General features: G+C 42.1%; 2 protein-coding genes across 3 annotated transcripts; one reads left to right on the top strand and one right to left on the bottom strand.

The window, feature by feature from the left end:
* The first annotated feature begins 44,324 nt into the window (after positions 1 to 44,324).
* On the top strand, positions 44,325 to 123,915 carry TNPO3 (transportin 3). Of its 2 annotated transcripts, XM_027573637.2 has the most exons (24): positions 44,656 to 44,790; positions 56,492 to 56,652; positions 68,327 to 68,527; positions 69,502 to 69,575; positions 71,048 to 71,204; positions 80,577 to 80,720; positions 83,586 to 83,761; positions 84,244 to 84,382; positions 85,874 to 86,020; positions 88,634 to 88,741; positions 90,413 to 90,504; positions 92,410 to 92,549; positions 95,326 to 95,517; positions 98,147 to 98,238; positions 99,114 to 99,190; positions 100,950 to 101,010; positions 101,885 to 102,025; positions 105,467 to 105,583; positions 106,841 to 106,935; positions 108,287 to 108,443; positions 110,077 to 110,244; positions 114,181 to 114,293; positions 120,845 to 120,936; positions 122,733 to 123,915. In XM_027573637.2, exons 3-23 carry the CDS (start codon positions 68,405 to 68,407, stop codon positions 120,903 to 120,905), a joined length of 2,574 nt encoding a protein of 857 aa, XP_027429438.1. In that variant the 5' UTR covers positions 44,656 to 44,790; positions 56,492 to 56,652; positions 68,327 to 68,404; the 3' UTR covers positions 120,906 to 120,936; positions 122,733 to 123,915. The 2 variants fall into 2 exon arrangements, with proteins under 2 accessions (XP_027429436.1, XP_027429438.1); XM_027573635.1 differs by lacking the exon at positions 56,492 to 56,652 and having other exon boundaries at positions 44,325 to 44,790.
* Positions 123,916 to 124,878: 963 nt separating this feature from the next.
* On the bottom strand, positions 124,879 to 135,186 carry IRF5 (interferon regulatory factor 5). The gene is made up of 9 exons (XM_027573638.2): positions 134,710 to 135,186; positions 130,509 to 130,714; positions 128,356 to 128,545; positions 127,812 to 127,921; positions 127,315 to 127,348; positions 126,855 to 127,124; positions 126,218 to 126,610; positions 126,014 to 126,132; positions 124,879 to 125,740 (listed from the first exon to the last, which is right to left on the bottom strand). The coding sequence occupies exons 2-9, from the start codon at positions 130,701 to 130,703 to the stop codon at positions 125,492 to 125,494; spliced, it is 1,560 nt and encodes a 519-aa protein (XP_027429439.1). The 5' UTR covers positions 130,704 to 130,714; positions 134,710 to 135,186; the 3' UTR covers positions 124,879 to 125,491.
* Between the last annotated feature and the right edge of the window lie 8,993 nt (positions 135,187 to 144,179).

Here is a 144,179-nt window from a genome sequence, read left to right as displayed (position 1 = left end):
ACCTTACTGCCTCTTACAAGAAAGAGTAATGACTTGGAACTGACTGAGTCCATGAAGGATCCAAAATCGGATTCTGAAGAAGGGAAAGGAAGCTGTGTTAAAAGTGTAATATTTCTAGGTTGCACTGAAGACTCCATATAGCCCCCTTATGATTACAGGGTACATCGATAATGAAAAATGGTAAAGAAATGCTATTTTAATATTGGCATAACCCCCCTCCCGAGTCTCCATTTCTTTTCTTTTCTTTTTTTTTTAAGATTTTATTTATTTGTTTGTCAGAGAGAGAGAGAGAGAGCGCAAGCAGGGGAACCAGCAGGCAGAGGGAGAAGCAGACTTCCTGCTGAGCAAGGAGGGAGAAGCAGACTCCCTGCTGAGCAAGCAGACTCCCTCCTGAGCCGAAGGCAGACACTTAACCGACTGAGCCACCCAGGTGTCCCTTGAGTCTCCATTTCTAATTGCTACCATTTTCTGCGAGAGATTTAAGCAATACATTAAAACTCCACCAGGTGAGGAGGAAATGTACTGCCCAGGAAGAGTCCTGCAAAACAGAAAAACTTCAGGACAAGCCCAAACAATGGTTCGCATACTGTTCTCTTTGAACAATAGGTGAATTTCCTTTGTCCCAGTGTTAAAAATTTTGAAATCGAATGTCTTTAGCTTTGCCTTATCTTCTCCAATTAACCACAGTCTCCACCCACCCCTCATTATATATATTCAGTCAGCTTCAAATATTGCATTACGTCCCTGGCCCTAGTAGGCATGTAAGATTATAGTCTCAGGGCTGGAACTAAACCCTGTTAAGAAGGGAGGGCATGGGGAAAGAAAGAGAGAGAGATTTTGTGCTGCTAGAGTGATACAGCCAATGAGCAGCCAGTGACAAATGATTCAGTCATTAGGAGCATGTTAATGGGGGTGAGACTAGCGAGAGGTAAGGCTAACAGGACAGAAACATGTTACAGGGGAATCTAAAAAATCCAACATACTATAGGAATGGTAAAAAGATGATCCTGGTGGACATGTAAGTTGGCAAAAGGCCCTAGAAGATTTTGGCAGGTTTTTTTGGTTTTTGTTTTGTTTTGTTTTCAGCAGGAAGATTACCAACCAGCAAACAAGTGGAGAAGCTTCAGGTTCTTTTGCACTCACTGAAGGTCTGTCAGAATCCAGTGAAAAATTCTGATCATACTCAACTTCCACTGGCATTATCATCCTTCTAGATCACAGTGGATGGAGGTAACAACATGCAGAACTCAGTAAGGCATCGGGGAAGAGCATCATGGGCAAAGGGGAAGAGGTGAGATTGTGTGTGCCTTTTTCAGGGAGGAAGAGCCAGAGAAATAGCGGGATCTTGAAACCTGGAACAGATTGTATTGAGGAGGAGTAAGGAAGAAGTTTGGGGCTGATTGTGGAGGGGTTCAGAAGACAGGGAGAAGAGTTCAGGTTGTGTGAGTGGGAAACAAACAAGGTTTGGGATCTGGAGCCCTGGGTGCCTTGGAGATGTTCTATGTATAGGATGTCTGGGACTGGAGGGCCGCCTGGGTGGCTCAGTCGGTTAAGCGTCTGCTTTCGGCTCAGGTCATGATCTTGGGGGCCTGCATCGGGCTCCCTGCTGGGTGGAGAGAGCCTGTTTCTCTCTCTCCTTCTGCCTCTCCCCCGCTTGCGTTCTCTCTTGCTCTCTCTCTATCTCAAATAAAGTCTTTTTAAAAATTAAAAAAAAAAGGATGTCTGGAACTGGCTCATATGTAAGAGGTCAAAACTGCAGCTGTAGAGTAGAAGATGTAGATCAGGGGTATCTCATCAGCACATCTGGAGGAAACTGGCCATTGTAGAAGAAGTCTGTTCAGGGAGGTGACTTATCAATCCAGCGGTGACCTCAGAAGGAGCATGATTCTGTGGAATTTGGACTGGGACTATGGACTGCAATGCAAACAAGAGGGTTGGGAACATTTCCTACCAGGAGCAGTCTTACACCCATATAGGGATAGAGCACTGTACATTTCTTTTGTCATTCCAGGGGCTCCATTAAGCTTCTCTTCCCCTACTTCTCACCCTTACCAGTTTACCTGAATCTTTTCTCTAATCTAATCCTAATTTAATCTCATTTTAGATTAAGGCATTTAATTGCTTACTAAAATGTAAATATCCTTGGGAGGGATACCCCCCCCAATATCTACACTTCATGCTGTAGATATTATACATTTATGAAAACATTTAGTTTCTATGCCCTCCATTCAAGCCACCCAGAAATCAAAGATGATAGAGTTCAGACAGCATCTCATGAACCTGAAATTCAGTCACTCTGATTGCAGGGGAGAAACTGTTTCAAACACCTAAATGAGTAGAACTGACTCCCCACCCATTATTTTTCCAAGCCCAGCATCCATCCCCCTCTACTGCTACCAGCATTCTAGATTTCCTTTGGGAAACCCTACCTTCTCTCTCAGTCTGAATATATAAGGGAGAGGTTCATTCTTGTGCGAAAGCTTGGAGCGGCTGTCTCTGTTCTAGCCAATCAGAACCTGGGGATAGATATTTGCTCCAACTTGGTCCAATCAGAATGAATCCTGGAATTTGGCAGCAGAGAGGAACGTGAGGGATAGAGATTCCCTCTCTCTTTGGCTGGGACCCCCAGCATTACAAGTGACCTGCTGCCACAGAGAGCCACCACCCAGATTGAAGGTAACACTGAAGGGAGGCAGAGCTGAGTGATCGGGTGAGACTAAGTCCTGATGACATTGTTTGAGCCCCAAGATCCAATAGTGCCTGAAATCAGCCCTGTCCTTATGCTGTTCAGTGAGGTGAATCAATAAATTCATTTATTTTGCTTAATTCAGATTAAAATGGATTTTTCAGTCATCTTGCAACATAAAAGTATTGCTATAGTCTGAATATTTGAGTCCCCCTCCCAACTCATATGGGGAAACCTAATGTCCAATGTGATGGTATTAGGAGGTGGGGCCTTTGGGAAGTGATTAGGTCATGAGAGCAGAACCCCACAAAAGAGACCCCAGAGAACTAGCTCCTCTCTTCAGCCATATGGTAACACAGCAAGAAGACAGCCATCTAGGAACCAGGAATCAGATCCTCACCAGACGTCGAATCTGCTGGGTGCCTTGATCTTGGACTTCCAACAGAAATAAGTATCTGTTGTTTATAAGCTACCCAGCCTCTGGTATTTTGTTATAGCAGCCAGACGGATCCAGAGGAGTACTGACTGGCATGCCATCACACCTGATTGTGTGTTGTGATCACTAACAAGGTTCACCTTTTCTTAGGAATTCATCCCTTATGCGAGGTCACCATGCTGTAGCCAGATCTAGGATGCTTGTTTTTAGACTTCGTTTTCTTTAGACTTCTTCACCTCTGGTAATTGCCTGATGGCCCCTTGTCTGCAGGACCAGTAAAGGGAAGCACAGGAGGGCTCTTTTAAAGGTGGATCCCAAAGGCTGGTCATGCTGACAGCTAACCACAGTTAACTGCAGTCACCACAGTTGGCCTGGGCCGTCCTGAGACAGAGGAGCCACCCCTACACTGAAGGCAGCTCTTTCTGCAGTGCTAGAAAGAACCCCACCCAGAACCCAGAAAAAACCCATCGCCAGCTCCTTACCGAGGTAGGAAATAACCCCAGGAAGTTTGGCTCCCTCAGCTTAGTACAACCAAGAAATGAGTCAGCTTTCTGGAGAAAACTCCTTCCCACAGTGTGTGATTCACCATCTCTAGCAGGCCCCACCCCCACACCAGTGAGGCCCCTATGCATTTCTTTCAAGAGCATAATAATACCTTATATTTGAAAAGCACTGAAGTGCTGTACCTCTTTCAAAGTACTTGTGCATTCATTATCTCATTAGGATACCAGATTTGCTATTTTTCCTTCAGACTTCTTCTTTTAAAAAAAAAAAAAAAAAAACTAAAGTCCAGTGGGGAAATTTTTTATATGGCTTTCAATGAGTCTTGAGAGGAAAAAATCAGAATGCAATCCAAGAGCGACACTTTCCTAGGGCCATAAATGTTATCTTTCTATCTTCTGCCAGCAATAATAAGGGGCAGAGGCTAGATTCTAGAGGAAGGCACATTGAGTGAGTTCTACTCCGCATCTGCCACTAAGTAACTGTGTGACTTGGACACACTCCTTGTTCTCTCTGTGCTTCTGTTTCTTCTTTTGTAAGATGGTGGCATGGAGACTTCCTGGGGGCATTGGCCTTGATATTTTCTGGGGCCTTTAAAGCTCTGAGGTTTTATGGCTTGGGGAATTGTAAAGCCTGAATGGTCTCATTTATAAGCAAGTTGGAACGTGGTAATAAGGCCAGGCACTTTTCGGGGGTGTGCAGGAGAGAGCCTTTGCCCACGGTGCCAAGGGCCACAGCAGTGGGACATAAAGCTGGGCACGACTGACTCCCCAGAGACTCCAAGGTCCTCTTCCAAAGTGGTAGTTAGTTGGCAGTGGTTAGTTGGTTAGATGAAGGGGGAGAGCTTGACCATTCACAGAGTGCTGACCTCTTGATAGATCAGGACACCCTGCAGCCTGTGGGATGAAGCACAAGTAGCTATCAGATTGGTTCTTGGAATGGAAGTGGACCCCTGGCATTTCCCTGGAGATGTGGCCTGTGTAGGGCTTGGCAGCTGGGGTAGGAGGTCCTCCTTAGCAATAGAGTCAGGCCCAAGACATTTTTCTTGCCGATTTCAAACTTCTGCATACAACTCTTCCCTTTAGCAAGTGCTTTCTGCCCAGTGGGGAGGTGAATGGATCCCCCACCTCCGTGAGCCCTTTCTGTGTGACTATACTCTCTAATATATCCTGGCTCTTCCTGCCATTTCCAATGACTACTTTGAGAAGCTAGATGTCAGCGGTTTATCTTGTCTCAATCCTAGTGCCTGGATTATGTATCTTTCTAGAGCAAGGACTATGATACTTCCGATTGCCTCTTGCCTTTCTCAGCACAGCTTTGGCTCTGAGCCCTCCTTCAACCTGTCCCCTCCCCTGCACCACCTCCCCCAATCAAAACAACCAATTACCACCACCACTAACAACAAAAACCCTCATCATCCAATTATGTACCTTGTCCTCTTAGGAAATTTTTCTTTGTCCCTAAACAAAGTGCTGCTAAAGTGCTGATAGTTGCTAAGACTTACTACCTTCCCACACCCCCTGCCACTGCTCCAAATATATATTTGCATTTTAGCAGGAACACTGGATCCAGTTTGGCAGAAACAATCCCATTAAAGGAACAAAGTTGTTTCAGCACCAGACCTATGATGGGAGATATTTTTGTCCTTAAGAAAGTGCCTTTTTTTGGCCCCTCCAATTACCTAGAGGAGGCTGGGTACTGGTGAGGTCAGACCTCACCAGGGCAGCCTGGCCAATCAGGCCTTCCCCTGAGCCAATAGTGCCATCCTATTCATAATCAGCTCTGCAGTTTTAATACCCAGAACAAAATCTGCCCCATTGCATTTGCCAACCTCCCTGCATTTCACAATATTATTTTGTTGATTCTGTGATCTTCTCTCTTCCTCCTTAAATTCTGACCCAGCCTCAGATGTCCCTGGCTCTGTGTAGGTTATACTGCCTGATGCTGGGATTTGGAATCATTGCACTCTCTGAGAACTCAGATTTGCCTGCCCTGCGCCCCCTCCGCACACCATTCCTATGCCCTTTATGGAATCTCCCGCAATCCAGCCTCTAGCCCCAGGGCATCAGGGCCTGAGCTTAAAACAAGACCAGAGAAAGCAACCACAATTTATAAAGTAAAACCACACTTGAATTAATACAAAGAGACCAGGAGTTTCAGGAGCTTCCAGATCTACATTAAAAAGGGGCAACTTTCAGGGTGCCTGGGTGGTCAATTGGTTAAGGACCTGCCTTCAGCTCAAGTCATGATCCCAGGGTCCGGGGATTGAGTCCCACATCCATCGGGCTCCTTGCTCAGGGGTGAGCCTGCTTCTCCCTCTCCCTCTGCCTATGTGTGTTCTCCCTCTCTCTCTGTGAAATAAATAAAATATTAAAAGCAGAAGAAGAAGAAGAAGAAGAAGAAGAAGAAGAAGAAGAAGAAGAAGAAGAAGAAGAAGAAGAAGAAGAAGAAGGGGCAACTTTCTATTCCAGTAGTTTCCCACTCTGGGTTTGGGTCCCAGGCCAGTACTTTCTGCCACTCACCTTGTCCCACTACACTCCCCACAGCAAGGTTGAGAATGTCCCTGTGGGCAGGAACCAACCGAGTTCCCTCAACTTGGAAGTCAGCTTGATTCTTTGAAGGGAAGAGTTGGAAGGTTTAGACTCAGCTCTGGATTATCCTTAAGGGGTCAGATGCTATGGTTTTTTGCTGGCCTCTGCGGGTGTTGACATGCAAGTATAGGAAAACGAGGAAGGGGTCTGCACTGATGTATAAAACATAATGGCCATGCTCAAGTAACAATGTGAATGAACAAATAGCGTAAGCAAGGTTAAAGTCTCTCGTAAGTTCAGAATTCTGAAATAATATTGGAAAACCAGTACTACCTCAGGCATGGTCCCTCTCCCTTTCCCACTGCTTGGGGGCTGAGTCTTGGAGCCAGAGAGAAGGGAAAGAACCAGCCCCCTTCCAGTCCCTCATTTATGCTGCCTGACTCTGCCAGGTCCGCGCCTAAACTTGCTACTTAGAAATGTGGCCACCTTAGTCATCTTCTGTTCAGTCGTCTTGCCCTTTCTGCTCCCTGATGCTGATTTGGTGGACGACACAGTAACAGCCATGGCACATCTGTGGGAGGGGAGAAGCCCGAGACACCTGTGTTAGGTCCCATCAGAAAGACTTGTGGAGACCATAGAAAGATTTATTTATTTATTTTAGGGAGAGAGAGAAAGAGAGAGCGAGCGAGAGAGAGAGAGCATGCACACGCACATATGGAGGGGTAGAGGGGCAAGGAGAGAAGCTCAAGCCGACTCCCTGCTGAGGACGGGGCTCCCTGCGGGGCTCCTCCCCATAATCCTGAGACCATGACCTGAGCCGAAATCAGGAGTCAGAGGCTTAACTGACTGAGCCACCCAGGCACCTCCTCGTGGAGACTATATAAAAGGAGGATAGGGCGAAGGCAGGAGAGGGAGAAGCAGGCCTCCCGCCAGGCAGGGAACCTGATGCGGGGCTCGATCCCAGGACCCTGGGATCATGACCTGAGCCAAAGGCAGTTGCTTAACGACTGAGCCACCCAGGCGCCCCTAGAATATATAAAGTACTCTTAAGTAATAAAAAGACAAATAACTCAATTTATATATGGGTAAAGGATTTGAATAAACATTTCTTCAAAGAAGACATACAAATGGCCAATAAGCATATGATAAGATGCTCCATATTGGTAGCTGTCAAGGAAATACAAATCAAAACCATGAGATCTCATTTCACATTCACTGGGATGATGGTATCAAAAAGACAATATGTGTTGGTGAAGATATAGAGAAGTTGGAACCTTCATATAATGCTGTTGGGAGTATAAACTGGTGCAGTTGCTTTGGAAAACAGTTTGGCAGTTCCTCCAAAGTTTGAAGATAGAGTTACCATATGCCCCAGCAATTCCACTCCTAGGTATATGCCCAAGAGAAATGAAAATATGTCCACACAAACACTTGCACATGCATGTTCATAGCAGCATTATTCAGAATAGCCAAAAAAGTAGAAACAACCCAAGTGTCCATCAACTGATGAGCAGATAAGCAAAATGTGGTATATCCATTCAGTGAAATGCTATTCAGCAATAAAAAGAAATGAAGTACTGAAATGTGATGCAATTTGGCTTCATTGAATGCCTTATGTTAAGTGAAAGAAGCCAATCACAAAGGATCACATATTGTATGATTCCATTCGTATGAAATGTCTAGAATAGTCAAATCCATGGAGATAAAAAGTACATTTGCCCAGGGATGGGAGCTTGGGGAAAAACAGGGAATGACTGTTAATGGGAGTGATGAAAGTGTTCTAAAATTGTGATGATGGTTGCAAAACTCTGTGATTATACTAAAAACCACTGACTTGGACACTTTCCTTATTTTTTTTAAAGTAATAACTGGAACCCATGACTCCAAGATCAAGAGTCGCATGCTCCACTGACTGAGCCAGCCAGGTGCCCCAACCCAACTTGGACACTTTAAATGGATGAATTGTATCATATGTTAATTATGATAAAAACTTATTTTAAAAAAATAGCCTATTGAGTGGATGTGTCAATGGGATTATTTATATAGTGTCAGGCAAAAACTATTCCTCTATTATTAACACAGTACCCTGTGTTACATATCATTTAACAAATATTTGCTGAGCATCAGATGTGTTGGGAATATAAAAAAGCAGAAGATCATCTCATGGTCCACCCAAGGAGGCAGCATCCATGCATAGAAAGGTAAGTGAATGGGCAAAGCAGCACATGTGTTACTGGTTTTAGAGGCAGGCTGGCTGTCATGAACTGTGTACCTGAGGAAGGCGTCACTGAAGAGATGGAAACCACTAAATCTTGAAGGATAAATGGGGAGAAACAAAAGTAGAACACAGTTATCATCATTTGTTAGTACTTAGCATGATGGGCATTAATATAGTACTAAATATAGTTCTAAATATAGTACATAGAGGGTGGGACTTCCAGAATGGCAGATAAGAAGTTAGGTGGACCTTCTCCCCAGCAAAACAAGAACTTAGCTGGTAAAAACTATGAAGCAAAACACAACACAATAATTTAAAATCCTTGGAAATTGTTCTAAGGGCATAGAGCAAGTGGAGAAATAATACACAAGAAAACTTAAATCTTAGGAAGAAATGCCTAAATCTTAGGCATTTGAGCCATGACCCATTATTCCCTTGGCCCTTCTCTGCCGCCCCCTTCCCCCGCCTTTGTTATGGAAGTTCTACCCAAGAGCTCTATTCTCAGCAAGAAGATTTCTCCCGGCTTCCAATCTGGCTATAGTTTCATCCTGGGAAAGGCAGATGGCTGGGGTTTCTCCTGCCCTGAGTCTTTGGCTGCAGAAACTCTATTATAGGTATGGCAAGCTGAGAATGCTGGAGCCCCATCACTCCACCCCTCCCTCAAGCCAGTTTGTAGAGTGGGGGTCTTGTGCTGGGAAGAAAAAGTAGAAAAGATCAGGGGCTGCTATCCCCCTCTCTCCTCTCTCTCAAAGCAGGATGTCGCTCTAGGAAAAATGTGTCCCACCCCCAGCTCTGATGCAGAGGCACAGGAGTTCTGTCCAGAAGGAAAGGCAATCTTTTCAACCTTTATCTTTATAAAGATAAAGAGCTTTAGAGCTCTGGTTGAGACCCCAATTTTATTGGATCAGAGCCTGGAGAACTCTGCCTAAAGGTGTTTTGGAAAACAACAGAGATCTTGATGTAAAGCAAATACAAAGAGGCTGGCAGCTCCATGATAACAACAAAATGGCAGAGCAATTAAAAATTTAATAGGGAACTGGGGAAAGAGAAAGCCAAGAAGGACCCTCTTGAAAGTATACTCAATTTTAGGGATCAGGAAGGTTGTGCACAGTTGCCTGGCTGTACTCACTCATGGGCAAGCAGAGCAGGGCATGGGGTAGACTTGTAATTGTTCCTCATGCTATACACAGGCCTGTTCGTACAGGGGCCCTCATGGCACAAGGGGCTTAAGCACAATCTCTGAACAAATGATGACTGAGCAATAAGCTACTCTGACCAGGGGCAACTCCTAGGAAATCAGACTTCAAAGTAAAATCACTCATTCCTGGCAGTCAGGACATGCCTGACATGCGGGCATGCCCAAGGCTGCAGCCTCTCAGGAGTGATCAGAAAGGGCACATCCAAGCTACTAGGCCCTGAACAGACATGGGGAAAACAAAAACAAAAACAAAAACAAAAAAACCTACCTGAACGGTGACTACAGCCTCCAAGCCAAACACACCTCCAGCAATAAAATGTAAAAATGAAACTAGCTAAGGAACGTTAAGTACAACCTGTGACCAGTAAGTACATTATGCCACCCAGAGTGACCTGTAAGTAGCCAGGCTAAAAGATAAAAACAAGGGGTAAATATCTAAGCAGAGACATCAAAGGCTGCACACCATAAGGGAAATAGACTGCAAAATTAGTTCAGCCAAGTCATTAAACAAATAAACAAATGACAAAGCAAATAACAATAGCACAACATTCTGAGTGGGAAATCAGCCTCTATAGTTGCTACAATATATTATCTCTAATGTCTACTTCTCAATAAAAAAAAATGAGACATGCAAAGAAAAAAAAAAAACAAGCAGGGGAAAAAGCAGGTAATAGAAACTGCCATGAAGGGGTCAGATGATGCATTTAGCCAATAAAAACTCCAAAGCATTTATTATAAATATATTCAAAAAGCTAGAGAAAGGGATGCCTGGGTGGGTTGGTAGGTTAAGTGTCTGCCTTCGGCTCAGGTCATGATCCCAGTGTCCTGGGATCGAGCCTTGTATTGGGCTCCCTGCTCAGAGGGGAGCTTGTTTCTCCCTCTTCCTCTGACCCTCCCACCTGCTCATGCTCTTGCTCTCTCTCTCAAATGAATAAATAAAAAATAAAAATCTTAAAAAAAAAGCTAGAGAAAACCATGCTTACATTTAAAGAGAGATATGATGACAATGTCTCATCAAATAGATGATATTAAGAGATAGAAATCATAAGAATCAATGGAAATTCTGGAGTTGAAAAGAACAATAACCAAAATGAAAAATTCACAAGAGGGACTCAACAGTAGATTTGATCTGTCAGAAGTAAGAATCAGTGAACTTGCAGATAGATCAATAGAGATTATGCAATTGTAAGAACAAAGAGAAAAGAGTGAATAAAAATGAATAGAACCTCAGAGAAATGTAGGATGTCATTAAGTGCACCAACATATGTATAATGGCAGTACCAGAGGAGGAGAGACAGAAAAAAAAAAAGTAGCCAAAGAGATAATGAGTGAAAACTTCCCAAACTTATGAAAAGCACTAATCTACACATCCAAGGTGCGGCCTGGTTTCTTCTTGTTGCTTTGAGTAAAATGCAAAAGGAAAGAGATAAGTTGAAAAAGGAACCATTAACGAAAAGGAACCAGAGTTTGATGATTTAGTCCATCCATATTGCAAAAGATAAAAGAACATGCTCTAGAAGAAACACCAACAGTACCTAGACAACCATTAGCTAAAGAGATTAGTCATGTGACTTACAGAGCTGATCACCCATCTCAGATGAAGCCAAGGAATAGAGATGGGTTTTCCAAGAAGACTCCATGGTGAACAATGGGGTCTAATGGCGTGGTTCTTCTCCACATTACAGAAGACTGACAAGTTTTTTGAAAATTTTACACCAGCAGAAACACTGCCAGCCTGAACTGAAAGGGACAGGGATGAGATGATGGGGGAAGAATGAATCTGAGGGCAGGGCTATGGAGGCAGAGGCCAGAGAGGGCAGGCTCATCCTGGGGAACCAGAGAGCAGAGCTCAAGTCACAGAAGATTCGGTTTGGAAACTTAATGGAATTTGCCCTGTGTGGTTGCAAACTTGCTTTAGACCAATATCCCTTTTGTCCTTTCCATTTTTCTCCCTTTCAGAAAGGGAATTTTCTTCTATGCCTATTGCACCATTGCATTTTGGAAACAAATAGCTTATTTTCTAGGTTTTAAATGTTTGTGGACTGAGAGGAATAGTGCCCCAGAGTGGACCATATTCAGAGTCTCACCCATACTTGTTTAGATAATTTATTTTTATTTTTTAAATATTTTATTTATTTATTGGACAGAGAGAGAGAGACCCCAAACAGGGGGATTGGGAGAGGGAGAAGCAGGCTTCCCGCTGAGCAGGGAGCCTGATGCGGGGCTCGATCCCAGAACTCTGGGATCATGACCGAGCAGAAGGCAGATGCTTAACTGACTGAGTCACCCAGGTGCCCCTTGTTTAGATAATTTAGATCATGAATGGGACTTTCTGAGTTGATATTTAGATGACATTTGGGACTTAGAGGTTGCTGGATGGGTTAAGACTTTTGGAAGTCTTGGGATGGAGTGAATGTATTTTGCACATGGGATGGATGTGAACTTGGGCGAACAGAGGGTGTACTGTACTGGATTGAATAGTGTCCCCCCAAAAATTCATGTCCACCCAGAGCCTCAGAATGTGGTTTTATTTGGAAATAGGGCCTTTAAAGATGTAATTAGTTAAGATGATATCATACTGGATAGGGATGGGTCCTAAATCCAAAGACTAGTGTCCTTATAAGAAGAAAGGACACGTGGAGACGCGGATACACAGGGAGAATGCAATGTAACTATGGAGGCAGAGATTGGAGTGATGTATCTATAAGCCAAAGAACACTAAGGATAGCCAGCAGTCAGCAGAAACTAGGATGGTTTTCCCCTCAAAGCCTCTGGAGCAATCAACCCTACTGATACCTTGATATCTGGTCACCTGAACTGTGAGAGAAAAAATGTCTGTTGTTTAAAGCCACTCAGTGATAACTGGTTACAACAATGCTAGGAAATGAATACAAATGCTAAGACCATTCAATGAGGAAAAAAATAGTTAGTCTTTTCAACAAATGGTGCTGAGACAATTATATATGTACGTGCAAAAGAATAAAGTTGGACCCAACCTCACACCACATACAAAAATTAACTCAAAATGGATCAAAAACCTAAATATAAGGGGTAAAATTATGAAACGTTTATAAGAAAACAGGGGTAAATTTTCATGAGCTTAGACTAGCCAATGATTTCTTAAATATGACACCAGAAGTGCAAGCAATAAGAAAAAAAGTAGATGGGGTGCCCGGGGGGCTCAGTCATTAAGCGTCTGCCTTCGGCTCAGGTCATGATCCCAGGGTCCTGGGATCGAGCCCCACGTAGGGCTCTCTGCTCAGCGGGAAGCCTGCTTCTCCCTCTCCCACTCCCACTGCTTGTGTTCCCTCTCTCGCTGCCTCTCTCTGTCAAAATAAATAAATAAAATCTTTTTAAAAAAGTAGATAAAATTATTAAAACTAGATAAATTTAGGGGTGTCTGGGTGGCTCAGGCAGTTAAGCCTCTGACTCTTGATTTCGGCTCAGGTCATGATCTCAGGGTTGTGAGATTGAGCCCAGCATCAGGTTCTGCGCTGGGTGTGGAGCTTGCTTAAGATTTTCTCTCTCCCTCTTCCTCTGGCCTTCCCCCCGTCCATCTCTAAAAACAAAAACAAGAGCACCTGGGTGGCTTAGTCGGTTGAGCGACTGCCTTCGGCTCAGGTCATGATCCCGGGGTCCTGGGATTGAGTCCCACATCGGGCTCCCGGCTCAGCAGGGAGCCTGCTTCTCCCTTTGACCCTCTCCCCTCTCCTGCTGTTTCTCTCTCGCTTGCTCTCTAATAAATAAATAAATAAAATCTTTAAAAACAAAAACAAACTAGATAAATTTACTTATATTAGGAATAGATAAAATTAAAACCTTTCACGCTTTAAAGGACACCATCAAGAAAGTGAAAAGACAGTGTACCAGAACGAGAGAAAATATTTGCAAATCACATATCTCATAGAGGACTTATACATAAAATATTTAAACAACTCCTGCAACTCACCAGTCAAAAGACTAATGACCCAATTTAAAAATGGACAAAGGCTCTGAATAGACAGAAGATAGACAAATGACCAACAAGCACTAACCATCAAGAGTCATCAAAGGATGAATTTTATGGTATTGAGTTATATTTCTTTTTTCTAAAAAAGCGATGACATAAAATAAGATGTATAAAAATACATTGTTGGGCCTATAACATGAAAAAAATGTAATCTATTTGACAATAATAGCACAAAGGAGGCAGGTGGGAGCAGAGCTGTACTGAAGTAAGGACATGACACCAGATGGTAATTCAAATCCATAGGAAGAAACATCGAGAAACAGGAAGGATAAATCAGAAGGTGAATATAATAAACTCTGTAAACACATACTTGTTCTCCTTCTCAAGCTCCTTTAAAAGAAATAATTATAAGAATGTATCGTTGGGTTTATAAGACACCTAGAAGTAATATGTCTAACAATAATAACGTGAAAAAGAGAGAGAAATGAATGCAGCTATTTAGGGGTAAAGATTTTCTATCTCATGGAAATTCTTTTAAACATAGATCCCGAGGTTGACTGAATCAGAATTTCAGCAGGATGGCCAGGGCCTTCTTGGCTTGCACAGTGCTTTTGTGTGAGTTCAAAGGGCTTACTTGGTCCATACAGTGCCTTTGTGTGAGTCCAAAAGGCTTCCCCTTCTGCCATCAGATGTAGCTCCATGCCAGGGCCAATGGCTTAACAAGCAGAACATGAATTGGATTGACCACCCACTCACCCTTGTGCGCTGAATGATCTGCACAACCGTATGAAGGAGGTGGCCCCAGACATGACCCACGTCTGTATTTTAAGACTGTTCCTCTAATAATTCTGATGTACAACCAGGGTTGAGAACTGCTGGGTTAGGGAAGCATTTGAAAAGAATCTGAAGTATCAGGTAACTGGTAAAATATGAGAGACGGTTGTTAGTGAGGATTTGGAGGGAGGGCTCTCAGGGTTTTTAATCCCAAAGACCGAGAGAATGGTAAGAGAAATAGAGAAGTAGGAAGGAAAACCCTGATTTGGAAGGAATATGTTCAGTTTTAATCATGTTGAACTTGAAGTCAGGGCAAGACATTAAAGGAGGAATATTCAACTAACAATTAGAAGAAAGATGATCCTGGAATTTTAAAACTATATTTAGGGGTCATCACATAGCATAATGATAATGGAAATAAATACTCTTTATAAAGAGCCTGCTCACTGCTCTCTCTTGTGCTGGACATTTTATATAAATAGGAGCCCAGTAGGCATAAGGGTGACGACACAGATAGTCACTGTCCCGTGAGTTGTTTACTCCTCATGTGTTTGGCCAGTGGTGGGATGAGTCAGATGAAAGCAGGTTTCAGGAAGTGGGATGAGACTGGGGGTTTGGGGGGTGAGGGTAGAGGTGGTCGTGCACCTAACTATGAGCAGGTAGCCAAGGAGGGGCTGCCACCTGAGGTCTCAGGGCACGACTTTGGCATCTTGAAAGAGTACCAGTATCATTATGACAAGTGCATGATAAAAATGTCAGTGGCTTTATAAGTTCCATGACCAGCTGTCATGGGGTCTCATGTGGAACAAACCCCCTTTTGTACCTCTCATCTCCAGGAGAGCACATCTGGTATTGACATTCACCAAGACCAGAATGAATTAGATCTGAGCACACTGGACTGGTCCCGTTCGTTAAGGTGGCTCACTACCTAGAAAGTTTTGTGGCTGGAACCATGGACAAATTCCTACAGATAAATAATGAGGCATGAAGAAAAAGAGGAAGGTATTAATAGGATTGGAACTGACAGGTTATTTAAGGAGGAGCATACAGCAAGCCCCACCTACACCATAAACAACACTTACCTCTACAGTCATGCACACATAGTTCAAGTTGTCCCCATGGGTCTTCTTGCTGTGGACAGGCCCCAGCCAGGTTCTGGACTTGGCCAGACTAGTGGGGAGGTGTAGACAGTTAGCCAGCCTACTTCTCTGCCCCAACCTCAGGGCCACCATTTATGTAAAGCCACCTCCTTTGGCAGCCATGCTGGTTAATGGCATCATGATGTTCAGTACTTCCTGGAAATTTGCACACAGGTCAAATCCAGAGCCAGGAAGCAGAATTCCATGAAAGAGAGGCTCACTCACCCCTGCCTTAGCCAAAGTAGCCATTGGCCAGTGTCTGCCAGGGTCTTTTTTATTTTAGGTGGTCCCATGAGGAATCTAGCAGAGTGGATTCTGTGCACCATGTTTCTGGCTACATGAGCGGCACAAGCCCTTTCAGAAATTCCCAGTAGGGAGGCGACTGGGTGGCTCGGTCATTAAGCGTCTGCCTTCAGCTCAGGTCATGATCCCGGGGTCCTGGGATCCAGCCCTGCATCAGGCTCCCTGCTCGCCGGGAAGCCTGCTTCTCCCTCTCCCATTCCCCCTGCTTGTGTTCCCTCTCTTGCTATGTGTCTCCCTGTCCAATAAATAAATAAAATCTTTAAAAAAGCAAGAAAGCAAGAAAGAAAGAAAAAGAAATTCCCAGTAGGGCAGGAACACAGAAATCGTTTTATGATTTTCATTGTGCAAAAAACATGAGACCTGGAGGGTTGAAAAATTATGCAGCCACAGTAGGACGCCATGAAACGGCAGGGTCTTTGGTGTAGTTGGGAGGACGGGGAGAAGACACTGTGGACTGCGACAGCGTTGGGGGAGGACGGTAATGACACAGGCTCAGAACTGTTGGCTCTACTGGCTGTAAAGGCTGGAATTCACCTCTGGAAGGAGAAACTTTCTTTACAATGCCAAGTTAGCCAAGCAGAGCAAATGCAGAGTGCCTGTAAGCTCTTCCTTCTCGCCTGACTGGGAATCTCAGGGTTTGCGAGTTAGTTACTGAGTAACTGGTAGAGGCAGTTGATGATCCGAAGGCCTTTCATAGAATCAGCAACTTAAAACTGCAGCCAGACAGTGAGTCCAAGGTCAAAAGCTGGGAGAAACCAAATCCTGAGCGAAATTGCAGAGCCGTAGGGAGGAGTTTGCACCACTGGTAGATCTAGTCCAAGGCATGTAATGCCGGAGGCAAGTGAATGGAGCAGAAGGGAAATGAATTTGTACAGGGTTTAAATTTAGCCTCAGATTGTCTTGATGCGATGGGAACCAAGCCATCAAGGACCCAATCAGACTGGACGTGATGAGTTGCCTTCGGAGCGTCTATAATCATAGACCCTCCGTGTAGACTATGCGTGATCATTCTATAATTTCTCTTGTCTTCTACTTGCTACCCAGGCAGAATTACTAATTATAGGGCTCCTTTGCAAAACCTTCCGAGTGGCCCTCCTTCCTCTCCCCTGTTCCTGTGAGCCAACTCTGTGGGCCTCTGGCTCAGCACTTAAGCACATCTCTTTCAACACTCAGTTTTGCACTACTGAAGCATTTATTTGCATATCCCTAGACTGTGGTTTATTGAAGGTAGAGCCATTTCTTACTCATTTTTGTTTGTGTTAGCAGTGCTTGACTCGGTATTGGGTGATTAGAGCACTAAGTAAATACCTAGGGAACAAAGGACTCAACCCAAGATTGAAGGCATGCACATATTAATCTGGTCCTCCTCCCCTGCTCCAGTCTCATCTGCATGACATTGTGCCATTTGTCCTGAGCTTGAGCTAATACATTGAACTTCTTTCTCTCTGAAGTTCTCAGCCAAGAACACATCCTCTGTGTCCACATCTTTGCATTTCCTCTACTGCTATTCTATCTGGAACTCTCTTCTCCCCCTTCTTTGCTTTTGGACATGTGACTTCGCCCTTACCTCTCTACCCCTAAACTGGAACTCCCTGAAGGCAGGGCTTAATTATATCTCCATCAGAACTTAACCTGGTGCCTTGCATTCAGCAGAGGCTAAGTCAGTGTTTCCTTGGGGAAGGAATGAGTTACTTTGGCTTTGACTGAAGGGAACTACTGGCCTCTGTTAGGCTGGTCTTCATTCTGTCTTGGCTAATTACCATTTATTTAAGAGGATTTGCTTAGGAGAGATGAGATGAGAAACTAAGCCATGTGAAAATGTAGTGTTAAACAGGACTTTGAGCAGGAGCAGTCTGAAAATTGTATTGATCAAGAGTGGCCAGCTACTTCCCATAACACTGTGGCTATTTAGTTAATAGCCTGAAGCCAACTTGGACTTGTGACAAGGGAAGTCTTGGCTCCCTTTATTCCATGAAAGCCAAATGGAGGGGAGGAAGAGGGCAGTGTGGAGAGATACCTCCTCCGCTCTCTTTTGTCCCTACTCCCTGCCCCAACCCTGGGACAATGCCAGGTCGACATAAAATCATAAGGCTTGGCTTTGTCTGGTGCCCTACCATATGCCTATTTCCCCTTGTTGTCTCCTTTTGCCCAGTTTGTGGACTAAATGTTTCTGCTCTGTTCTCATCCCTCCAGGGTGGAGGAAAGGGAATTTGATCAATCAGTAACCAGGTTTGGAAAGCTCAAATGCTAGCAGAGACCAAAGGAAATGAGTCAAGTTGGTTGGGCAGGGACAGTGACCATGGCCCAATTAAAGGGGCAGCTGCTTCCCTGCTCAGGGACTGTGGTCCCAGGACTGCCTGACCTTGTGTTTTGCATAGTTACCCTTGTTGTAAGCCTTGGCATCATCGGGAAAAATTGTCTGAAACTGGAAATAGGGCAAAAGAGATTCTTGGTGTCTTTTCAGGGGACTGCAGGGTGTAGCTTCTCAGACTCTTAGGGGATTATCTGATTCTCTAGGAGTTTGCACCACTGGTAGATCTAGAGATGAGAGATTATCCTGGATTATCCAGGTGAGCCCAATATAATCAGAAGAATTCGTGTAAGTGAAAGAGGGAGGTAGGAGGTGAGAGTCAGAGGAGATGTGACAATGAAATCAAGAACCTGGGGTGCTGCAGAGTGAAAAAGTCTCAACTGACCACTAATTAGTATTGACTTTGAAGATGGAAGGAGGTGCCCATGTACCAAGGAATGGAGCTGGCATCTAAAAGGTGGAAAAAGCAAAGAAATGATTTCCCCTAGAGCCTCCAGAAGGAACACAGGGGTGAGGACATCTTGAGTTTAGCCAAGTGAAACCCATTTTAGACTCCTGACCTACAACTGTAAGGTACTCCAGCTAACTGTAAGAGAGCTGTGTGTTATTTGAAGCTACTACGTTTGTGCTGATTTGTTACAGCAGCAATAGGAAACTGATACCAGCTTGTTTTACCACCTGTAGGGTTAGAGGTTAAATTGTGGACAATTGATAGCCACACAAATGCTTCTTGTCCATAGTAATACAAATGGTTTCTGTTCAAAGAACTGTAAAAATGCATTGTGCAGTATGTCAAATTCTCATTTGAAATGCTTTTAACATCTTTGTCCAGTGCGTCAGACTCTCGTTTGAAATGCTTTTAACATCTTATTGGTTCCTTCATTAATTAACAAGTTGAATAAAATCTCCAACACATGTTAATTTTATATTTGTATAAGTTCATGTGATTAACTAAAAAAACTATAGTATAGTTTAATATATGATCATGTGATGCTCACATTCTGCACCCCTGTGCCTTTGAATCTAGGCTCTATTAATACTTTTGAATCCACTGTGATCTTACTAATTTGATTTCTATTTTTTTTAGGCAGTCAATTATCACCAATTTAAAAAAAGACATGTGTTAGCAAGGCCTGCAGTTGGGATTCCAATGGGAAGGTGTTATATCTACCAAGATTTGGGCTATGATATGGTAATTCATTCAGACTTGAGAACATGTCAAATAGTGTATTTTTTAAATAGCTAAGGCCTTAAGGAATATGTTCTACCGAGGCAATAGACATATATTTTGAAACTTCTTTTCTGGGACTTCATGCTAATATCTTCCATATGATCTACTGTTGAACATATTTATCAACAGGGACTGAGGCTATCAAAAGCACTATGTGTAGTAGTAACGGGTCAACCCCGTGAAGTGCTGCCAGCGTGGGGCCGGGCAGGATGGAGGTAGACCAGGAGTGTAAGGGATAGAGGCTCTCTCCATACAACAGGTGCAGAGAAACGTCACAACACTGCTCAGGCTGCTCCAGGATACGGAAGCCAACCTCCTAACTGGAGACACTGAGCTCAGAGACATTAAGTGACTTGCTCAAGGTCTCACGGAGTAAGTCTGGCTGAGTGCTGAACCCAGGTCTTTCCCTGTCCCCAGCCCAGCTTTTTGGTCGCATTAGGCAGGGACTTTGCTATACAGAGCATGGAGTGTTGTGTTCTCAGTAGGAGCGGTGCTGCCCCAAGGAGTTTTGGGTTGTCTCGATGATTGAGGGACACTATTGCATGTGGAGGACATGAGCCAAGACTGCTAAGTTGTCCCGTAACAAGCGTGGTAATCCCCCAAATGAAGAATTGTCCTGCATGTGGTCCAATTTTTAAATGTATCCTCAGATATTCATTATCTGGGCCTAAAACCTAATTTCTTTTGTACATAAACACAAAATATTTTTTACATGGTTTAGAAATACAGTGACTTTCTCAGGAATAAACTACTGTATAAGTTAAGGATGGTTGTACTTTATTTTGTTCAGAATTTTACCTAAAGTTGTTTGTCAATTTGGAAAATCATGTCAGGAACAGCAATTGTAGGGTTAGGGTTGTCAGGATGACCGCTTGTATTTGTCTTATTTGTGGCTATTTGAATTTAAAGTGAGTCTGTTTTTAGGGGTAAGCATCAATTATTTCATTATATGTTCTAGTATATAGTTGTCCTGGGCATTTATTATTATTTTATTTGTAATTATAGTAATTGTTATAAATCATAGCTCTTTTTTTTAAGATTTTATTTATTTATTTGAGAGAGTGAAAGAAAGCACAAGAGGAGGGAGGGTCAGAGGGAGAAGCAGGCTCCCCGCTGAGCAGGGAGCCCTCTGCGGGACTCGATCCTGGGACTCCAGGATCATGACCTGAGCCGAAGGCAGATGCTTAACTGACTGAGCCACCCAGGTGCCCAAATGATAGTTCTTTTATTTCTCCTTTACACTGTAGGGGCAACATATTATCTTTGGAAATTATCTATAGATTTAATCTCATCGTAGTAAAGAGTGGGTGATACAAAATATTTGTTATAAAACATGGGGAGATTAAACAGGTTTGAGAACCACTGTAGTGGAATGAACACTTAGCCAGGAAACAGCAAAATCTTGCTGGAACAGCTTGATTTTCCTGCTTATTTCGGGGCATGTTATAATTTCCCGGAGGTGGTTTCCCCTTCTATAAAACAAGCATAACGTCCTCCTTCTACTTCTCAGAGTACTTGTATTAACCAAACACCATGTAAATACAAGTATAAGGAATATTTCTCAGTGTAGCCTTGAATAGAACATGCTTATTTGGGATAAAATTGAATACTTAACAATGCTCTTATCATTCCTGGTGGAGGTAATGTAGGCTTTAAGTTGTTTGCTTTAAAGCTTTAACTGGGTACTTGACAAAAGAAAATACCCAAACCAAACGGCTGACAAGCTGTTGAAAAGGTGCTCAACTTCATTAGTCAACATGGAAATGGAAATGAAAACTACAAGGTAATAATATCATTACCCACCCACCAGGATGACTAAAATGAAAGACTATATCCCGACAGTGTCAAGAATACGAAGCAATGGAAACTCACACATTGCTGGTGGGAGTGTAAATGAGTACAACACTATGGACATCTGTTTGGCCGTATCAGTTAAAGCAATCCTATGACCCAACAATTCCACTCCCAGTTACAAAGCCAATCCAAATGTGTACATACATTTCCTAAAAGCTACGGACAAGAATATTCATAGAAGCATTCTTATAATAGCCCCAAACGGGAAATACTCTAAATGTCTACCATTAATAAAAGGGATAAATTGTGGTATATTTCTACAATGGTATAACACAGCAGAGGATGAACTGTCTACCATCAATAAAACGTCTACCATCAATAAAAGGGATAAATTGTGGTATACTTCTACAATGGTATCACACAGCAGAGGATGAACCATGTGCAACCACACAGATTAATTTCACAATGCTCAGCACAGGTCATATACTTATGAGTACTTATTGTTTGACTCCATTTATATGAAATCCAAAAGCAAACAAAATTAATCTTTGGTGTTTAAAGCAGAATAGCAGTTACCTTGGGGGTGAGTTGGGACTGGATGGGGTTATGAGGAGGGCATTAGGGAGTGCTGGTCATGTTCTGTTTCTTGATCTACATGCAGATTACACAGTATGCTCAATTTGTTAAAATGAATTGAACTGTACATTTATGGCTTGTGTATTTTTCTATCCTTATTATAAATGATTATTTTTTTTCTTTTTTTAATGTGTTATGTTAATCATCATACATTACATCATTAGTTTTATTTATTTATTTATTATGTTATGTTAATCACCGTACATTATTACGTCATTAGTTTTTGATGTAGTGTTCAATGATTCATTGTTTGCTTATAACACCCACTGCTCCATGCAGTACGTGCCCTCTTTGATACCCATCACCAGGCTAACCCATCTCACCACCCCTCTCCCCTCTAGAACCCTAAGTTTGTTTCTCAGAGTTCATCGTCTCTCATGGTTCATCTCCCCCACCGATTTCCCCCCCTTCATTTCTTCCTTCCTACTATCTTCTTTTTTTTTTAACATATAAAAACGTTAAACAAAAAAATAATTGTTTATCCAGGCCAGTGCTGCTTTAGTCCCATGATTTGCTTTCTTTTTTCCTAGTGATCAAGCCCTGGCAAGTTTAAGGCTCTGTTTGGGACCACAAAGCAGAACAAAGTTAATGGGCTCCTACAGGGGTCAAGGTCATGGACACAGCTCCAAAGTCCTGCAACCCAAGAATAAGGGTGTGGTCAGGGCTACCCTTATGCAAAATGCAAGAAAGGCATTTACATAGGTTGTTTTGTGTTTTTTTCCAGTTTTTCCTTCTCGTTCTCTAAGGGGATGAGAGGTGATGGGAAAAGGGAGTGAGAATGGATCACATGAGAGGATATTTGTGAAAACACCCTGTAAACAGCAAGGCATACAAAAAAAGTTATTAATAGAGGGCAAGAATAAGTGGGAGGCCTGGTTTGGGGATGCAGAAGGGAAAGGGAAAGTAGAAAGAGACAATGGAGAGTGTCTCTCTGGTGGTATCTTCTTTTTCTCCTTCTCTTACCCAACCTTGGAACTGGAGAACCTTGCGTCTTTGTGGGTTGTTCCCGCCCCTGGAGTTCGTTCTCCTCGCCGGGCCGAGTCCCACTTTCTGCCGCCAGAGGGTGGTATGGCCACGCTGAGCTGGGATGTCAACTGCGGGATTGAGTGACTTCGGCTCCACGGGGCTGAAGAGTGGCCAAGAGTTTTATCTAGTTCTGAGAACCAGACCCCAGACTGTCCAAATCCTCCTTTGTCTTCTCCTACCCCAAGTGACCCATGGGCAAACCGTGGAGCAGGAGGGCAGGGAGGCATTTTGCATGTTGCCATTCATCTCTGGTGTATTCAAATCTGGGGCATAGGGTTGGGAAGTTAGTGGGAGTGCTTTGTTCTACGGGCTAGTGGAGAATAAAATGTGCACTGTCTTCACAAGAGCTTGAAGACCAACGCCAGGAATCCAACTCTCTCTGGGCCAGAGTCGTGGGGGCTTTCAAAAAGGGAATATTGATACCATGGGCTTTTTTTTTTAAGTTTCTTTCTCTCTCTCTCTCTCTTTTTAAAGATTTTATTTATTTATTTGAGAGAGAGAGAATGAGAGATAGAGAGCATGAGAGGGAAGAGGGTCAGAGGGAAGCAGACTCCCTGCCGAGCAGGGAGCCCGACGTGGGACTCGATCCCGGGACTCCAGGATCATGACCTGAGCCGAAGGCAGTCGCTTAACCGACTGAGCCACCCAGGATACCATGGGCTTTTTTAAAACACTCCCATCAACATTTTCTCTGACTGTTGAGCGATTTTCCTCTCCACTTTTCCTCTCCCCTTGTTCCATCCCTGAGACTTCACCAACTCCACCTGAACACCGCACGGAGGAGCCAGGGGGCACCTAAAAGACCGATCACTCCCTGGGTCTCTGGAGTTGCGCGCATGGATCGCCAGCATCCACATCATCTGGGTGCTTTAAAATATAGACTCTGGGGCGCCACCCCAGACTTGCTGAGTTACAGCCACTAGGTGGACCAGAAACTTGCATTTTTATTTTTTTAAAGATTTTATTTACTTATTTGATAGAGAGAGACACAGCGAGAGAGGGAACACTAGCAGAAGGAGTGGGAGAGGGAAAAGCAGGCTTCCCGCTGAGCGGGGAGCCCGATATGGGAACTCCATCCCAGGACCCTGGGACCATGACCTGAGCCGAAGGCAGACGCTTAACGACTGAGCCACCCAGGCGCCCGGAAACTTGCATTTTTAAACAGGCACACATACCGTAGTCCCCTTTCACTACACTGGTGGTTATGCACACTAACTTTTGAGTTCCGGCTTAGTTCAGCCTCCTCAATTTGCAGGGGAAGAAACCAAACTCAGACAAAGGTCAAGTGACTTACCCTATGTTACCCAGAGGGTTGAAAGCATCCCTACCACTTAAATCAAAACCCTGAACCTTGACTTCACACCTGCAGTTTTTACTCCATACTCTTGAGAGCCCCAGAGTTTTGAAGAGGTGTTTTGGGGGTTCTGCAAATACTTGATGGTAAGGTGATCTGCTTAAAAGAAAAAAAAACTGTTAGCATTTGCCACTTTTATGGTGTGAATCAGGATTTTTTTAAAAGATTTTATTTATTTGAGAGAGAGAGAGAGAGCATGTGCTCGCTCATGCAAGCAAGGGGAAGGGGCAGAGGGAGAGAGAGAAGCAGACTCCCTGCTGAGCTCAATCCCAGGACCCTAGGATCATGACCTGAGCCGAAGTCAGATGCTTAACCGACTGAGCCACCCAGGCGCTCGTGAATCAGGATTTTTTTAAAATACTGTGTCTACAACTGTCTCTCATTATCACCTTTTAATATTATGGAGACCAGCATGAAAATCCCATTGTTAGTACTGCCTGACTTAGATAAATTATTGAAAGCCACCTTTATCTGTTTTATATATTGGGATTCCATGTAAAATTTCATTTGACAAAACAATTCTGCCACTCTGTATAAAATTTATTGGGCACCCATTAAACTCCAAAAACACCATGTTAAGCGCTGTGGAAATAAATGAAGATCACCCAAATGAGAAGAAACTGAAGCTACTTATTCAAAGCTTTGCCATAGCCAGGGAGTCAGCTACAATCATTTGCATTAGGTAGAGAAGCAAAGGCAGGCAGAGAGGAAAAGCTTTATAGTAACAAAGGGGAAGGCTTCAGGTGTGCCCTGATGGGAGGTTCTCGGCATAGGAAAGCTGGAGGAGGGTTGACTAGAAATGGGGCATCTTATGTGATTGGTTTGGGGAGCATATTTGCTTTCTCTGCTTGGTCTGAGCTGGAAGCCAGAGCAAAAATTAGAGAAGTTGATACTCAAGTTGATACTTGACTTGGTCAAGTCCTGACTGTTCTGGGCCGATTGCTGCAGAGGTTGTGATTTGGCTTCCTAGATGAGTTGCGGCAGAGGCTGTGGGTCAGACTTCTATCGTCATATATGGCCTGCCCACTGTCTGTTTTCCCAGGCCCTCCGCATTATATGCATCGTTTCACTTAAGCCCCATTACAGACCCATGAGACTGTTAATGTTATTATCTCAGTTTTATGAATGAGAAATGGAGTTGCAGAGAAGGTAGGTAACTTGCCCAAAGTCAGACAGCTATGAAGAGATAAAGCTGGGTCCTGAACCGAAGCAGACTGACCTCAGACCCCTGCGTTCTTCATTAACAAGCTGTATTTCTGTCTCTTCTCCATATGAAAAAAAAAAAGTAGAAATTGACAAACTAAAATTCATTTGAAAATGAAAAAGATCTAGAATGGCCAAAACAACTTGGAAAGAGAATAACAAAGTTGGAGAGCTAACATTCCTAGAGAGCTAACATAACAAAACTACTTAGAAAACGATAGTAATTAAGAGCATGTGCAATGGACCTCAAGATAGATCACGGAAGTGAATAGAGAAAAAAATATGTATATAATGACAAAAATTGATTTTTGAAAAAGATTTAAAGGCAACTCAATAGAGAACGTATAGTGGTTTCAATGAATGAGTTTGGGACAATTGCATATTCATATGCAAAAAATGAACTTCAATCCATACTTCATACCATACACAAAAATTAAGTCAAACTAGATTGTAGACCCAAATATAAAATCTAAAACTATAAAACTACTAGAAGAAAACATAGGCAAAGAACTTTGTGACTTCTGATTAAACAAAGATTTTGTAGATAAGGCACAATCTATAGAAGAAAAATTTGGTAAATTGGACTTTATCAAAATGAAAACTTCTGCTCTAAAAATAAACTAAAAAGACAAAAAACAAAAACCCCTTCTGTTCTTGAAAAGACACTGTGAGAAGAATGAAAAGACAAATCACAGACTGGGAAAAAATATTTGCAAAACACATACCTGATAGAGAACTTGTGCCCAGAGTATATGAAAACCTTTGAAAACTCAATAATGAAACAGACAACTCAATTTTTTTTAAGTGGACAAAAGAGATGAACAGACATTTCACCAAAGAAAATATATAGATGAGGGGCCCCTGGCTGGCTCAGTCGGTAGAGCATGTGACTCTTGATATCTGGGTTGTGAGTTTGAGCCCCATGTTGGGTGTAGAGATTACTTAAAAATTTTTAAAAATCTTTATAAAAAGAAGAAAATATATGAATGACAAATAAGCACGCGAGAAGATGCTGAAACATCCTTAGTCATTAAGGAAATGCAAATTAAAATCACGATGAGATATTGCTCCATACATATTAGGATGTCTGACTAAAAAGACACCGTATGGTGGGGGAGGATAGAAAAAAGACAGATCATATGGGGCGCCTGGGTGGCTCAGTCCGTTGAGTGTCTGACTCTTGATTTCTGCTCAGGTGGTGATCTCAGGGTTGTGAGTTCCAGCTGCTGTGTTGGGCTCCACACTGGCCGTGGAGCCTGCTTGGGATTCTCTCTCCTCCTGCTCCTCCCCACTCGCTCTTGCTCTTTCTCTCTGAAATAAATACATAAAATCTTTAAAAAAATAAAATAAAAGACCGATCATACCAAGAGTTGACAAGGATATGGAAGAACCAGAACTCATAAACTGTTGGTGGGAAAGTGAGAGTACAGACACTGTAGAAAAACCGTTTGGGGTTGCCTGGGTGGCTCAGTCGTTAAGCGTCTGCCTTCAGCATGGGTCCTGATCCCAGGGTCCTGGGATTGAGCCCCGCAACGGGCTCCCTGCTCCGCGGGAAGCCTGCTTCTCCCTCTCCCACTCCCCTTGCTTGTGTTCCCTCTCTCTCTGTCTCTCTCTCTGTTGAAAAATAAATAAAATCTTTAAAAAATAAAAGAGAAAACTGTTTGGTAGTTTCTTTAAAAAGTTACATACACCCTACTATATGATCCAACCATTCCACGTCTGTGCATTTACCTAGGGGAAGAGAAAGCATATTCCACACAAAGACTTGTATAGGAATGTTCATGGAAACTTTATTGTTAATAGCCAAAAATGGGAAACAAATCAAATGCCCATCAACAGTTAAATGGATAAACAAACAGAAGTATATTCACACAATGGAGTACTACTCATCAATAAAAAGAAATAAATTACTTTTTGTAATAGCCTTAGTGAGACATAATTCACATACAATAAAATTCACCCATGTAAAGTGTGCGAGTCAATGGTTTTTTATATATTCCGTGTTGCACAACCATTACCACAGCCAATTTGAGAACATTTTCATCACGCCACAAAGAAACCCTGTTCTCTTTAGCAATTGCCTTCAATTTCCCCCAGCTCTCATCCCCAGCCTTTCGGCAACCACTAATCTACTTCCTGTCTCTATACATTTGCCAGTTCTGAACAATTTCATATTAAAATGGAATCATGCAGTATGTGTTTTTTTGTGTGAGTGTGTCTGGCTTCTTTCACTTAGCATAATGTCAAGATTCACCCACGCCGTAGCATGTATCAGTACTTCATTCCCTTTTATGGCTGAATAATATTCAGCCGTATAGATTATACCATATTTTGTTTATCCATTCATTAGATGGAAAGTATTTGGGTTGTTTCCACATATTGGCTATTGTGAATACTGCTGCTATAAACATTCACGTATAAGTTGTGAGCCCATTTGTTTTCATTTCCCTTGGGTATATACCTAGGAATGGAATTGTTGGGTCAAATGACATGACTTTGAGGAATCTCAAGACTGTTTTCCAAAGTGGTTGCACCATTTTACATTCCTACCAGTAGTTGTTTGTGGGTTATAATTTCTCTATATACTCTCCAACACTTGTTATTATCTGACTTTTTCTTTTTCTTTTTTAAAGTAGCCTCCATGCCCAGCATGGAAACCAACTCGGGGTTTGAACTCACTACTGTGTGATTGAGACCTGAGCTGAGATCAAGAGTCTGACACTTAATGGACGGAGCCACCCAGGCGCCCCCGACTTTTTCATTATGGCCCTCCTAATGTTATTGAGTATCTTTCCATGTGTATTTGTATATCTTCTTTGGAGATATGTCTGTTCAGATCCTTTGCTCATTTTTTAATTGGATTATTTGTCTTTTATGAGTGAGTTATAAGTTCTTTACCTATTGCAGATCTAAGTCCCCTATTGCAGATCAGAGGAATAAACCACTGATACACAACAACATGATGAATCTCAAATAATTATACAAAGTGAAAGAAACCAGACCAAAAAAAAAAAAAGAGTAAGCACGGTACAATCTATTTACATAAAATTCTAGAAAATGTAAAATAATCTAAAGTTGCAGAAAGCAGATCCTGGGTTACCAGAGGGAGAGTTTGGAGGGAGGTGCAGAGAGGGAGGTTTATAAAAGTGCACAAGGAAACTGTTGGTGATGATGTTTATTTTCATTATCTTGACTATGGCAGTGGTTTCACGGGTGTATGCATATGTCAAAAATTGTCAAGTTCTACACTTTAAACATGTGTAATGCATTGTATGTCAATTATACCTCAAGAAAGCTATTTCAAAAGAATCCAAAGAACTTTACAATACTCTGCTGTTCCACCTTTGTCATGTCAGTATTTTTTCACCTGAAAACGCCCTCCTAACTGTACTCCCTAAAATTTATTTTTCTCTTCTACACTCACCAATGTTCTCCAAGTTCTCCCATCCCACACTACTCTATTCCAGGGTATGCCCCCATTTCCCGCCACATTCATTGGTGCTCCTCTTCCAGGAGCCCAATGTCAGACTGCCCAGGTCCTAGGATGAGGCATGCTTAAGATTCCTGCCGAACTTAGCCCAATGTCTTAATTCTGGCTTAGTTTGTTGATTAAAAGCACAGACTCTGAGGCAATAAGCAAGTTCATTTACCTGTATATGCCTTACTTTCCTCACATATAAAACGGGCATAAAGGCACAGCATAAGGAATATAGTCAGTGAAATTGTAATAGCATTCCATGGTGACCGATGATAGCTACATTTGTGGTGAACTAGCATAATGTATAAATTTGTCAAATCACTATGTTGTGATTTGAAACTAATGTAACATTGTGCATCAATGATACTCAAAATTTTTTTAAATTTAATAAACAAACAAAATGGGCATAAAAATAGTGCTTACCTCATCACACAGTGTTGGTGTGATGATTAAATGAGTTAATATAAGCAAGATGTTTGGATCAGTTCCTGGCACGTAGCAAGCCTAGATAAGTGTTTGCACTTATTTATATTTGGGACAAGGGTGGAGACTTGCCAAAAATTGGGTGGACAGCTGTTTCTGGGGGAGAAAGAACTTTTGGGCTGTTTGGGAAATAGCTTCCTTGTGGTTTCTTCTTTATGGGAGGATCTGTTGCTGCTGGCCCTTCTTTTGTTAAAGATTCTGATTGAGGGCGCCTGGGTGGCTCCCTCAACTAACCTTAAGTTGGTTAAGCGACTGCCTTTGGCTCAGGTCATGATCCTGGAGTCCCGGGATCAAGTCCCGCATCAGGCTCCCTGCTTAATGGGGAGTCTGCTTCTCCCTCTGACCCTCCCCCCTCTCATGTGCTCTCTCTCTCTCTCATTCTCTCTCTTTCAAACAAATAAATAAAATCTTTAAAAAAAATTCTGATTGATCTTGCTTTGTCGTGTACTTCCATCCATGGCGTATCTAGACATTGAGGGCATGGTGAACCTGTTATCAAGGGGAGATACAAAGGTAATGAGGGGCAAGATTATTGTGCTGAGCCTTTCAACATTTGTTTTGTGAACCCAGGGAAGGGAATGGTGTACCAAATGCTACAAAGGCTGGTATTTCCAGCCATTTGTTTGGTCAGACGTTTGTCAACTCACTCCCTCCTGATACATCAGCGCTGTGAGAACAAAATAGAACAGAGGCAATGTCTCTTCAGCAGAACATAGACTTATTCTGTGGATCTAGGAAAGTACCCTGACCCCAGCACACCTCTCTGTGGGGTAATAGAAGGATGGGGAACCCCTGCTTTCTCTTTGCTTGTTGACCCAGCCTTGTAAGAACTCCCCTTACCTAATAAAGCCTAATCCTTAATGTATGCTGAGTGACATGTTAGAATGCATCTTAAGTCCTGGAACACAATAGGAGGTGACCCGGAAAGGCCCACCTGGCATGACAGAAACACACTGAGAGTCATATGGTCTATTCCTCTGGCTCAGTTTCTGTTTATTGTTGGCCTGGGGACTAGGATGATTCTTGGGGCAGAGAAGTCCCTACAGGATAATTAAAAGTTGACTATATAAACATTTCCATAAATTAAACCAAAGAAGTGTATTTAGCGCTAGCTGAATCTAGACACTAATTGCTTCCTTTGATCAAATCATAAGGACTTCTTTCAATTTTTTTAATTTTTAAATTATCTTTTCGTTGTGGTAAGAAAACGCATTACATAAAATTTACCATCTTAACCATTTTTAAGTGTCCTGAACAGAACTATTAATCATATTCACATTATTTTGCAACCAATCTCCAGAATCTTTTCATCTTGCAGAGCTGAAACTCTATGTCCATTGAACAACTTCCCATTCTGTCCAGCTCCAGGCAACCAACATTCTACTTGTTGTTTTTATGAAATTTGAATACCCTAGACATATAAGTGGATCATACAGTATTCATCTTTTGTGACTGGATTAATTCACTTAGCTTAATGTCTTTGAGTTTCATCCATGTTGTAGCATATGTCAGAATTTCATTCCTCTTTAAGGCAGAATCATATTCCTTTGTATATATACACATACCACATTTTGTTTATCCATTCATCTGTTGATGGACATTTGGATTGCTTTCACCTCTTGGCTATTATGAATAATGCTGCTATGAACTTGGGTGTACAAATAACTTTTCAGGTTCCTGCTTTCAGTTCTTTTGGATATATACCCAGAAATAAAATTGCTGGATCATATAGTAAAGGCTTATCTTAGAAAAAAAACATTATCTAAACAGTAAAATGAATATGATTCTATTGTGGTGTAGAAGATATTATATACATGAATTTTTAAGATAGGAATATTCCCAAAGTGATCTACTGATTCAGTGTAATTTCTACTAAAGTTCCAGCTGACTTCTTTGTAGAAATTAGTAAGCTGATTATAAAATTTATATTGAATAGTAAGGGACACAGAATAGCCAAAAGAGTCTTGAAAAAAGAAGTAGCAGAAGGATCATACTTCTCGGTTTCAAAATTTACAATAAAGCAATGGCAATTGCTTTTACCACACACAGTGTGGTACTGGCATATGAATAGGGATATAGACCCATAGAATAGACTTGAGAGTTCAGAAATGAACCCACCCATCTATGGCCAACTGATTTTCAACAAGGGTGCAAGACCACTTAATGGGGAAAGAATGATCTTTTCAACAGATGGTGCTGGAAAAACTAGTTATCCACAAGCAAAAGAATGGAGTTCTCACCCCATATATAAAAATTTACTCAAAATGGATGTCAAATATAAAACTCTTAAAAGAAAATGTAAGGGTAAATTTCCATGACCTTGGATGTGGCAAAGGATTCCTAGATGTGACACCAAGCGCATGAGCAACAACAACAAATAGATCAATTCAGACTTCATCAAAACTAAAAATGTTTGTGCTTCAGAAGACACCATCTCAGTCTGTTTGAGCTACTGTAACAAAATACTATAGACTGAGCAGCTTACAGACAACAGAATTTTATTTCTCATAGTTCTGGAGGCTGGAAGTCTGAAATCAGGGTGCCACCGTGGTCAAGTGAGGGCCCTCTTCTGGGTCACAGACTTCTCATTGTGTCCCCATGGCAGAAAAGACCAGGGAGTCTGTGGTCTCTTTTATAAGAGCGTAACCCCACTCCTGACAGTTCTACTTTCATGACCTAAGCATCTCCCAAGTGTTCCACATCCTACTACCATCACATTGGGCATTAGGGTTTCGTAATATGCATTTTGAGGAGACACAAACATTCAGCACCACCAAGAAAGTGAAAATACAAATCACAGAACAGGAGAAAATATTTGCAAATCATATATTTGCTAAGGGAGTTGTATACAGAATATACAAAGAGCTGTTACAACTCAATAATAAAAAGACCATAATCCAATTAAAAACGGGCAAGGATCTGAATAGAAATGAAGAGCCAGGGGCGCCTGTGTGACTCAGTTGGTTAAGCGTCTGCCTTCGGCTCAGGTCATGATCCCAGCATCCTGGGATCAAGCCCAGTGTTGGGCTCCCTGCTGAGCAGGGAGTCTGCTTCTTCCTCTGCCCCTCCCCCCTGCTCATGCTTTCACATGCTCTCTCTCTCTCTCTCTGAAATAAATCAATAAAATCTTAAAAAAAAAAAGAAACAAAGAGTTGATCAGTCATGCTACAGTGTGGATGAATCTGGAAAACATTATGATAAGTGAAAGAAGCCAGTCACAAAAGGCTACATATGATGTAATTCCATTCATATGGAATGTGCACAACAGGGAGATCAATGTACGGTAGACCCTTGAACAACACAGGTTTGAACTGTGTGGATCCACTTGTACATGGATTTCTTTCAATAAATGCAGTAGAATACTGCAAATGTATTTTCTCTTCCTTATGTTTTTATTAACATTTTCTTTTCTCTAGCTTACTTTATTACAAAAAGAGAGTGTATATAATATACATAACATACAAAATATGTGTTAATCAACTGTTTATGTTATTGGTAAGGCTTCCACTCAACAGTAGGTTATTAGGAGTTCGGTGTTTGGGGAATCAAAGTTAATTGCAGATTTTCAACCGTGCAGGAGTCTATGCCCCTAACCTCCACACTGCTCAAGGGTCAACTATATAGAGAAAGTAGATGAGTGGTTGCTTACAGCGGGGGTGGGGAGAGAAGCAGGCGGGAAGAGGAGTGGCAGCTAAAGGGCCTGGGATTTCTTCTGAGGTGCTGAAGTGTTCTAAAATTGACTGGTGATGGTTGTACATATCTATGAGTCTACTAAAAACCATTGAATTGTACACTTTAAGGGGGTGAATTGTATGATATGTGCATTATATCTCCATAAAACTATTTAGGAAAAAAAAATTATTGGAAAGATCAGACTCCTGTGACTCTAGGACAGGGCCGTGACTGCTGGGCCCTCAGAGGACTCTTAGAGGAGAGGACTCTGCTCTAGAGCAGGGGTCCTCCTTCTAGAGCCCCTAACTCGTAACAGCAACACCACCTGGGAGCTCCTTAGAAAAACAGATCTTTGGGCCACACTCAGACCTACTGAATCAAAACTCTGGCCGTGAAGCCCAACAATCTGTGTTCTCAGGAACTCTCTGGTGATGGATGCTGGTGTAGTCTCAAGTTTGAACATCACTTGAGCCCTGTGGGGGAAGCCAAGAAAATTCTACCTCCCCTCTGCTCTTTCTGGGCATGTGTTTGCTCTGTTGCTACAGACAGACTCTGAGCACTGCCCATCCTCCCCCCAGTGCACAGTAGTTGTCATGGTAGAAAATGGCCACCAACAATTCCCAAATTTAATTTTTTTTTTTGAGCACCAGCCAAATCGGGACCAGCATCCAGTTCCAATTGCAGATTCTGGAAGAGAAACTCAGGTGGCCTGGTTTGTGTCAGCAACCTTTGAATGGAGGGAGGTGGGGTTGGGAAGGGAAGAAAAAGCAATGGGTATCCTTTACGGGGGGTGACAAAAGAAAATCTAGGGTGACTAAGCATCATGGTTTACCTGGGACTTTCCTAGTTTCACCACTGAAAGTCTCATGTCCTGGGAAGCCCCTCAGTTCTGAGCCAACTACAACAATTGGTCACCCGACAACTGAGGCTTGGGGCAGGAAGGGAAGGGCTTTCACTTTTGCGGGGGGTGCAAAAAAGAAAGGAGGTGAGACTCGCAAATGGGGGTATTTGGGGATGTTTAGTGCATTTTTGTTGTCACCATGATGTGTATGCTAGTGACATTCTACAATATGTGGGTCAGAACTACACAAAGAAGAATCGCCCTGTCCCAAATGTCAGCAGCTCCCCTGCTGAGACACTTCTGTAGCAAAACAAAGTCATGACCGCTAACCAAGTTGCATATTAAAATCACCTGGGACGTTTAAAGTGCCTCGATTGGACCTCCAGACCTAGCCCCAGGGTTTCTGACTTAACTGGTCTAAGGAGGTACCCAAGGCCAAAATTAAAGTTTCCCCCAGGTGACTTTAGTGTGCAGCTGGGTTGATAGGACCATGACAGTTACAGAGGGATCAGCCACGGACGTTGGAGTCCTGGAAGGTGAATTATTTAGGCCTCGGGGGAAGCAGGAAGTTGGAATGTCTGAGGCTGTAGAGAGAGATCTAGAAGGCTGGAGGACAATGATGAAGACTCAAGGTTTGTTCATGGAAAGAGGTCCTGCAGCCTAGATCCAGCCGCTTGGAACCAGAGCAGGTATGTGCTCAGTGCCCATTAAGCAGAGTGGCAGGGCAGGTGAGAGTCAGAAGTGGATCTAAATACCTAAGTTCTTCAGGAAGTAAAAGCCAGCTGGTCAGCCCAGGGAAGCAGGGAGATGCAGGTAGCATGACAGGGGTGACAGTGGTTACAGGTGCTGGGCTGGTGAGGTAACCAAGCCTCTGCTTTGCTTATTGTCTGGGCAGCTCATTAAATACACAATTCCTCCAGTATTTGCAAAGCCTGTTGGTTTGGGGTAAAAACTTGTGATTTCCAAGTCTCTCAATAAGACCAGAAGTGAATGTTTGACTTCACATATTTGTAAAATGGTGTTTAATTACTTTAACAGTTGTTTACACTACGCCTTTCACATGATCTTACTTTCACATGATCTTACTGGGTCCTTCTTGTGCATGGTGGGTAACTCTCATGACCTTTTTGACAGGAGAGTCCAACTTAGGACAACAGTTAACTTGGTTAGAGTCACATGGCTAGAAAAAAGGGGCACCAGGGGGCCTGAGTTTAGGACAGCCCTCTTTCCACCACAAGAGAGAGTTCTTTTTCTCTTCCCACAGCCCACTGCGGCCTTCTTGCATTTGTGAGGGAAGTGCATTCTCCTTTCAGCCTGGTTGGGCAACAGTTTGGATCGCACCCGTCCCAATGCATTGCTTAAAAACAAACTGGGCTAAGTGTCAATAAATGTGGATATAATATGTCTTATAAAAATTAATCTTGTCGGGAGGAAGCTACTCCCCTTACCCCAATGTCTGGCTTCCAAAGAGAAGAGCTCAACAGAGGAAGGAAGACTTTGCAGGAGATAGAAGAGCAGGAGGCAGGGAGAGCTTGGTGGACCCTTCCTGAACCGTGTATGTTTTTTTCTCCATTGCCCCTGGGTTCTCTGAGCAGTAGTGGATTTCCTTTGCTAAAACAAATCTCCCTTTTTTGATCTCTGAACTGCAGGATACGAGGCATAAAATAATGATAATAATAATAACAATAACAGTAAATTAAATAAAACAAATCTGACTTTGTTAATGTTGAGAAAAATTCAAACCTGCTCAGTGCTTTCCCACCCCAGTATATCAGAACTGTCCCCCACAACATCTTGACTGTGAACAGTTAATTGGTGCTCTCATTTTTCCACAGAAATTCATGATCTCAAAAAATAAAAAATAAATTCATGATTTCTATTCACTACCCCCCTCTCCCAGCCTCTTCCACCAGCTTGAATTTGCTTTGTGAGTAAAACCGGGTAAAAAGCTGGCCTGAACTAAAGGCACTTCCGAGTGGAGAGCCAAAGGCAGATGCTATCCTCAGCACGTGAGCCCTGAATGTGGGTTTAATTGAGGGAAAAGAGATTTGTCCGACGCTGGGTTTACGGCTGTCTCAAGTTGTGAGGCTGAAGGCATTTGGTCTAGAACATGTGTCCTAAGGGTTGAGTAGTCAGGAGAAGGGCCAGGAGAGGCTCATGCTGTACGGCTTTTTCTTGGCAAATAGCCACCAAGATTTAATCCACACTGGTCCCTGGTGGTTATGACTTCTTTGAGTTTATATAGTATCATCGTTTGGGGGAAAAAAAAAAAAACAGCTGTGTTGTTTTTTAATTTTTTTAATTTTTAAATTTTTTTATTATTTAAAAAATATTTATTTATTTATTTTAGAGGGGTGGGGAGGGGCAGAGGGAGAGGGAGAAAATCTCAAGCAGACTCCCTGCTGAGAGTGGAGCCCCATGTGAGGCTCAATCTCAGGACCCTGAGATCATGACCTGAGCTGAAATCACGAGTCAGACACTTAGCTGACTGAGCCACCCAGGCATCCCTGTTTTTTAATTTTTTAATTTTATTTTTTTTAAGTGGGCTCCAGATCTGACTTGGGGCTTAAACTCATGACCCTGAGATTAAGAGTTGCATGCTCTACCAACTGAGCCAGCCAGGCGCCCCAGCTGTGTTGTTTTTGATAAAATGTTTGTTAAAAATGTAAATAATCATTATAAAGAAAATTCAATTTATGTAATCATTATTAATGCATCCAACAAATAATTATTGTGAGCCTTCCATTTGCCAGGCACCATTCAAAGCACTGGGGATATGACAGTGATCAAAACAGAGTCCCTATTTGCACAGAGCTTACATGTTAATGGGAAGAGGAGCCAAAAAATAAAGAAATATGGAATATATCAAGTGGTGATAAAGTATAAACCACTCAAAATCCCATCACCAGAAAAAACCATTGTTAACATTTTGGTGAATATCCTCGCAGACCCTTCTTCTTGCCTCTATACAAATAGAGATATAATTTTATATCAATGGGTATTTTCACATGCTGAGCACAACCTGCTTCTGGTTTTTTTTTTTTTAACCTCTTTAAAAAATATTTTATTTATTTACTAGAGAGAGAGAGAGCACAAGCAGGGGGAGCAGCATAGGGAGAGAGAGAAGCAGGCTCCCTTTGAGTGGGGAGCCCGATGCAGGACTCGATCCCAGGACCCTGGGATCATGACCTGAGCTGAAGGCAGACGCTTAACTGACTGAGCCACCCAGGCGTCCCTGCTTCCGTTTCTACTAAGATTTTCTGACATCTTTTCATGTCAATAAATAAAAACTGACATGATTTTTCCCCCCAGTTTTGACTTTTTTTTTAATTTGGAAAATTTCGAACATAGAAAGTAGAGAGAATGATATAGTGACACTTTTACTAATCCCCATTTAACAATTGTTAACATTTTTAAAAAGATTTTATTTATTTATTTGAGATAGAGCAAGAGTGAGCAAGAGAGAGCACACACACAAGCTGGGGGGAGGGGCAGAGTGAGAGGGAGAAGCGGGTTTTCCACTGGGCAGGGAGCCCGACTTGGGGTTCGATCCCAGGATCCCGGTGGGATCATGATCTGAGCTGAAGGCAGACGTTTAACTGATTGAGCCACCCAGGCGCCCCACAATTGTTAACATTTTGCCATATTTTCATCATCTATCTGGGGGCAGTGCTTATGTCTGTTAAACTATATTACAGACTTCATGAACTTTGTACCTTTTCTGTTCCTACCCCAACTGGGTGAACTGCAATTCAATTCTTTTGAGGCGGGGTGCAGAATTCAATTCTGACATTAACCATCTGGAGTTAGTATCAGACTCCACAGGCTTAAGCTCAGACTCCCACGAGACGGACTTCACTTTAGATGTCAGCCTTACTTCAGGGGTCCCCAGGCCATCTGCACTCCTGACAAACTGGCTACAAATTTAGGGGTTCCCATAATCCCCACAGGTTCAGTAATTTGCTAGAACAACTCACAGAACTCAGAAAAGTGCTACAGTGATGATTAAAGTTCTATTATAAAGGCTATATGTGGGGTGAGGTCTGAGAGGAAGGCTGAGCTCCCATGCCCCCTCTCCATGGAGTCAAGGTGTGGTACCCTCCCGGCACATCAGTGTGTCAGAAGCTCCACCGAGATTCAGCGTCCAGAGGTTTATTTTGTTTTGTTTTGTTTTGTTTGTTTGTTGGGGCGCCTAGGTGGCTCAGTTGTTAAGCGTCTGCCTCCGGCTCAGGTCATGATCCCAGGGTCCTGGGTTTGAGCCCCACATCGGGCTCCCTGCTCAGCAAGAAGCCTGCTTCTCCCTCTCCCACTCCCCCTGCTTGTGTTCCCTCTCTTGCTGTGTCTCTCTCTGTCAAATAAATAAATACAATCTTTTTTTAAAAATACGGTGTTTTTTTGTTTGTTAATTTGTGTTTTTTTAGAGAGGGGAAAAGGGGGGAGGGGCAGAGGGAGAAGGAGAGAGAATCTTAAGCAGGCTCTACACCCAGTGCAGAGCCCAAGGTGGGGCTTGATCTCAGGATCCTGAGATCATGACCTGAGCTGAAATCAAGAGTCAGATGCTTGGGGCATCCACCCAGGCACCCCTCAATGTCCAGAGTTTTGATCAGGGTTTCATTACTAGGCATGATTGACTAAATCAATGGTCATATGCTTGAACTCAGTCTCCAGCTCCTTTTCCCTCATAGGAGGTCAGTTGGGCCCAAAGTTACAAACCTTGAATTGGTCTTTCTGGTGACCAACCCACATCCCAAAGCTATCTAGAGGTCCACTGGTGCTTTTCATTCAGCTTCATATTAACTATCAGTGAGATGCACAGGCAGTCACGGGCCTTTTAAGAATGTAGCAAACGGCACATGTTTTACCCTTCTCAGAACAATGCAGGCTATAGGACAGCCTTTGGGGCTAAAGGTGAACATTTTTCGGCTTCTATCCCTCATCAATATGTAACAAATTAACAATAGTTCTGACTTGATTTTCAATGGCTGCCTGGGATCAAAGGTATGCATACACCCTAATGTTCAGTTCCTTATTGATGGAAATTTAGGATATTTTCATTTTCCACTAGGGCAAACCACACTGGGATGAACATTCCTATGCATGCACCTTTTTACCCCAAAAGTGTTCTTTTACTACCTGAGCAAATTGTGGCTGCTTGTTCCTGGCAGGAAGCTGTGAAATCCAATCTGAGTGTTTTGTCTTCTAGCTAAGCACAGCGTATCTCTGTTCTAGAGCCGTCCGCACAGCTGTGCTTGAGTTTCTATCATCTGTGTGCCAAACAAGTCTGATGTTATCTGGTTCTTTTGGGCGAATAGGAGGGCCTTCTCCTGGCTCTCCAAGGCCAAGTGGAGACAGCTGCTATGGACCAAATTGCTTCCCCGCCAAATTCATATAAAGCCCTCACTCTGATGTGACTGTATCTGCAGATAGGATTTTTCGGAGGTAAGGAAGATTAAATGAGGTCATAAGGGTGGTTCCCTATTCCAATAGGACTTTGACCTTATAAGAAGAGGAAGGGAGAGAGATCACACTGTCTTTCCCTCTGTATGGAGACACCCTCTGTATGGAGTACACAGTGAGAATCTGGTCATCTGCAAGCCAGAAAGAGAGCTCTCACCTGACCTTAGTGTCACCCTGAACTTGAACTTCCAGAAAGCCTCCAGAACTGTAAGAAAATAAATTTCTGTCATGTAAGCCACCCAGTGTGTGGTGTGGCATTTATGACAGCCTGAAGTAAGACAGCAGAGCATTTAATCAAAACTCTTTTGATGACAGGTGACAGAAACTCCATTTGAATCGGTTAGGAAAAAAAGTATTCATTCAGGGAACTCTAGGAAAGGTTGAACAACCCAAACAAGAAAAGAATAGGTACTGAGAGGAAACCACTGGCTTCTGCCATGCTGCGTTTACGACTTATCCCCAGAGTTCAGCGGCTTACCTAATCCTGGGGTTTGGAGTAGGGGTCAGGGGATGAGAGAAGAGAACTAAGGAGAACTGGAGGGGCCACGAGGTCACAAGCACCGTGCCATGGCAGATGTAAGCTTTCACGGATGTCCCCATGGCAGCATCTGTCTGAGAGTAGAGAGGAACTTGTTTATCGATGTATGATATTCCACCTTGGGGTAAGCTCACCACTAGTGAGTAAAAGAGACACCCTCTTTCTTTCTTCCCTTCAGAAAAACACCTTCTTGCTTAAAGAAAACAGACTTCTTTGCTTGGAGGAAGAAGAACTGAGGACCTTTCTGTTGGGAGTGGGGTCAGGCCCATCAAACTTTGCATCAGAGTTCAGTGTTCCCAGGGTGGTCATCGTGCCTTAGGACAGAAGTTGTAGAGCTTTTGGTATTTCAATTTTTTTAAGATTTTATTTTTAAGTAATCTCTATACCCAACATGGGGCTCAAACATACAACCCTGAAATCAAGAGTCACATGGTCTACCAACTGAGCCAGCCAGGTGCCCCAGGTGTTTCAAATATTTCTAAAATTTTATTTCAGATTTATTATTCTAACAGTATTTGACCTCTTTGGAGCATTTGATGCTGCTTCAAAGATGATCCCTTTGCAGTACATTCTCCTGGTTCTCCATTTTCCTTTCTGGCTACTCCTTCCTAGCCTCTACTTCCTTGCCAATCCTTCAGTGTTTATCTGTAGGGCTCTGCCTTAGCCCCCCTTCTCCCTGGCTCATCTCAACCATTTCCTTGTCTTCACCCACCACCTATATATAATGATGACTCTCAAATCTGTATCTTCAACCCAGTCCCTGCCTTCAGTCTCACGCAAACTACAGTCCGCTGGCCTTGGCTCATTCGTAAATGCCTCAATGCTCAACATAGCTAAGACTGAATTCAACATCTTCACCCTTGCACCCCTCCCCACTACCACAAGAGCTGTTTTTTTCTTCTGGGTTCCATACTCAGAAGCCTGGTTTCTCTTTCCTACTAACACAACCTACAACTCAATCACCATATCAGAATTCTTCTTCCTAAATTCATCTTAAGTATCCATATCTCCATCAGCACTGCTGTGTCACTCTAGGCCACCAGACCTCACCAGGATTATTTACAAGTTTCTTTTTTTTTTTTTTTTTAAGATTTTATTTATTTGAGGGACGCCTGGATGGCTCAGTCGTTAAGTGTCTGCCTTCGGCTCAGGTCATGATCCCAGGGTCCTGGGATTGAGTCCCATATCAGGCTCCTTGCTCCGTGAGGAACCTGCTTCTCCCTCTCCCTCTACTGCTCCCCCTGCTTGTGCTCTCTCTCTCTCTCTCTCTGACAAATAAATAAATAAATAATCTTTAAAAAAATAAAAAGATTTTATTTATTAGAGAGAGAGAAAAAAAAAACACAAGCAGGGGGAGTGGCAGAGAGAGAGCAAGAAGCAGACTCCCCACTGACTGCAGAGCCCGATGTGGGGGCTCGATCCCAGGACCTCAGGATCATGATCTGAGCTGAAGGCAGACACTTAATCGACTGAGCCACCCCGGCGCCCCTACAAGTTTATTATTTCTGTTTTTGCCCCCCTCGCCCAGCCACTTAGTGTTGCAACTAGATTGATTTTTCTGACTAAAGAGCTAGGAGACAAGTTACTTAAGACATTTACTATATACCCACTATGTAACAGTGGTTTCAGGACATGTAGAGGAAAAGGACACTATGGGGGGGGGGGGAGGCTGTTTGTTTTTGCAAATATTGGCCAAATATCTACGTGGTGTCTTAAAAAAAATTCTAATCACAAAACTTTTTAAAATAATGATTTTACTGATATATAATTCACATACCATAACATTCATCCTAAAGATGTATTAAATGGTTTTTATATTCACAAAGTTGTGCAACCATCACTATTTAATTCCAGAATATTCCTTCTCTCCCCTCTTCCCCTCCCCCTGGCCACCACTGATCTATTTTCTGTCTCTAGAAATTTGCCTATTCTTGTGTTTCAAATTAATGAAATCATATAATATGTGGCTCTTTTTTTTTGTTCTGGCTGTTTTCACTTAGCATGTTTTCAAGGTTCATCCACATTGTAGCATGTATCAGTATTTCATTCCTTTATTTTTGAAATTAATTAAAATAACATAAATTTATTTCCTCATGGTTCTGAAGGCTGGAAGTCCCAGATCAATATGTTGGTGGACCAAGTTTTCCTGAGGCCTCTCTCCTTGGCTTGCAGATGGGTACTTCATTACTTTAATATTTAATATTCTATCATGTGGATATATCACATTTTGTTTATCCATTTATCAGTTGGTAGGCTTAGGGTTGCTTTCATCTGTCGACTATAAATAATGCTACTATGAACATTCATGTACAAATGTCTGTATGGACTTATGTTTTCATTCTCATGGGTATACACCTAGGAGTGGCACTGCTGGGTCATTTGGTAAATTTAACCTTTTGAATTGCCAGACTGTTTTCCAAAGCAGCGGCACCAATTTACAATCCTACTAGCAGTGTGTGTGAGGGTTTCAATCTTTCCACATCCTCACCAACACTTAATGCCTTTTTTTAGCCATTTTAGGGAGTGTGAAGTGGTATCTCATTATGGTTCTGTATATCTCCTTTGGAGAAATATCTATTCAAATCCTTTGCCTATTTAAAAAATTGAATTGTCTTTTCATTGCTGAATTGTAAGAGTTCTTATACATTCTGAATGCTAATCCTCTAGATATGATTTGCAAAAATTTTCTTTCATTTTGTGGATTGTCATTTCACTTTCTTAATGGTGCCCTTTGACACACACAAGTTTTTAGTTTTGATGAAGTCCAATTTACCTATTTTTCTTTTTGTTGTTATACTTTTGGTGCCATATCTAAGAAACTATTGGCTAATCCAAGATCATGAAGATATAGTCCTATTTTCTTCCAAGGGTCTTATAGTTTTAGCTCTTACATTTAGGTTCTGGGATTTATTTTTTCATTTATGGGCAAGGTAGGTCCAACATCATTCTTTAGCTTGTGAATATTCACAGAACTTTTAAACTGTACGGCTGGTCTTTCTTTGCAATTAGACTATAAACTCCATGAGGGCAGAGACCAAAATGATCTTACTAAATTTTTTTTATAAGATTTTATTTATTTGTCAGAGAGAGAGTACAAGCAGGGGGAGCAGAAGGCAGAGGGAGAAGCAGGCTCCCCACTGAGCAGGGAGCCCAATGTGGGACTCGATCTCCAGGACCCTGATATCATGACCTGAGCAGAAGGCAGACGCTTAACCGACTGAGCCACCCAGGCGTCCCTAACTAAATTTTTCCTGAATGAATGGATGAATTAGGTTGACAGAATATCAAGTTTCTTTTCTTTTGTCTGAAATCATATCAATTCTGTGCAGTACCACTGTTTTCATTATGATGTTGGCAATTCAAATCTGTTGACAGTAACAATTCAGAAACGAATACACAGCCTGATAGGAATTGTATTATTTAACAGCCGTCATGGTAGTGAAACCGATTTGGATTCAAATCCTGACTTTAAGAACTGTGTAACCTGGGGCAAAGTACATTACCTACTTCTTATTCTATAAAATGGGGATTTAGTTGGTGTAGCTGTCAAAAAGATTAAATCAGATCTTTTAACTACAATGCTTTACACATTGTAAGCATTCATCAAATAGTTCATTTATTACTGCAAAGAACTAGCAGCAATGTCGGGAAATCCATTAACATACTTTTGTCCAAAATTTCTTCAGAGTGCAGATTCCAAGATTACCATTTTCTTTTGTGAATTGAGAATTGTCAGACCTTTGATTTTTGATTCGTAAAGACATACACAAAAATTCAATTCAATGTGGAATATTAAAAATAATATTTTATTATTTGACAGAGAGAGAGAGAACACAAGCAGGGGGAGCGGGAGAGGGAGAAGCAGGCTTCCCGCGGAGCAGGGAGCCCAGTGTGGGGCTCGATCTCAGGACCCTGGGACCATGACCCGAGCGGAAGGCAGACGCTTAATGACTGAGCCACCCAGGCGCCCCTCAATGTGGAAATGATCCTAAAGATGTATGTAAATACCATGGAATTCAGAGTGTCCTGAGCAATAGAATAAAATACCTTGTTGGGTTAAGAACTCAGTAGACAACGGGCTGAGCACAGATTGTAGGCATTTGGGGTTCATCCCAGTGTGGCACATATTTCAGTTTTGTACATTACTTGTACATTACGTGTCTGTCTCATCCACCAGAGTCAGCACAGAAACCCTGTCTTCAGTCATCTTTGCATTTGCAGTACGGTGGACACTGCACGGACAGTTGAATTGAGGCGCCTTGTCCACGGGCGTCAGAAGGGATTCCCTGGATAGGAATGGAGAAGTCCTAAGGGGGTTGGAAAGACCTTGGACCCACTGCCAAGGAAAGAAGAGCAGCTCAGGTATGGAACGCACTGGTCCTATTGCTCCAATCATACGCAAGTAACGGAGAGAACCACAACCGACTGCCTCTTCCCCGCTCCCGGCTCGGCAGGGCCACTTCCGGGAGGGGGCGGGGAGACAGGAGGAGGCGTGCCGGGAAGAAGGCCGTTTGCGCCGCACCGGGCGGAAGTGTGCCAAAGGTATCGGTGCTGCGACTTCCGGTCCGGGCTAACGCGGCTGAAGTACACTGCGTGGTTTGTGTGGTGCGGTGACAGACTTCTGAAGGCAATTCAGTGGGTGAAGAGGCGAGCATCGGCGTCTGAACTCAGAAGTCTGGAGTCTAGTGAGAGGATAGGAAAAAAAGCCAGGAACCCGAATACAATCTAACCTCTGTTTCCGCGGGGGCAACTTCCACGGGAACCCCTCTGCCCTGGTAACGGCCAAAGAGGAGATGGCGCCAGTCAGGGAGCGGCCGTGGCCGACACAGTGAGGAAGCTTGAAGGCGGAGCAACCGGAGAAGCCTCGGGAGAACAGCCAGAGCCGTCGCTGTCGCTACCACTGCCACCACCATGGAAGGGGCAAAGCCGACTTTGCAGCTCGTATACCAGGCAGTGCAGGCGCTTTACCACGACCCAGATCCCAGCGGAAAGGAGCGCGCCTCGTTTTGGCTTGGAGAGCTGCAGCGTTCGGTGAGGGGCCCACAGAGGCCGTTCTGCGCCGCGGGGCAAGGGCGGGGTGGGACCTAGGCTCGAGCTGGATCCTGAGCCGGGCGGTTGGCCTCGTGAGATGCTCCTTAGGGAGGAGCTGCTGCCGCGGGGTGGGGCTGCGAGGCTACATTTACGCCGCTTTTCGGAAACTAGTCGCTGCTGGTCGGTCGCGAACTGGCCCTTTCCCCACCCCGTACAATCAGATTTGTAGGTCCCGTACTCGCTTGTGGTATCGATCTGGTCCTGTTTAAGTTTTACGCTTGCTACTTGCTTCTTAGGCCCTGCTTTCGCGTTTAGTCTTCCTTCAAATCCAGTCCCAGTGTTTCTCCATCTTCCACTTAACGGGTGCTTTATCCGTCTCCTTTCGGTGTCCCAGTGTTCGCGTCTGGCAATTCCATCCCAGTCGCAGCCTTGCACCTTAGTGTGTCTTACTGATTTTTCATTAAGTAACAGTGATAGTTTGAATCTATTATTCTCGAAACTTCTCAGGGTTCTAGATTCTTTTACAGGCGAATTTCCACCGTGTTTGGGAGTACAACGTGATGTAAAGAGAAAAATACCAGTTGAAAATTCTTGCAGTTAGTTCACATCTTGCTGCATATTTGTTCCCTCACCTTGTTTTTTCCTTGACTTTAGGTTCTTTATAAGATACTGGTATCCATAGCTGCCTTGATTATTCCATATGACTGTGTGAACATCCAGTTAGGGGTTTAATTTCAGCCTGTTAGACCTATTGTATTTCTGCATTCTTTAATTCACGTGTCTTAACTTTCCTCTAAATTTCATACTCACTTTTTCTGTGCTTTATTTCTGTGTGTGTGTGTATACTTGGTGATCTTGCTGACTTTACCTTTCTTACTTTTGAATTTTATATTCCCAAGCATATTTTTAAAGTTTACTCCTTCCCCTTTCTCCCCCCTCCCCTTTCTTTTTTAAAACTAGTAACTGATACTTAAAGGTGCTCTGCCCTTCTAAATGAGACTCTGGGCTGCAAGTGCGTAATAAATATTTAAAATTTTGCAACTTTGGCTTTAGATATTACATTTAAAAATTTAGGGATCCCAAGTTCTGGATAAACTCATGGGAAAAGATAAAGGAATAAGACTCACTGTAGGCTCCACAAGGAAATCATTCACATGTGCTCTTATTTAGTGTTTAGTTTTGGGGGAGTTATAAATCTGATACATCATACTAAAAGTCATCTCTTCCCTACTAAACTTGCTTTTTGTTGTGTGTATTTTAAAGTAAATATTTGTGTGCTTACCCTGTACCACAACTGTGCTAGGCTTTGGTATATGCAAATGAACCAGGCAAAAATCTCTGCTTGCCACATAGTATATTTGTGATGACTAAATGAGTTGATATCTGCAAAGAACTTAGAAAAGTTCTTGGAACCCAGAGTTTAAAATATGTTAGTAATTGTTATTTAAATGGTAGTCACTCTTCTTACTTTCCACTACCATCTGTTACAACCTTACATTTATCATCATTATTACTATTTACAGTAAGGGTCCTAACAGGAACAGATGGCACACTTGTAATAGAATAGTTCAAGGAGGGCTTATTTGCTAAAAGTATTGTTTATAAAGGTGCTGGTATAATGTGGTACCACAAGAGTTAATGAAGTAACCTGTAGCCAAACTAATTAACATCCATAGGCAGGAAGGAATAGGAGAGGGAGTAGTTACTTGAACTCTGAAGGAAAGTGTGGAGTTGGCTGCCTTGAGAGGAGATGGGCTGGAGGAATAAATATATTGACCTTATTCCCCTAAACTCCTGGGATTCTTCTTTGGGCAAACCCAAACAAAAGCTAGGGGACAACCGGAACCAGTTGATATAGTCCATATAGGTCAGCATAGTGGGGCAAATAGCAGTAGGGAAGGGTGGAAAAGTGGACCTAAAAACACATCATTTTTAGGCAACTTCGGCATCAGGATTCACAACTCAGCTGACATTTCAGCCCCTTAATTCCCTTACCTCTTTTTCTCAGCCTCATGATCACGCTGTCACATCTTGGATCTTTCCATTACTAAAAAGCCACCAATCCTCAAGTCGCTAACTCAGCTACATGGTCACACAGTCACAACCTGAATCTTGTCATTATTAAAAAGTCACCAGCCTGGGGTGCCTGGCTGGCTCAGTTGGTAGATAGAGTATGTGGCTCTTGATCTTGCAATCATGAGTTCAAGACCCATGTTGGTATAGAGCTTACTTAAAATAAAAGCGGGGGAGTGCCTGGCTGGTTCAGTTGGTTAAGCTCAGGTCTTTATCTCAGGGTGGTGAGTTTAAAACTCATGTTGGGCTCTACATTGGTGTGGAGCCCACTTTAAAAAAAAGTTACCAGCCCCCCACATCACTAACTCAGATATCTGCTCTAATCACAACCCACTCTTCTAGTTTGCTGCTTAGGGATTCAAGTAACCTTATATAGTAGGCATTTTTTGAAATCTATGATTTTAATTTCTATCAAAATTAAAAAGTTATGGGGCACTTGGGTGGCTCAGTTGGTTAAGCGTCCAACTCTTGATTTTGGCTCAGGTCATGATCTCAGGATGGTGAGATCCTGCCCCTGTGTGGGGCTCTGCACTGGGCAGGGAGCCTGCTTAAGATTCTCTCTCTCCTAGTTCCCCGACCTCTCACTCACATGCTCCCTCTCTCAATAAAAAAAACAAAAACACCCCCCCCAAAAAAACATATATATATATATTTTTAAGATTTTATTTATTTGACAGAGAGAGACACAGCGAGAGAGGAAACACAAGCAGGGAGAAGCAGGCCTCCCACGGAACAGGGAGCCCGATGCGGGGCTTGCTTGATCCCAGGACCCTGGGATCATCACCTGAGCTGAAGGCAGACGCTTAATGACTGAGCCATCCAGGCACCCCATGTAGTTGTATTTTTAAAACTTAAAATATTTTAAAATAAACTTTTAAAACTTTAAAAAGTTATAAAATGGATTTTACAAGAAAAAGTCCTAGGATGTAAAGAGCAGTTATGTTTAGACTTTCTTCTGTGAAAGATGAGGATTTGGGCTCCCTCCATCTTCTGTTGCATCTCTCTAAACATAGTTATATCAGTTTTTGTTAAATATACACAACACACATTGTGAACCACATAGCATATATAACATGGTAATTTTTCCTTTTTTGTGCAACTTTTTTTTTCTGGTGGTAGTCATTACCTTTTTCTTTCTTTCACATTTACTTCATTTTCTGTATATCTGTAATAATTTGTTCAAAACCCTCTGAGTATGTAAATATCCTCTTAGTATGTTCAGATTGGTAATCTCTTTCCTTTTTTGGTAGAAGAAAACCTCTCCCTAAAGGGCTCTATCTTCCTGCTCGATCTGACCTTGTTATTCTCCAGGTCTGTTGCATAATTATTGTCCTGGGATCTCTAACCCTCCTAGGGAATTACATTCTCTTTCTTGTGTTAGATGCATTGAATCCTGGATCCCATGATCTTTTCTTGGATTACTCCCTCATTTGATGGCTAATTGAGAAGGGAACCTTTACCCCTTCTCTCATATTTCTGTTGGTCTTTTTTCTTGGACCACTTTTATCCTGAGAGCAATCCTTTGGATATAAATGGGGCTGCCAGTGCAGGTGGGAGAATGAACCAGGGAATGGATCTTACCACGATGTATGTAGGCTTTATTTATTTATTTTTAAAGATTTTATTTATTTATTTATTTATTTATTTTTTTTAAAGACCTACAGTTTCTTTATTGAATAACAGTATTTAGAAATCAAGATCTAGAGACTAGGCTTTATCATGGCAGCTATGACATCAAGACTTGTAACGACTTGTTGCCATATATTATAGCTACGTTGCAAACCATCAACATTACTTGAAATCAACAAATTACATTTTCAGTGTTCAGCCTATATAAAGATTTTATTTATTAATTCATGAGAGAGAGAGAGAGGCAGAGGCAGAGGGAGAAGCAGGCTCTCCACGGAGCAGGGAGCCCGATGCGGGACTCGATCCCAGAACCCTGGGATCACGACTGGAGCCAAAGGCAGACGCTTAACCGACTGAGCCACCCGGGTGCCCCAGTATGTAGGCTTTAATTTAATATATTTTCAGTATGATATTCTTGTCCTTAGGTGAGTCTATTGGCCAAGAGTGCAGAGTCCTTCTGTATCAGTCTTTCCAAAGTAAATCTTGAGTCTTCTGTGACGGTGGGAGGATAGTAGCCTGGCCACTCAGTCTAACTGCTTATTACAGATTTTGAACCCACTCCTATGTTTTTTCTTCCACCTGTGCATCTGCCTTCAGGTATACCTTTTAATTCTTGTACTTGGTACTTTAAATTCACTGAGATTTTGCAACGTGAATCATTTTGCCCCCTTGGCTTTCCGTTTCTTATCCCGTCCTTCCTCTGAAAAAGTTTCAACTTTTTCAGACCTGCTAAGACAGTTAACTCCTCAATAAGCATTCTAGTTTTCACAGTTTTGTTAATATCAGTCATGTTTCCATTCTTTTTGTCCTTATGGAACACCCCCCCCCCCATTTTAAAAAATCTCTTTACTCTGATTTTAGTAGATTTTTGGAAGGGACCCATGGGCAAACAAATGTATTCAATCAGTTCAGTCATGTTAAACAAATCCCTGAATTAGTTCTTGAATTTCATCAAAACCTTATTCAGTTGACTGGCTCCTATTGTTTCTTCGTTAGGTCTTGTCTTACTTTTCTCTATCTAATTTGGATTACAAGGTCTATCATTCTAGTAATTTTCATAAATATACTGTACCATCAGCCCTTCACCTCTGATTTGGTATAACTTCAGCATAGGTGTAGCCAACTACTTCTCCCTTCTCCTGTCAGGTCTAGGTGCTCTGCATCCATTTTCTGAATTCTTAGGAACCTTGATCTTTTGGTTATCCTCTCACTTGCATCTTCAGACTCCCTCTTTACTGCGTCTTTCCCATCAGCATTCATACAGCGGTAGTATTTCCCATAGTAAGCAAATGGTTATGGTGGAGAGGGAGAAGGGAGGTGGTAGAGAATGCTTTCTCTGTCCAATTTTGTTATTTCTTTAATTCTTTCATACTTCTGTGGTTTTACTCTTTCCCAGTCTTGTCTTCAAATGAAGAAACTAACCAATCTTTTCAAAGCCCAGCCTAAATTCTTTCTCCTTGAAGTCTTAACTGATTCTCTTCAAATGAAAATCATTTCTGCCTCCACTGAACACCTAGAGCACTTTATATAATTGCATTTGTAATTTTTTTTACCTTTTTGAAAATCTGTTTTGTTCCCCCTGTTAGACTGTAGAATCATTTTATTTGCTTATATGATACAGTTGAGGGAATAATTTAATGGTTATTAAGAAAGCAGTGACCAAGGTGCCTGACACAAAGGTTCTTAAAAATGTGTGTTGAGGGGCACCTGGGTGGCGGCTTAGTAGGTTAAGCGTTTGACTCTTGGTTTCTGCTCAGGTCATGATCTCAGGGACCCACATCAGGCCCCACGCTCAGTGTGGAGTCTGCTTGTCCCTCTCCCTCTGTTCCTTCCCCTGCTCCTGCTCTCCCTCTCGCAGAAATAAGTAAATAAAATCTTTAAAAAAAAATGTGTGTTGAATGAATACGAAGGGATAGTTGGATATCTCAAATTTTTTTTGCTGCCTCTCTCTACCATACCCATGGGTAATTTAAAATAATATTATTCAGCCTCGTGTGATGTTCTGTTTTGAGGCTTTCCATCCTTATTTATTTATTTTTTTAAAGATTTTATTTATTTGACAGAGAGCAGGAGAGCACAAGCAGTGGGAGTGGCAGAGGGAGAGGGAGAAGCAGGCTCCCTGCCCAGCAGGGAGCCCGATGCAAGGCTCGATCCCAGGGTCATGGGATTGTGACTTGAGCCTAAGGCAGTTGCTTAACCAACTGAACCACCCAGGCGCCCCTCCATCCCTTTTTTTTTTTTTTTAAACAAACTTTGTGAGGGGCACCGGGGTGGCTTAATTGGTTAAGAGTCTGCCTTCAGTTCAGGTCATGATCTCAGGGTCCTGGTATCAGCCCAGCAGGGAGTCTGCTTCTCCCTCTCCCTTCCACTTTTGCTCTCTCTTGCTCTTTCTCAAATAAATAAATAAAATCTTTGAAAAAAAAACAACCTTTGTGAGATAAATTTATATTGCCCTCATTTTATTCTTTAAAAGACTTGGGTACAGGAAAGGAGAGGAACTTTTTGACTCAATAAGGCTTTCTCGAGGTAGTCACTAAGTACAGACTAAAAGTCTGTTCTAGTGTAGTAACAGGCATAGTGTTTTAATTTCAAGTTTGTTGTTAAGGAACGAATGTGCCTAGTTTGTTTGAAAACCATTTTGAAGAATACACATTTTTTAAAAAATGTTTTATTTATTTATTTGACAGACACAGCGAGAAAGGGAACACAAACTGGGGGAGTGGGGGATGGAGAAGCGGGCTCCCATGTGGGGCCCTATCCCCAGGACCCTGGGATCATGACCCTAGCTGAAGGCAGACGCTTAAGAACTAAGCCACCCAGGCACCCCAGAAGAATACACATTTTGAAAAAACATATCACTTCCCTCTAACTTTCACTTTACTAATCTTAAAGCCATTTAGTAGAATTCTAATGACCTGGTAACAATTGATTTGGTTTAAAGGTGTAATTTAGATAAGGTTTAGTCCATGCTATGAGTTAGCATCTTTTCTCTTTCTCTAATATTTATATAAAACAGCCATTTGCCAACGAATCTATATTCATTACTCTAAGCTTTTTTTTTCCTGACAAAATTCTTGGAAACAACCTACAGCCATGGTTTTGATTTATGTGATAGGCAGGTATCACTGATATCCAAAGTTTTTTAAAATAAAGCAAGTTATTTTGAGACAGATCTTAAAGGAAGCCTATCAGTGAACTGTTCTGAACACTTTGTCCACTTCTGGTAACCCAAATGAGTAGATGGTGTAGAAAGCAAGCAATAGAAGGAAAGACCATCTCTTTATACAGCTAATGAATTATGCTACACATTTCTTCTAAGTTTGTAATTTAGATTATAAGGAGACTACTTTTATAGAGACAATCTGTGGGTCAGAGGTTAGCTCAAAAATTTTATAGTTGAGTCTGGAAACTGAAATGGAATGATGAAATCATAAAACAATCAAAGCATGCTCTGATGGACTAAGTTGACATTGTCATGTTTGGTTTGTCACATATCCTTAGGAATTTTCTTCTAAATATCCTATCAGGAAAGTCATGGATCATGGAATTTCAGCTTCAGATTTCTTTCTTAATAATTTTCCTCTCTGGAATTTCTTGATTCTTTAGCCTAGTTAAAAAAATCTAGGGTCTTTGGTTTTTCTTTTAGCAATTGCAGTTATTGACTTGACATATCTGAAAATCTGGGCTTTTTTTATGCTTATGCTTTCATCCTTCAGTTAAGTGACTCTTAAAACATGACATGCTTTTGAAAGGAGAGCTTTCTAGAAAAGAGAAAATATTCATCTACAAATTTTGTGGATCAGTTAATTCAACGAACAGGACTACTGTATGCCTTGCATTGCTGGAAACTGGCAACACATAAATGATAAAAACCAGAGATCTTTATTCCAGAGTTCAGCAATCTGGCTGTGTCATCTAATATGGTAGCCATTAGCCAGATGGCTGTTGTGACTACTTAAATTAATTAAAATTAAATAAAAGTTAAAATCAGTTCCTTACTTGCCACATTCCAAGTCTTGGACAGTGCACATATAGACATTTCATGTCTTTGTTGGAGACTATGAATGAGAATTTGTGATGGTATTTATGTTGGCATGGTAGTCTGTTAGCCAGTGGCTTTCATCCATGTTTGGATTAGTTTATTTCTTGTCTTCCCAGGCCTTGGACCAAAGTTGGTAGTGCGATTCAGGATATAAAATTATCAGGGCAGTGCTGCATTTTCTAATTATAACACAGTTTTCTTCCAAAGCTTTCCAGATAGTTCATTTTTTTTTTTCATGTTGATTGCACTGATGTCTATAAAGAAAATGGAAAATAGATTGCATAGATTTTTTTTATTGTGGTAAAATATTCATAACATAAATAACCATTTTTAGGTATACAATTCAGTGGCATGAGGTACATTCATGTCGTTGTGCAGCCATCACCCCCGCTGGTCTCTAGAACTTTTTCATCTTCCCAGACTAAAACTCTGTACCTATTAAATAACTCTCCATTCCCTCTTCTCTCCAGCCCCTGGCAGCACCATTCGACTTTTTGTCTCTATGAATTTGACTATCCAGATACCTTGTATAAGTAGAATCATATACTATTTGTACTTTTGTATCTTATTTCACTTAGCATAATGTCTTTAAGGTTCATTCACGATCATTCCTTTTTTAAAATTGCAGTAAAATATACATAACATAAAACTCACCATTTAACCATTTTAAAGTGTACAGATTAATGGGTTTAAATACATTTATGTTGTTGTGCATCCATTATCACCATCCATCTCCAAACTTTTTCATCTTGAAAACTGAAACTCTGCCTATTAAACACAGTTAACTCCCCATTTTTCCCTCCCCGTCCCCCAGCCCCTAGCAACTTGCTTTCTATCTTTGTGAATTTCACTACTCTAGGTACCTCATGTAAATGGAATCATACTGTATTTGAACTTTCGTGACTGGCTTATTCACATAGCATAATGTCCTCGGGGTTCATCTATGGTGTATCATTTTCAGAATTTCATCCCCTTTTAAGGCTGAATAATAACGTATGTACCACATTTTGTTTATCCACTCATCTGTCAATGAACACTTGGGTTGCTTCTACCTTTTGGCTATTGCAGATAATGTTGTTGTGACCATGGGTGTACAAATACCTTTTGGAGGCCCTGCTTTCACTTCTTCTGAGTATATATCCAGAAAGGGAATTGCTGGTTATATGGCAATGCTGCTTGTTTTTTTTGTTTTAAGGGACTGCCATACTGTTTTCCAGATTTTTTTTTTTTTTAAAGATTTTACTTATTTATTTGAGAAAGAGAATGAGAGAGAGCACGAGAAGGGGGAGGGTCAGAGGGAGAAGCAGACTCCCTGCCGAGCAGGGAGCCCGATGTGGGACTCGATCCTGGGACTCCAGGATCATGACCTGAGCGAAAGGCAGTCGCTTAACCAACTGAGCCACCCAGGCGCCCTGTTTTCCAGATTTTATAGAATTTTAAGCTCTGTTGAACTTGAAAACAAATTTAATTCATACGAAGTTGAGATTGCTCAGATTACCTCTCTTGTATTTTTCTAGCTTGTACCCTGGTACTGAAGTAACTAACAGAGAGTGTTTTACTGCTGTACAGGTGAAGTCTCAGACAGAAGCTTTATTTCTCGTTACTGGAAGTTCATAGTGCTGCTAAAGGGGAAAATATTGTAGTGTTTGGCGTGTAGAACTCCTTAAAAATATTGACTTAACTTTCCTTTCTGGTAGAGTTTCCAAAATGACAATATTATGAAATGTGGTTTTTTTCTTTTGGTAAGAAATTTTCTGTTAATGGAGTTTTCATTATGTATTTTACCTATTTTTTCTCAAGCCCGTAGCACAGTTTTCAGTTTTTCCTCTGTATTCATTGTTTTCTGTTTCAGACATGTATAATACTATTTAAATGGCTCCAGAACAGAAGAAAGTACTTAGAATTAGACGTGAAAATATATGGGTTTTTTACATAAGGTTTCAGAGTTTTCTAACACTTTGATGCTTTTTTTTTTATACAATATTTTAAGCTAGACATTTCACATTCCTATAAGATTGAAAAACTTGAATCTTCAGCATAGTGTTAACATATGCTTAATATGTCTGAGACTATTCTCATTCTTCTGGTTTGTATGAGTTGTTATAAAACTTGGCTCAGATGGGCAGGAATAGAGACCAGTGACTAAAGGAAATAGGTTTTCTATATTTTTGGCTTTTAGGAAGTACTTACCTTGGCTTTGTTTCAAATGGTTTCAAGGTTGGCATTTTCTGCTTTTAAAATAGGACTGCCTAGTATAATTAGTAAGGCCCACAGCAAGCAAAGTGATTACCAAGGAATGCATGCTTCAGTCACTCCCAGACAAAGTTGATTTTATGGATCCAGATTTATTTATCTTTTTTCAGGGCCATTCTTGAGGTTCATGTTCACCTACTTAGGTCATTGAGGATTTTAAATTTGGATAGGGATTTTTTACACTTGTCATGAAAATATTTTGGCAGGATTTCTCAGTACCGTATTATGCGTCACTGACAGTCATAAATTTGAGCCAAATTTCATTTGACAGAGTTCATTAGGATTTAGGATTTTTCAAAAATGCTTGTCCCAGAAACATGGGGATCTCATCAGAAACTGAGGTGGCCACAGGATTCAGTGCTGTCATTTGGTCTTACTGATTGCCTTCATTGAAATCAAGATAGAACAGTGCATGTGGGTTCTACAGTCTTCTGAAAGTTGACTTGAAAAGTGTTTGGAAATTTCTCATGGACTTTGAATAGCTTAATGATCTTGTAAAGAATTATTTTTAGCTAGGAATCTCTACCCTCCTATAAGGGAAATAGTTATCTCCCTTTTAATTATTTATTCAATTGTTATGGAGATGGCTGTGAAAATGTTTAAGTTGGCTGATTTGTCTCTATAAAGGAGCCTTTTTGCTTCTAGAAAAGTTACTTAATGCGCACAAGAGTATTCTATGGGTATGGGAGCCTGCTAGGGGCTTTATATGACTGTTTTTCATTTACACTCTGCTTTTGGAGATGGGCGTTTACTTATCACTGCTGTGGTGAAAGTTTTAACTTAAGTTCATTTCATCATGGTTTCTGCATTTCAGGCCATCTTACAAAACAAGTTATTTTGAAAAATATAATTTTCAAGATAAGATAGTTGACCAAATTAAAAAGTTACTTTCTCTGTTTCAGGTAAATTAGACTTACTCTTTTTTTTAGTCTGTCTCATGGGAATGATTTTTTTTTCTTGATTTGGGAAATTCTCGTTTTCTAGCTCTACCACGTTGTTACAGGGTATATCTCTAAAGCTTTTGTTCTTGGACTGATAGTTTTTTGGGGGGTTTTGTTTTATTTTTTTACTCTGTCTTAGTCTCTTCCCCCAATATACTGTAAATCTTTAAAAGTCTTTAATAAATATATCATTCACTAATTGAAATGCTTAAAAAACTACAGCAACCTGATACTTTTATGTTATTTTTCAAATTTCACTGAACTATTTGTATTTCCAGAACCTCATTTTCTTTTTGCCAGAGCTCTTCTGTCCTCAGTGAAGTATTTTAAGTAATTCTGCTTAATTTGAGCAGTTTTTTGTAGGATTAACTAGCAGCTTTAATCCGCTTCCAGTTCTTGGCAGCTAATGAATCCTTAGGCTCCTATCTGGGTGTGTGCTTGCTTTGTTGACAGCCTGTCTGCTCGGTGATTTAGGTTGATTCGGCAGTTTTAGAACTGTTGGTGTAGAAGTGAGTCTTGGAGCAACAGAGCACCATTAAAGAAAAGGAAAGGGCAAGTACTTTTAGGATTTGCTGTGAAGTATAATGAAAGACTTAAGAGTATGTTAGTGAAAGGATTGCTGGGCCATAGCCTGCTTCATATTCATCACATAGTCATGGAAATATCTTTTGAAAAGACTGATGTAAAGGCCTGTTCTGCTACTGCTTTGTGAAATGGAAGATTGGAATTAGATGCTTAAATGGAAAATGTTCTCTTGTTGCAGCCTCTTTGAAATGTGCTGCTGGTGGGAGCTGCAGCTTCCTCCTGCTGACTCTGAGCCCCAGGCTTCGGTTGAGATGGTCCTTTCAGAAATGTGGAGCTTAGTCCAAGCCTGGATTTCAGTGGGTAGCACCTGGCATCTGTGGCTAGAAAGTCCTATGAAGTGTAAGTGCTTTATTCTCTCCTTCTCAAGAATCCCTTTTCCTTCCTTATCTTCCTTCTGTCTGCAGCTCAGCAAAGGGGAAGTACAATGAGCAATATACTGTAGTGTCTAGGGTATCAGGATTTGGTTGCATTTTCTTTATGATTCAGTGACCAAAACAAGATTATTTGTTTTTGGATGTCAACAATTCTTAAACCGTCCTAGAATTCAAAATAAAGTTGATAAATTATGACCCCTTAATATATAGTACTGACAGTATCATCCCAAGTAATTTTTCATTGACAGTCTACTTAGCAGCTGTGATATTTAAGTTTGCCACGTTTCTTTAGAGATCACTCTGTATTTTATTCTTACTCTAAAAGACAAGTATTTGAAAAGAGAGGCACATTTGACCAGTGGGTGAGGTAGCATCAAGATAAATAAGGGTGGTTAAAATGAGAGGACAGCTCTTTCACTTTGGTTCTGCCTGTTTGGGAATTTTCTGAAGACCAGTTTCTCATAGAAGTGTCCTAGGAAATTCAGCTATCTCTTAGTTTAGTTACAAAACAACAAAAACCTAGATAATTACATAATGAGCATTAAAAGATAAAAGTTTTATAGGTGATTTAGTTGCTTGGAGTTAAGTGCTGTTCTCTTTTTTCCTATTTCAGAAGTACTGGTAATATTTTAAGTTCATTCCAGAAGATTCCCATTTTAGGGAGATTTTAAGGTTCTCTTCACTGAATTTTTTCTGAAATATCTGAATCTTCAGATTTTAGCTAGGAAATTATTGAACTTCTTCTCATTGCTAAAACTAAATCTGTATTTAAAATAAAACAGAACCAAGGCTCCATCTGTGCAAGGCATGTGAGGTTCTACAAATGAGGATTCTGAATGAAAAATGTCTCATCCTCTCGGCCTTTGTTTTCTTTATCTGTAAAGAACTGATTTGCTTATTCTCTCTTGCCCTTTCTCTCGCAGTACATTTTGGGTTCTGTTCTTAGAGGTGATTCCCAATCCTTAAGTATTTAGCTGTGTAGTAGAAGGTTGGGCTTTTCATGATTGGGAAAGCAAAGAGGTGTTACAGACTTAGGAGATGATAGTATCTTGTCATTTTGCTTCATATTTAGTAATTTAATAAATATTTAAGTACCTCTTATGGCCAAAGGATTTTGTGAGATGTAGACAGTAGTTACAATTGTTCTTTACCTTTAAAGAGCTCACAGTCTATTAGAAAAGATGAATGAAGGCCTGAGTAATTATAATAGTACAAAGTTCTACGGTTGAGCTGTCATAGAGCCAATATAAAAAGATTCCTGCCTCCAATATTTTCTTGTTATCTCTGTGTTTCATGAGTTTGAATATGATGTGTTTAGTGGTTATTTGTGTGGGTGAGTGGAGGAAAGGAATGTTCTCTGTTGCCCCAGTCTACCATAGTCTCAGTTCCAGTGCCGCTGTTCTCAGTGGTGGGGCTTTCTCAGTGACCCTGATCTCACCTAAGGCATTCTTGCTTTGCCTTGCATCTGGCAGGTCTTGCGCAGGATACTTTTATTTGCCCTGCCCTCAGTTTCAGGAGACTTCTCTTGGTCAGTAACAGCAATAGGTCTTCACCTGTGCCGTGAGGGTGACAAGATTTGCTTCCCCCACACAGCTTGAGGCTTTTGTTCAGTAAGGGAGAGGATCTAATCAGCTTTTTGTGCCTTCTATGCCATTGAGGGTTCCTGTCCAGGATCATCCTACCAAAGGAGTTTTTCTCTGGTCTTTTGCCCTATCTCCAATCTTTGTCCTGAGTATCTGGGGGAGGTCTGTGGAGAAGAGCCTGTAGGTGGTTGTGAACTCCCCTTTTGTCTGTGAGTCCCAGAGGTTTTACATGTTCATGCTTGGTCCATGCTCAGACTTTATCAGTTTGTTCATAATTTTGGCAGAATTTTTATTAATTGGTTATGTTGAGCTATGTTTCTTTTCCTCATTTGTTATGCCACAGATGAACCAGTACTCGCCTCCTATCTCCTTGGAGGTCTGTCTTTAGATTTCAGTCTACTTGGTTGCCCTGGGACCTGAGCTTTCTGATGCATTTTAAGAAGTTATTTTGTAGTTTATTTGCTTTTGTTTATTGTTAACTCAAAAGCAGTGTTCTTTCTGACTTGCTACATCTTAGACAGATGTAGAACTCCTCTCAGGTATTTTTTTTTTAAAAGATTTTATTTACTGTCAGAGAGAGAGAGCATGGGCACGCCCATATACACAAGCAGGGGGAGCTGCAGGCAGAGGGAGAAGCAGGTTCTCCGCTGAGCAGGGAGCCTGATGGGGGACTCGATCCCAGCCAGGACCCTGGGATCATGACCCGAGCCAAAGGCAGACACTTAGCCAGTTGAGCCACCCAGGCGTCTCTCCTCTCAGGTATTTTTATTTATATGTTTTAAACCCCACAAGATGATATTACTTTATATAATCAGTGTCCATTAAGATATACTCGCATCCTTAACCTTTCCATTACTCTTCATTTCTTCCTATTTCCATGTTTCCATCCAGAATTATTTTCCTGTTCCGTGAAGAACACCCTTTAGTATTTTCTTCTTTTAGGGTATATTGGTTATAAACTGTCTTCTTCTCTTTTACTATTATTTAAAAAATTTTTTGTTTATTTATCTTATTTAGTTAGTAAGTAAGTAAGCAAAGCAGCGAATAAGCAAGCAAGTAAGCACTAGACCCAGCGTGTGGCTTGAACTCATAACCCCAGGATCAAAAACCAGGTGGTCTACCAACTGAGTCAGCCAGGCACCCCTTTCTTTAGGGTCTTAAATGTCTTATTTTGTTACATTTTGGAAGGGTTTTTTGTTGGTATAAAATAACTGATTGGTAGTTATTTTCCTTCAGTACTTTGAAGATACTGGTTCCCGTTGTTAATGTTGACAAGCCAGCTATCAATCTAATTGTTGTTCTTTTAAAGAAAATATATCTTCTTTTCTCTTTTCTCTGTCCTTTAGATTTTCCTCTTTGGCCTTTTTTGTTGTTGTTAAGATTTATTAATTTATTTGAGAGAGAGCACGTGAGGGTACAGAGAGAGTCTTAACCAGATTCTGCACTGAGCACTGAGCCCAATACAGGGCTCGATCTCATGACCTGGAGATCATGACGTGAGCCGAAACGAAGAGTTGGGACATTTAACCGACTGCGCCACCCAGGCGTCCCTCCTCTTTGGCTTCTTGACAGTGTTATTATGATGTGCCTAGGGTCTGGTTTTTCTGTCCTTCGGGTTTATAGAGCTTCTTAAGTCTGTGGGTTGGTGTCTTTTACCACTTTGGAAATTTCTCAGCCATTATCTGTAGTGCTTCTGCCCCATTTTTTCTTTTCCTTGTAGGATTTCAGTTACATGTATGTTAAAGTTTTTCACTGTGTCCCGCATGTCACTCAGATTCTTCCCATTCTTTCCCTTCTGTCTCTTTTGATTTTGTGCTTCGGTCTTATTATTTTCTCTTGATTTGTCTCTAGCATAGTAATCTTCAGTTGTCTAATTTGCAGTTTTAACCCTTCCCCCATTCGGTTATTAATTTTGGTTACTGTATTTTTCAGTTTTAGAATTTCCATTTGATTCTTTTTTATAGATTACATTTCTTAATGGACATTCTCCAGTTTGTCTTCTAATACATTAATCAGCTACTTAATTTTTTCCCAGCTGTTTATTTTGAAAAGTTCACAACTTGAAAGAACTGTAGAGTGAACACTGATAGCCCTTCTCAATTTGACAGTGTTCCATTTGCTTCTCTCTGTCTTTCTCTTTCTGTCCTTCTCTGAGTGTATTTTTTTTAACCTTGTGGAAGTAAATTGAAGACCTTTTAATGCTGTACTCCTAAACGCTGACATATTTCTTGCAAGAACAAGGACACTTTTCTAAACTAAAACCATTGTTACTCTAGAAATATAACTTTGGCATAATGGTATTATCTAATACACAGCCTATATTCAGATTTCCCAATAGCTTTTATTTTTTATTATTTTTCCTAATCCAGGATCCATTTAAGGAAAATGCATTGCTTGTAGTTGGTCTTTTTAGTTCTTCAGGGTATTTTGGTTTTTCTTTTATGATAGTGACACTAAAAAACAAATCTAGGCCCATTGTTTGTTTTTAATATGCCCCACTGTTTGGATTTGTCTCATCATTTTCTCCTGATTTCATTCAGGTAAAACATTTTTTGGAGGAATACTACACAGTTGATAATTTGTTGTTTTCAGTGAAACACATCAGGAGTAGTATAAAAATTTGTTCCAGGCACCTGGGTGGCTCAATCGTTAAGCGTCTGCCTTCGGCTCAGGTCGTGATCCCAGGGTCCTGGGATCAAGCCCCGCATCGGGCTCCCTGCTTGGCGGGAAGCCTGCTTCTCCCTCTCCCTCTCCCCCTGCTTGTGTTCCTGCTCTCGTTATCTCTCTCTCTCTCTCAAATAAATAAAATCTCAAAAAAAAAAAATTGTTCCATTATTGGTGATGTTAAGTTTTGTCACTTCAGTTAAGACATCATAATGTTTTAGTCCTCATTCCATTATCTAGGTACATTATTTTCTATTGTCATTTTTCTTTTCCCTTTGTTGTTGTTGTTATTTAGTCTTGCTTTTGTTTGATACTGGATATATTATGAAAAGTTGAAGGGATAATAAATGATGTTTTCTCCTGACATGATTTCTTTTGCTTCTGGCGGTTTTTTATAATAGGATCAAAGCCCTTTAATCTAAAAAGAGATGGAGCAGATTCTAAACTGTTTTTCTTTCGTTTGGTGATAAAATATACATAACATAAAATTTACCATTTTTAACTATTTTATCTTATTTATTTTTAAAGATTTATTTATTTGAGAGGGAGAGGGCATGTGCATGTGCGCATGGGGGGGGCATAGGGAGAGGGGGAGAGAAACTTTAGCAGACTCCTCGCCGAGCTCGGAGCCTGATGTGGGGCTCGATCCCAGGACCTTGAGATGACCTGAGCCGAAACCAAGAATCGGTTGCTCAATCGACTGCACCACCCAGGGGCCCCCATTTTAGCTATTTTAAAGTGTACATTTAGTGGCATTAAATACATTCACCTTAAGGTACCACCATTACTTTTTTTTTTTTTTTTTAAATATGACAGGGAGAGAGAGACAGCAAGAGAGGGAACACAAGCAGGGGGAGTGGGAGAGGGAGAAGCAGGTTTCCCGCAGAGCAGGGAGCCCGACGCGGGGCTCGATCCCGGGACCCTGGGATTACGACCTGAGCCGAAGGCAGATGCTTAATGACTGAGCCACCCAGGTGCCCCAAATGTACCACCATTACCACAGTGCATCTCCAGAACTTTTCATCTTCAACTGAAACTCTGTACCCATCAAACAGTAACTCTCCCCATTATCCTTTCCCTTCAATGCCTGGCAATCAAAATTCTAACTTTGTCTCTATGAATCTGACTACTCTTGGTACTTCATATTAGTAGAATCGTGCAGTATTTGTCCTTTTGTGTCTGGTTTATTTCACTTAGCAAAATGTCCTCAAGGTTTATCCATGTTATAGCATGTAATGGTACTTCTTAAGGCTGAATAATAATCATTGTATGTGTATACCACATTTTGTTTATCCATTCATCTTTCAGTTAGCATTTGAGTTGTTTTCAACCTTTGGCTATTTTGAAGTATGCTGCTATGAACGTTGGTGTGTATAAATATCTGAGTCCCTACTTTCCATTGTTTGGGGCATATACTCAGAAGCAGAATTGCTGGATCACACGGTAATTTTATTTTTAATTTTTGAGGCTCAGATGGTTAACACTTAACTATCTGAGCCACCCAGCCACCCCATGTTGTGTAGTTTTCAGTGTACAAGTCTTTTTGCTTCCTTACTTTATTGCTGAGTAGATTCTGTTCTTTTTTTGATGCTATTGTAATTTGATGCAATTGCTTTCTTAATTCCTTTTTCAAATTGTTCATTGTTAATGTATAAAAATTGTTCATGTTTAATATATAAAAACTGATTTGGGGTGTTGATTTTGTATTTTGCAACTTTCCTGAATTCATCTATTGGTTCTAACAGGTTTTTTTGGAATCTTTAGGGTTTTCTACATATAAGATCATGTCATATGTAAGTAATCATCATTTTACCCCTTCCTGTCCAATTTGAATGCCTTTTCTTTTTCTTGCTTAATTGCTTTAGCTGGAACTTCCAATAAAAACTTCCAATGCCGTGTTGAATTTAAGTGGCAAAAATGGGCATCCTTGTCTTGTTGCTGATCTTAGAGTTTTGAAAAGCTGCCAGTGACCATTGAGTAAGATGTTCATTGTGGGTTTTTCATGTATGGTCTTTTTTATGTTGAGATAGTTTTCTCTTTTCCTAGTTTGTTGAGTGTCATGAAAGGGTGTTACATTTTGCCAAATGCTTTTTCTGCATCAATTGAAATGTTAGTCTTTTTCCCCCTTCATTCTTTTAACATGTGGTATATTACACTTTTAAATTTTTTTATGTTGAACCACCCTGCATTCCATGAATAAATCTCACTTGGTCATGGTGTATAATCCTTTAATGTACTGTTGAATTTGGTTTGCTAGCATGTTATTGAGGGTTTTTTTCATCAATATTTAAATTGGTCTGTAGTTTTCTTGTAGTATCTTTGGCTTTGGTATCGGAGTAGTACTGGTTTCATAGAATAAATTAGGAAGCATTCTCTCCTCCTCTTCAGTTTTTTGGAAGAGTGTGAGAAATATTGGTCTTTAAATGTTTGGTAGAAAACACCAGGAAAGCCATCTGGTCCTGGGCTTTTCTTTATTGGAAGGTTTTGATTCAATATTTTTACTAGTTATAGCAATATAGTCTATTTAGATTTTCTATTTCTTCTTGATTCAGTCTTGGTACATTGTATGTTTCTGTCTGCCCATTCATCTACAGTATCCAATTTGTTGATATACTGTTGTTCATAGTATTTCTTATAATCTTTTTTTATTCTGTAAAATTGGTAGTAAGTCCTCACTTCCATTTCTTTTTTCCTAGTTAATATAGCTAAAGGTTTGGCTTTTTTTTTTTTTTATCTTTTCAAAGAATCAAATCTTTGTTTTTCTGTTCTCTTTTTTATTTATCTTTGCTGCAATTTTTGTTATTTTCTTCCTTGTGCTAGCTTTGGGTTTAGTTTGTTCTTTTTCTGCTTCCTTAAGGTGTAAAGTTAGGTTGTTGATCTGAGATATTTCTTTTTTAACATAAATGTGTGTGGCTATGAATTTCCCTCTAAATGCTATTTTTGTTGCATCTCATAAACTTTGGTATGTTGTGTTTCTATTTTCATTTATGTTAAGATATTTTCAGTTTCTCTTCGTGTCTTATTGTTTTAAGAATGTGTTACTTTTGGGGCACCTGGCTGGCTCAGTTGGAAAAGCATGTGACTCTTGATCTCGGGTTTGTGAGTTCGAGCCCCACATTGGGTGTAGAGATTACTTTTTAAAAAATCTAAAATATGGGACGCCTGGGTGGCTCAGTCGTCAAGCATCTGCCTTTGGCTCGGGTCATGATCTCAGGATCCTGGGCTTGAGCCCCACATCGGAATCCCTGCTCGGCAGGGGGCCTGCTTCTCCCTCTGCCACTCCCCCTGCTTGTGTTCCCTCTCTTGTTGTGTCTCTGCCAAATAAATAAATAAAATCTTTTAAAAAGATCCAAAATAAAAATGATGTTTGGAAAATAAATCTTTGCATCCCCACCCCCAGGTTTAACAGTCCAGAAGGAAATGGGCTTTTTGTTTTGTTTTGACTTTTGGTTCTGCCCTTCCTTTTTGAGATCTCTACTTCTAATTTATTTTTATTTTTTTAAAGATTTATTTATTTATTTATGTAATGTGTGCATGTATGTATTTATTGGGGGGGAGGTGCACACAGAGGGAGAGGGTGAGGGAGAAGCTGACTCCCTGCTGAGCAGGGATCCTGATGCGGGGCTCAATCCCAGGACCCTGGGATCGTGACCTGAGCCGAAGGCAGACACTTAACGACTGACCCACCCAGGCGCCCAGTCTTGTTGTTTTAAAAAATATGCTTTTTGAGTGTCTTTTAATCTGTAAGTTCTCTCTCTCTAGATTATTTAACTGTTGGAAAATCTGGGCCATTTGACCTGTTGAGTTACTCTATGTTGTGGATTTTGCTGATTGCATAGTTACCATGCAGCTCTAGTCTCCTCTGTGTTTCCTGCAAATTGCCAGCTTCATCCAAAGGTTTGATGAGACACAAGTTTGATCCTCTTGTCATTGTGGTATCCTGTTCTTTTGTCAGGATGCACATAATATTTGGTTGGTTGTTCTCATGGTCTGTGAAACAAATTACCTTAAAACAAAAATTGTTTCAGGGGTACTCAGCTGGCTCAGTCAGTAGAGCATGTGACTCTTGATCTCAGGATTGTGAGTTCAAGCCCCACATTGAGCATGGAGCCTCCTTAAAAAAAAAATTTAAAAAACAAAAACAAAAATCATTTCATTGTATCTCACAATTTTATAGGTCACGTATTTGAGCAGGACTCTGAATTCTAATTCTTCATGAAGTTTGGTGGATGGGCTGGTCTGGGGGTTCTAAGATGGCTTCATTTTCATGACTGACACTGATAGAAATGGCTGGAAGGCTGGACTTAGCCGCCCTCCTTTTGCTTTCCATGTAGTCTAGGTCTCTTTACATTGTCTCTCCAGTAGAGAACTCTGAGTTGTTGGTTTTTTTTTTTCTTTTTAAAGATTTTATTTCTTTATTTCTTTATTTGACAGAGAGAAACACAGCGAGTGAGGAAACACAAGCAGGGGGAGTGGGGAGAGGGAGAAGCAGGCTTCCCGCTCAGCAGGGAGCACGATGATGCAGGCTCAATCCCAGGACCCTCGGATCATGACCTGAGCCAAAGGCAGACACTTAACAACTGAGCCACCCAGGCGCCCCCCTGTTTCTTTTTTAAAGTTCACCCACTAATTTTATCCCCTATCCATGAATATTTCCTGTAGCAATTATTACTGTGGTGTTGAAATAGTAATTGTCTATTTTTCTCATTCCTTCTTACCTTTATTAACTAAGCATTCTTCTGTAAAAATGATGTTTTATATATTACAAATAACTTCACACTTATTTATTTGGTCATTGTTCACATCAGTATGGACTCATGGCATTTGCTTTATTTTTGAGTTTATAATCCAATACTATCATAATCCATTTTCTTACACTAGGTTTTTTATCTTTGGCCATTGAGCTCTTTCATGTTGGCTTCTGTGTCCTTTGGACTTTAGACTGGTTTTTTTGTTTGTTTTTAGATTCAGCAATTGTTTAATGTTATCGTGTCCAATTTATTTAGATGGATAGCCAATATCTCTGTGTTTTTCTGGTAGACTAGTTTTTAAAATGTTTTTCTGGCCTGCTTTCCTTGTAGAGATGTTATTCTGTTCATTATTTTCTTTTTCCCCCTGTATCTGTATATGGCATTTGGCTTCAATTGCTTATTTTTTATGAAATTAGTCTTTCTGAACTTTAGGAGGCATGGCTAAGGGTAGTATTTCCATCTTCAAAGAACTTCCTTTTCTGTTGTTTTCTTATAGTATTTACAAATGTGGTTTGATTTCTAAGATTTCCTAGTTTTGTTATCTTCTCCTTTTCTTCTTTTGTCTCTATTTTACTTATCCTGTATAATTTTGATTCTGTTCACAGCATTCTATCTTCAGTTTGGAGTCCTGTCCTTCATTTCAGGAATTTATAGAAGCTAGACTGTACCATCTCCTTAGATGTTATGTAGGCCTCTTCCACTCACCTCTTCTACTCACCTGCTTTCAGATCAGACAAAACCTCTTCTATTTTCAGTCCTCAAATTGTCTCTCTTTTCTTTCCATTGAATACTTTTTGGCTCTTTTGGTGTTCCTCTTGCCTTATATCCGTTAGATACCCTGTTATTTTTCTCTGCTTCTGCTTTTACTGAAGCTGAAACTACACAGGTCTTACAGATGTCACTGGTTTGTCCCCAACCACTTATATTTTGGGGTTCTTAGACATAACAAGATAATACCTGGTTTTGTTGTAAATGCCCATAGTGCTTTAGTTTTGCTCTTTAACTGCTGTGTTTTTATGAGGGCGTTTATGGAGATTCCAAGGTTTCATAGAATCTTTTTGCTATTATTTTTTTAAAATAACAGTTTGAGGGGAGCCTGCCTGGCTCAGTTGGTAGAACATGCGACTTGTGATCTCAGGGTCATGAGTTCAAACCCCACATTGGGTATAGAGCTTACTTAAAAAAAAAACAAAAGCCAGGGACACCTGGGTGGCTCAGTTGTTAAACATCTGCCTTCGGCTCAGGTCATGATCTCAGGGTCCTGGGATCAAGTCTCGCATTGGGCTTCCTGCTCAGCGGGAGAGTCTGCTTCTCCCGCTCCCTCTGTGCTCGCGCTCGCTCTCTCTCTCTCTCTCTCAAATAAATAAAATCTTTTTTTAAAAAAGCCAATAAACTAGATTATAAAGTATCAGTTTGAGAAAAATATATTTTGATGGCATATTAAACTCCAGATGTGCTTGAGTTACTGGTTAGATACTAAATAGCTAAAAACTTATGTGGCTGGAAGATTTTTTCTGTGACATAATGTTTTATGCTTATTTTCCACTGTCTTATTTGATTGAAAGCTAAGTTTTATGTTAATTAACCTCTAATGAACTTCAGTGTCTCTGTTTTCAATTTACTTTGGGAACTTGTACAGGCCATTTATTCTGCCTGTTTCTCTTTATTGACTCCTGTTTATCTTTGGAAAGATCTTGAAGAATGATTATGTATTACTTGTGAAGTGCTCTAGCTTTATAAGAAATTGACTAGGTGAATCTTTGTGATCTCCTTCCACAATTGCTTCTGCTCCTGAATTGAGATTGCAAATTTTTTTTTCAGTTCATTATTGCCAGCCTACTTTAGCCTTCTCCCAAGAAGAGGCAGTTTGGTAGAATTGGATTAAAATTAATCAGTTGTTAATTAGTTGCCTACTGTGTACTGCACAACTTTGTTCCCAAAGTTATCTTTCAAAATAGAACTCTTTTATAACTGTGACTATCCGTTAGAGACCAAATCCTATGCTTTCATTCCATTATTATTTCCATAGATAGATTTATTTTCTCCTATGAAAATGATTTTAGTAGTAAGTATATATTAGCACTTTGCCAAACATAAATACATTAGAAAATAATAGAAGTATGTGAAATAATATTCATTTAGGGTGAGATTTATTTTCTCCTAAAAGGAACTAAAGATTGAAATGTAGGTCTACTGAGACCTATTTATAGATATATTAAAATGGTTATCAGATTCAATTCTCAAAGTAGACAAAAGCTTATAAAAGTGGAAAAGAAACATCTAACCAGATAGGGTTGGAAGTTATACAGTGACATTTTAGTTTTAGTAGGAGCTTTTGGGACTTTTTTCTTCCTACTCTCTCCCCTACACAATTAATGATTCTGATCAGCAAGGTTAGACCTATTGATCTGATTGATAACTCTCATGCCTTCCTAGAATGAGTCAGAAGGATTTAGGTAATACTTTTGTTGAACAGGACCTATAAATATATAGTTTGAGGTATTGGCTAAATTAGTGGGTAATTTAGCTTGTCGGGTTTTTATTATATTGGTCTACATATGTTTTTACGTGTATTGAGGTGTAACATTAAAATTACTTAGTACAATAGTCTTTAAGACATTTTTGTCTGATCTGCTTTCAGGTTCATGCATGGGAGATTTCAGACCAATTGTTACAGATCCGACAGGATGTGGAATCATGCTACTTTGCTGCACAGACCATGAAAATGAAGATTCAGACCTCATTTTATGAGCTCCCCACAGACTCTCATGCCTCTTTACGGGACTCATTACTAACCCATATCCAGAACTTGAAAGACTTGTCACCTGTCATTGTAACGCAGGTAAATCCTGTGCTTCTCATTAGGGAAATTTGTAAGGCCATTTGGATTTATCAGATTTTGATTGACATTGCTAGGCCATGTGAAGTAATGTTAACTTTATTATGGACTTAATGGTATATTCTTAAGTGGATAGAAAGTGAAAATCTTCTATGTTAATATTAGAGTTCATTTGATTTCAAACCATTTTAAATACCAGAAGTGGGGGAGATGAGTATAGGTTTTCACAGGCAGGCATATGTGCCCCCCCCCAACCCTATTAAAATTGCAGATGATAAAAATATTGTATACTCTTCTGTTCTGGGTCAGAGGTCTGCCTACTTGCCTTTAAAAAAATCGTTTCTGGACCAGTTGGCTAGTAAAAGTCTTACGAATGAAACAGTGAAGCATCTGGCTCTTCCCCCTTAGACTGGTAAATACATTAGAAAGGAAAACTGGAAGCTTCAGTGAATACATACTCATGTGTGTTCTCTGCCTGGCATAGAAGTGCCCTTGAAGAGGAAGGAGGCTTTTGCATAAGGCTTCAAGATGAGAAATGGAAAGAGAAGGGAAATGGCATTCCATTACTTGAGGATTAAGTCAAAGGGCTGACTTTGTCAGTAACTTTGGCCTTTTGGCAAAGTATAATTTATCTGTCCATGAAGTTCTATGGTATTGCCAAATAAAAGTAAGTATTGATATATTCTGAGGAAAATCTATAGTCTGTTCTTTCTGATTTCTTTTTGTTGTTTTTTGGTTTTGTTTTTTCATTTTTAGAGGTTAACTTTTAAATCCTAGCAATTTGTAGCTAGCCCAGAAGAGTTTACATTATATATGTAGTTGTGGAGGTGAGGAGAGGTGGGTGGGTGGGGTGTCAGTCTTTGTTGTCATATTGTTTGGATAAAGTTTAGTTTCTTTGCTTTCCAATTAATATTGATGGTAACCCTGTTTCTGTTCATCTGTTTCTATTCATTTATTTAATCTCTCTTTTTATTCAGCTGGCTTTAGCAATAGCAGACCTTGCCCTACAGATGCCTTCCTGGAAGGGATGTGTACAAACATTGGTGGAAAAGTAAGTAACTTGTATTAACTATATTCTAGCATTTGGAATTACTATTAACCTTGTACAAAGAGAAATTTGTTCGCATTAGCTAGACATTTGGGATATTTCCCCAAACACTTAACAAAGAATTATTATTAACTTTTGTTAGATTAAAAGAAAATCATTTAAAATTTAAATATTACAGAAGTGTGTCATGTGGAACATAAAAGGCCCTCATAATTTATACACACATGTTCCTTGAATTAACTGCAGCAAAGTCTTTCATTGTCTTGTGGATCACTCCCACTAACTGACATGTCAGCAGTTCTATAAAAACATTGTCAGAATGTTTAAGATTATATTAAATTAGAAATCATTATGAGTAAAAGTTCTTACTAATTGGGGTTTATTTCATATCTGTCAAAGGGACAGTATGATTTTCAGTTACACGGAGCCTGCTACTTTGAATAAAAGCATTTCCTCATGGTCTTGGCCGGATAATCTTGATATTTGTTTGCATTTTGGCATTTGGTTAGGGTATTATTTTTGAGCAAAGTGGATGTCCTTTTTGCCTAATCCAACTACAATGTGTCATTAAATCTTTATATGGATAGTTGTTTTTTTTTAAGATTTTATTTATTTATTTGACAGAGAGAGACACAGAGAGAGAGAGCACAAGCAGGGGGAGTGGGAGAGGGAGAAGCAGGCTTCCCGTGGAGCTGGGAGCCCGATGTGGGCCTCGATCCCAGGACCCTGGGATCGTGACCTGAGCCGAAGGCAGCCGATTAATGACTGAGCCACCCAGGCACCATGGATAGTTTGTTTATTTTTTTAAAGAAAATTTTCATTAAGAAAATTAACGCATGTTCCTTGAAAAAACTCTAATAGTGTGGAAGCTTTCAAAGTAAAAGCCTTTCTCTCTCCCTATTTCTGTATTTCATAAGTAACCACTATTAATGGTTGACTGTATAGCCCTCCAGACTTTAAGCACTTTAAAATAAATAAGTGCGTATATATTCTAATATATCTATGTGTTTGTTCACTCATATGTAATATATTTCATATACTTTTTATATAGTACGTTGTAGACATCTTTTCATGTTAGGACATAGATATTTCATTCACTCTAATGGCTGTGTATGTTCCATTGTATAACTGTCTGTAACCTTTTTTATTCTAATAATGGAGGACCTTTATATTTTCCCAATATTTTTGCTATTACGAGAAAGTATTGCAGTGCATATATTTATATACTTTGCATGTGTATGTGAGATTTTCTGAGAGAAATTTCTGGAAGTGGAGTTGCTGGGTCACAGATGATGCAAGTTGAAATTTTGATTTCCAGATACCTTTCCAAAAAATTTTATCTGTTTTTCCTCCATTTTAACAGTAGTGAGAATGCTGCTCTTGTTGTTACAGGTTATTCTGAAGCCTGTTGTTATCTTGTGATTTTGTATTTTCTGACTCTGAGTAACTTTAATCTCTCCCCTTTCCTTTTCCAGATATAGCAATGATGTAACTTCTCTGCCTTTTCTGCTGGAGATCCTTACAGTGTTACCTGAAGAAGTACATAGTCGTTCCTTACGAATTGGGGCTAACCGGCGCACAGAAATTATAGAAGATTTGGCCTTCTACTCTAGTACAGTGGTATCTCTATTGGTGAGTAAATGTGAAATACTGAGTTGTTCTGTAGGGGCAAAAAGCCATGGTGGTTATTTTTTAATTCAGTTGCATTATTGTGAAATACGATTTCTTTGCAAAAATTGGCAATGATAATACTGTGACTTTTATAGAACACTTTACAATTAAATACTTTCATATTCAGAAACTATACTTTTTGAGCTTGTAAGTAACACTGTGAGGATGATGTTATTTCCATTTTATGAATGATGTAAACGGGCTTTAGACTTATACAACTGTTAGTTCAGAATTTGAACTCAGGCTTTGTGATTACACATCCCTTGCTTTTCTACTACTTCATGGTACAAACTGTTGGCTCTTGACAAAGAACCATGCTAATGTATAAATTTACTTAAGGAAAGGATCCTCTCTTAAGGATCAGTTGAGATTTGATAGGGAAGTGGTTCAGGACTTTAATTGACCTTTGGGCAATATCACAATTACAGATTAGGTAATACTACACTATCTTTTTAAAAAGAGTTAAATGTGATTAGGTCCTTTTTGACTAGGTGGACATTTTAATGCTGTAGACCAGTGATGGGTAAATTTATGGCCTATGAGCTAGTCACCTATTTTTGCAAATAGAGTTTTACTGTAACATAGTCATGCCCATTCAGTTATGTATTGTGTACGTCCATAATTTTGAGCTGAAGTGGCAGAGTTGAATAATTTTCACAGAGACCACATATAGTCTATAAAATCTAAAGTATTTACTCTTTGGCCCTTTAAAGAAAATATTTGCTGGTTCTTGAACTTGATGGTATTAAATTATCTAGCCGCCACATCTCATTTTTAGGTCTTTATAGTCTAGATCAATTTTTTCAATAATGTGGTTATAGATTATTTTTCAGGGAATTGTTTCAGTACTTTTGGAACATCATAGAACTTTTTATTTTTTTTTTAATTTTTATTTAAAGATGATAGTTGCTTGAGAGTTGGGTTTTTTTGTTGTTTTTTTTTTAAGATTTTATTTATCTTGACAGAGAGACAGTAAGAGAAGGAACACAAGCAGGGGGAGTGGGAGAGGGAGAAGCAGGCTTCCCTCTGAGCAGAGAGCCCGATGTGGGGCTCAATCCCAGGACCCTGGGATCATGACCTGAGCTGAAGGCAGACACTTAATGACTGAGCCACCCAGGCACCCCAGAACTTTTTATTTGAAAAAGAAATTTTTTACTTAAAATTGCCTTCAGATCGGTGTTAGAAATTCACTGGAAAATTACTCTTTTATATGCATTTTTCAGAATTTATTTTAAGGAGATAGTATTATTGAGAATTAGAAAATACAAACTATATTCAAACCATCTGGAGATCACAGTTAACCCTTTAGTACATATCCTCTATGAACATATGACAAATTTTTGAAATACAAATGAGATTATATTTTACCTATCCTTCTATAGCCTGCTTTTTCAGTCATCCAGCTTCATCTTTCCATTTCAGTAAATTTTTATATCATCTAATAAATACCCAGACCATCTTCACATTCCCCAAGTTCATCCTAAAATAGCCTTTACAGCATTTTTCCAAATCAGTATCCAGTCTAGAACCATGCCTTGTATCAGTTTATTATGATTCCTTTTTTTTTTTTTAAGATTTTATTTATTTGACAGAGAGAGAGCAAGTACACAACAGGCAGAACGGCAGACAGAGGGAGAGGGAGAAGCAGGCTCCCCGCTGAGCAGGGAGCCCAATGCGGGGCTCAGTCCCAGGACACTGGGATCATGACCTGAGCCAAAGGCAGACGCTTAACCGACTGAGCCACCCCGGCGCCCCAGTTTATTATGATTCCTAATCACAGTCCCTCTTCCCCTTCTTTTCAAAATGACACTGATTGAGTTGAGATTGGACCAGTTATTTTATAGATTTTCTTGCCTTTTAGATTTTCTGGTTGCTTTGTCTTTGTTTCATTTAGTTTGTTTTTCTGTTCTCTGTATTTCCTTTAATTGGAAGTTGTATCTAAAACAGCCTTTCTCAGTAGGGATTCCTCTAGAGAATTAAGCCTTAATGCCCTAAGGCATCCATTGTATGGAACAAATTCTCTCCTATGCATTAATAATGGTACAAGTATACTATCCTTAGGATAATGGAGAAAACAGTCACCCAAATAATTTTCTGTAGGACTTAATTCTTTCCAGAACCCTGGTTGAGAAAGAAAGACTTAATGATTGATTTTAAAAGGTTAAAGATTTTTAAATTTTTATTTATTTATTTTTAAGGGGGGGGGGGGCGACAGAGAGGGAGAGAGAGAATCTTAAAGCAGGCTCCATGCCCAGTGCAGAACCTGACATAAAGCTTGATTCCACAACCCTGAGATTGTGACCTGAGCCAAAATCAAGAGTCGGACACTTAAATCAACTGAGCCACCCAGATGCCCCAAAAGGTTAAACATTATTGACTGGAATACATCATAGATACTTCATGTGTCATCTTATCAGAAGAGAAATACTTTTTGGTGACCTTCCATTAGTGATGTTAGGATTGACTAGATTAGGATGCATTTTTCAACTTACCATTTATTTTAAGTTTGATTCTTCCGTTTATAAAGTTTGTTTTCCTCCTTGTAATGCAATTTGTATGATGGTAGTTCATAAAATAGAAAATGTTCAATTCCATATCAACCTTTGCCTAAAGATTTTAAATTCTAGTTGGTAATCATTGTCTTAATAATTTCATCGTGGGGCGCCTGAGTGGCTCAGTCGTTAAGTGTCTGCCTTCGGCTCAGGTCATGGTCCCAGGGTCCTGGATCGAGCCCCGCATCGGGCTCCCTGCTCCACGGGAAGCCTGCTTCTCCCTCTCCCACTCCCCCTGCTTGTGCTCTCTCTCTGTCGCTGTGTCTCTCTCTGTCAAATAAATAAAATCTTTTTAAAAAAAATTTCATTGTGGTTTGCAAAATAATATTTTAATAATTCTGTCATTCTTTCTGTGTATGTATTAGTTGGTATTCTTGTGAGTATTCTGGCATTCTTCTAGGAAAGCACTATAAATCTTAATTCTTTTTTAATTTCCTGTTTGCAAAATAGGGTTTTGTTTTAAATCTGCCTCAAGTGTCACTGTTTTTTTTTCTGTCATCTCTTTATGGAGTGTTATGACTCATGGGTTTTCATTGATTCAGGGTCTCAACTAAAATCTTTCTTTTGATGCTTAAAATATTATAACTTTGGCCACTGGAGCATTTCTCTCCTTCCTAACACAAAAAGAGGACTAATACTCACCTTGTTACCTCCTTGCCCCAGATCTAGAATCCTTTTAGTATCAGTCTGTGTTTAGTCAGAAGAGAGAAACCACATAGTAGTATGTGGGAATGTTTAATACAAAGAATGATTAATTCTAACTGGAGATTACAGTGATGAGGGATTGTCTGGTAAGAAGTAAAGAGAGCTCTAAAGAATATAGCCATAAAACAGAAACAAGGAGCAGACATTAACCCCAAGGCTAAGATAGAGTTTCCAAGGAAGGAGGAGTTCACCCCCTCCCAAGGCTAAGATCCAGACCCTGTTGTAGAAGGCACAGAATTGTGGAGAAGTCATTTTTGGCACTCCGTGCTGCTGAAAATCAGTCTTTTTGAACTTGCAGGAAATCTGCCTTCTAGGAAGCCCAAGAAAGCTGTTCGGGGAAGGTGTCTCTCTGCCACAAAATCACCTTGGTATGGGAGTACCAGAGGCAGCTGCTGGCCACGATGTCTGGCAGACACTGGAGAAACTGAACACAGTGAATCTGGTGCTGGAGAAGTTGTACATTCTTTAGGAGCCAGACGCGATTTGCTGTAAATCCATTGGAGAGGGTGGGGGAAATGCTGGGGAAATTGGTGGCCAGTGCATTGCAAGAGGCAGGCACCAGAGGAAATAGGAGTCTGGGGCTGGAGGAGCGGCACATTCTGTTGAAGGCTACCAAGGGAGCACACTAGCACCGGGAAGCAGACCCTTTTTCTCTTGTTTCTCTCTAGTGGCCTTCTGACAAAAAGTCAGTCTAGCGGCACAGGAAAAAATATTTAAAGGGCCCAGATCCATTTTTACAGAGTAGTCTAAAAGGGTGAATTTGGTGCTGAGGGGCAATACATCTATAACCAGCCGTAGTCTTCCTATTTGACTAACTTAGCTTCCTATTTGGTTAACTCTTTTACATATATTCAGACTCGTGTGCAGGGGCGCCTGGGTGGCTCCGTTGGTTAAACATCTGCCTTCGGCTCAGTTCATGATCTCAGGGTCCTGGGATCGAGCCCCACATTGGGCTCCCTGCTCAGTGGGGAATCTTCTTCTCCCTTTCCCTCTGTCCCTCTCCCCGGCTTGTGTGTACTCTTGTGCTCACACACTCTCCCTCATGCTGTCTCTCAAATAAATAAAAATCTTTTTTTTTAAGATGTTATTTATTCATTTGACAGAGAGAGACACAGAGAGAGAGAGGGAACACAAGCAGGGGGAGTGGGAGAGGGAGAAGCAGACTTCCCGCCTAGCAGGGAGCCCAATGCGGGGCTCCATCCCAGGACCCTGAGATCATGACCTGAGCCGGAGGCAGACGCTTAACCACTGAGCCACCAAGGCGCCCCTCAAATAAATAAAAATCTTAAAAAAAAACAAAAACAGAAAACTTGTGTGCAGTGGCATAACAAGCAAATAGGAAATATGCAGAGCTACTACAGCCCTCAGTTATGTATTGGTCAGAAGAGTTCTATAATTGATATGTATGGCTTTCTTGCACAACTCGTTTCTTCTTTCCCCTGCTGCTATAGACTGAATATTTGTGTGTGTGTCTCCCTTCTCCCGCCTCCCCCCACCAAAATTTATATGTTGCTGTGGACTGAATATTTGTCTTTGTGCCCCGCCCCCGCAATTTATATATTTATATGTTGAAACCTAGTGCCCAGTGTGGTAGTATTAGGAGGTGGGGCTTTTGGAAGGTGATTTGGTCATGAGTATGGGACCCTCGTGAATGGGATTAGTGCCCTTATAAAAGAGAACCCAGAAAGCTCTCTTCCCTCTTACGTGATGTGTAAACATAGAGAAAAGATCCTTCATTATGAAGCAGGAAGCCAGTTCCTCAACAGACACTGGATCTGGGGGTACCTTGATCTTGAACTTCTTAGCCTCTAAATCTGTGAAAAATAAATTTCTGTTGTTTATAAGCCACCCATCTATCATATTCTGTTACAGCAGCGTGAATGGACTAAGACAACTGCCTTGTTCAGAACCTCAGCTGGTTGGGGTTCTTTACTCTGTGAAGTGACCCAAACCTTCATTCCCCCAAAGAGTCTGAGCCCTCAATAATCCTGCCTTTTTTGGTTGTTGCTTCTGTAGTTTCGCATTAACCTTTACTGTTGAGCATGGAAGTATTAAGAAGCTCTCTAGAAAATTCTCTCTGTTCCAGACTGAGAACTCCTTGCTTCAGTTGTGTAGGAGGAACTCAGTTTTTCCTTGGTTATTGGGATCAGTCACTCCAGCCTACAGTTTAACACCCTCCTCCCCTTTTTCCTATTGGTTCAGTGGCACAAGAAGCTCAAATTGTCCAGGTGGTTGACTTACCTTATAGTTTACTGGAATCATGTTTGTACTTCCTGGTAGAAGCATTCCTTCCTTGGGGACCAGAATCTCCAACAGAGGTCACAGTTGCTCATTACTGTACTTCCCTTACTCTGATACGAGTTCCTTGATTAGATAGGAGGCCTTGATGGTTGGATATGGCATTCTGTGAGTCTATGGTTGATACAGTGCTGACAGAAGCACTGCAAGCAGGGAAGGCAAATCCATATCCAGCATATAAGTCTCTTTCTTCCTGTGAGCCTTGTCCTTCCAGACAAATTTCTTCTTCCTTCGTGAAAGAAGTTCAATGTAATCAATGAACCTGGTCCCCATGGTAGATGGTGCCATTTTAGGGACTCGGTGTTGGGCTCTGCTATTGGCAGATTTGACACTCATCAGTAGTTTTGACTTACTTAGTGGAAGTTCATGTTAATCCTGGTGTAGCCTCTGTCTCAGCTACTGTGGCCACTTTGTTGATGAGCCTATTGAGCAAGGTGACTGGGGAAAGGGGCTAACATTATAGAGTTTCAAATTTTGTCCATCTATCATTGAAAGATTTCTCTATAGTGGATGTCCTTTGGTGGGTATTCGCATAGGACAAATTTCTCCACAGTCTGTGCCTGTTTGTATACCATTCATATATACTTCTGCGTCAGACTTCCTTGTCACCAATCTTTTAATCATGCTTCTTCCAAATCCCTGGTCATCCAAATCATTAAAAATTGTCCATAAATAAGTACAGATCCATATTTTTGGTTCTCTCTCACTCCATACGTTGTGGACAACCAGTTATACTGCTTGAAGTTCTGCCCATTAGGATTTTCCTTCAACCACTGTCCTTCACTGTCCTTCACTACCCTGTATGGGTCTGTAATTCTGCAGCTCTCCACCTTCAGGTGGTACCAGCATGTTGTACACATCATTCTGTAATCTGGGCTAGAGTTTTCTTCTTTAGTTAACTAGGTTGTAAGGAACATCCAGGAGGCAGGAGGCAATAGGCATGGATTGAGGGAAATGAACCAATGCAAAAAGAGTTGGTGTCAAAGGAATCTGACCTACCTGCTCATGCAACTTTCTTACACCTTCCTGAACTCAGTTTCTTGTATTCCATTTCTGTCGGATGACAGGTTGCTGTTATGCATGCCCATGTTAAGTAGTTCAGACAATACTTAGTTCATGGTGAGAAGCTCAGGCCACGTGGTCACCTGATGTCCTATGGATAGATGTTCAGTTTCTACCAAGGTGTGGTAGCAAGCCAGAAGCTGTTTCTCAAAAGAATAATTACCTGCAGAAGGTAGAGATTTGCTCCCAAGTCCTAGATATTTGCACTATGATTTTCCTGGGTCCTTGCCAGAGGCACCATATACTCATTAAATCCAGAATCTCTAGGAAGTACACTCATATCAATGAGATTGGCTCAAGTTAGTGGTATATTCCAGCCTCCCATGGTCTGGTACCCTTAGAATCATTCCCATATATGTTACCCAGGTTTCTTCAGATACATGTTAGCAAAGTTTACAGTTTTCTTGATAAGTTATTTCCTCTTGTATATACCTGTCATTCCACCCCTCCCCCAACCCCCGAAGGTGCTAAGATTTGGCCATAGTTATGGGTGGCACAGGAAATGGTTGTGGTAGGTCTTGAAGAGATTGGGCATCACCTATGAAGGCATTTGTCTCAGATGACATTATTACAGGGTTTTCAAACTGAAGAAGGCTTTTCTCAGACACTGGAAAGCAGACTGCATCTGCTCGTAAGGGAGACTCAATAATTTGGGAGTTCAAGATTATCTGTTTCATTAGGGTCCAGACACCAGATGTCTCTTTTCCAAGTTTCAGAATTCCACATTTTACAATTTCTTAACTTTCACATGAGAAATTTGGTGAGATTGTGAATTCAGCTATTGTTTGTAGTTCAGCAAGCCACACAAATTATGTGTATGACTATCAGCCCTGGAGCTACACAAAATAAGAGCTTCATTTAGAGTGGTTGTAGAAGATTTGGTTCTCAGACTATGACTTGAATTGAGTTAAGGGACCTGAGCTTGTCATTTTCTTTTTGTAAGGTCTCAAGTGAAGCCAAAAGAATCCAGTCAGCACTGCAGCCCTCATAAGCATCATTACTGGCACAGTGGTCAAGTGTAGGAGCTACTTGGACTCCCATGGCATGTGCTTGACTTAACACTTCCTCATAATTGACAACAAGCAATAGCTTGATTTGTTGTAATGAAATCTGAAAAATTTGTCCCTGTGGTACTTAATACAGTCTATAACTCTGTCATGTAGTTTGTCATGTTACAGAACCTGGAAAATGAAATAGTCCAGAATTGCCAGGAAAAATAGGCTGGCTGTAATACCAGGTACCAGAGGCCTCTTAAACCTTTTTCATTGTTTCCCCCACGTTCCTCTTATTTACATTCTATTCCATCCCATTTTGTCAGTATTTTACTTTTGTGGTCTCTTCAAATGGAGACTTTCCTAAACATTGTGTTGAACTTTTAAAAGTTTTAAATATTCTTCTTGCCCATATAGTTGACTGAGCCTGTCCTCTAATATATTTTTCTCCCTTCATTTAGTCTTCATTTTGTTAATCCAAGGTCAGTTTTTATTTACCTCTGCTTTATTTTTACTGGTGAACGCTTCTGGCATTTGTTTCAGCTTTGAGGCCTTGCTTTAAGAGACAGAGTTCTTAATAATGCAGTTCTTAAAGAGGAACCCAAGGTAACTTTCTCTTAGTTCTGAAGCTTTCTGGTGTGTGTTTGATTTAATTAGCAGAATTTTTTTCTCTTCAAGCAACTAGATTTAGATGTAGGCTTTTTCCAAAATTCTGTTCTTAAGTTTGAGTCAGAAGTTAGAATGTATAGTCAGGTTCTCCCATTTGTAAACATCATGTCTTAGTAAATTGAAATGTCATTCAGGAAGTATAAAGGCCAAACAATCGTGTGATGACTTTACATCCAGAGATTCAAAGATTCAAGTATTTGTGTGGTTGCCATGAATTTACTTGAAGCATTCTTGTTTTTCTTCTTTCAATTCAGTTCAGTATAATTCAAACTAATTGAGAAGAATATAATCATAATTGCCTGATACAGCAAATATAGGAGGAGCATGGCTACCTTAGAAGTACAAGAGTCAACATTTAGATCACTGTGGGAATCTGTACCCCACCACAAACCCCATGGCAATTATGACATTTCTGACCCATTGCCTATAAAAGTTATTTTTAAACATTTTTTAATCCAGAAAAAGTTGCATTACACTTTATTTTGGAAAAAATATACATCACAAAAATAGTTTGCAAAGAGAAACAGTGGTGAGTTTTAGTTGGCTTTTCATTTTATCTCTTTTATCAACCTACCGTATTTATAGTAGTGTCACTTTCTGTGGAATGGTGTATTTGCTGGAGTATTTGAGTACAGAAGCTGAAACATCAGCTTTTTATTTGGGGTTATACAATAGTAGGACTGTCTTGTTTTTATTCTGTAAAATCAACTGTGTAGATGAGTATTACTTGAAAATAATTTTTTGATACAATTAAATTAATGCAGAAGAGGGATCTAAGAAACCATTATTTCTGAAACAGAACTATCTTTGGGCAAGTCTGCAATCTCTTTGTATCTCAGCTTCCCAGTTGAGAAAATGGAGATAGTACCTGGCTGTAGTTTTAGTGGGGATTAATGAATTAAGAATATTGAGAGCACCATCTGGTACTTACAAAGCACTTTTAACTGTTAGCTGTTAGTATTATTTTCCTTCTCATTATTACACCTAAGAGGTGATTGTAATAATGGTTTAAATTTAAAGTTTGGCATTATTTAACTTTTTTTCCTTCTTTTCAGATGACCTGTATAGAAAAAGCAGGAACAGATGAGAAAATGCTTATGAAGGTCTTTCGCTGTTTAGGAAGTTGGTTTAACCTAGGAGTTTTGGACAGTAACTTCATGGCGAACAATAAGTTACTAGCACTCCTTTTCGAGGTTTTGGTAAGTAATGGCTTTGTTTATGAAAGTATTTTTACCACGTAGTCACAGTAGTAACTAACCTTCGGGGACATAGCAGTGTTTTCACATTTCTGTACAGTGATTGGAAGGTGTATAGTAAGAAAGCAGCAATGTCTCTTCCTTGTTACCAAGTTACCAAATGAAGGTATTAATATTAATACTCAGGATAGAATGTAGTTAGGTTTAATAGGAAAGCAGTTTTATGTGTAGATCAATGATTTACATATTAAACAACAAGTAACAAAAAAACCAGTGGTCTCTTTTTTCTTGTTTTAAAAATATAATAATGGTCATTGGGTCTTTGAGACAGTTACAGATCAGAATATTATCTTTGTAGTTGTGATAGTTTATTTAAGCATCAAGGTATGTATAGGGTGGATTTGAGGCTTTTGAGATTAATGGAATAAAAAGTAGTGTCTTTTTATGTACTTGTGCATGTTTTCCATAAACTTTGAAAATAATAGTACCTAGTAATACATTATTTTGTCTTGGTAGATAGGAGTAAGTGAGTGCATAGAATAAGACTACTTTTTAGAACAAGAAACAGAGCAATGTCTCAAGCACATATCGAACAGGTCTTTGGAGATGGGAGTGATTTTGTTTCCTTTTCCTGGATAGTCTCTTTCCATGAAGTCATATTAGTATGGAAGCTCTGTGTGTACTGGTTAGTGCACTGTTATTTAGAAGATGGTAGCATGATAATGGGTTGATATCACTGTGAATTAAAGAAAAAGCACATTCTCCAAGGAGACATTTTGGTGTTTCATTGTTGTTAGTGTATTTATGCTTCATTCTTGCATCAGGAGCTAAGACTCGGGAAAGTTAGGACACTAATAATTGTTTTGCTAGTCATTGTCTTTGTTGCCATGTCTATTGATGCCCTACCTCAGTAATGGTAATTTTGGTTCTCATCTCACTAAATTGTGTGAAGAATAGTCAGTATAAATAAATTAATCTCCCACTTTTGTTTAAAAATTTATGAATATGAGGGGCACCTTGGTGGTGCATTCAGTTGAACGGCCAACTCTTGGTTTCAGCTCAGGTCGTGATCTCAGGGTCGTGAGATTGAGCCCTGCTTTGGGCTCTGTGCTCAGTGGGGTATCTGCTTGAGATTCTCTCTCTCCCTCTCCCTCTGCCCCCCCCCGCTCCCTCTCTCTGTCTGAAATAAATAAATAAATCAAATTTATGAATACGATTGATTACATATGAAGGGAAGGCAGCTTAGAATACATATCAAACTCAAGACAGTGGTTACTTCTGGGAATTAAAATAGGGGTAAGGAACAAGCCAAGTAGTATGCCAGCATTATATTATCTTCTCCGCTGATCCAGTGTCAGGATCCCTCTGCCACTTAAAAGACGAGTGGTTTTAGAGTCAGAGTCAATATATTCTCATTCTTGCATTCATTCAGTGATTCAAAATCATGCCATATTTTAGTTTGCTTTGTGTTTGGACCACAACTTTATTACAGATATATAGCCTTTTCTCCCATAGTTTTTTTTTTTTTAAGCTTTTATAAATATGCTGGATATATATACAAAAGAATAAATTTGAACATTTATTTAACTTTTAAAACACAGTAATAATAATAAGTATTTTTGAATCCACCTCTCAACCTAAGAATAAGCTAATGAATAATTTGCATCTATCTTTGTGTTCTTCCAGCCCTGCTTGTATTAACTCTTTCCCCGCCCTGGAGGTTCTAAATGTCCTTGTTTTTTATTATTCATAAAAGACTAATATGCCTTCACTAAATTTATCCACCCTCTCAACTGTACTCTTCTAAATAGAAACCCTAGAGGTCTCTTTGAACTCTGCTCTAGTTCGTATCAATTGCTCTTTAGATCTACTTCCCAGATGTCGTTCTGGAGCTTTTCTTTATTGTGCTTCTGGATTGGATTGTTTTTTGAATCTCCTCAGATACCTTCCTCAGAAAGATATGTGGGAAGTAAATTTTGAGTTTTTGCTTTCCTGAGAAATATTTATATTTCGCTTTTATTCTTGATTGGTGGTTTAACTAGGTATAGAGTTCTAGATTCAGTATTCTTTTCCTTCAATATTTCCAAGGCCTTTCTCTCTTGTATACTGGCAGGCATCATTGCTGATGAGACGCTAAATAACTGATTTTTGCTCCTTTCAAAGTTACCTTCTCTCATTCCCAGAAGCTTTAGGATCCTCTGTTGAAATATGATGGTATTCTGAAATATGATGATGATGTATTAGGTAGGTATGGGTATTTGAGACTTGTTGGACCCTTTCGTTTTATTTTTTATTTTTTTAAAGATTTTATTTATTTATTTGAGGGAAAGGGAGTGTGTGCCAGTGCGGGGGAGGAGCAGACGGGGAGGGAGTGGGAAAGAATCACAGGCAGACTCAGCGCTAAGTGTGGAACCCAACGTGGGGCTCAGTCTCACAAGCCATGAGATCATGACCAGAGCTGAAACCGAGAGTCAGGCTCTTAACCAACTGAGCCACCCAGACGCCCCAGACCCTTTCATTTTAAATAGTACTTGAATATCAGAAAAAGGATGGAAAAGATTTTCACAGACTAAAACAGGGTAGGGAACACATGGCATTACATTTGGAGAGGTGGTATGGAAAAAAAAAACATGGAATTTTAGAAGTCATGTGACTGTGATTGAGGTACAAAAAGGCTGATTTGTTTGGCATATAGGGAAATAGAAATAAGACAGGGAAGATTGATGAATATTGCCTGGTTGAAGGCCATGACTGTTAGGCTGTTATATATTTAAAGTACATGTTCAGAAATGGGCTATAATTGTTTTGCTAGTACTTGAATTACAGCTTAATGATCATAACATCTTCCCTATTCCTGCCATCTCCCAGCAACAGGATAAGACCTCATCCAACCTACACGAAGCTGCTTCAGATTGTGTATGCTCAGCTCTCTATGCCATTGAGAATGTGGAGACTAACTTGCCGTTAGCCATGCAGCTTTTTCAAGGAGTCCTAACATTGGAGACTGCTTATCATATGGCTGTGGCACGTGAAGATTTAGACAAGTGAGTGATTATTTAAGGCAGTAGCCCCAGATTCCATCCTTTGTGATTTTTTAAGACTCTGGATAAATATAGACACCACAGCCTAAAGATGCTCTGTTATTCTCGAATGAACCTAGAGTGGCAAATTGGATGCAGAGGGAGAGGTTGGAATCATGGAAAGTAGTAATTTTTTCCACTCACAAAGGATAAGGCTCTAAGAATTAGGAATGAACTTTGGAGTATCAAGTGTGATTTGATAAGGATTTTATTCAAATGTTTTAGTAATTGAGAATTTGAACTGACTTATGAGTGTTTTCCTTATATGTATAAAAACATATGATAAGGAAAGGTGGCTTTTATGGAGATTTTGATACAGCATAGCTAATAATCACTACATGTCCCTTAGGCCAAGGATCCTTTTACTTAATTAACTATGTCTGTGAGTATGTACATATAATATACAGATTTCTGACTTGGTGCTCTCATTACTCTTTCATTTGCAGAGTTCTGAATTACTGCCGTATTTTCACTGAACTATGTGAAACTTTTCTTGAAAAAATTGTTTGTACTCCAGGCCAAGGTCTTGGCGACCTACGAACTCTGGAACTGCTGCTTATTTGTGCAGGACATCCTCAATATGAGGTAGTGTTTGTATTATGCTAAACCATTTTCTCCAGGTTATTTGTTGCATATTACCTATATTCCATTGCCATCCATCTAGCTTTTTATTTGTGGGAAACTATAGTCTTATTTTTGATTAGCGTGATGTGGTGGTTTCCTCTGTTAGAGTTTTTCTTTTAAATTATATTTGGGTTTCTGCTTTGAATCCTTTTCAATTTTCTTACCCAGTTAGCTGGGCTGACTGCTGTAGGCACCTCAGGGAACCCATTAGGAAGAAAACTTACTACCTTTTAACTGAGCCCCCTCTGTAGGTCCAGTTATTCTTTTTAGAGCTTTACAGCTAAAAACAAAACAAAACCACATAAACAAAATCTTAACTGTATAAGTCTTAACATCCAAAATTTTTTCTCCAAATGGTGAGTGGGAATGAGAAAGGGATTGAAAGGATTTAAAAGTCTACTCCATTCCAAAATCTCTACAACACCCTGCCTCTTAAAAAAGTTGGCTAGATTTTTTTAAATCTTGTTTATTCAAGAAGTTTTACCTCCTCTTAATAGTTATAGGAAATGAGAAACAACTCCCAAATTGGGTATTGTTTTAAATAGGTCTATTTTAGATCCTTGATGGGAAAAGGATGGTAGGGCCCCTCTAAGGGAGGAGCACGGCTCTGTGATTCTCATCTCTTTTTCTCTTATTCATTAAAAAAAAATGACTTGATCTCATGAGGATATCTAGATTTGGATGAAACACAAAACATTTATGGGAGTAAGTGTAGCACTATTTGATAATTATCACTCCTTTAAATAGTGCCATAAGTAAGATAAGCTGTGGATAAAGTCCCAGACTTTTTCTTCTCTTTCAGTCCCACTCAGAAAAGTAGGTGAGTAAAAATGACACAAGGTTGGTATGTTCAGGGATTTGCAGATCGTTTGTCTGTCAAGAGGTGGGGTTTTTTCCTTTTTCTTTTTTTCTTTTTTTAAGATTTTATCTCAGAGCATGAGCACAAGCATGAGCGGGGGAGGGGCAAAGGGAGAACCAGATACCCTGCTGAGCAGGGAGCCCGATGTGGGGCCCTATCTCAGGACCCTGGGATCAGGACCTGAGCCGAAGTCAGACGCTTAACTGACTGAGCCACACAGATGCCCCTGTCAAGAGGTATTTTAATCTCAAAACATGAAATGATTTTAGATTTGAGAAAAAATATTTAAAAGAGACTTCCATTTCTGTGTCTATTTCTCTAAATTCAGAATCCATTATACTGTTGGAGAGTTACCAGCTAAAGAGGGACTGTACACCCAGTTACCGTAAATGGATTTTGGGGCCTACCATGGGAAGCTAGTTTGGGAGGATAGTAATAAATCTGCTAGAGAACAGGTGGCTTCTTAACTGGCTCTACTCATATTATTTTAGATTATATTTTCTTTCCTATATGGTTCTAGTAATAAAAGTGTCTTTGTATTCCATTCCTTTTCTGATTCAAATAAACCTTTTCTTTTTCTTTTAATTTGACAGGTAGTAGAAATTTCCTTTAACTTTTGGTACCGACTCGGGGAGCATTTGTACAAAACTAATGATGAAGTTATTCATGGAATCTTCAAAGCTTACATTCAGAGGCTGCTTCATGCCTTGGCTCGACACTGCCAGCTAGAACCAGACCATGTAAGTTCCCTTCTCCACTTCTGCAGATCTTAATTTCCTACTCTTTTCAGTGCTAATTTGAAAATGAACTAAAAAGATAATAAAGCTAATGGAATCTACAGGTTTTCTGTCACTCTGTAGCATACACTAAAGAAATCAATACCAGTGTAATGAAGAGTGAGTATAAGGCTTATATAGAAAGAAATAAGTTCTGCTGAGCCAGTAATTCTTCTCTTAGAAATTTACCTTAAATAATTCTGCTGAAGAAAAAAAAATGGCTATTTTATATATAAAGCATTATCTGTAAAGTAAAAAAAAATGATAAACTCATGTACAACAGTATAAGGAGATATAAGGAAAGTTACATAAATTATGATGTTGCAGCTTGATGGACCATTATGCAAAATAATGACTTTTGAAATAGCAGTAATTGGTTTGCTAAATGAAAAAAACAGAATGTAAAATTTTATGTGCTGCTGGGCGCCTGGGTGGCTCAGTTGGTTAAGCGACTGCCTTCGGCTCAGGTCATGATCCTGGAGTCCCGGGATCGAGTCCCACATCGGGCTCCCTGCTCAGCAGGGAGTCTGCTTCTCCCTCTGACCCTCTCCCCTCTCATGCTCTCTCTCTATCTCATTCTCTCTCTCAAATAAATAAATAAAATCTTTAAAAAAAATTTATGTGCTGTATTTTTAATGGTATAACATGTAGTTGGATTAAAACTAACACAAAAGAAGTATTTGTGTGAGGTTGTGGTGAATTACATATGATTTCCTTCCCCATACACATACAGTACACATTTTTCTTTATACTGATTTTATAATTTATAAGAAAATATAGAAATAATCTACTTGCTTAGAAGAATATATACTAGAAATATTATAAAATAGCCTAATTGGAAAACTCTTTAACTTCCATTCTTTGCTTAGTCTCTTAAATCTTACAGCATTTATTTCATCCTTTTGATTGTTGGTTAGTTGGTTTAATTCCTCTCCTTTAACCCAGGACTTGAAGAGAGTTTTTTCTCATTGCTCACAATTAGCTCTGATGTGAAAACTGTAATTGTCTTTGTTCTCTTCATTTTAATGTTAACATTATTGAGTCATGGTATTTTGCACCTTCAAAGAATCTTAGTGATGATCTAGTCTAGTGGTTTTCAACCTTTATTTTTTGTTGTTCAACTGAGGAATTCTATCTTCAACTACATCTTCCATGGAAGCCTAATATGTAAATAAAAGCAGGGCTTCTGGCTTCAGTTGGCTCTACTTGCTTGATCCCGTTCTTCCTTTTGCTAGTTCCCTGGCACCATTTCCCTTGCAGCAATTCCTTATACTTGTGGATATATAGTGCTTTATAATGTGTGGAGTGCTTTATAATTCCTTACCTCAAGATAGCCATCATTTCCCCCTCATTCTCTGACTTTAATTTCTTCATCTTAAAGCAAGGAGGTTGGAGTAGATCAGCAATTCTCAATAGGATTTTCCACATAGTCATGGATAAAGCTTGGACTTTATCAGCTTTTCACATCAGCTTTTTCCACATAGTCATGGATAAAGCTTCTTATACATGCCCTTAACCATCTCCCAATTGGAAGCATGAAATATGAATGATCTCTATATTTTTTAATGAAAATTTTCAAATATTTGGCAAAGGTAAAAATTTTATAGTGAATGTCTATATACCTACTACCTGAATTCTACCATTAATATTTTACTATACTTGTTTTATGTTTTATTATATATCTGTCTACCTATATAAAATTCTTTTTAAAGTCTAAAATTCTATCTTGGGGGCACCTGGGTGGCTCAGTTGGTTAAGCGGCTGCCTTCGGCTCAGGTCATGATCTCAGGGTCCTGGGATCGAGCCCCACATCAGGCTCCCTGCTCCGCGGGGAGCCTGCTTCTCCCTCTCCCACTCCCCTGCTTGTGTTCCCTCTCTCTCTGTGTCTCTCTCTGTCAAATAAATAAATAAAATCTTTAAAAAAAATAAAAAAGAAAAAGAAATAAAATTCTATTCTGCATCTAGCTGTTGACATAATGACTGATTCTGGTAAATCTTGAACCATGAAGCTTCAGGGGCTTATTCAGTACTAAAAATAAGATTAACTTATAAACTCTTTTTTTTTTTTTAAAGATTTTATTTATTTGAGAGAGAATGAGAGAGAGCACATGAGAGGGGGAAAGTCAGAGGGAGAAGCAGACTCCCTGCTTAGCAAGGAGCCTGATGTGGGACTCGATCCTGGGACTCCAGGATCATGACCTGAGCCAAAGGCAGTCGCTTAACTAACTGAGCCACCCAGGTGCCCTAGCTTGTAAACTCTTAAATTACCACCTCTCCCAGGTCACTTCCCACCCCGACCACTCAAATTTTTCAACAACAGAGCAAGGTGTGGCTTGGAAAAAGGGGTAAAAGGAAGAACAGTTTCTCATAGTAAAGGTAGAGGATAGGTTGTATTGACTTTACATACCTAAAAGTTTAGGAGACCCTATATAGTAAAATATCCCTTGATTTAGGCAACTTATCTCTTGTTCACTGGGACTAAACTGCTTAATGGCTTTTTCTTTATTGATTTTATAGAGGTCAGTGAAAGCCTTAGTGATAAGTTTAAAAGAAATGTTCTCTGACTTGAAATTTCAGGAGGGGGTTCCTGAGGAGACTGATGACTTTGGAGAGTTTCGGATGAGGGTATCAGATCTGGTGAAAGACTTGATTTTCTTGATTGGGTCTATGGAGTGTTTTGCTCAGGTAAGTCCATTTGGAGATTCTTACTGGTTTTACTGATCACTTGAGTTGTGTTCTCTTCTGTGTCTTCTGTAAATATTCCACCTTTTTCTTAAATTTTAATGGCTAAATGGGACAGTAGATATGCGGGTGCCTAGCACACTGCCTGGCATATAGTAGCTTTGTTTAGTATCTTAACAAGCCAATTGCAGTCTGTGGATGGTTCAGTTATGGTTTACTCTTATTATTCTTGCTGTTGAAAGCTGTTCTACTTGTCCAGTCGGAATGGAAAATCATAGATAAACCTTAAGGACCCAAGGTATTTATAGGGAACTTGGACCTAGCCAGGAAAAAATAGGCAAGTTTTTCTGCTTTATTAATTATGTGCCAAATCCTGGCAACTCTTTTAGTTATTTGGCATTTCCTTTATCCACACTTATGGTTAGATTCGTGTGCAGTTTCATCCCAGAGGTGACTATACTAGAGTAGAAGATTCATAGTCCTATGATTTTCCTGACAGTGAGTAACATTTTACCTCCTAAGGTTGCAATCATCACCATTCCACATCACTTAACATTAGCATAATTTCAGGCAGTTTTCATATTGCTGGATCATGCTCTAAGCTCTGAAATACTAGTTTTGATACTTTATCAGCAATAGTGAACTAACCTTTATTTTTTTGGTAACCCAGCCATTTTGTATATTTGGGGGCATAATCTGATTTAGAAAGTGTTAATAAAATTAAACCTATTTTTCTTTATTTTAAGCAAAGTGTATTTATTGATCTAATTACAAAGGGTTGGAGATTCCTAGAAAGCAGATTCAGTGAGATCACCAGATCATAAGCAGATGACCTGTGTTCACATTTCAGCTCTTCTGTCATTTGCTATGTGGCTTTGAGCAAGTTACTTGTTCAGATCTCAGTTTACAAATTTACTTAAATTGTTAGTGTTGTCCAAGATGTATTCTGTGGAACACCAGTCCTATGAGATGTTCTTGTGGGGAGGGGAATCCTCAATTAAAATTGGGAAATGACTTAAACAGTATATCAAAGGCTCGGTGAAGTCCTACAACAAGAGAATATTTAATTTTATCTTACTTAGTAGTGTTTGTTATTTGACTACAGAAACCTTATTTAAACTCAGTCTTAATCAGATGGATATACCCTGGGAAATTTCTGGACTAGAACATCTCTGAGTATTCTGCTTGGTCTCCTTTTTTCCTCCCCTTATGGTATTCTAAATAGCTACTTTTTAAGAATTTAAACGACTAGTGTTGATGCGGATAAGTCTTTTAAACAATAGAAATGTAAAATCAATACATATATAAGAAATTTACATTGTATCTCAATTTTAAGTGTATTTATGTATTTATCAGTTATTACAGAGATCAGGAAAAGACATTCATGTAATATGTTTTGCTTTTCCATAATACTCATTTTGTGGGGGCAGATGATAATCTTGATAACACTCTTGGGGAATCTAACTGGGTTTATTTCAGATATTAAAATAGCAGTTACTTGTAGTTAGTGAAGATGTGAAAAATGAAATAATATTCTCCCCTGGCTCAGAGATGATTAATTTAGAAACAAGGGGCTGGATTTATTTTAACTAACAGGATTTTTTGTTTTGTTTGTTTTGGAATTCTATTCTGTTTTCCTTTTAATGGATCCATAATCCACCTCTTCTTCTCTAGTTATATTCTACTCTGAAAGAAGGCAACCCACCCTGGGAGGTGACAGAAGCGGTTCTCTTTATCATGGCTGCTATAGCAAAGAGTGTTGATCCGTGAGTGTCTAATAAGTCTTTTGCTGGGAACTCTAAATATCAAAGGAAGGAAAATTACACCATTTTTCTCATATGGTATATGTTTGGAAACTCAGAACTTCTTTTATAATGCTGCCTAGTCTTCTGACTTCTAGAATCTATTCCAGAGTAGCGTGCATTGCTGATATTATGTTTTAACCACATATCTTAGAGTTAAAATTATTTTGTTCTTGATGCTAGGAAGATAATGCTGATTTATTTTTCCAACTGAGGCTCCCTTGTGAAAGTTGATACAATAAAAAATTTTGTTAGGCTGTTAAATTGTTGGTACTTCCTTAAAAGCAGTTGAATAGACACTAATTAGCTCTCATCTGCTTTCGGACCTTGGGTAAGTTCTCCTACAAATATTTCATTATATTGTTCTCCTTTTTGTCTGCCTTAGAGAATCATTTCTGAGTTTCAGAAAGGCAAGACAGGCACCATTTCACCTTAAAAGAGTAGCAAAATCTAAGGGGCAATTATTTTTGTTACTGTCATGGGAAATTTTTAATTTATTAGAATTTGATTTCTAATTGAGTAGCATAGAAATTCTATTTATTATTTTAACATGAATTTCTAAAAACAAAGTTTGTGCTGTGAGTTTATAAATTGATGCTAATGTCCATTAAGTTTTCTTGTATTGTGATCAGATAACCTGCAACTGAGCTCTGTCCCAAGCCTTGGTTGAAGAGATGGTTAAGGCATGTATTCATGAAAAGTATAGTGCTTCTTACTTAGCTGCTTACTTAGGGTTTAGTCAGTGAAATCTTACGTTGTTTCTAATCCAGTAAATATTCAAGGAGAATAGAGTAGGTTTGTTTTTCTCTATTAAGAGGTACTGGTCCTGAATTACATACCATACTGTTGCTCTTAAATTCGTTTTGCTATCTTTTGGAACCTTCAGTGATAGTCTGAAGATTATTAAAATCACTTCTATTCTAACTGATATGTGCTGGTGTGAAAAAGGATGGGTAGAGAGTCTCAAAAATTAGCTTAGTGCTCCCAGGAAACATAAGGCATGAACGAGAAAAGATTTTATATTGTTTTTTGTTTATCCACATTTGAGGCCAACTGCATGATTATAATTTTTTAGTGTATATAAAGGACTTAGACTTAGTTTATCAGCATGGAGTGGTTTTGCTCTTATCCAGGACACTATTTGGATTTTAAACATCTTTTGTTTCTGGATTATATCCTACCACAATGGGGGCATAAAGAATTTCAGCCAATATTCTTGGGGAGTGGAAAAAAGACAAGGAAGGGGAAAAAAATTCTTGGAGCCATGGAGAGTATTTGGTTAACTTTAATTTTCCCTCATGTTCCAAGTCAGGGCACCTTTACTATTCCTGCAGCTTGTATTCTTATTCCTTTAGTTAGTGAGCTGGCCCACCCATACTTACCTGTTCTTAAAACTTCCAGTATCCAGCTATCAGAAATCTTTTGGAGAAGAACTAATACCAAGTGGTCTGTGAGAATTATTCATTCATTTAGCCATTCAGCAATATTTATTGAGTGCCCACTATGTGCCAGGCACTGTTCTAGGTACTGCAGATATAAGAATAACTAAAACAGATTCTTTAAAAGAAGACATTCATCCACAGTAAATGCCTGCCTCTCCAATTTGAAGAACGTTATTTGATAGCAGGATGTGTCTTTAGATACTTTATTGGCATTTAGAAGATTAAGGAGCAGTATGCTTCTCTGAAACAGTATCTTCCTATTTCTGTCTTTTTGCCTTAAAAAATTTTCATACCAGATGTTAAGGACTTTCATCCGAATGGTTATGTGTTTAGAAAAAAGCAATGATTTGTCTTTTTGCGGCCTGTTATTAGACCAGAATCTAACCTCTGAAATCAGTAACTGTGAGTACTTGCCTTTTGTACTCAGGGAGAACAATCCAACACTTGTGGAGGTCTTAGAAGGAGTTGTCCGTCTTCCAGAGACTGTACATACAGCTGTGCGATACACCAGCATTGAATTGGTTGGAGAGATGAGCGAAGTGGTTGATCGGAATCCTCAGTTTCTTGGTATGTGTGAACTCACTCCTCTGCAGCTGCTGAGAGTGATTTTTCTGATTTTGTTCTTTTGCTCTTGTTCACTTGTTCTCTATTTTTATTGGTAGGTAGACTATTGCTAGACACTGAGAGTAAATACTGTATTATGAGTTATTGCTTAGTTGACACAACATTTATAAACTGATCATCCTTTGAAGAAGGGATCTTTGAAAGATTAGATCTCTAGATAGGGAAACAGTTTGCTTCTAGTAGTCTGCTTTGGCATGAACATTGCTTTTAGTCTTTGGCACATGCTTGAGCTAATCAGAGTCCCTGTAGTTCTAACTTAGATGCTATTAATAGGCTAAAGCAAAGGAAAGGTTTTTTTCAGTGTTAAATACATGCTCCTTTTAAAAATCAAGAATTATCATTGGAAACAAAATAACTACAAATTAAAGTTAAGAATTTTGACTTACATAACCTTTGGATGCCCTTATTGGCTTGAAAAAATAAAGATTATACAGAGTAACTTTAGAATCACAAGTAAAGGTAGAAATCATTTATTTTATCCCTCTCATTTTGCAGATAAACAAATCCAAAGAGACTAAATAATTTATCTAGGGTAGTATATATTAAGCCCCCCTAATAGTCAGGAGTGATATGTTCTGAGAATTTTAAGAACCCCCCCAAACTCGTGAATATCATTAATTATATATTAAGTTTGATGTATTTCCTATGCTTATATTATTATCTTTTTTTTAAATTCCAGTATAGTTAACATAGAGTGTTATATTAGTTTCAGGTGTACAATATAGTGATTCAACAGTTCTGTGCATTACTCGGTGCTCATCAAGATAAGTGTGCTCTTAATCCCCTTCACCTATTTCACCCATCCCCCCCACCCCACCTCTGGTAACCATCCATTTGCTCTCTGTAGTTAAGAGTCTGTTTCTTGGTTGTCTCTTTTCTCCTTTGTTTGTTTTGTTTCTTAAATTCCACATATGAGTGAAATCATGTGGTATTTCTCTTTCTCTGATTTATTTCACTTAGCATCATATTCTCTAGATCCATCCATGTTGTTGCAGATGGCAAGATTTCATTCTTTTTTTATGGCTGAGTAATATTCCGATGTGTGAGTGTGCACGCATGTGTGTTTACACCCCTTCTTTATCCATGCATCTTTCAGTGGACACTTGGGTTGCTTCCATAATTTGGCTGTTGTAAATAATGCTGCATTAAACATAGGGGTGCATGTATCTTTTTGAATTAGTGTTTTCATATTTGAGTAAATACCCAATAGTGAAATTACTGGATTATACATTTATTACCACCTTTCAGCTTGATTTTATTTTACATGTGATCTTTTTTATTGTTTGAAACTCTTGCTTAAAAAGTGATGTTTCTTTTTTCTTATTTCTGTATATAGAGCGTATGATAGACATGCTCACATTATAGCTGAGATACTTTCAACATACCATTTAAAGATTTTTTTCAAAATACCTATTTTCTAGGGGCACCTGGGTGGCTCAGTTGTTAAGCGTCTGCCTTCGGCTCACGTCATGATCCCAGGGTCCTGGGATCAAGCCCCACATTAGGCTCCCTGCTCAGCGGGAAGCCTGCTTCTCCCTCTCCCACTCCCCCTGCTTGTGTTCCCTCTCTCGCTGTGTCTCTCTCTGTCAAATAAATAAATAAAATCTTAAAAAAAAAAAAACTATTTTCTGATTCTTAGATTCTTCACTTCTATTATCTGTCTCAACATTTGACTTTCTTCTCTGAATGGTTTTCCACAAGAAACTAAAGTGGGTTTATTTGTTAAGCCTTATCATTCAGTACCACCATGCAGTATCTCATTTAAATGTATGCCTCAGCAATAAGACAAATTGCTGCATGTTTGTACTTACTTTAGAATAGTTAAAACAATGCATTCCATTTGAGAACACAGAAGCCTGCAGTATTATAGTTCCCTATACTGTATACCTAGTTCTTCTGATTCCTAGGCTTAAAAGTTTTAGGCTTCTTTTGTGGAGGGAGCCAGGGGTTCATTCTGGTTGGTGTATCATATCGGTCATTAGACTAGAGATGGAGATAACATTTTAATGTGCTTTATGACATTCTTTTGATTCCTTCTTTTATGGTTTGGTATGAGGTTACTCTGACATACTTATAAAGTGCTCTTTTAATCATAAGTGATTTTTCCATAGAAAATCATTCTGATTTTTATAAAATAGGGTAAAAGACAAGTAGAATGTGCTTTATAGAAATTCACCAGTTTGATCAGTTTCTTTGGAACACTTACATTTGCTACAAAGTAAAACATTTACTAAAGCTCAATCTGCCTGTTTTTAAGGCCTTTTCTGACTATAAAGAAGTAAGTATAAAAGTGTCCACTTTAGATAACTGTCATTGTCCTGATTAACATAGGCTGTTTTTACATTGTGACTCATCTCTGAGTATAAATAATGGTAGCTCTCTGAGCTTTATATTCTTTCTTATATTACCTTATTCTTAATACTTGGATGGTCTTATCCACCACTGGTTTTCAAACCGTGCTGTGTGAAGGCCTAGCCATGAGGAAAGAAATAGAAGGTGAATAGATAGGACCCAGGGCTCCCTGACACTATGTCAGTGAGATCAGCTCCTTTTTTTATGTTTTATATATTGGAGTTTGAACACATTTCATTTTTTTAAATAGTTCTCTTGCTTAAAAGCGGGAGGGTGGGGGCAAGGATATAAACCTCTGTTCTAAGAAACTAGAAGTTTTCCTTGAGTTTCAGAAATGTAATCTCTACTGTGTGGTTTCTCTCCTTAGACCCTGTGTTGGGCTATTTGATGAAGGGCCTGTGTGAAAAGCCTCTGGCTTCTGCTGCAGCCAAAGCCATTCATAACATTTGCTCTGTCTGCCGAGACCACATGGCTCAGCACTTTAATGGACTCCTGGAGATTGCCCGTTCCCTTGATTCCTTCATGTTGTCTCCAGAAGCTGCTGTGGGCTTGCTAAAAGGTATTTACTCCAGATGTTAACCAGTAACATCTCTAAGCCACTTCTGGAGGGTTATCTTATACTAGTCATATCCCAGTTTTTCAGTTGCAGTATGCTTAGTGATGGAGAAAGTTGGCTGTTCCAGTCAGGGGAAGGTGTTGATTATATATACATGCATTCTTTTCTTAGAATATTTTAAGGCCATATAACTAATTCAAACTGCTTACAGTGTGTATAGCACAGACCTAAATTTTGGGGTGGCGATGACACATTTGAACTAAACATAGTTCCTTTTTGAGTTGGGGAAAGAATAAAAAGGGAGACCAGATAGCATTGCCGTACCAAAGTGGTAGGTGGAAATTTAAAGGTAGTGTGTGTGGATCAGTCCTATCAGTAGAAACTTGGTCTCTTAGTGGTCTTTAACCATTATGGATCAACTTTACTCTCAGTGATTTCCTCTCCAGAGACAAGCAGCCAAAGTGGTGATGAAGTTCAGAGTAAGAAGAACTAGAGATATTAAGGCTAGGAAAAAAGAAGAGACTTTAAGTATGATGGCTATTTTTAAATATTTGAAAGATTATCCTATAAAAGAGGGAACAGATTTATGAGTAGTAGTCAGTTGTTGACATGTACTGGCTTTTAGAAAGAAAACACTTTCTAACTAAACTCTGAAAACAGATTGGGGCACCCTGTGAGGTAGTGAAATCCTTACAGCTTGTAGTTAGAGGGGATTGAGAATATATCAAAAGATTGGGTAATATAACCTGTGTGGCATCATTTAAGCCTCTGTGAATAGCAAACAAGTAGTCTTGGCTAGATTGGGTGACCTTGTGTGGGAACTAACTGATCTTTCGTATATCTATGGCCAAGTTCCTTTCCAGTCAGTGTATCTGCATTTTCCAAGACAGATTTTCTTTTTGTAGCGTGGGTTTTTGTTGTTTCCATTCATAGGCATAGATAATAAAGCATTGAACCAGAGTCAAATATTCTTACTACTTACTTACTGCTAGTGGTTATTTCTGCCATCTCGTAATTTTCTAGTGAAATTTAACCTTGATACTGAAGTGACGTCTAACCTGTATGTTGTAGGATGTGGCATCTCAGTCATCAGTGATATCTTCTTAATAAAACTTTTTATTTTTAGATTTTTTTTAAAGATGTAATTATGGGGTGCCTGAGTGGCTCAGTTGGTTAAGCGTCTGCTTTCGGCTCAGGTCATGATCCCAGGGTTCTGGGATTGAGCCCTGCATCAGGCTCCCTACTCAGCAGAGAACCTGCTTCTCCCTTTTCCTCTGTCTCCTTCCTGTGCTCTCTCTTTCACGCCTCTCTCTATATACGTCAAATAAATAAAATCTTTAAAAAAAAAAAAAGATGTATTTTGAGAGAGAGGGAGAGGGGCAGAGGGAGAGAGAATCCTAGCTGAATGGGGAGTCTGACTTGGGGCTCCATCCCACAACCCTGAGATCATGACCTGAGCCAAAATCAAGAGTCAGCCTCTTAACCAGCTGAGCCACCCAGGTGCCCCATAAATACATCTTAAAAAAAAAAAATTAAAAAAAAATAAAAAGTTTTAATAACATTCTTTTCTGTGGGAATGAATTAAAAGGAAAAAGCATGTTTAAGTTAGAGTCCCCTCTCCAGTTTTAAATAAGTCTAACTCACCCATGGCTTATAGACTACCAGGAAAAATCATTTAGTTTTTTCATTCACATTTGGACTTATGGATTGATTATTATTCCTTTGAATGAAATTTTGGAAGAGAGAAAAATCAGTCATGGAGTTTGTGTTTTGTTTTGTTTTGTTTTTACCTTGGAAAACACCTAGACTAAATTTGGCTCTGGGGGAGATGCTTCAGCTTTTATGGGGATTATGACAAGAAGAAGGCTGAATGAGAAGGGTCTGGGCCTTCTATTCCCACTTTAGCTACTTTTTTAATAAATGTATTTTATTGGAGTTCCAAGTTAAGATTTTATTTAATAAAAGAAGGGGTCGGTAGGCTTTTGCAACTATTTAAAAAATGAAAGAAAGGCAAACTAACTTACTCTTCTGTTCAAAGCACTCAAAATTTTACAGATGAAGAAACTGAGGCCCAGAGATAATACCTTACCTAGCTCATAGATTCTGTTATGCTATAACTAGAATCAGATCTCTAATTTCAGCCCATTCTTACAAAAAAAATTGTCTGTTTCTCACACTTCTCTGATGATAAGAATTGCTTACGGTACTTATCAAAAATAAAGGCTGTCCTTGACATGCTAGATCAGAACCTCTGGGAAGTTTGAGAACCATTGTACTGTGCTATATAAAAATAGCTTTGGCATTGGCTTTGTGAAGGAGATTTTTTTTTTAAGTATTTGAAGAATTGGAAGGGGAGATGTATTTAAACATCTTTAAACCCATAGTCTGCTGAGGAGAAAGAATTTAATATTAACTTCAGTTATAAATGTTAGTGTGAAGGTCACTTTGTTGTCTAAGCCAAATAAAGAGAAACCGACCTAAATAACAAGATACTATAACTGAAAAAGCAGTGTTGATCTTTTTAAAAGAATGAAACCAGCCGGCTTCTTCTGTTAGTCAAATGATGGAGACCAATGAATTACCTCAGTTCAGCTTTTATTTTGTTTTGTTTGTATTTTTCTTTGTCTTGCAGGGACAGCACTTGTCCTAGCCAGGTTACCTTTGGATAAGATTACTGAATGCCTTAGTGAACTATGTTCTGTTCAGGTTATGGCATTGAAAAAGGTGAGTCCAATTTAAAAAGGGGTTTAGTACATGTATATGATGTTTACATGTTAGGAAGGAAAAGACAGAATTTACAGGTGATCTTTTATCTACCTAGACAAGCCAAAAGAATGAACTAGAAAGTTATTAAAATTAATAAGTCTGTCAAGGGAGCTGCATACATGGAATAAGTATTCTAAAACCAGTAGATTTTCACTATCAGTAATACAATTTAGAAGATATAATGGGGAAAATACCATTCAAGTTAGGAACCAAAACCATAACCTACCATGTTTCCTTCAAGAATATTGTAAAGTTGTCAACTCTTCTCAAGTTACATTTATAGTGCAATAATAGAATTTGACATAATGACTCTGAAGTTTATCTCTAATGATATGCTGGTAGAAACATTTAAGAAATTTTAGGAGCGAATAAGAAGTAACTTGCTTTATCTCTTAAAATTTATTATGAAGCCTTAGTCATTTTAAAGTGTTGTAATAAAAAAAAAGCAAAAAAGTGTTGTAAAAGAAAGTGAAATAAAGATATAGATTATATAATAATGTTACATATGATCTATATTATATAATGTATATAATGTCTATAATGTCTTGGTCATTATAAAAGTAAATGGGAAAAAATTAAATAATACTGTTTTCTACTCCACAGTGATCATGTAGTGAAATGTAGTAATATGCAGTCTTGGCTATGATGCAGTAAGGTGAAGGAAAGGAATTTGACAATATGAATTTAAAAGTTTGCACTATTTGAGTTTGCACCACCCTAGAAGGAAATAAGCAGAGATTGAGAGGGAAGTTGATGTAAGGGTGTATGTTGCAGTGCTTGCAGTAGGTATGTATGTGTAACAACAGGGTATTGATGCCTCTCTGTCTCTTCAGCTGTTGTCTCAGGAGCCCAGCAATGGTATATCCTCAGATCCCACTGTGTTCTTAGATCGCCTTGCAGTAATATTTAGGTAAGAAGGGAGACTGGTTCCCTGCCTTGGGTTAATGCTCAAATAAGACCATTGTGTATTGAAGAAAGCAAGTGTTGTTTTCCTAAACTTCAGGTACCGCCTATAATCTCTTCTGTTAGGAGACTGATAAGCCCATTACCCGAAATTTTGGTGCAAAGACAAATTCTAAGAATATGTTCTTGGCAGACCTCTGTCAAAAGATCCTCTAAAATGTAATTAAAATTTTTGGTCTCTAGATTGGTGATTATCAGACTTTAACATGCACCACAGCCATCTGGAGGGCTTATCAAAAACAAATTGCTGGGTCCCATCCCCAGAGTGTCTGATTCAGTTGAATTTTGGGTAGGACCCAAGAATTTACATTTCTTTTTTTTTTTTTTTTTAAGATTGTATTTACTTGAGAGAGAGAAAGAGAGAGAGAGCACATGAGAGGGGAGAGAGGGGATAGGGTCAGAAAGAGAAGCAGACTCCCTGCTGAGCAGGGAGCCTGATGCGGGACTCGATCCTGGGACTCCAGCATCACGACCTGAGCCGAAGGCAGTCGCTTAACCAACTGAGCCACCCAGGCGCCCCAGAATTTACATTTCTAATAAGTTCCCAGGTGATGCTGTTGCGGCTGCGTGCTATTCCAAGGACCACACTTTCAGAGCTATTGCTGTGTTTTATAGGGGTGCAAAAAAATCATGAAGCCTTTTCATTGATCAGGTGAAATTAATCCTTCTTTGAAGGATCTTTCTTTGAAGTCAAGAGGAGCCTAATGATTAAAAAAAGCACTTGAGTTTTGAGAGCTTTTTTTTTTTTTTTGGTTCTTTCCAGTTTACCTAGTTTTTCTTTGAGAGCTTTTTATAAATTGTCAGACCCATAGATATAACTGGAATATCAGGGTAGTTGTTATGTAAAAGCCTATGTGGAGTAAGTTAAAACTGAGGTGTGTTAGCTTATGTGTTCTTGTCAACAGGTTTTTCTTTTTAATTTGGTGCAATGCTTTTCTTATATAATCATGATAGCCCTGTTACATGACATTCTGGAATCCCAACCAACAGTCCTTATTTCACAATAAATGGAAGGAAAATCTGCAATAGATGGAAATCCCCCAATTTAAAGAAAATGAGATTTTTATTAAGTTGCTGTTGAGCTTATTGAAATTAAAAAATTTCTTTCTTTTAAAGAGGTTCGTAATCATACAGGATTTTTTTGCTGCTTTCTTTCAAATTAGTGGATTCTAGAACTAGACAAGTAATTGGATTTGACATACTGTGAGTGGGCCCATATCATATATCACTGGGTTCAGACTAGAACCATGAGAAACATCTTGGGTAGATTAGAATTTCTGAAGCTTTTGCCTTTTAATGCTGAGAGTGGAATAGTACTTTGTTTCTTATAGTGGATTTAGATAACCTCGTTTTTAATTAATATTTTTTATTAATTTAGAAGAGTACTTATTCTGGTTTTAAAGAGAAAAAAAAGAAAAAGATAATTGTAGTGCTCCACAACCCATGTTAAGCCAGAGTTAGATTGAGTCCCCATGCTTTAGTGGAAGTGGCTTAAAGGTGGCAAAAAAAGGGGGAATGATTTAAACTATGTGCTTGTGTTTGTTTGACTGAATTGAAGGAAAAAGTGTTGAGTCATAAATAACTTTATTATTTTGGTATTCTTTATGTGGTGACAATATTACCAAGTAAGCTAGCAGGGTTCGGGGCTGTGGCTCTTCAGTTAAATTGCTCTTCTTTTACTATTTTGGGTTGTTGCCTTTCCCCAGACACACCAATCCCATTGTGGAAAATGGACAAACTCATCCGTGCCAAAAAGTCATACAGGAAGTAAGTGCTTAACGGATGCCTGTGGTACAAGGCTTTCTTCCTTTTTCCTTACAAGGCTGTGGGTAACTAAAGTGAGAAGGTATTGTCTTCTAGGTCCATAGGAAGATTCAATTTGTTGATACAGTTGATACAGTTTAAATTTCAATGAATAGAAGAATTTATATTCAAATAAATATTTTTTACTTAAGATTTGATAAGAAAACAGACGTGGGGAAATGCACTCATAGTCCAGAGAAGTAGAGAGAGATTAACTATGTGAATCCTGGAGTTGCTAGGAGGCCTGATTAATACTAGCAGAATTTTTTTTTTGACAAAGCCATTTATCCCTCACGGCTTTTGTTTCCCCATTGTGAACACACTTCTACTTTTTTCACTGAGGGTAATATGAAGATCAAAAGGCATGTTTTGAGAAGTGCTTTTCAGACTTCAGGGGGGAAACACCAAGTATCCATAAGTGTTTGACAGTATCAAATAATGCCTTTTTATTAGCTGTGCCCTTTTGTTCAAAGAATTCCAAATCAGAACTGTCTTTAAACATCTATTCCTCTATAATTAATACTAATTCTTTTCATCCTAAATCAGGAATTCCAAAGTTTATCTTTTAGTGAAGTTAGACATGCTCTTCTTCCTGTTCTAAAGAGTCACTGTGCTTCTCTTAAGAAGTGGTTGTGTTTTTAGTGATGGATAGCATATTGAGTACACACTCAACGCACTCATGCACACTAGATTCAGGCTACGTGTTTTCCTATAAAGAAAGCTTTTCCCAAATTATTTGAAAACCAAATCAGATGTTACCAACTTGGGAGCCCTTTTTTTTTTTTAGCCCTTAGTTGTTCACTGTTTTCTTTCTTGTGCTCTTGGACTTTTGACTCAGATATGGCCAGTTTTATCTGAGACTCTCAATAAACACCGGGCTGATAATCGGATTGTAGAGCGTTGTTGCAGGTGCCTCCGCTTTGCTGTTCGCTGTGTAGGCAAAGGATCTGCAGCCCTGCTTCAGCCACTGGTTACACAGGTAAGTTATTCCTGAGAGGGAAAATGTAAAGTGTACAGAATTTGAAGTAGGAGTCTTTATTTCTTTTTTAAAGATTTTATTATTTGGGAGAGGGTAGGGGGGGAGCAGGAGCGGGGGGAGGGGCAGAGGGAGAAGGAGAAGCAGACTCCCCGCTGAGCAGGGAGCCTGACTTGGTCCCTCTCCCAGGACCCTGAGATCATGACATGAGCTGAAGGCAGACGTTTACCTTACTGAACCACCCAGGCACCCCTGAAATAGGAGTCTTTAGAACAAAAACTTTGCTGATGAAATGAAACACTTTTGTATTTATTAAATTACAAACTCCAAAATATTTGAAAGAGATAAGTAGTGCCTATGGTATGTTGTCTCTGAGGGAAACTGCCTATAATCTATTCTGTATAGTAATAGTCTAAATAGTAACACATTTCCACTGTAAAATTAAGAAGAGAACGACTTTAATGTTCAGTTCTCATATACCAGCGCTAAGCATTTTTATACTAATTTTTCTTTTTAAAATGTGTCCCGTCAAATTTTGCTGTTTCTTGGCCGGCCCAAAGGAATTTTTTCTATCTCAACCACAGGTGATCATATAAGTCTGTTATTTGTCAAGAAATGTTTGACTTTTTTATAATCACCAAGATTGATATGTAATTATGATGGTGTGACTCAATCACATTCACATCAAGAACTATTCTATATACGAAGCCTGTAACTAGTAACTTAGATCACTAAGCAATTTGATGTTAACCTTACAGCAAAGCCAGGACTAGATTGAGGCAAGGCAAAGTGTCAACCTTGGCATTTGCAGGACTTGGAGCAAGTGCCTTCTTAGGTTTTGCATCCATGCATTGAGGGAAAATGCACAGCTCCAGGCTGGGCCACACCCACCTAGCCAGAAGTGACCTTTGTCTACCTGGACAGTATATCCATGGTGCAGATTTTAAGGAGGCAAACCCTCTGAAGAGCTGACCCTGACAATGAGTGCCCTCTTAAATTTTTTTAAATTTTAAATTTTATTTTTTAAGTAACTTCTACACTCAGCGTGGGGCTTAAACTCACAAACCTGAGATCCAAAGTCATATGTTCCACTGACTGAACCAGCCAGTTGTTTTTTTGTTTGTTTGTTTTTATTTGTCAGGGAGAGCATAAGCAGGGGGAGTGGCAGGCAGGAGAAGCACACTCATGTTGGGCAAGGGGCCTGATGCAGGACTCGATCCCAGGACCCTGGGATCATGACCTGAGCCGAAGGCAGACGCTTAGCCGACTGAGCCACCCAGGCATCCCCCCGCCTTTTTAAATAGAATTTGTACAATATATTTCTCTTCACTTGCATATTTTACCCACAACTTAACATTCTTTTTACAGGCTGCACTCAGCTTGATAATAATCACAATTCCTTTCAAACAAATAAGAAAAATTCAAAATCGTAAACCCATAAGAAAACAAATTAAAAATGTTGAAAATAAGTCACCCCTCCCATTAGGAGCAGTGTCCATTTGTACAATATATAGGGTTTGGGTTAGAATCTCTTTATGGATCAGGCACATGTTTTCACGACACCTTTATTCTTGCCAGTTTTATTAGCTCCTGCCTGGCAACTCTGCTGGTCTTGGAGGCGTCGGTTCCTTGGTGGCACCTGGGAGCTGAGGCGGGTGGGATGCAGGGCGGCCGGGCTGGTGGGGCAAGCAGGGGAGAGCAGCAGCTGCGTGCAAAGCAGAACCTGGGCTCGCTCTGTGCAAAGTCGTCAGAGAGACCAGAACAGCCAGGGCAAGGACAGACAGCGGGCAGAGGCTGGCATTTATTTACAGTTCAGCCTCCTGAGGATTGTGGTGATTGCCCCCAGAGATGTGACCCTGCCCTGCCTGTCTCTCCTAGGCACCTCATTCTTAAGGAAGCACGCACCCTCAAGTAGGGTCATGCTAGTGCAGTATCAGTTGGCATATGCACAGCCCTGCCTCCTTTGTATTGTAGATTTGATTAAAGTTTACATTTACTGTACCCTGAGGACACCATATGTTTGTACTGCATGCGTTTCCACCTTTGGTTATATGTCCTCTTCAGTGTAATACATTCTGGGTCAAACATAACTTGATTTAATGCCCCTTTGCTGTTAGAGGATGCCCTCATGACTTTGATTTTTTTTTTTTTATTCCTGCTAATTAAGTATGTGACCAACCCAGTTGAGTAGCACCTTGTATAGGAAATGTGTTCTAAAGACAGTATATGTGAAAAAATGAAAAGTATTTTTTAAAATTCAAAAATCAGAGGTCAGCAAACTAGAACCATTGGGCCTATTACCTGGTTTTATAAGTGTAGTTTTACTAAGAGGTTGCCATGCTTACTCATTTAAGTATTCTGTATTGGCCATTTGTGCTGTGGTGGCAAAGTTGAATAGACAGATCATATGACCAGCAACACCTAAAATTTTTACTATCTGGCCCTTAAAGAAAACGTTTACCAGCTCCTGACTTAAATCATTCATTATGTAGAGCATATAGTTTTGAGTATACAACACCAAATAGAGTCATAGCTCTCATCACATGTGGCCCATTCCATGGTATACGTTAATAATAAGAGTCAGTCACTTTGTCTTTCAGCCCCCACCACACTCATTGAGTTGAATTTATATAATAAAACCAGTACATTTGATTAAGCGTCCGATTCTTAGTATATGTGCTGCTGAAGCGAGCACTAAGCGTCCGATTCTTGATTTCAGCTCAGGTCTTGCTCTCAGGGTCATGAGTTCAAGGCCTATGTTTAAAAAAAAAAAAATCAATACATGTGTTGTGATGGCATTTTAAATAGATAAATGTGCAGATGCCTCTTAATTTTTGGAGGAGAATAGGGAAAAAATGCTGAACAAATCATTTAATTCAAATATGTATATTGTATTAACATTTTTATTCTCTTGAGATCCAGGTATCTTGAACAGAAACACTTTTTTACTTAAGAGTTTAAGTAGAGGGGTTTAGAAACAACTCAAAATTTAAACAGTGCTTTCACAGTTTCTTTCAGGATAAGGGTATTTGGTATTTTTAGCCCTGCTATAGCTATATATGCTTTCTTTCTTTTTTTTTTTTTTTTTAAGAGTTAACCTTTAATGCAAATAAGGACAACCTTTAGGTATTGGGATTTGTGCTAGGATTTTGCAAATAGCTTGGATGATTGCATCTTAACGGCTTCCAGCTCGAACTACATACAGCTCTCTTACAACATTGTCTTGGGAAGATAAAAGGTCAAAGGCTGGAAGGACTCTAAAAAGAGTACTTGAAAATTATTGAAAAATTGAGCCCTGTGTTTCAAAAAATGTTGCCAACAAGCTTTACTATGTTGTCTTAAAGAGAAGAAACCAGTCTGTCTCTGAATTTCTTCTTCCAGACAGTTTCCTAAGTTGATACTTAGGCAGGTAGAGAATTGAACAACTGGTTTCTCCCTTGGCAGATGGTGAATGTGTACCACGTACATCAGCATTCCTGTTTCCTGTACCTTGGCAGTATCCTTGTGGATGAATACGGCATGGAAGAGGGCTGTCGGCAGGGACTACTAGACATGCTCCAGGTCTGTTTTCCCTGGGGAGTATCTTGGAGGGACTAAAGCCCTGAGCGGTTTGTTCTTCACCATGTTTTGAATTCTCTTGCTTCTCATTGTTTATCCTCCAGGCGTAATAACAGAGAGGTAGAAACTTGCTAGTTGTTCTCTGGACAGACATGCCTGGGAGAATGAGAAATTGACCATATATGACTGTAAGGATCATTACAGCTACTACTGCCAAATTTATGCTCTCTAAAGATAATGGTTTTTTGAGACGTGGAAAAGGGAACAAATGGATATAAAACAAAAGATCTGTAAGCTCAAGCATGATTCTGTTTTTAGGTTCTTGCCTAGAACAACCAGTGAACTAACTCACTTATTAGCAGGGATGGTCATAGGGTAAATAGCAGGCATTGGAAAAGGCTCTTGATACACTGCTTTTTTCCCCTCCTAGTCATAGGGAGGAAAATATATTAGGGAGTTAATGATGCTCCTTTTCACAAGATGTCTTGCCCTTTAAAATTGACATTTCATGTGACACCTGGGGGGTGTTAAGTGTCCGACTCTTGATTTTGGCTCAGGTCATGATCTCAGGGTTGTGAGATCGAGTCCCACATCAGGCTCTGGGCTGGGCATGGAGCCTGCTTAAGATTCTCTCTCTCCCTCTGCCCACCACCCCCACTGGCACGCTCTCTCAGAAATAAAATGGACATACTATCCTTAAAACTTGAAAAAAAAGTTCATGTACTCCTTTAGTGGACTTGACCATATCTAGTACATAAGCAGCCTTTACTTTCAGAAACTTCTAAAATTTTCTTTTTTTTGAGAGAGAGAGAGAGACAGAAAGCAAGCTGGGCAGGGAGCGTGGGAACAGGGAGAGAGAATCTTAAGCAGGCTCTCCGCCTAACATGGAGCCCAACACAGGGCTCACTCTCATGACCCTGAGATCATGACCTGAGCCGAAATCAAGAGTTGGATGCTTAACTGAGCCACTCAGGCGCCCCCGGAAACTTCTAAAACTTTGAGATGACATCTGTCCAGTTTCATCAACGAAAATTTATACCCTCAACCCTTTCTGAAATGTGGACTTCATATATGAAAACTCTATCAGTTGAGAAAGATTTCTCTCTTCCTTTTCTTGATCTGATTCTCATCATAGTCTTTTTCTTTTCCCACTTTGCTTCCCCCACTTTATTCCTTTTGTATATGTTGTGATATTTAGCAAGCCTGAATGCTGTTGGATTTATATACTAGCATTTATTTAAAATCACTGTTCTGTTTTAGGCACTGTGCATCCCTACCTTTCAGCTGCTGGAACAGCAGAATGGGCTCCAGAATCACCCTGACACTGTGGATGACCTGTTCAGGCTGGCCACCAGGTCAGTCCTTCTGAAGAGCAACCCTTTCTTTTATTGCTTATCCCCATCACTGCTTCGTCTTGTCATGTAACACTTGACTGTTTGCTTCTCTATAAAATGAGGTTAGTGAAGTATAGGTAGGTTAATGATTCATAGCCCTAAGTTAAATTGTGAACCAGAATATCCCTGTAAGTGAGGAAAAGGAGTTGGATGGGAGCAGGGTAAAGCAGCTGGGTTTCTGTCACAAAGGAGAGAACATGGACAAGACAATTAAAACCAACTTGGTAAAAACATTTGACTAGAAAATCTCTAGAATCCCCTGTAGTTTTAACTTTCTGTGCTGCTCTGATGACATGTTCCACTTCAGCTTTTTCCTTTAGGAAGCTTCGCATCCTTTAGATATAATCACATCTCAGAGTAAAAAATTCTTAGGATTTTAAGGTGCCTTAGAAGTTATCTTGTTTTGCACTTCTTGGTTCTGCACCCAGCTTTCCACCCCAGTTTTTGCTTAAATTTCCCTTTACCAGTAACACTGACTTATATTATTGCCAAACCTTTGAATTCCTTCTTTAGTCCCAAGCTAAGGAATTTGAACCAAATCAGTTAGTGAACATAGAAGCATTTAAAAATTATGAAAAATAGATTATTATATGTAATTATACATTTAATACATACCTTATCACAAATGCGAAATAGTATTGACTATTTCAGGATTGTATGTCGAACGCTTTTTTGGTTAGTTTTTGGACAAGTTAGAAACACCTTTGTTGTTGTTGATACGGGAGAACATTGGGTGGACTCTCCAGTCTCTCTTTTCCCAGTGTGTGTTCCTTGAAAAACTGATCCCCAGAGATGCTCTTTGCACAAATAAGCATTGTGAAGTAAATTTGGAAAATATTGTATCTTTTTTGTGGAGATTCTCCATGTACATTAAAGGGTCTGAGAAATCTTGTGGGACATTGAGTGTAAAGTTTAGAGAGTTCCCATATGCCAGTGCTCACCTGCCCCCGCCATGGCCTCCCTCACCGTCAGCATCCCCCACCAGAGTGGTCCATTTGTTGGAATTGATGAACCTATATTAATATGTCATTATCACCCAAAGTCTATAGTTTACATGAGGATTCACTCTTGGTGGTGTACCGTTTGTGGATTTGGACAAATGTGTAATGACATGTATCTACCAATATAATACCATACAGAATAGTTTTAATACTGTAAAAATCCATGTGTTCACCTGTTCAGCCCTCCCTCACCCTCTAACTGCTAGCAACCACTGATTTTTTACTGTCTCTATCCGTAGTTTTGCCTTTTACTCTGGCTGCTTATAGAGCCTAATCCTGTCATTTATATCTAGCCTGTCTTTCCACACCAGATTTATTCAGCGTAGCCCTGTTACCTTGCTGAGGAGCCAAGTGGTCATCCCTATCTTGCAGTGGGCCATTGCCTCCACTACCCTGGACCACCGGGATGCCAATTGCAGTGTCATGAGGTTCCTACGAGACCTTATCCATACAGGGGTAGCCAATGATGTAAGTATAAACATTGTACCTTGCTACTTTGCAGCTCATCACTTTTTACATCTCTTCCTCATTTCTTAGGGGAAAACCAGATTCTTGTTATTTGATCTATATTGGTAGGTACATACCATTCACTAACCAAAACATTAACTATTAGATTTAAGACAGCCTCTACTAGGTGCTGTAAGGTATATATTAACAATCTAAAAGTATTTCTCCTCCCATGTCATTCAAGGTTTAGTAGAAGAGATACACAGATATGAATATTTAAATAACAATAGGAAGGCAGTATTTGATTGCCAAATGAGTGATAAAAGTCATGATTGCTATGAGATCAGAGGAGGGAAAACTCCTTGGTCAGAAGTGGGTTGGGATTGGGGCGCCTGGGTGGCTCAGTTGGTTGAGTGACTGCCTTCGGCTCAGGTCATGATCCCAGGGTCCTGGGATCGAGCCCCGCATCGGGCTCCCTGCTCAGCGGGAAGCCTGCTTCTCCCTCTCCCACTCCCCCTGCTTGTGTTCCCTCTCTCGCTGTCTCTCTCTCTCTCTCTCTGTCAATTAAATAAAAATTAAAAAAAAAAAAAAAGAAGTGGGTTGGGATTAATTTCTGGAAGAAGAGGGACTTCAGTGGGACCATCGGATATAGGTGGAATTTGGATGGATCAGAGAGGGGAGGATAGTCTTAACTGGGGCATAAATCACAGAGAAAGTCAGGATAGTTGGGCTGGAGTAGTAAAATGGTTCACAAAATTTTCAAGGTAGATTTGGCTAAATATGGATTAGAATTCAAGGTAATAGAGAACAGTGAAGGAATAAGCAACTATGTGAGTGGGCTAATTATTCAAGAAGTTTGGTCATAAAAGGAGAAAGAAAAAGAAGAAAACTAGATGTGAAAAGCAATTTATAAAAAGTTATTTCTGGGGCTCCTGGGTGGCTCAGTTGTTGAGCGTCTGCCTTTGGCTTGGGTCATGATCCCAGGGTCCTGGGATTGAGCCCCACATCGGGCTCTCTGCTCCTCGGGAAGCCTGCTTCTCCCTCTCCCACTCCCCCTGCTTATGTTCCCTCTCTTGCTGTCTCTGTCAGATAAATAAAATCTTTAAAAAAAAAAAAAAGTTATTTTTTTCAAGATATTAGAAATAAATGTATAGACTAGAGAGAGGAAGAAAATAAGGTTTTTTTGATAGAAAAGATTAGGTATCTGATAGAAGTCTTTGATTGTTTATTCAGTTAGTTTTATTTTATTTTATTTTTTTTAAAGATCATGGGATCGTGACCTGAGCCGAAGGCAGATGCTTAATGACTGAGCCACCCAGGTGCTCCAATTCAGTTGGTTTTAAAAAAGGAAATAGGAACACTTTATTTTTCTCTGAAAAATAATTAAAATTGCTACCTGTAACCTTTAGTCGTTGTTTCTCTTCTGCTTTCTATTCATGAAAAAATCTAAGGGTTAAGGTTAATCTCAGCTGAAATCCATGCCCATTTCCTTGATACTAAATTCTTGATATTTTCTTCCTAAGGACAGAACATTTTATTGGAGTCTGTGAATCTAGCTGTTATATATTATATATACTTCCTTTTCCAGGAAGGAGGAATTATTAGAGTGGAGAGTTGAAATTAGAACTCATCTTTTGCTCTTGTTTCCTTATAGCATGAAGAAGACTTTGAATTACGGAAAGAACTGATTGGACAGGTGATGAACCAGCTTGGACAGCAACTTGTAAGCCAACTGCTCCACACGTGCTGCTTTTGTCTCCCTCCCTATACCCTACCAGATGTGGCTGAAGTACTCTGGGAGATCATGCAGGTTGACAGACCGGTAAGATTGTTTTCAGGAAGAACCCATTCTCACAGTCCTTAAACTTTGGTCCCTGGAGGCAGACTATAATTTTGAAACCAGCTCTGTTGTATATTCATGGAACCTAATCTAGGCATATTAATTATTAGATGAAGGGGCCTATAGAAGGCCAGTAATTCATTGTGAGGTTTTTAAAGCATGTTGGTGTCACTGTCACAGGGTTTATATTACCTGAAGTGAATACTAAGCATTGAATTCAGCTGTGTGGCTGGCCAGTGAGAAATTTGTTCACTTGTGAGAGATTCCCATATATCAGTTACATAGTAGTACAGGTTATTCAAGAAGTGAATTTACTCCAAGCTCGTTAGATAGCACTGTATGGTTTTCCTTGGTAATAAATCTAGCCAGAGCATTTGGGGATACAGAAGCAGAAAATCAGCTCACAATATACACTTGGATTTCTCCTTTGGATTAACTTGCATCTTGTTTCAATTCTTGATCCAGGTCATTTATCACCTGAGCATGGAAGGTTTTTTTAGGCTATCCAGTATTTTCCAAATAATATCAGTACTGGGCCACATGATCACAAATCAAGTTATGTGTACTGCATGAAAGTTTTGAGCATAGTGGTAAAGTACACATAGCCTATACATTATTTTTTAAATAGTATTTATAATTTTTTTAATATTGAAAGCAGTTTAGAAAAGTGCACAGTTGGTTCTAGTTAAAGTGAGCTGTCTTCCAGAACTACAGAAAAATCCAGATGCACAAGTTTATTGTAACTTTTAAGTCCATATGCATCTTAATGTCGTCTCTTGCTTTGTATCATTGATGACATATGTTAGCCTCAACTTCAGCAGTTTCACAAAACAGAGTACACTTTTATGGTTAGATTCTGATGTTACTGAGCCAGAAGTTCTGCCTTGGATTTGTGTGTTCATCTCCAAAATTCAGTGATTAGTTTATATTAGTGAGCATCTGCTTTTCTTGATCTTTGGCTAAAATGAAAGGTGGTCATGTGTAGGGCAGATGCTTGATAAATTTCTAACATTTTCTTTAGGTTTATCTTCCAAAACAGCCACATGAACTTTTTTTTTTTTAAGATTTATTTATTTGAGAGAGAGAGGGGACGAATAGGAGGGGCAGAGGGAGAGGGAGAGAGACTCTCAAGCAGACTCCGAGCTGAGTGCAGAGCCCAACACGGGGCTCAATCTCAGGACCTGAGCCTAACGAAGAGTTGGACGCTTAACCGACTGTGCCACCCAGGCACCCCTAATTCTTCTATACCAAACTCTTGAGGCTCCTATGTGACTTTGGTTTCATCAGGTAGCTCTGTTCTTCCATGTAAGCTCAAGTGCTTCAGGAATGAATAGTATCTACAGGTCCTATTGCTAGTTGTTCAGCATGTTCTTTTTCAATCTAATATGGCTATATTTTTGTGTTTTCGTAAAGAAAGTACTCAGTAAACCCCATCAGTGCCAACAGGTTTAATTACAAAAGCACTTGACATGAGAAATAAAATTTCCATACTGTTAACTTTTTACAAACATACTTGTTTCCCAGGTATCAGAAAACTTACTATGTAAATTTAACTTTATAAAAACATTCTTGGGGTGCCTGGGTGACTTAGTTGGTTAAGCAGCTGCCTTCAGCTTAGGTCGTGATCTTGGGGTTCTGGGATCGAGCCCTGTGTGGGGCTCCCTCTCACAGGGAGTCTGCTTCTCTCTCTCTCTCTCTCTCTCAAATAAATGGATAAAAAAAACTTTAAAAAAATAAAAATAAAAACATTCTTATTTTGTAAACATATGGTTAAGTGCTAACAGAGGAAGAAAATTACAAAAGTAAGTTGAGGCAGGAACAGAAACCAGATATCCATGGGCTCATAAGAGTTTACTATATAGATAGATAACCACAGAATGGGTGTCAAAAAATTTAAAGTGATTGTTTTCTATAAACATCAACTTACAACTGAGTTTTTGTAAATGAACTCTTATATAAATACAGGTTGTCCGTACCCTGTAAACTGATTGAGATTCTAAGGATGTAAGCCCAAAGAAAATTTGCATTCTTGAGCACTTTCTTAATTTTGTACCATTTTCAAAATTCAACACACAGGAGGGATTTTTCAATAGAAGATGGCTTATCAGCTTTGTCATGTGACGTGAATATACGTGAATGTATTTAAACCCTTACCTTCTTTGTTGGATACCCATCTGTGGCAAATTTATTCAGTGCTTTCAACCAGATTTCTCAGATTCCTTTATTAGAAGGTGATGAGACCCATTGTGTGCTAGCTGACTAGTTTTGCTTTTTAGTTTCTTTTCTTATTCTTGGTTAGGGCTATATTGTAGTTAACTCATAGGCTGTTTTTGGATGCCAAAACTTTATCAGTTAAGGGTTCTTCCTGAATCTCTTGCCCCTCCTTGTTTGTCTTAGTAGAGTGTTCTCTTCCTTGGGGGCAACATTTGGAGAATTATGCAGGACTTCTTAAGCATTTATAATGTAATGTTTACTTTTGTTCCAGTTTGTTATCATAAATGAACATAATGGGGGAATATATAATGTTAAAAACTTAGTTATAAAAGGTTATTTTATTGCTGAAAACTACGACCAAGGTGTACATCCTACTTAAGAAAGGCATGGAAAATTTAAAGCTAACTCAAAGAACAGTTCAACTGAAAATAACCCAGAGGAAATCTCTGGAATTTGATTTTTAGTTTGAAGAGGAAGGAAGTAAGGGGTTTTTTTGTGCATATGAAAGGTATAAAGAGACTATGCTCAGATGTAAATAATATTCTTTTACAGCATTTTTTTTTAAAGATTTTATTTATTTATTCATAAGAGACAGAGAGAGAGGCAGAGGGAAAAACGGGCTCCCTGGGACTTGATCCCAGGACCCTGGGATCATGACCTGAGCCGAAGGCAGACACTTAACCATCTGAGCCACCCAGGTGCCCCTACAACATTTTTTTAAAAGATTTATTTATTTGAGAGAGAGAGAGTGTGCACAAGTCGGGGGAGGGCCAGAGGGAGAGAGAGAGAATCCCAGGCAGACTCCCTGTTGAGCAGTGGATCCCACAACCCATCAGATCATGACCTGAACCGAAACCAAGAGTGAGACGCTCAACCCACTGAACCACCCAGGCACCCCAATAATATTCTTTTAAGTAGCAACCAGAGTGAGCAACAAAATTTTCTGACCCAAAGAACAGGCAGGTATCACAAAGGAGCTGACTGGATATCACTATTCTACTGAGAGAGTTGACTTTAAAATCCTTTAGACCCTGGATTCATATTATTTATATATTCTCTGACATGTTTACTTAACTATACTTTTTTTTATTTTTAAGATTTTATTTATTTGACAGAGAAATAGCAAGAGCAGGAACACAAGCAGAGGGAGTGGAAGAGGGAGAAGCAGGCTTCCTGCCGAGCAGGGAGCCCGATGCGGGGCTTGATCCCAGGACCCTGGGATGGGATCATGACCTGAGCCGAAGGCAGATGCTTAATGACTGAGCCACCCAGGCGCCCCTTACTTAACTATACTTTTTGTCCTTGCTCTTTGTGGTACTGAACTTTTGCTGTAGGTTGCCTTTGATCTTTACACTCGAGTTTTCTGGCAGCTGTTTAATTTTTGAAATATTACAGAAGTTTAATGACAAACAGAACAATAGTCTCATCCAAAAGAGACTTCACTTCTAAGGTAGAGAAGGGCTGTCTGAAATGATGCCTGCTACACCTTTGAAGGGAAGTCTAGGTTTGCCTTTGTAGACTATTCCAAACCCCAGAGGGTTGGAAGGCCTAAAGATAGTAGTGCTTTTGTTAATTCCTTTCCTTACTTCCAAGTCGTGAAGAGCTGATGCTGCTGAGAAAAACCTGCAGGTTTTGTTATTACTTGTAGGGTCCAGTTGAGTAAGTCCTGCCTCCTCTTAAAACTCTTACCGTCTCTCTGCACAGACTTTTTGTCGATGGTTAGAGAACTCCTTGAAAGGTTTGCCAAAGGAGACAACTGTGGGAGCAGTCACAGTGACACACAAACAACTTACAGATTTCCACAAACAAGTCACTAGGTGAGTGATGTGAGGTTTTTTTTGGTTTTGTTGTTTTTTTTTTTAATGTGAACAGAAATGGGTGTGCAGAAAAAATATATCTTTGTTTCTTATACCAGATTTACCCAAGAGTATGTTTCTGTGTGCCTTTGTAAATTCACAACTTAGTGTCTGTTTAGCATTGACTTGCACAAATTGACATTAGATACCAGTCTGAGAGGAAATATCATCATGCCGTATAGGTGTGCATCAATTTTACTGTACAAATTTATTAACTGGTCTGGTATAAGATCTTAATGGGTAAGTGGAGGCGTTATCTCTTCCAAAAGAAAAATGCATTCATCAGTCCACTACCCTTCACAAGATCTGTCTTTATCTTTCTGAAGTCCTCTGTTCTCATCTGTATTCTGGGGTCAGGAATGCAGATGTGAATAGGCGAAGCATTAGTTGTAAAACATAGATGATGTAAATTGCAGTGAATTGGAAAATTTTCACTATGCCTAAAGATACTGAAATTCTAATGTCATGCAGGCCAAACAAAATCTCTCTCTGAGATGTATTAGGCCCATGAGCTGCTTATTTACAGCTTAGTAAAAATGTTAAGTATACATGAGTATTTTTTACTGTGAACCCATAGTAAACATTTTCAGTGTAACTACATAGTCTTCCTAATTACTACTTTATAGCCAGAAGGCATTACTTAATTTCCGTACAGTGCCTCTATTAGTAGACATTTAGATTATTTTTTAGTATTACGGGTAATATTAAAACCCTAGCCTTTTCCTTCTTTTGACTATTTTCCTTAAAATGCAATCACTGAATCAAAAGGTTATGAGATTTTTATGGCTTTTGGTAGTATTAATGGTAGCAATTTTGTAACTGTGTGCTACCTTACCCTGATAACGCCTTTTTATATATCTAGAATCTCTAGAATTTTGCCTAAATTTTAGGCATTGGCTTATATGCATACAGTAGTGGAATGATTTATGGGTCCAAGCATGAGTGTTGCAGTAAGGTTTGGTAATAGTGAAAAACACTGGAAATATTCTAATTGCTCATTAATAGAGAATGGTTAAATAATTAACAGAATGTAACTAAAGAGGCACTAAAAAAGGAGGAGCAAGAATATGCATGTCATACTACAGAAATTTATGTAAGTATATTATAAAGGGAAAAAATAACAGTATCATATAACCCAACTTGTACTGACAATTTTTTTTAACTTCTAATTGTGATAAAATACACATAGAATTTATTTTAACCATTCCCAAGTATACTGTTCAGTAGTGTTAAGCACATTCACGTTGTTTGCAATCAGTTTCCAGAATTTTTTTCATCTTATAAAACCAAAACTATACCCATAAAACAGCAACTCTCCCTTCTCCATTCCCTATCCCCCAGCAACCATCACTCTTTCTGTTTATGATTTGACTCTTCTAGGTACCTATATAAGTGAAATCATATGGTATTTGTCCTTTTGTGACTCAGTGTAATGTTCTCAAGGTTCATCCATGTTGTAGCATGCGTCAGAATTTCCTACCTTTTTAAGGCTGAATAACATTCCATTTTATGTATGTACCACATTTTATTTATTCATTCATCTATTGGTGGACATTTGGATTGCTTCTGCCTGTTGGCTATTGTAAGTAATGCTGTTATGAACATGGCTGTAGACAAATATCTCTTCAAGACCCTGCTTTCAGGGTGCCTGGGTGCCTCAGTCAGTTAAGTGTCCCAACTCTTGATACCTACTCCGGTCATGATCTCAGGGTTGTGAGATCGAGCCCTGCGTTTGGCTCTGTGCTGGGCATGGAGCCTGCTTAAGATTCTCTCTTTTTCTCTGCCCCTCCCCACCTTAAAAAAAAAAGAAAGAAAAGAAAGACCCTGCTTTCAATTCATTTGGATTGAAAAGAATTCCCAGCACTGTCCTTTTCCCCACTGAGTGGTCTTGGCACCCTTATTGAAAATCATTTTACCATATATGCGAGGGATTTATTTTGGGGCCCTCTGTTCTATTCCGTTGGTCTCTGTGTCTGTCTTTATGTCAGTACCATGCTGTTTTGATTACCATGGCTTTGTAATAATTTGGAATTGGAAGTGTGAGACCCCCAGCTTTGTTCTTTGTCCAAGGTTATTTGGAATATTCAAGGTCTTTTGAGACTCCATATGAATTTTAGGATAGATTTTTCTATCTTCACAAAAAATGTCAATAGGATTTTTGATAGGGATTGCATTGAATCTGTAGATCTCTTTGAGTAGTATTGACATCCTAACAAAATTGAGTCTTCCAGTCCACGAACAGGAGATGTCTTCGTATTTATTGGTGTCTTTAATTTCTTTCGGCAACATTTTGTAGTTTTTTACATTCTTTTTGATGCTGTTGTAAATGAACCAACTTGCACTTTTTTTAAAAGTTGTTTTATTATGTGTGTCGTATATATGCATAGCAAATTTCTGGAGAGATAGACAACTAAGACCAGGATGGCAGGGGCGGAAAGACTTTCACTTTTTATTTCATAACTTTCTGTACTATTTTCTTTTTTTTTCATGAGCATGTGGTATCCATTTATAATTAAAACCAGACCTAGTTTTTAAAAGGGGGAATGGGGTGCCTGAGTGGCTCAGTTGGTTAAGCGTCTGACTTCCCCTCAGGTCCTGATCTCCAGGTCTCCTCGAGCTTTGTGCTCAGCGGGGAGCCTGGTTGTCCCTCCTCTTCTGCCCCTCCCCCTGCTTGTGTGCGTGCCTGCTCTCTCTCCTCTTTCGTGCGCGCGCTCTCTCTCTCAAATAAAAATCTTTAAAAAAATAAAAGGGGAAGAAAATAAATTGTAGGTGATGGTATAAGAGCTAATCTTCTTTTCTGAGATTTAATTTCTTATCTTACTTTCCAAATGGTTTACTTTCTCACCTCCCAGAGTTTCTCCAATAACTTTGCTAATTTTTTAAAATTCCAAACCTATGAGTGCTGTTATTTTGTAGCTTACTAAAAGTAGCTTAACTTCATGTCCCAGAAGTATTACTGATTTTGGCCATAGATCATGTGACTACCTTCATGACCTATTTTGTCAGAAGGGAATTTCCCCTCCTCTAGATAGGTGTATATTGACTGGGATGGCTTTACAAAATTATTTTATTTCTTTTTACTGTGAATCTCCCCAGTAGAAGTAGTATTCCACCTCTAAGCAGTCTCAGGGAAAAGTAGCTTCTTTCTGCTTCTGTTTTGCTGTATTCCATCTAGTATTGGTCAGTAGAAGGGCAGGATCATTTTGGCTCTAATTTCCTTAAAGCAAATGAGAGGCTGGAGAGAACCCTCAAAGAACTAGGCTTAGAGTCAAGGATGTTGGCATGAAATCTTGCCACTTACTGAACCTCGGCCTATTTACTGTAAAATAGGCTTAGTACTACCTATCTTATTCATAAGGGGTTCTTAATGAGATATCAAGTGGAAATTTAAAGATTTGGTATGTAGTAGATGATCAGTGAATGTTAACTTTCTCCTTGGAAAAGAACCTGCTGGAATGTCGTTATGTACTTGCAAAGCTAGCTGGAGCATGTCTCCTGCCAGCTCTAAGGTAACCACCCACACATTCTAGAATAAGTCTCCACCAAACCTGTATTCCCTTATCTGGGCTAATCTGTGATAGGAAGAACCATAGAATACGTCTGAAAAGTCATGGACATTCCCTCATTTAAGGAAAATTGAGTGGCACAGAAAAGGAACCTAAATAAAGCAGTGCTACAAACAAAAATATCTGTGATCTTTGCCCTGTGATATGGGGAAATAAGGTGCACTACCAAGCTGGCCTACTTGGTCTCTCATTGTGGAATACATTTTGCAGTTCCTCCTATAGTAGGCGGTGGTGGGAAATGAACAGAAGAGGCAATGTCAAGGTACTAGAGAAAAGGTTTGAGATTGCTCACCTCCTTGTAGTAATTCTTTCTCTAGTATACGTTTTGCTCTTGAACCTTCTGTTCCATGCATGACTCAGTCTCCCTTTTGGTTGTAAGGTCCTATAATTCCTGCCTCAACATGCTGCTTTGTTTGCCATCCTAACAGGGAGGGTAAACTGGTTCAGTTTCATTTCAGCAAGTCCAAGCCTGTTTTTCAAATGGTACTGGTAATTAATTCCCTAACATTTTTAGTTGGTCACCTTAAAGAAAGCTGAGGTTTTTCATTTGAAATATCATTCTTGCTCTCCAAACACGACTAATTATGACTAGAAGAAATCCTGCCATCATTTCCCATGTCTCTATGTTGATGTTTATTCCCTGACTCTTAACACTTACATGAGAATCTCAAGGTCAGAAGATGTTGAATAAAGGAAGCATTGACTCTAGAGTTAATATCCAGTATGGGGGTGTCTTGCTCAAGTCGTTAGTTAGAGCTCGGTTACTCTCCATTATCCACGAACATCCGGTGAGAAGGGCTGTATTTCTCAGCACACCGCTAGGATTACGGGTCTTGAGGAACGGTCACCATAAAAGTATTCACAAGTATGGTGAAAGGATCAGGATTGTGGGACTAGAAGCCAGAAAATAGAATCTAAAAAAAATAGTGGCCATTTTTAGACTTTTTTTAAAGGTTTATTTATTTGAGAGGGAGAGAGAGATAGCGAGAGATAGAGCATGAGCAGCGAAGAGAGGGAGAAGCAGACTCCCTGCTTAGCAGGGAGCCCGACGCAGGGCTAGATTCCAGGACGCTGGGATCATGACCTGAGCTGAAGGCAGAGACGCCCAACCAACTCAGCCACCCAGGTGCCCCAGTAGTGGCCATTTTAAATAAATGAATGAAATGGGAAATAAATGCCAGAAGGACTGAGGTGGAAAACAGAAAATAGTTGTAGCTTCTAAGTTTGGTGTTTTGTTGTTGTTTTTTTTTTTAATCCATTTCTTTGGGCCTAATCAAGGACACATTAAACATTTGGCTGAGGCTCTGGACACCAGAGCAGTTGCAAACAGGACTGGGAGCAGAGCTGAGCTGACTTGAGATGCCAGGCTACCCCTCTTTCACCCTGGCTAACACAGTTCTCTGTAGTTGCATTCTGGTTTTGGTTTCTCCTGTGTCACAAGAGAGGTGAAGGATGGAGTTATCATTTCTCTTCTGTATTAAACCAAGGGTAGAAGAAGGGTAGAATTTAAAACATGTAAGGCATCAGAGTAGCAAAAGAATCTTAAGCCTCCATTGTTGCCCCACATTTAACTATTTCTTACTGTTGTAGTTCCTTATGATAACATGCCACACGGTGGCTTCTCTTGGGTTACATATCTTTTTCCTTTGTGACAGTTGGGAGCATGAGTGATATGTGCTGCTCACCCAACTGCCTCAATAGTCAGTATTGATTTGGAAATAGACTGAGGGAAGGAATGGTTGTATGGAAGCATGTTAAATTCACAAATGGCAGAATTTCAGTAAAACCAGAAGACTATCATTTTCATTACATTTTGGATGGAGAGAGACTGGAGAAAGTTTCTAGAATATCCTGTTGAGTCAAATCTTGGGGTCTGAATCAAGGTTCTTAATGATGTTTCAGACCTTATGATAGGTGGGGAAATCCAGATGTAGGCACTAAGGAGATAGCTCTCCTTTCATCTTTTCTGTGGAACCACGGTTAGCAGTTCCCTCCCCTGGTGTTTAACCATTACGAGGAGAAAGCTCTTCTAACATTGAATCTTAGGCGGTAGGCTCTGGTCCCTGAGTTTCTCTGAGCCAGAGAGTGGGCCACAGAAGAATGAGCATATTCAGGAGTTCTTCCTCTTCCAGGTACTATTTGTAGCTCAGCTTCATGTTCAGTTACCAGAACCTGTTCTGAAGACTGACACAGAGGAATGAAGGTGGGCATCAACTGGTTTCTCGGTGACAGTTTTGGACAAAGCAAGCCTTTTGGGAAGAAAAGGGTTAGGTGAAAAACCCCATCTCAGTGCTTGCCTGAGGACCAAGTCCTGCTTCCTCCCCCCTTTCTACATGCCTTAACCCTTTCCTCTATCCTCTCCATTCTCCTCCCACAGGAGGAAACCCTGAGCAGCCTGTCCAACTAGAGAATCAATGACTGATAGAGACGTAGTTGCCGGAATGGGCTTTGTAAACAAAATCTGCTTTTGGAAGAGAATGAGAAAACCAGGGTACCTAAGTTAGCTCAACTCATAGAGTTAAAGTTATCAGCCTTAGGTGAATATGCTTGCTTTTTTTATTTGGGGGTTCTGGCTTTCTTCTATTTATGTCAGGGACTTCAACCAAGTGTTGAACTGACTTAATCCTCCAAACATTCATTATAAGGTAGGTAACAAATGCGGCAACAAAGCAGGTTGGTAACTCGCCCAAGAGTGGTGGAGCCAAGATTCAAACGTACAGTTTTTATCCACAGCCACTCTTTAGGGACCATACAGCTTATAATTATTCTCACATGCAGTAGTTAGTATTTGCCTTGAGTTACAGAAAGATCAGAAGCAGAATCAAGAGACAATGGAGAGAGCTTCAAGCAGAGCTAGGATAGTTCTCAGTGGACCTCAGTGTTGTGGTTGTTTGCAGCATATTAACATCTTTCTCATCAGGGGCCAACCTACCTTTTCTTTTCTAGTGCTGAGGAATGTAAACAAGTTTGCTGGGCCTTGCGAGACTTCACCAGGTTGTTCCGATAGCTCACACTCCTGAACTGTGCCTGTCACCCAGGTGAGTGGTTATAGTTCCTGGCTTTTCCCCCTCGCTGTCAGGAGCGCTTGGGATGGCATAGGTTTTTTTGTTTTGTTTTGTTTTGTTTTTTAAGATTTTATTTATTTATTTGAGAGAGAGAGAGCATGAGAGGGGGGAGGGTCAGAGGGAGAAGCAGACTCCCTGCTGAGCAGGGAGCCCGATGTGGGACTCGATCCCAGGACTCCATGATCATGACTTGAGCCGAAGGCAGTCGCTTAACCAACTGAGCCACCCAGGTGCCCAGGATGGCATAGGTTTTAATGCCCATCATGGGACTTGTACTATAGCTAGTTAGGGAAGGACTTAACAGTTTAACACTGCTGAACAGTTAAGAAAGGACCCTGGTTTGCTTGGGCCCGGGCAACCAGGTAATTGCCAGCTGCTTTTGGATACCATCTTCACCCCCATAGGAAAGTTATTATTGTAGGAGATCTCAAAAAAAATTCCTCCTTTCATCCCCTTACAGACACTTTAGGATGGTAAGTGTGTATGTTAACAAATAAGTATTTTTAACCTGGCTACTTTGGTGAAAACGGTACTGACCTAAAGCTGACTGTGATTACATTGACACCATTCTCCTAAAACTGACCTTTTGGATTTAATGAGCAAAGATGCTTATTCTTAACACTTTTACAGTCTGAACACTGAAATGCCAGGTTCTGCCCAAGGCAAGAGGTAGAGGAAAGGAGGTAGCATCTTTGTCTAGCTCCCGATCACCGGTTTTTCTCCATGTGCTTCCTGACTCCTGGTTCTGCAGCAAAACAAGAATCTTAGCTGAGGACAGAAAGAACTGGGTAGTGGGATTTGGGTGCCAATTTCTTGACTGAGAGAAGAAAGGCAGTTCTCTTAAGCACCCGCACCCCCCTTTGAGGTCTTAGGCAGTATTTAATTGTCCCACGAGACAGTTCTCAATGAATGTACAGCACCTCACTCGTGGTTTCTGTCATTTAATGTAGTAGTAGATGAAGGCACTCTGCAGCTGTGCCCCTCACCCACACCAGAAATTATTTCTAAATTTTATTCTTTAGTGAGTAGTGATATCATTTGGGATTCTCAAGTTTTGTAGTGTTGGTAATAGCTAACATTGATACACATAGGCTTATTCATGGACAGCTGTGGATGCTTGTTGGCTAACATTTATGGAGCCCTTACTGTGTGTCAGGTACTGTTCTAAGTGCTTTGTATGTATTAACTCGGATAATCCTGAGGTGGTTCTCTGGGTTAGTCACCATTATTATTTCCATTGTACAGGGGAATAGAGGTTCCAAGATGTTAAACGATTTGCTTGATGTCACAGTCAGTAATTGATAGATATGCTGGTGCCAGAGCCTTTACTTTTAACCGGTCTACTTCATACATTCACATAGTACCGTTTTCATACAGACTAAATCAGTGGTGTTTAAACTTTTGTTAGTAGGCAAAGTCTTCCTTCAGAATAAACTCTTGCATGAAACCCCAGTATTTAAATGGACTAAAGTAGAGATTTTCTGGTTGGTTTGGGGTGGGCAGCCCGGACCTGCTGGCTCACTCTTTCCCCCCCACAAAGCATCCCTACTTTCCACAGCACACTCAGAAAAGGACCGCAGGCAGTATCCGTTACAGCAGTAGCTCTCTTGAAATCACAAGTAAAAACTCCAACTTCTTTTTTTTTTTGCTGAGTTCTTATGGCAGAGGCCAGAATGAGGTACCTGAGCAAATATGAAAACTTCTACCTTTTTAGAAGAAGCTATTATCTCCTGAACCACAGTTATTGACGGTCTTCTCTCTTTTGTCAGGAATGTCTTTAATTAGAAGACAGGAAGAAAACAAAAACCAGACTGTGTCCCACAATCAGAAACCTCCATTGTGGCAGAGGGGCCTTCACCGCCACCACGGCGTCCCGCCAGACAGGGAGAGACTCCAGCCTTCAGAGGCCGTCCTGAGGAGTTCCTGTTTGGGGGTGTGAGGGAAAATCAGTGCGGTTTAAAAAAAAGATGGCTGCGGCCTGTCCGGCGTGGTGGGAGGGGAGCTGGTTTCCTGGTGAACTTGTTTCAAAGGAAAAATAATTTTAAAGAAATAAAAAAGGAAAAAAAGGAAAACTAAACTGAAACCAGAACTGAAACGTTCACTTGGTAGCAGTGACACGCACACACACACGTACCTATACACACATGCTAATACGCATGTGCACACGGAATAAAGTACAAACTTTTGTGAAACAAACCATTTACTTAGGGAAAATGGGAATTCAGACGACATAGCTGCAATTGGAAGGAAAGGGTCAGGATCATCTCTTAAGGTTTTCTATTGTTTTTTCCTCTTTCTCTCCCACCCTCCCTTCTTTCCCTTCCTCTTTTAAAGAAAATGAGTAGAAATTTCTCCCACTCTCCCCAGCATTTCTTCCCACCTCTAGAGTTGTTCCGACAAGGAGGAGCCTGTTTGTTTTATATCATGGTCACATCAGTGATACCAGGACCTGCCAGGGCCAAAGTTCATGTATATTCCCAGCCCTGACCCTATCCAGTCTCTAAATCCATTTCCAATCCATATTGGGTTGTCATCGGCCTTGGAGAGAAGAGCCAAAATTAGGGTGAGTGGGATATAAATGTATATTCTAAGTTTTAGGTTTTTTTTAAGATTTTTGTGTTTTTTAGTTAATTTTTCACCCACAAACATGAGAGAGGACAAAAAAAAAAGGGTGGGAGTATGGGGGAAAGTGTTTACAGGGCTAACTGTATTTTACTAAAAAAAAAAAAAATGTGGAAATTATTTGACTTTCACTGGGGGGTGAGGCGGGAGAGGGAAGCCCAAAACAGATCTTAATGTTTTAAAGGAGTTGCGGCCCTGCACAGGTGTTAGATATGAGGGCACTGTTCTGTCTGGTGTTGTAGCCATCTCAAGAACAAATCAACGGCAACAAAAAAAAACAAACCAAAAAAAAAAAGAAAAAAAAGAAAACAATAAATTTTTAAAATTTAATCAGTCTTTGTTTTTTCCTTCCTTCCACTGCCTCAGAGCTCTGAAATGATACAGCTAGACTGCGTGAGGGAGCGGACTTAGCCCTTACCTGGGAGACAGCTGGAGATGGAGTTTAAATGGCGGGCTCTGCCCTTGATGCCACGGACCCTCCATATTTCAGGGGAGTGGCTCCTTCTGCATCTTTTATTTTAGTTCACCCTAAAACTCCTCATGCTGCACTTTATCCTTTCATACAGCCTCGGTGGGAGAGAGAATGGGTCCCTCAGCACGTTAAACAGAAATGTGGTACGTATATTCTTTCCACAACAGCCATCCAAGTAGACTGATCCCTAACCCAGTGAGTACAGTGTTTGGTCTTTGAAAAAAAGAAACCTGTATTGCAGTATCATTGACATAGAATAAGCTGCACATGTTTCAGTTACACAGTTGATAAGCTCTGACATAGGATACACCCGTGAAACCATTAACACAAGATAGTGAACATACCTTTACTCCCAAAGTTCCCTCATGCCTCTTACCATGCTCCAGTAGCCACTGATCTGCTTTCTGTCACTGTAGATTAGTTTGCATTTTCTTTAGTTTTATATAAATAGGATCACGTAGTATGTTAAAGTATTGGTTTTTGAGCTAATAAGCTTGACTGCGGAGCTCTATACAGTATTTAGAATCCATGAAACAAACCTTCCTGCATAACATCAGTTGTACTCAGAGTTTGACTTGGACAGGATTTTAAACTGCACACATTTAAAGATCCACGCCCTTCCTTCAGCTAGCTTCCTCCTAGAAAGCAAAGCCAGCCAGTTGAGAGCTTATGGAGCCCCACTGACTCATCAGCCTGGAAAGGCAGGCCCTTCTTCTTTTGTGGCCTCATAGATGAAGGGCAGGTGCTAGGGGAAAGAGGGTCAGTTGATACCAGAAATAGGGTCTGATAGAACAGCATGGAAGCAACTGGTACTGGAAAAATAGCTGAATCTGTTTTTAATATTTATTAACTGAAAAAGACATAAAATTCCACTTCTACCCCATATTCTTAGACTCTGAAGAAGGAGGTAGCTGCCGGTCTTAAGGATCTGGTGTGATACCTAAGTGCCTATCTCAGGAGGGAGAGAGATGTAAGGAAGTGAGACTCAAACTAGGGAACCCCAAAATCGGATCAGGCCCATGCCTTGCTGAGGGAGCATGGCCCGTAGCACTTGGCTCTTTTTGCCTGAGGAATTGGGGGCAACCACAAGAGTGGGCCACGCTGGGACAATTCCCTCTCAACTAGGCCCCCAGGGTTGGTGGAGTTAACTCCTCTGCTCACTGGGGCCAATGGCTGAGTTCCTCCGGAGTGAGCAGAGGACAGACATATACAGGAAGACCGTCCTCAAAGCAAAGTGCTACCAGCTTCCCTCGGGTGCTACAGGAGAAAGCCTGGAACTTGGAACCTCTCTTCCCCTCTCCTTGGTGCAGATCCACTTCCAGGAGACCCAGCTAGAGGGCCCTGCAGCCAGTCAGGTGCCCACTGAGGCCATCATACCTTCACATGAGCCCACACAGCCACCTGGGAAGCCTGTGCCAGTCACTGTCTGCAGTCTCATTGTTGCATGCCAGCCGGGTGCATGGGCCAGGCCCCCTGGCCAGCATTGAGGCCTGCCACAGGAGGGGCCTGGGCCACAGGCTGCAACCGCTGCTGGGACTGCCAGATGTGATGGAGCTCCTTGAACTGCTCCACCATGCGGTCTTTGAGGTCTGGGTTTGAGATCTGTAGCCGGATACTATCAGCTGACCAAGAAAGCTCCCCTGAGAACATCTCCAGCAACAGCCGAGCTGCTACAGGCACCACCTGGGGGAGCAAAGAGGGACAGAGAGAACCTTGGCAGACTGTCCAATCCGGTTGTGCCTGAGGCATCCACCAGGAAAAAGGGGCACTAATTTCTACTTCCTACAAAGGCTACTTATGTGTGGGCAAGCCTGGGCCTTGATTATCTCTGGCTGCCAAGCCAACCTGCTCAGAGAGTCCTCAGCCTCCACCCTGGGGCAAAGGCTGTGCCGCAGGATTCCCCCAGTACTCAAGCCAAAGCAGAGCAGGGGCTTGAGAGGTGAGATGGTGGTATACCTGTACAGTGATGAGCTTCTTCTCTCGGGGTTTGCGGTCAGGCCATTCCTCCCCAAAGCAGAAGAAGATCTCAAATGGCGGTGGGGTGTTAGTCTGGCCCTTCTGGAACAGGATGAGCTCTGCAGCAAGATCAAGACCCTCAGAGGCTAGAACCATGCCCCTGGACTAGAGAAAGCCAGGAGGAACATGAGGCGAGTCCCTCACCATTGAGAAAATGCTCCAGGCTGAAGAGCTTGGTTTTGACCTCCCGCTGGATGGGGTTGGGGTGTGAGCCGTGAGCTGAGGCGCAGGGCCCGCTCCAGAACACCTTGCACTGACACAGGCGGATGGCATACAGATCTTGGCCTTGCAGCTGGAGTATGAGCCCGCGGTCGAGGACATCCAGCAGCTGGTTTGTGTAGAAGCGCTGCTTGTCGCTGGGGATGTCCTCAGGGCTGGGGAAGCGCACTTGCTCCAGGGTCACAGGGCCGAAGAGCTCTACCTGCTCCTGGGTGGCCTCAAGCTGACTGTAGAAGAGCCGGCAGCCCTGTGGGTTGCTGATGGTGAGGGCCTGAGGTGGCCGCCCCCGGTACTGGAACTTGATCTCCAGGTCAGTCACTATGGGGCAGAGGGCAGGCCCGGCCAGTCTGTGAGCCCCACGCCACCTTGTTCTGCAGCCCACTGACTTGCTCTGTCCCGTCTGTCCAGCAGCCAGGCCATCTCGTTGGCTCTCCCACTTTCTTCCCCACCCCGCCTCACGGAGGGCCTGGCTTGAGCATCCTTGCTCTTCATCCTCCACCCTTCTTGCAAACCAACCCCCCAGCCCTACTTTACCCGGCCCAGCCCTCCTGTGGGTCCTTACGAGGCAGCATGTGGGGGCTGATCAGCAGGTCGGGCAGGAGTTGTTCACCCGTGGGGGGCAGGCTGGCAGCCAGGGGCCCGGGCTGCAGGCCCGGCAGGACCTCAGGGAGAAGCTCCCCAAAGCCAGCAGGGTTGCCGGGGGCGGGGCACAGGAGGTTGGGGTCTGGTGCAGGAGGGCCCAGCACCACAGGCTGCTGGAGAGTGGGCGGCCACTTGACATCCTCTTTGGGTAAAGAATAGGGTGCCATGGGGGGGCCAGGTTGCACTGCTTCTACAAAGGGTGGGGGCAGGCAGAGCTTTAATGCTACTTCTGGGAACCTCCCCCCCCCCCCCCCGCTAGGCCCACCTACTCTCAGCCCTGGGCCTCCCCCCAGCCTCCCTTCAGCCCCCTCCCAGGTACCTAGGGGACCTGCAGCTTCTCCTGATACTGGGCCCCCAGCCACGCCCCCTCCCAGCCCCACCTGTGATGCTCAGGCTTGGTAACATCCTCTGGAGCTGAAGGGAAGACCCAGGCAAAGGAGGAGGGAATAGGCCAGAGAGAGAGAGAGAAGGGAGGACAAGTTAATGAACTGATCTGATGCTAAAGAAATAACTCATGAGAATCACACAGGCAATTCCCCGGTGTTCAGCTCTGCAAGGCCAGACCCTGCCTTCGCTCCCAGCTCTGCCCTCCAGGCAGCTCCATGAACTCTGAGCGCCTTGGTGTCCTCATCTGCCTTCTACGGGAAGTAGTACCTACCCAGCCCCAGCTCCTGTGAGGGTGTGTCACACAACATGTGGGCATGTTTTGTACCAACGGAGCCCTAAGGAGGTTCAGGGTGGTGACTGCGTTCCTAGCCTCAGAACCCCAAGAAGAAACTCAAGAAGAGCTATAAAAAGGGCAGCAGGGCCCTGGAGGAAAGGGACCGCTTAATCCCAAAGCAGAGCAGCCCCACAGAAAGGCCCTAACAAGACCCACCACGTCAGTGCAGGCAGGTGCTGCCAAGAATGGTCCTGAGCTCCCGTTTTCCTCTTCCTCCTCCTCCTCCTCTCCTGGACCAAAAGTGTAGTCCTCACCGGGCTGCGACTCTGCAGAGCAGGGAGAGAAAACAAAGCAAGGGAGTCAGTGGGGGAGGAGAAGGAAGGCCACCAGGGCTCCGTGGGGCAGCTCCCGCTGTGGCTTCTTCCCTGCCCAGAGCTGCCCCAGCAGTGAAGTGAAGGGCCACACAGCTGCCAGGAATCACTAGGGACCTCCCCGACCTCATGGCACTAAGCTCCTTAGGTCACTAGACCTACACTCCCTGGAGCCAAGAGCCAAGAACAGGGACAAGCTGAGGAAGACAGACACGGAGCCTGGTCTGTGCCAAGTCATGCTGGGCCCCACACAGGGCCCATCGCAGGCCACTCCTGGGAACCTGGGGTGTTAGGACTTCGAAGCACGCCCCTGACCACTACATGCTGGAGGGGCCCTGGGCCTTCCTGAACAGCCTCCTAGGTAGCCCCCACCTGGTCAGGCACGGTACCTGCGGGAGCAGGGCCATTAGAGCAGACCTCGTAGATCTTGTAGGGCTGAGGTGGCATGTCGCGGGGTCCATCATAGATGAGGCGGAAATCACGGCTCTTGTTAAGGGCACAGCGCAGGTTGGCCTTCCACTTAGCCGGGTCGGCCTCGTCCACCCCCTCCGTGTACTTTCCTGTCTCCTTGGCCCAGGCCTGAGGCAGGAAGAAAAGATAGGACACCACAGAGAACCTCCACCTTCAGCAAAGCCCCAGCCTCTCCTGGCCCGTGGGAGTCACTGATGAGCAGTGAGAACTTCAGGGACACGCGGAGCCCCACCTGAGTGTCCCTCTGCACGGTGGGAGATAGGACTCCAGTCCTTCCCAGCCCTCAGGGCTCCAACAGACGAAAGGAAACCTAAGTGCTTTGACAGGCATTTCATTCACTGCTCCTGCGAGGGTCACTACAGGCACAATCTCTAAGGAGGACCGTGTCTCATGGTGGATAAGAGCATGGGATCTGGAGTGGGATTGGGTTTGAATCTGGAAACGGCCACCCACCAGCTGGGTGCCAGGGGCATGTCACTTTGCCTCTTTTTGCTGTAATATCCCCATCGTAGTGCCCTCCTCACAGGGTGGTATTGAAGACTCCAGGACCCACAGAGCCTCCAGAACTGTGCCTGCACTTCGGATGGGCTCCGTACACTTTAGCTATTGGTATTATTTTTGAGGGTAAGTTGGCTGATAGCAGGATTACAAATATTTCTTCCCTTTAACCTAGCAATTCGACTTCTAGGAATTTATCCTAGGGAGACAGAAGCATCCACACACAATTCTGCACCTACAAGGTTATTCACTGCAGCCCTATCTGTAAAAGCAGAAGATCCCAAATAAATGTCCATCAACGGGAACTGGTTAAATTAACGACCAATCCTTAGAATGGAGTACCGGACAGCAAGAAAAAAAAAGGAAGTTTTTGATATCCTGACGTGTTACAATCTTCAAGAAATATGAGGTATGGAAGGGTACGTCTACATCTATCATTTTGTAAAAAGTCGGGGGGGGAGATAGGTACCTATTTGCGCCTATGCACAAAAATCAGGAAGGATGAACAAGAAACTGACGATACTAATTGCTCTGGGGAGGGGATGGGTGGCTGGAGACAGAGGGGGGAGGGAGATTTTTGCTGCAAACCATTTTACACTTTTTAAAATTTGAATTTCATTACCTATTCAAAAATAAGAAACAGATTTGAAAAGAACCTTCAAAGGGTAAATATCAACCCACAAAGACTAAGGAAAGCATATCCAAATCTTTATTAAAAAAAAATAAGGATTCTGTTTGACCCAGCAAGGTTGAACTCCAAGAACTAACCCCAAAGAAAATCACTTGAGATATACAAAGGGTTAAGAGTTTAGAGGGGGTACATGGCAACGGGTCTTCAATACTGGAGCACCAGAAGCAACGTGAAGTGTCCAAAAGCCGGGTTTGGATAACTAAATTGTGAACCCTCCAGTGGTCACTGAAAGGGATGTGACATTTTTGGCAGAGGAAAGCTGGTTCTGATGTTGGGTGGAAAATGCAGGATGCAAAACAATATACGGTTGATTTCATACAGAAAACTGAATATATAGTTACCTCCTAGTGTTCCCATCACAGGGGCAATCTGTGGTCTCCTTTTAGAGTATGTGCACACCAAACACGCACACTGCACACGCACTCACAGGTGATGAGAATGAGACAAGAAAAGGGAGGAGGAGGGTCTCCAGGGGGGTCTTTCAGTCCCCACCTTGCTCTGGGCAAGAGGTTAAAAAAGGCACAGTGAGGGGCGCCTGGGTGGCTCAGACGTTAAGCGTCTGCCTTCGGCTCAGGTCAGGATCCCAGGATCCTGGGATCGAGCCCCGCATCGGGCTCCCTGCTCCACAGGAAGCTTGCTTCTCCCTCTCCCACTCCCCCTGCTTGTGTTCCCTCTCTCGCTGTGTCTCTCTGTGTCCAATAAATAAATAAAATCTTAAAAAAAAAAAAGAGTGAGGGGTATGCCCCGCCTCCCCTTGGTCCAAGCCTGGGGTCACCTGCAGCCAGGCAGCTGGGAGAGCAGTCAGTTTGAGATGTACGGGGATCCTCTTCTAGGGCAGGGGTGCCCCAGAAGTCCAGGCAGTTACCCATGTCCGGAGCTTACCTTGAAGATGGTATTGTCTCCGTCCTGGCTGGGGCCGTGCCGCGTGGCATGGCGCCAGGGGATGCAGAAGAATTTCCTTTCCCCATTGACCCACTGCAGCCCTGGGTACTGGCAGCTGTTCACCTGGGCCACCAGCCAGGGCTTTAATCGCACGCGGCGGGGTGGAGGGGGTGCCCTGGGGGCAGGCTGGTTCATGGCCAAGGGGTCTGTGGGAGAAAGAGGGGGTCATCAGAAGATTTCCAGATAGACACTCCCTGCAGCATAAAAATGGGGGTGGGAGGGATGCAAGGGGCCAAGCCAGGGATATTATGGCTTTCTCTTCCTCCCAGTACTGGGGGCTGGAGTGTCTCTGGTCTGCCCAGATGCTCACAGCCAATTCCCTTTTCCAACCATCAGCCTTCTTGTCTCAGGGTCACTGCATCTGTGCTTTGTGTTTGGGGGTGAGGGGGAGAAGGAGGGCGTTTACAGATAGAGTGGATGCTGTGCGTGCCCCACCCAGCCGTGCTGTACCAGGTGGGACATCAACTCCCCAGCTGCTGTGAGGCTGGAATGGCACAAAGGTACAGAGCGGCTCACTGCTGCCTCACTCCAGGGTTAGGCAGCCCACAGCCGGGCAACGACTGACATGCGCATACAAAACGCCAGCCCCCTTGCTTCAGGTGGAGCAAGCTGTGCTCCAGAGCTCCCTGTGGGGTCAGGCTGGAGGCTGTCTCCAGCCCATACCACCTCTTTGCTCAGCTTTCTTCCTGCCCACCCCGCTTCCCTCCCTCCCCTTCTGCCCTCCCTCTCCTTGTCCAGAGGACTCCCTCACTATATCACCTTTTAGGAGACCTGGTTGAAGAGCAAGTCACAGCGTGTGAATGGAGAGAGGGTTTCCACACCTGTTCCTCAGAGCTTCCTTCCCTCCTCAGTTTCCCTCAGGGATGAAGCTTCCCCACACCTGGACATCTTGAGAGAAATCCCATCAGCCCACTCAGTCTACCTCCTGCATCACCAGGACAGCGGCCTTAAGTGGGACTTAAGAAATACCAGCCAACTGATATACCCAAGATGCTAGAAGATTCTGTCCTCCAGCTATTTCTCCCCCACCAGCCTGCTCTCTCCAGGATCCTCCTCTGACTCAGAGTGTGGTGAGACCAGAGGTCGGAGGAAGGCCACTGGGGCTGTGACACAGGCAAGGGTCCATGGTGGGGCGGGCCTGTCAGGGAAGAAGGAATGGCTGAAGGAAATGGGGCATCTGGGTTGGTGGATAGCGACAAGAGCTATCCTTAACACTTGTGGTACCACCGTGTGACAAGAGGACGAGGGTTTGAGTCAGCCTCCACCAAGGCAGACTAGATCCAGGTTGAAAACATTTCTAACAGCTAAAGCCATGCAACTAATAGGCTAGGCCTGGGAGCAACTGGTTTCTGGGGGTCCTCAAGCCTGCCTTAGGTGGGAGACTGGAACAACATGATCTCTCAGGTGTGGACCCTATCATTCCAGGCTTGCTTAGAGCTCAGTTTTCCCAGAAATTCCCTGCCCAGTGCCTTTTTGGGCTGGAGGTGCTAAGTGCTGCCTCCACGCTGCTAAGTCCCCATCTGCAGGCCTCTCCTCAGAGCAGTGCCCAGCTCTGGGCTAGGACAAGGGAGAGTGGGAGAGCCCCCAGGCCTGTCCCCAGGCCTCATAAGACTGGTGGCTCAGTTCCCCTTTCTGAACTAATCTCCACCCAGCCCCAGGGGAAATGAAAGTGGCCAGACCAGAAAACTCAGAAATCTGACTCACTGTGAACTTGAGGGGGGGAAGGTCCATGGAAACATTGACATTTGGGTCCCTAAAACCAAATTCTCAATCCCCTACCCTGTAGCTCATTGCCCAATCCCCAAGCCTTGCTGCTGGTCATTACACATTTATTGTGGTTCACAGCATGGGGAAGAGCCTCACCCACCACAGTGGTATTTATAGTTTCCACCTGCACCCTCTGCCCAGAGCCCTTGGTCCTCTAACAGACCTGTGATAGTCATCAGTAGCTGCCAATTGTGGCTAAGTGAAGGTGGACAGAGGAAAGCTCTGTCGACCCAGAGCAGAGGCAAGTTACCCTGACGCCCACCCTTCCACGTGGTCAGGCCCGCAGCCGAGCGGGGGTGGGGGGGTGGGGGGGTGGACCTGGGACACCAGAGAGGGCCTCCTTCTCTGCCCAGGGCAAGGAGGAAGTCAGCGTGAGCCCTGACACCTAGCCTGGCCCAGCAGTCCTGCTCAAGACAAAGATTTTGAAATTACTCATGTCAGTAAGGTACGATCGCTTGGGGCGGTCTAAGGAGTGGGGTATGGAGAGGAGACTCTCATAACAAGTCCGGCCACGGCCAGGGGAGGGTGTCCAGCGGGCCAGAGAAAGGTCTTCAGCCTCAGGTGCACCAGGACCAGGCTCAGTGTGTTTGCCAAGGAGGTTTCCTCCTGCCTAGAGGTGGACTTAGATCTCATTTCAGACTATCCTAATGCCAAGAGTTCTGAATTTCAGTGGGTTTGGGCCCCATCCCTACTTTGCTCCCAGGCAGAAACAGTCACCTATAGTCCCAGGGGACCTCAGAAGCTATAGCACCACCTTGGAAAGCCCATCCCACATTCCATGCCCCTTGCTGTGAGGACTTGATTTTTCAATAGAGGGCAGGCCTGACCAGGTCTGCCTTCTCAGGGGTCTGGAGACCTGGGGTGAGATTTTTGCAGTCCCCAGGCCTAGGATTTGAGCCCTGGAGAGTGGGGAAAGTCAGAAAAACCATCAGTTTCCATGGAAATGAGGAAAAGAGGTACGGGCTGCTGAGGACCTGAGGAAGCCCTCATGGGTGAATTTTACAAAAGCGAAGCATCTTTTCCTTCTCAGGAACTCTTGCTGAGGTGGGGAAGCCCCACAATTCACCTCAGGGCCCTACAGTTCCAGGAGCCAACCTTGCCACCTGTGGAGTTTGTCGGATTCACACCGTCTCCCGGCAAACCCCATACTAAGCTCAGGGAGAAGGCAAAGGGTTCCCTGCACCTGGTATGACCCTAATCCCACACCCTCCAAGTGAGTTGACCACATCCTGAGACAACCTGGGGCTCTCAGGCAGCAGATGCTTCTCTCAGCTTCCTTCAGGGGAAGGCCAAGGTGCAGGGGGAAACCCCAAAGTAAGGCCTTTAGGTAAAAAAGAGTCGTTTCCCAGTGCCTCCCTAGACTTGACAGGAGTCTTAGCGCCCCGACCAGATCGTTCAAGGGAGGGCGGGGACTCTACCTCTGGCCCCCGCTGCCCCTCTAGCCTCCTCCCTCGGGCCCGCCTGCGTCCCGGCTGGTGCCGGTCACTCACGGGCCAATCCTGCGGAGCCACCTCCAGGGCTCGGGCTCGGGCTCGGGATCTGCCTCTCCAAGCGCTCCCCCAGCTGACGGCGCCCCCTGTCTCTTCCCCACTCTTTGTGCCCCTCCCCCGACTGCGCTTTTGGGGCGGCGGCGGGGGGAAACACCTTCTACCCGCGTCGCGGCCACAGCCTTCTCACTTTCCCTCTACTTTTAGACTCTTACTTGTTTTGTTTCTAAGTTCGAGGGAAGGACGTAAAGAAACTAGTCCAAGAATTGCTCCCGGTGGTTCTTCTCTGCTAGGAGGGGCAGCTCCTCTTGTCTGTCGCGAGTCAGAAGACGGCGCCCCTACCCGACACCATCTGCCCACACACTCTGCCCGAATTCCTGCCATTGGCCTTAAGGTCCTGGGAAGGCGAGCCCTTTAAGCCTCATTCTCTTAACCGACAGGGTGAGGGGTGCCGGGGGAAGAGGGATGCAGAGCGCGCAGAAAGGCGGAAGACCCTCTAAGACCCAAGCCAGCCCGCCGTCGGGCGCCCGGGAGCTCCCCATCCTTGCGGTGGCTTTGGCGAGACGGAAGGAGAGAAGAGCGGAGCTGGCGCCCCTGGCATTGGTGGCCACTCGGCCGCCCGGGCCTCCGGGCCTCCGGGCGCCCGCGGGACGGAGGCTGTTAGTGCCGGGCATCCCGCGCTGATCCGGACGTAGGAAGCCCCTTGGAGGCCGCCAGACCGAGGGGCGCGCCCAACAGTAGGCGCACTCCCCACCCCCACCCCACCGCTGGAGCTCCACTGCCCGGCGGAGCGGACGCGGACCCGCTCCCGCCCTGCCCCAGTCCCCCGCCCGCCGCCGGCAGGTGCCGGGAGGGCGCGGAGAGGAGGGCGGGCCGCCGGGACCTACCTGTCTGCGGTGCGCCCGCGTGGCTGCGCCCGGGAGCACGGGCCGGGCGGCGGGGCCGAGCTGAGCTCTCCCCGAGCTGCGCCTCCCGCCCGCCTGGCACTTCCGCATCGCCCGCCCCCGCCCCTGGGCCGCGGCTGCAGAGCTTGGGAGCGCCCGCAGCGCCCCGCCCTGCCCCTCGGGACCACCTCGCCCCACCCCGCCCTGACCCGGCGACCGAGGGCCCCCGAGCATCGGGCCCGGCCAGGCCCCCCTGCAGCCCAAGGCCTCCGGGGAGACGCCAGGCAGACTACTGGGCTCCGGCAACCTGGAACGGCAGACGAGTCATTTGACAACCCCAGACCCCTTCCCCACGTTGCCGAAGTGCTCAGCGGAGCCCGGGAACTTCCCCAGCCCGCGCCCTTCGGGAGCTCAAGATCCGGGCAGACACAGGCGTCAACAGAGTGCATACGAGGGCGCCGTGGGGCCGACTGACAGCTCGTGGGTCCTCGCTCCGCCCTCCCGAGCTCCTTCGGAGGGTCGCTCCAGGGCCAACCGGCTGGCATCCGTTTCCGGACACCCCCTCCTCGACGTGCTTGCAGGCAGGGTTCCTCAAACCACTCTGTCCCTTTCTAAGTCTCAACCTTCGCACCTGCCTGCCTACCCCAGCTCTCCCTCCCTGGTCGCCCTCAGGACCTCTCAGGGTCAGTGCGTGGTCTCTTGTCCCGCGTGTCACACTTACCGCTGCTTTGACCATCCACCTGCTGTTCTGATCGTTCTTCGGTTCCATGAATGGGTCTCACCGGACTCAACCTTCATATGTCCTGTTCCTTCTCCTGAAGCATTCTCTGCTTGATAATGACTGCTCTCCGAATTTTGTTTCAGCATCATCTCCTCTGGAAGCCTACCTTGACTTCCTCTCCTTGGTCAGGTTACTGAGCTCCCAAACTCATCCTCCTTGGCTTCACTTATGAAATTTTTATTTTAATGTTTGATCCCCACTGGAATCAGCTTACTCAGGGACTATTTTTGTCTTTTCATTGTTTTCTATAATAATTTTTTTAAGATTTTATTCATTTATTTGACAGAGAGAGAAAGCACAAGTAGGCAGAGCGGTTGGCAGAGGGAGAGGGAGAAGCAGGCTTCCCGCAGAGCAGGGAGCCGGATGCGGGGCTCGATCCCAGGACCCTGGGATCACGACCTGAGCCAAAGGCAGACCCTTAACCGACTGAGCCACCCAGACGCCCCTAATTCTTTTTTTTTTTTAAGATTTTATTTATTTATTTGACAGAGACAGAGACAGCAAGAGCAGGAACACAAGCAGGGGGAGTGGGAGAAGGAGAAGCAGGCTTCCCCCCCAGGAGGGAGCCCAATGTGGGGCTCGATCCCAGGACCCTGGGATCATGACCTGAGCCGAAGGCAGACGCTTAACGACTGAGCCACCCAGGTGCCCCAGGTGCCCCTAATTTTTAATAAAAAATATTTTTAAATGAAAATTTTCAAGTTAATTGATCAAATTTTAGATAGCAACTAAAATATATATGTTTTTGATAGTATTATTTGCCCTTTAAAGTTTAGAGCTCCTGTGTTTTTTTCCAAATCCAGTATTAGTTGATGAATCAGAAGTTTGACCTTTCCCTCCTCTCCTTTTCCCTCTAGGAATGCCCGGGTTGTTCTTCACTACTAATCTGCATCATTACTTATTATGTGCTGTCTTTTTTCTTATTTTCTGCATCTCCCTCTCTCTCTCCCCCAACCTCCAGCCCTAACATAAATTGGAAATATAGTTATGTACAAGTATTTTATTATTTGTATCTGCTGAATATTTCACTATTTCATATTTTTAAAAATTTAAAGTGTGGATGGGGAAAATGTGGATCGGTAGATTGTTTTATATTTTTCTTCTGTAAAAATGAAACTGCCATTAAATAGAAAGTGGCCACCACAAAATGGGAACCCTTTTCCACCGGAGATCAGTTACACTCGATAGAAAAAATATTCTACGTTGGTCCAGAAAATATATCTGGAGAAATAGCCACCAAGAGATTTCTTTTATTGTCGTATGTCCCACACATAGTCTGAGGGACCATGAGACTCCAGGATGCTACCCCTTACCCACTGTCCCTCTTGCTCAGGTGAAGTCCCTGCTCTTAGCGACTCTGTAAAGAATACCATGCCAGGGCTGTGTGTAGAAGAAGCTCACCACACTTGAGCTGGCATCCATCCCTGGTGCTAAGTGACCTTAGGCCAGTCCTATGAATCTCATTCTCTGTCTGTAAAGGCGAGAAGATGTTACCGAGCTCACAGCGTTGGCGCGAGGCTCCAGTGATAGGGACTAGCTCTGCTCCCCTGGGGTCCTGCCTTGCCCAGACCAGGGGAACTTGAACCAAGAACCACTCTGGGCCAGAGACATAGCATAGGAAGGAAGGGGCAGGGGCAGAGAGCATCCTTCAGGCTCTTCCAAAACAGAGGGGTCCCCTTGCCTCCTGATGTTGTCTACGGTGAAGCAAAAGCAAAAGAGAAGTGGGGCTACACCCAACCCCCATGCAATCACTCGTGGTCCCCCACCCCCACCCCACACCCCCAGCAGGGAGCAGGGAGACTTGGCCTCCACAGTCCCAGATATGTGTCCAGGCCCCTCACTCCCAACGATGGATGAGCTAGCCCCTGTCCCCACTTCCCCTGACTGGGGTGGCAGATTGAGGGTGTGGTGAGAGGCCCAATTCCGGTAGAGGCCAGGGTGTGTGAGTGTGTGGGTGGGGGGAGCCGTGTCACCAAAGGGAACTGAAAGAAGCCTAGTGTGAGTGGTAGGGCCAGAGGACAGAGGTGCAAGGTGGAGTGGGACAAGAACCCCCCCGCCCCCCACCCCCTACGCCCCCCCACCCCCCCCAGCTATGGACCTGCCCCTTTCAGTGCAGGCCTGTGCGAAAGACAGCTACCTTTACCTCCCCTCCGGGAGACCCACCCTCTCAGCCTCAGCCCTTGGGATTCCCCAGGCTCACCTGTCTCCCATGTACCCCCTATTTCTGGGAACTTGTTGCCTAGACATCAGGCCCTGGAGTCTGATAGGCCTGAGTCAGTCCCTGGCTCTACCACGGGGGCATTGTGTGACCTTGAGCAAACCACAGACTCCCTCGGAACCCCCTTTCACACCTATAAAATGAGGATAACATCACTGTCACAGGTTGACTGCGAGGCCTAAATTCAACAGGTGCCCAGTGGGCACCTTCTACATGCCAGCATGAAACAGTGAACAAAAGTCTCTTTTGTCCAAACTCCCTGCCTTCCTGGAGCTTCCATTCTATGCAGGTAGACGGTAAATGCTTAAGTCACAAAATGAGGGGTCTTTGTGGGTCATGGTTCAGGCTGAGCAGAGACACATGATCTGACCTGGGCTATAACTCGGCTACTCTCGGCTCCTGTAAACATGCAAGTGGTAGCTTTATTATGAGCGATGCCCAGGAGGCCACCCTGGGGCTTCTTCCCCTTTTCTTGCCAACTGCCACCCCCTCAGAGCTTTCCAGTCCCCCACTTGGCCAGCACTGTCACATGCACGCCTCTAGACCTCACGCCCCGCCCCCCCCCAACCCCTGCCCAGATCCGCAGCTCCCTTTACCTCTGCACTTGGCCTGAGGCCGGAGGGCTGTGCTGTTGCCTGCATCCAGCCCAGGCCCTGGCTCCCTACTCCCTTGGCCTTTTTAAACACAGAGGCTACTTCCCTTTCCCTTCGTGGTCAGCACCCTCCCTCACCCTGACCCCTGGCAACCTGGCTTCTACCCCTTTTCCATGGATTCTGCTATGGACCTCGGTCCCACAGCGCAAGCAGGCTCTGGAACTCCCAGGAACTCCTCAGAAACTCCAGTCTCTGCCTCTCTTTCTCATATAAACTCTCAGATCCCGGGGTTGCACTACTGCCTGGATTTCTCACCGGCTCGCTATTTATTTAAAGAAAGGGCAAGAGAGGAGAGGGGCAGAGGGAGAAAGTGAGAGAAAATCTTAAGTAGGCTCCATGCCCAGCCTGACTCAGGGCTCCATCTCACAGCCCTGATATCATGACCTGAGTCAGATACTTAACCGACTGAGCCGCCCAGGCGCCCCTCTCATCGGTTCTTTGAATAAGGGTGGTGGAGGCTCTTCTAGCTTGGCTCAGTGCCTTAGTCCCCCCACCTGGTGCTGCCCTGCCTCTCAGGTGCAGCGTATAGTCGTCACTGGTCCTTCTGCTGACACCTCCCCCACTCATATCCTCCTTCTAGATGGCCAGGATGCCTCGCCCAGACATTCTGATACCCTTCCACCGCCACCCCTGCATGCAATGATTCAGGCACTCTGAAAATCTGCTGAGCTCAGCATTTCACTCAAACCACTTCCCTCCCCACGACTGGGCTCTGTCACAGAAGGGATCAGGACTCCCAGCCTTCCTGCCTGTCTGAAGAGCATGAGGCACCTGGACAAGAAGGAAAAGAAAGAGGAGGAAACTCAGACCTTCTAGGCTCCTGCACTGTGAATGGCTGCTTGATGGGGACAGAGACCACTCAGCCCCACAGGATCGAGCTGTGGATCTCAGTGTCTTCTCTTGTCCCAGATGGACCTTGTTGATGCCCAGAATCTGTAGATGTTTCCACCAGGGACAGGGGTCCCATCCAGGTGCACGAGGCCCACCCATTGTTGGTTGGGGTGCAGGAGGTCCTGCAGTCACAGGCTCCAAGGTGCTCACCAGCCAAATCCATCTCAAGCCCCTGCAGCGTGGAACCAGTGCTTGGGATCCTGCCTGGGGCAGGACTGTTATCCTTTGAGGGGAGACATGAGGGAGGAGTCAGTTCTGTTCAGGATGTCAGGGTCAGCCCGAAGGCATAGGGGGCTCTCCACAGCTCACATCTGGGCCTCAGGGTGGTGGGGAAATGACAGAGGGTCCAGGGTTGGCTCTGGGACTCTGGAAGAGGTGCTCTCTGGCCTGGAGCAGCTGAAGCATGAGGTCCTGGGAGGGGGCACAGGGGCAAGACATTCACCCTACATGGCCTCTCGACACTTCACCGTGGAAGGTGGATGTCCCTGCCCCTCTTGGGCCTTCTCAGGGGGAAGGGGTGGGGGTTGTGGGCTGAGCATTTCCTGCTTGGGGTGGAGGGAAGAGTGGGAGCTCTTGGAGGCTGGTAGTAGCCAAACAGAGCTGTGGGAACAGGTGCTGTGTTCCTGCCAACCAGGCCCTCCTGGGCTACTATTCCCTGGGGGGTCAGACCTCTGGGGGGTCTGGGGTGGGGTGTCCTCCAGGCTGCTCTACCGCTCTGGTAGCTTCTGATGCCAGGGGTGGAAAGTCAAGAAAGCAGAATGCTCTAGGGGCTCAAGGGCCCTGGGGGGCTCCTCGGGCAGGCCCCCTCTGCTCTCTTAGGCCCTCCCAGAGAAGAGGAGACTGGCTGTCAGGCCTCTCTGGAGGGGAGTCTGGGGGCTGGTTCTTACCAGGCCAGTGTTGTAGAACCCCACTGTTTCACAGCTCTCCAAGCCAGGAGCCAGAGGGAACTCTGATGCCCACCCAAGTCCCCGTGCCAGGCCGACTGGAGCCATAGGGGTGCTGGGGGGCATGTGGGATCCAGGAGTCTCCACGGGTCTGGGTCAGTCTCGAGGGCCACGGATATCCCGTTTCGCTCAGCCTGTCGCCCTCCCTCTTTCCTGGGGCAGCACTTCCAAAGCTGCAGGGAGGCTGACATGGCTTGACAGCTGATCCTGGGCCCATGGTGGGAACAGGAAGACGAAAGAGGTACCTGCTCAGGCAGGAAAGAGCTCACAGGGGCTTCCTCATTGCCGCCCCCCTCCCCAACTCATTGCAAAGGCTTTGCTTTGCAGTAGCAGGTCACAGGGTGCCCAGAAGAGTTGGGCAAGGGGACAGAGAGTCTGGGGATCCTGCCCCTCCCCCCGCAACTTGGCCATCTAGAGAGCAGTTCGGGGCCCGGGGCTCAGGGGAGAGAGAGTAGGCAGCAAGCACCTTGCAGAGGGATGGCCTATCCCAAGCTATGGAGAGAAGCCAGGAGTGTTCACCGCTGGCCCCCACCGCAGCTCACGGCTGAGGGGGCCTGCTGGTTCAAGGTCATGTTGGAAAGGGACTTGCTGTGAAGGGGGCAGGCCACATGCTGGGCTGACCTGAGGAGCAAAAGCAACCAGATAATACTAATGGATCCTTAATACCTGCTAGACACTACTTAGCACTTTTCCTGTGTTACTGCATTTAGTTGCCACGACCAGCCAACGTGAAGTGGACACTGTTAGTAACCCCTTTACAAAGAAGCAAGCTGAGAAACTTGCTAACCTGGTGAACTTGAACAAGTTACTCTGCTTACTTCTTTGTAGTCTTAGTGTTATCCTTGGCTTGTAGAAGCACCACCCTGATCTCTGCCTTCATCCTCACATGGTGCTGTCCCTGTGTTGTATCTCTGTGTCCAAATTTCCCCTTTTTATGAGGACATCAGTCATATTGGACTAGTGCCCACGCTAATGACTTCAACTTAACTTAAAGAATTAAATCTGCTGTGCTCCTATGTCCAAATAAGGCAACATTCTGAGGTACTGGGGGTTAGGACTTCAACATATGAATTTGAGGGAACACAACTCAACCCCTAACAATATTTAACGTGTGACCTACTTTGCGCCGAACGCTGGGGTCACATTTGACTTTCAGGACAACCGTAGAAAGCAGGAGCATGCATTCCCTTTGTTTTATAGATGAAGACCCTGAAATTCAGAAAGGTTAGGTAGTTCACCCAAAGGTACACAGCAACTAGTCTGGGATTTGAACCAGACTAAACCGTGAGGGACATCTGATCACTCTGGAGTCGGACAGACCAGGGCCCAGGTCCTCGCTGTGTGACCTGCGGAGCAGCCTCTCTGACCCTCAGTGTCCTCATCTATAAGACAGGGTCAATACCGCCCTGTCAGCAACAAGGTACTGTTGCTCAGTGGTGAGAATGTGGTCTAGCCGGGGGACTGACGCACAGCAGAAGAAATGCTAATCATATAAACGTAGCAGCCATGGCTCAGTGGAGCATGTCCTGTGTCCTGTCGGTTCCGGGTGGCTGCCTCACCGTGACCATTCGTCCTGCTGGGCCCCAGGGGCTGGCAGAGCCGGGGAGCCATGCAGATCCCTGTACTCCGGCCGCCCCCAGAGCTCCCCGGGGCTAGCCCCCCTCCTTGGCTGCCCCCACCACACCTGCCCCCGACTCTTTCCCTCCGCTGGGCCAGATGTGAGGTGAGAGGGAAGGTAGAAGGAGTCAGCAACTGGGGCCTCCTTCCTCGTGCTCAGGCCCCACGGTGTTGTCTGTGTAGAAAATGTGCCCCTGAGAGAGACTGCCCCCTCCCCAGCTGCCTCACCCTCTCTCCCTCAGGGACAGCCCACGAGAAACTGTAGCATCAGGGGCGCTTGGGTGGTGTAGTCAGCTGAGTGTGTCTGACTCTCGGTTTCGGCTCAGGTCATGATCTCAGGGTCATAAGATCGAGCCCCACGTGGGGTTCCCCACTCAACACAGAGTCTGCTTGAGGTTCTCTGTCTCCCTCTCCCTCTGCACCCCTGCTCTCTCTCTCAAATAAATAAATGAATCTTTAAAACGGTAGGATCAGAGAACAGACCAGCAGGTGGGGTGCAGGGAGGGGCTGTAGTGCTGGGAAGACTAACAGTGGTGGGTACACTAAAAAGAGTGAGTTTTATTGTAAGGAAGTGACAAATAAAAATTTAAAAAGTGATTCAGAAGAGCCAAATACTAAATGTCAAGAAGTTTTGGGCATAGCTTAACAAATTTATTGAGTTTGTAATTTCCTTTTTAGGCAAGCAAAATACTGATAAATGATAAATAGGTCTTGGAAAACTCTTTAAATAAACCCAACATAAAAATTCTAAGTAATTACAAAAAGCAAAGCAAAGGAAAAGAACACATCCTTCACAGGCAGGCAGGGGCGACACCTTGCCCCCACCATCTCTGTTTCTCCCTCCCTCCAGCCCAGCACTTTGGGGCCCTGCTGTCCTTCTCCCAACCTCCTCTCAGCTCTCAGGAGGCTGACTGTTGTCTGACCTCTATCAAGCTCCCCAACTGTCCCCGGGCACCAGGGAAAGGGCCCACCCTCCGTATGAGTGGCTGCAGTGACAGGGGCACACGTCAGGGTCCTGGCAGGACACAGGTGCCATGACATGCAGGCCAGTTCACAGAGGCGTGAGCAGGGTTACAAAAGCCAGGGGGAATGTCCAGGCACCCAGGGCCTAGCATCGGGGGGGAGCCATTATCGGCCTCTGAGGGACACCCCCCGGGACCTGTGGCCACCACAAGGTGAGGGACACAGTCTGTTCCACAACCCTGCCCCCATCTCTTGTCAGTGCCTCCCATGAGCTAAATCCCCATGGAATCCAGAGGCCAAGGGAGTCAGGGGCACGCAGGCTGAGGAGGTCAGCCTCTTTGGGGTGTGGAGTAAGGCAGAAGAAAGCCGAGGATAGAAGGGGCAGGGGTGGCAAGCAGAGAGAGACCAGAGCCACTGGGAAGGGAGGGATCTGATGGGGGAGTGGGGGCACACCCTGGCGCCCACAGTTACCTCGGACTTCTCAGCCCCCTGAGAGCTGAGAGGAGGTCAGGAGACGGGCAGCAGGGCCTTGCACACTTGTACGTGTGCATTCTGTGTCCCAGCTACTTCACCCCGTGGGCCCTAGTCAGGCTGTAAACCACCCCTCCCGCGTGTACCCTGCGCCTCCTTCAGTAGGGCTGGGCGTTTGGTGAAGGCTATTGTGGGTCCAAGGGTGCAGAGGCAGAGAGGTGGGGAGCCCCAAATCTCATGGGGAAGACCTCATGAGGGCTCAGGCTCTGGGGTCCAAGAGCCAGCACTGGGGTTGGGGTGAGGGTTAGGGTGGGCCGCAGGGAGGCCTACGGCAGGTCCCCTTAGGAGAGGTCTCTTGGGGAGGTCATCAGACATCATATCCCCCCTTCTACCTTGGACTGGAGCTAGGAAGGCAGCAAATCCTGACACTGGGTGTCACCTGGGATGAGGGGCGGGGGCCTGGGGTGGGGGTTCAAGGGCAGAGCACTCCTCATTATGCTTCAGCTTTGTCCCTGCCCCAGACCCCCAAAGCCCTAGGTCCAGGTCCCCACAGAAGTGTGAGTGGGTGCAGGGAGCCCTGTCCCCAGTGAGTGAACTGATTCCTGGTATGTGGGTGACCCTGGTCTTCACCATGTCCTATGCTCCACTAGCTCCCCGCTCCCAGGTCTATTCCCAAAGATTTCCGGATGCGCTGATAGGGAGGCTTTGCTTTCTTAGCAGGGCCGCTGGATGAACCAGAAACGCAGAAGCCTTCAGCAGCTGTCCGCTCCTCACACTTCCTCGCGTTCCAATCCCCCACTCCACCCTTCATCCCTGGGTCTGCCCTCCAGCCCAGCTCAGCTCACGCTTCGAATTTTAGGATACTCTAGGGAAAGGGCAGGGGGTAGCTACCATCTCCACCGAGCCCTGCCCTCACAGCCTGTTCCTTCCTGGGG

The sequence above is a fragment of the Zalophus californianus genome, chromosome 12 (assembly GCF_009762305.2).
Source record: "Zalophus californianus isolate mZalCal1 chromosome 12, mZalCal1.pri.v2, whole genome shotgun sequence".
Taxonomy (NCBI): domain Eukaryota; kingdom Metazoa; phylum Chordata; class Mammalia; order Carnivora; family Otariidae; genus Zalophus; species Zalophus californianus.
Note: the sequence above shows the minus strand (reverse complement) of the source record. Positions and strands in the feature narration are given on the sequence as shown.

Coding starts and splice junctions, on each gene's coding strand:
- TNPO3 (XM_027573635.1), top strand. CDS start 44,671: ATGGAAGGGGCAAAGCCGACTTTGCAGCTCGTATACCAGGCAGTGCAG. Junction 83,762..84,243: donor GCACGTGAAGATTTAGACAA/GTGAGTGATTAT, acceptor TTTCATTTGCAG/AGTTCTGAATTACTGCCGTA. Junction 102,026..105,466: donor TTCAGCCACTGGTTACACAG/GTAAGTTATTCC, acceptor CTCCCTTGGCAG/ATGGTGAATGTGTACCACGT.
- IRF5 (XM_027573638.2), bottom strand. CDS start 130,703: ATGAACCAGCCTGCCCCCAGGGCACCCCCTCCACCCCGCCGCGTGCGA. Junction 127,349..127,811: donor CACCTGCCTGCACTGACGTG/GTGGGTCTTGTT, acceptor TCTTCCCTTCAG/CTCCAGAGGATGTTACCAAG. Junction 126,133..126,217: donor CCTGGAGCATTTTCTCAATG/GTGAGGGACTCG, acceptor ATCTTGCTGCAG/AGCTCATCCTGTTCCAGAAG.